At 41.2% G+C, this 144,179-nt stretch overlaps 5 protein-coding genes across 9 annotated transcripts; 1 reads left to right on the top strand and 4 right to left on the bottom strand.

Annotated features, from left to right (window-relative positions):
- Positions 1-9,522: 9,522 nt before the first annotated feature.
- LOC139384546 (large ribosomal subunit protein P2-like) lies at positions 9,523-11,720 on the bottom strand. Of its 2 annotated transcripts, none has more exons than XM_071129385.1 (5): positions 11,589-11,720; positions 10,694-10,817; positions 10,497-10,545; positions 10,188-10,283; positions 9,523-9,640 (listed from the first exon to the last, which is right to left on the bottom strand). In XM_071129385.1, the coding sequence occupies exons 2-5, from the start codon at positions 10,814-10,816 to the stop codon at positions 9,564-9,566; spliced, it is 345 nt and encodes a 114-aa protein (XP_070985486.1). In that variant the 5' UTR covers position 10,817; positions 11,589-11,720; the 3' UTR covers positions 9,523-9,563. The 2 variants fall into 2 exon arrangements, with proteins under 2 accessions (XP_070985486.1, XP_070985487.1); XM_071129386.1 differs by having other exon boundaries at positions 11,519-11,633.
- Positions 11,721-12,219: 499 nt separating this feature from the next.
- Positions 12,220-21,147, bottom strand: LOC139384981 (protein lin-7 homolog C). Its single transcript, XM_071129938.1, has 5 exons — positions 21,006-21,147; positions 19,630-19,748; positions 19,049-19,120; positions 18,762-18,971; positions 12,220-16,239 (listed from the first exon to the last, which is right to left on the bottom strand). The coding sequence occupies exons 1-5, from the start codon at positions 21,040-21,042 to the stop codon at positions 16,072-16,074; spliced, it is 606 nt and encodes a 201-aa protein (XP_070986039.1). The 5' UTR covers positions 21,043-21,147; the 3' UTR covers positions 12,220-16,071.
- A 1,647-nt stretch (positions 21,148-22,794) lies between these two features.
- On the bottom strand, positions 22,795-38,057 carry LOC139384892 (neurotrophic factor BDNF precursor form). Its single transcript, XM_071129792.1, has 2 exons — positions 37,994-38,057; positions 22,795-24,186 (listed from the first exon to the last, which is right to left on the bottom strand). Exon 2 carries the CDS (start codon positions 24,163-24,165, stop codon positions 23,356-23,358), a length of 810 nt encoding a protein of 269 aa, XP_070985893.1. The 5' UTR covers positions 24,166-24,186; positions 37,994-38,057; the 3' UTR covers positions 22,795-23,355.
- An 18,354-nt stretch (positions 38,058-56,411) lies between these two features.
- On the bottom strand, positions 56,412-78,394 carry LOC139385037 (kinesin-like protein KIF18A). 2 transcript variants are annotated; one of them, XM_071130074.1, is made up of 18 exons: positions 78,309-78,394; positions 77,581-77,916; positions 77,108-77,265; positions 76,829-76,933; positions 76,593-76,703; positions 76,268-76,465; positions 73,689-73,868; positions 73,376-73,450; positions 73,148-73,266; positions 72,142-72,304; positions 71,821-71,985; positions 67,886-68,007; positions 66,791-67,059; positions 64,355-64,414; positions 58,547-58,952; positions 57,939-58,028; positions 57,721-57,818; positions 56,412-57,169 (listed from the first exon to the last, which is right to left on the bottom strand). In XM_071130074.1, the coding sequence occupies exons 2-18, from the start codon at positions 77,891-77,893 to the stop codon at positions 57,033-57,035; spliced, it is 2,769 nt and encodes a 922-aa protein (XP_070986175.1). In that variant the 5' UTR covers positions 77,894-77,916; positions 78,309-78,394; the 3' UTR covers positions 56,412-57,032. The 2 variants fall into 2 exon arrangements, with proteins under 2 accessions (XP_070986175.1, XP_070986176.1); XM_071130075.1 differs by having other exon boundaries at positions 73,689-73,865.
- A 369-nt stretch (positions 78,395-78,763) lies between these two features.
- LOC139384883 (12S rRNA N(4)-cytidine methyltransferase METTL15-like) lies at positions 78,764-137,675 on the top strand. Of its 3 annotated transcripts, XR_011628888.1 has the most exons (7): positions 78,764-78,908; positions 79,195-79,443; positions 115,489-115,625; positions 121,595-121,786; positions 126,543-126,721; positions 132,710-133,311; positions 133,413-133,550. XR_011628888.1 is itself a non-coding variant. In XM_071129782.1 (6 exons), exons 2-6 carry the CDS (start codon positions 79,198-79,200, stop codon positions 133,844-133,846), a joined length of 1,188 nt encoding a protein of 395 aa, XP_070985883.1. In that variant the 5' UTR covers positions 78,764-78,908; positions 79,195-79,197; the 3' UTR covers positions 133,847-137,675. The 3 variants fall into 3 exon arrangements, 2 of the variants coding, with proteins under 2 accessions (XP_070985883.1, XP_070985884.1); XM_071129782.1 differs by lacking the exon at positions 132,710-133,311 and having other exon boundaries at positions 133,413-137,675; XM_071129783.1 differs by having other exon boundaries at positions 132,710-133,612.
- Positions 137,676-144,179: the final 6,504 nt, after the last annotated feature.

Here is a 144,179-nt window from a genome sequence, read left to right as displayed (position 1 = left end):
TTATATGACAGAGTACTAGGGCCACACTGAAGAAAAAGGATAAAGTCATACATTTATGAGGCTGGTTCTTTCTGCAGAAAAGCTACATATTGTTTTTACAGTTTTGATACTTATGACAATGTGATACTTAATATTCTGGCACATCAGCATGTCTTTGTTTATGAAACCATACTGAAGTACAATTTCACGAAATGCCCCACATCTGTCATTTTAACAACTGTCCTCCTTTAAAACAACTGGTTACAATATTATGACTTGTGTTTTTTTCCCCTCTGTGGCCCTAATATTCTAGCATTTTATATATAGCCTTATAGTCTATGGGAAACTGTAAATTATCTAATGATAGCAACATCATCTAAAAATCATTTTTTATCCAAAATCATTGAAATTAATGATCACAAACGTTTAAATAACAGTGGGTCTAGTTATATGTGATAACAATGTATAGTGAGCAGTGAAATAACTATTGGTTTCCATTTGTGGTGACTGCTGACTGACGTTAGGGATGAGATTAAATAGATCCTGGAATTTAGCCTGGTCTGGAGCAGGCTAGCTCCACAGAATAAATCTCCATGGTAATTTATACCATAACATATCCTCCTGCCCCCTATCCATCTTTAGTGCAACCGGATTACGGATCAATTGAGCCAGGATCACCAAGATATCCTGGCTTAATCCCTTATCCTAGTTTTGTGCAACAGGCCCCTGCTCAGCAAAGCCAAGAAGTATAAATGCTGTACGGCCACTGCAGACATTGAATTGACCATGTAGAGTCTTTTAAGAATCAGGCATGTGTTTTGTCAGTGGCAGAGTTAGGGTTCAGCCAGGAGTTTTTTATTTGTTTTATTTCACCTTTATTTAACCAGGTAGGCCATTTGCGAACAAGTTCTCATTTACAACTCCGACTTGGCCAAGATAAAGCAAAGCAGTGCAACACAAACAACAACACAGAGTTTCACATGGAATAAACAAACGTGCAGTCAATAATACCATTTTAAAAAGTCTATATACAGTGTGTGCAAATGGCGTGAGGAGGTAAGGCAATAAATAGGCCATAGTGGCAAAGTAATTAGAATTAAGCAAATTGACACTGGATTGATAGATGTGCAGATGATGATGTGCAAGTAGAAGTACTGGTGTGGAAAAGAGCAAAAAAGTAAATAAAAACAATATGAGGATGAGGTAGGTAGATTGGATGGGCTATTTACATATGGGCTGTGTACAGCTGCAGCGATCGGTTAGCTGCTCAGATAGCTGATGTTTAAAGTTAGTGGGTGAGATATAAGTCTCCAACTTCAGCAATTTTTGCAATTCGTTCCAGTCATTGGCAGCAGAAAACTGGAAGGAAAGGTGGCCAAAGGAGGTGTTGGCTTTGGGGATGACCAGTGAGATATACCTGCTGGAGCGCGTGCTACGGGTGGGTGTTGTTATCGAGACCAGTGAGTTGAGATAAGGCGGAGCATTACCTAGCAAAGACTTATAGATGACCTGGAGCCAGTGGGACTGGCAACGAATATGTAGCGAAGGCCAGCCGATGAGAGCATACAGGTCGCAGTGGTGGGTGGTATATGGGGCTTTGGGGGCAAAACGGATGGCACTGTGATAGACTGCATCCAGTTTGCTGAGTAGAGTGTTGGAGGCTATTTTGTAAATGACATCGCCAAAGTCGAGGATCGATAGGATAGTCAGTTTTACGAGGGTATGTTTGGCGGCATGAGTGAAGGAGTTGCTGGACTCTCAGAATAGTTTCAAGTGTTTTCAGATTTCACATCCTGTGTCATACAGGTTCAATAAATATCATACAATGTCCGTGGGAACCAGGGCTATCACTCAATGCAAGCCATTTTGATCTATGGTGTCCACATTTTACATTTAAAGGTGACATCAATAACGTATCATAGATTTCACCTGGATTCACCTGGTCAGTCTATGTCATGGAAAGAGCAGGTGTTGTTTTGTACACTCAGTGCATATTTGCAGGTTATAGGCTCTGCGTGGTCAATCCGCCATCTGAAGTGGCCGTACAGCATTTACTGTGATGCAGCAGCCGCAGACAGGGCGGTCAGGGCGCAGACAGTCAGGACTTTCATTCTTCTTGCGCTTAGCGGAGCAGAGCTATTGTGAAGGAAGTTGTCAAGAAAGTGAGTTTGTGTTTATACTGGACCTCCCGCCTCCACCTACAGTCAACCAATAATGTCAATGCGGAGCTATACGGAGCCCCCCGCATTGTTACACAATTTGAGAGACGCACGACAATGCGGTATGGATTTTGATTTGGCCTCTGTATTAGCAATTGTGGGTGGGTGAACCAACAGCTGAGACGTGCACCACTAACGCACACACTCTTTCAATGAGGCCACAATGTCATGTGGTGGCACTCCCAACTGTCACCAGTGGTATTGAAGCACACACTCATGACAATGTGTCAACACACACATATTTTTTGTACACTCAGTGTATATTGATGTCATGAACTGACAGTTAATGAGGGTACTGAAACATAGGTTATAAAATGTAATTGGTTGTAAAGTTCATCCAGACAACCTATCAAACAAGAAATCCAAGATTCCACCAATGGGTAAGCCATGTGGTCCCAAATGCAAGAGACAATGTACTCAGAATATTTCACAGGGTAGGCAAAAGGAAATATGGGAAAAGTATTGGGAGATGAAGTATAAGGAGAAGAGGACATGGATCTTCCACATGGTGGCACAGCAATCTAAGAAAAATATCACTGTTGGTGCTGACATTCGATGCAGCAGGTCGTTTGTGTACAATCTTCCAAACCAGAGCAGTTCTGCACAACAGATGTGCAAAGTGTTTTTTCTGACAACATTTGGCTACCATCCCAAAAATGACAGGCTGATTGTCACGATGATGGGCAAGTCAATCACCACCAAACTGATTCCACCAAAGGATCAGAGGGGAAAGAAAGCTTCAGCGAGCAAATTGAACATGAATCCAATCCTGCAACACATTGAGTCTTTCCATCCCCAAATCAGCCACTACAGATGAGAGCATGCCCCACATTGCCTCTACCTACCTAGTGACGTCAATATTCGGTTCATGCATAATGACTACAAGGAGAAGAATAAAAAGGCCAGCTGCGGTTAGGAAACCTATCGCAAGACGGTAAAGGGAAGGAACATCAGCTTTGTGAAGCTTGGAGAGGAGGAGTGCGAGCTCTGTTTGGTGCAGGGTCATCATCTGAAGATGGAGCACAGGGAGAATGAGGCCATGGAAACCCATGCCTGCCAAGACAACAGCCATGCAGCACCTGAATTCACCATCACCAACCCCGACTGCATGCAAGGTAGGAAATATGAGGACATAAGAAGTCTGCAGGGCAGAGCAGAAGCCATTACCAGGCTGATGCACAGAAAGATTGGCCTGAGGATTGGTCTGTGAGGAGCGTTGATATGCAAAAAGTCACCATGCTCCCTCACATGCCAGGTGTGAAAACAGCATTGTTCACAAGAAGAATCGTTGCCTATCACGAAACATTCACCACCATTGGAAAGAAGTCTCAAAAGAAGAAGAAAACAATCTCAGTGGTATGGCATGAAGAAACAGCTGGTCAGAAGACAGAGGAGATTACTTCATCTTACGTAACAGCACTGGAGAATGAGAGAGATGTCAAGCATGCAGTGTATTGGGTGGATAACTGCACTTCTCAAAACAAAAACTGGTGCCTCCTAACATCACTGGTGAGTGTTGTCAATGCTGACTCAACTTTGATGGAGGACATCACCCTCAAGTTCTTCGAGCCAGGACACATCTTCATGAGTGCAGACAGTTTCCACCATGGCATGGAACAGGAAATGAAAGCTCGACCTGCAGGTGTGGTGTACGACTTCGGGGACTTCCTCCATGTGGTTGTCACTTCCAATGCAGGCAAGGTAGAGGTGGTTGAAATGAAAAAGGAAAACATCCTGGCATGGAAAGCTGGCCATTCCATCGTCAAGCTGAAGAAGGCAGCAGCACCAAAGCTGGCAGAGATGGCTGAGATCCAGTTGAGACATGGATCCAGGAGCCTCTTCTACAAAGTCTCCCATGAAGAAAAAGACTTCACAGAGCTTGACTTTAACATGAAGAGTCACTCTAGAGACACCCTAGACACTACGTACACAGCATAGCGGGATAGAAGAGTCCAAGAAGCTGGACATAATCATCAAGCTATGTCCTCTGATGCCTGCAAATCGAAGGCAGTTCTGGAATGCCTTGGCTGTGGACAGCATTGCTGAGGATAAGGAGTGATATGGAAGAGCACTGAAATATTCAATGTTACTTAAAAATTCAATGTAACTGTTCAGCATTTTATCAATTGTAGCTAAATGTCATTTGGGTCCTCTTATGAATATGAACATGTAAATATGTTTAAAATGTATTCTTAAAGCTGTTATTTATTTATTCATTCAAAACTGTCATTTGAAAAAATACAAATAAAATGTTGGTAATCTCATGGTAATTTTTTATCATTTGTATTACCCTATGTCATACTTTTATCATGTTCCATCATTATATATTACAAGACAGGTAATCATTTAATGTAATTCAAACAATTGCAGTGCTGCTTTTCACATTTATTCTTATAACAAGACATGGACTACAGTCATGCTTCAGTCATGCTCTGTATTATATGATACTCTGTTCAGCTCTCTGACTACTCACTGGGCACACACTGGTTGAATAAACATTGTTTCCATGTCATTTCGATGAAATTATGTTGAACCAATGTTGAATAGACATTGAATTGACAGGGTCACTGGCCTCCCGGGTGGCGCAGTGGTTAAGGGCGCTGTACTGCAGCGCCAGCTGTGCCATCAGAGTCCCTTTCAGAGCTGGTTGGGTTGTGTATCGGAGGACGCATGACATTCAGCCTTCGTCTCTCCCGAGCCCGTACGGGAGTTGTAGCAATGAGACAAGATAGTAGCTACTACAACAATTGGATACCACGAAATTGGGGAGAAAAAGGGGTAAAATTAAAATTAAAAAAAGGGTGATGGACTATTCCAAGGCTCAAGATCAAGGCCTGGTTATTTCATGTTCATGAATGTTGCATTTTACCCAATGAAACCCATAGCACACTATATCTCAGCTAACCCGTTATTAAAGGCTCAAGATTCAAGGCCTGGTTATTTCATGTTCATGAATGTTTCAAGTTTTATTAGTCGTATGTACAGGATACACATGGTATACACCTTCCAAATAAATTCTTACTTGCAATAATATATACTAAAAGATAAGATTATGAACATAATGTAAATGGCTAAGTAGAATAGAATAAACATTTTAAACAAGTATAATACAGGAAGGCACAATTTATAGTCTAATATTTATATGTGTTTTGAGGACGGGGTTTGGGGGGCAAGTGTTTAAATTGTGCAGTATATAACAATTTAACAATACTAGTCTGGTAGCTGCAGTTGTGATGAAGAAGACAGAATTCTGTCTGCCCGATGGTAATGGAGTGAACAACTCTTAGCTGATATGTGTGGGGTCCGTGATGATGCTGCGGGCCTTCCTCAGGCACTGTTTCAAGTAGATGTCCTGTGCTGGGCTGTCCTCACCACCTGCTGGAGGGTCTTGTGGTCATGGATGGAGCAATTCCCGCACCAGGCTGCTCTGATGGTGCAGCGGTAGTATTTGAAGAGGACATTGGGTGGCATGCCGGATTTCTTTAGCTGCCTTAGGAAGTAGAGACGCTGTTGCATCCTCTTGACAAGAGTTTTGGTGTTGTTGGTCCATGTCAAGTCCTCTGTGATGTGGACGTTGAGGAGTTTAAAACTACTGACTCCCATTGATGTGGATTGGGGCACTTTCCCTCCTCTGGTTCCTGAAGTCAACAATCAAACCCTTTCTTTTGCTGATGTTGAGGGGGAGGTTGGTGTCCTGGCATCCCAATGCCAGTTCACTTTCCTTCCTATAGGCTGATTCGTTGTTGTTGTTTTCCAGGCCTACAACTGTGGTGTTGTCAGCAAACTTAATAATGGAGTTGGTGTTGTGTGAGAACAGGGAGTACAGCAGAGGGCTGAGACACCTGTGTTAAGGCGTCAGCATGCTTCAATTTGCCTGGCGCCTAGCCGAACCTAACGAGTGTGCTTGCATTCTACCTTAAAAAATACTTTCGCTTGAAAAATTAGAAAAAAGCGACAATAATACTGTTTGTCAATTTTCAGACGCTGTAGCCAGTATAAACTTCCTCAAAATAGTCAGAATTAATCTAAGATAATTTAAGAAATCTGTAATTAATTTTGACATTTTTTTTGCAGAGATCTTCGTCACATAATTTTGCATCTGACTAGGCTAGGATGTTTGGTGCAGTATTTCTCAAGTGAAAAAATGTGCATGAGAAGGAGTCGTCTCCCTTTGAATGACAACAGGCACTTAATTGAAGAATCCTTACTGTTGATCAATTGTTGACGAGTCGGCTACCGACTTCGGCTTTTGGCTACCGACTTCGGCTACCGACACCGACTTTGGCTTGCCTCAAGAAAAAATGTTGTGTGCCTGAACAACCGAAAAAACCCTTGCCGAAGTCCAAAAAGAACCAAAATGTCACAAAATGTTGTCATAATATATGCATAAACTGTTTTGGCTGGGAAGCATGCAGACACCTTTCATCAGTGGTGAGGAGGTGCCAATGTTGTATTTTACCTAATGAAACCCATTGTGGGTGGTAGCTGTAACAAAAGTTGTACAAATGTAAAGGCCCAGTGCTGTAAAAAACGTAATTTCCTGTGTTTTATACATTTCCACACTATGAGGTTGGAATAATACTGTGAAATTGTAGAAAATTATGGTAATGCCCTTTTAGTGTAAGAGTTGTTTGAAATACGGCTGAAATTTCTGCCTGTTTGGTGAGATGGAGTTTTGGCTTGCCTGTTGACAAATTAGTTAATAGACCAATAAGAAAGCATTCCAAACCTCTCTGCCAATAACAGCTAGTTTTCCGTTTTCCCCTCCCCACAGACCATTCCCAGACAGTCATAGCAAAATTATTTTCTTGAGAAATTGCTCTTTGCTATTAAGATATGATTATTTCGGACCATTTCAATTGAAAACAATCACAGTAAGGTACTTAATTGTTAGCCAGAAATGATTTGATATTGAGATAACGGCTGCATTGGACCTTTAAGAGATTACATTTTACCTCAGGAAACTCATTGAGGGTGGTAATTGTAAAAGTCTATACCCAGGATACCCATTAAGGCTGGTAACTATAGGAACATGGTAGCATTATTTACATCAGGGGAATTTAGCAGTGTCAGCAGCCTATTTGCAACACATCTCGTTTAATGTACTTCGATTTGTGTGTTTCACTTGCATTCAGTAGTCTATGAATCACATGGTTATGAAGGCATAAATGTGTATACTTATATTAAATGGACAACTTATATTAAATGGACAAAAGGAATACCTATGTGAGAATACTATTCATTGACTACAGCTCAGCGTTCAACACCATAGTGCCCTCAAAGCTCATCACTAAGCTAAGGACCCAGGGATTAAACACCTGCCTCTGCAACTGGATCCTGGACTTCCTGACGGACTGCCCCCAGGTGGTAAGGGTAGGTAACAACACATCCGCTTTGCTGATCCTCAAAACAGGGGCCCCTCAGAAGTGCATGCTCAGTCCCCTCCTGTACTCCCTGTTCACTCATGACTGCACGGCCAGGCATGACTCCAACACCATCATTAAGTTTTCTGATGACACAACAGTGGTAGGCTTGATCACCGACAACATTGAGACAGCCTATAGGGAGGAGGTCATAGACCTGACTGTGTGGTGCAAGGACAACAACCTCTCCCTCAACGTGATCAAGACAAAGGAGATGATTGTGGACTACAGGAAAAGGAGGACCGAGCACGCACCATTCTCATCGACTGGGCTGGTATGGCAACTGCTCGGCCTCCGACCGCAAGGCACTACAGAGGGTAGTGCGTACGGCCAAGTACATCACCGGGGCCAAGCTTCCTGCCATCCAAGACCTCTATACCAGGCGGTGACAGAGGAAGGGCCTAAATATTGTCAAAGACTACAGCCACCCTAGTCATAGACTGTTCTCTCTGCTACCAGAGCGCCTTGTCTAGGTCCAAGAGGCTTATAAACAGCTTCTACCCCCAAGCCATAAAACTCCTGAACAGCTAGTCAAATGGCTACCCAGACTATTTGCATTGCCCCCCTCCACGCTGCTGCTACTCTGTTATTATCTATGCATAGTCACTTTAATAACTCTACCTACATGCACATATTACCTCAATTACCTCGACACCGGTATCCCCTGTATGTAGCCCCGCTATTGTTATTTACTGCTGCTTTTAAATATTTGTTATTATTATCTCTTTTTTTTGTTGGTATTTTCTTAAAACTGCATTGTTGTTAAGGGCTTATAAGTAAGCATTTCACTGTAATACCTGTTGTATTCGGCGCATGTGACAAATACCATTTGAAATGTTTGTATGTAGTTCTGTCCTTGTCTATTAATGTATGTATTAGCCTGTGATGTTTTATGTGGACCATAGGAAGAGTAGCTGCAGACTCATGAGCCCAACATTTGTTATACTACCCATTCAAGACAAGTGCCTAGGGAGACGGGTTGTTTCTGGACAGGGCCAGTAGCAGAAAGGAAAATAGCGCCATCTGCTATTTTACCCATGAATTTAACCTTTTACCACACTAGCAACTACCGAAAATCATTGTGTAGTAGCAGTGAAATTAGTCGACAATCAATACCAGTCACACACCTCGACTATAATTCCCAAAATAGAATTCAATTCAAAATGCACAATAGCAAGCAAATTACTACTTGCACCTCCACATGGCTGCACTGCAGCAACAAGCCCCAAAATGATTAAAGGTACATAACGGTACCCCTTATAGTCCAAGGACCTTACATGTTGTTTAAAGATGTGGCTCTGGAAGCCTCAACAGCCAAATACTCCATCTAAACCTGAATCGATTCTCAATTGTGGTAAAATTCTATAAACATAAATCCCTACTTTCATATCCCAAAATAATTTCACAAATGCTAAATACACTTGCTGTACAGTTAGGTATGCAGCCAATAGTATTTTTCCAGTGACAACCCTTTTGTAGGGTCCATTTACACACGTTAGGAGATGCAGATGGCCAATTAGCACAGGTTGTAAGTAGACTAACTTCAATCTGTTTTCTGTAAACACTAACATGGAGATACTGTATTTTTGTGTGGGTATTTCAGATATCAGATATTTCTATCTGATATGAAAGATAAGGTCCTTTTGCTTCCAAAACACTGCCGCAAGTGATGTGTGGTAATGTTCAAACTGAGCATCCAGGGCTCTTAACAAAATTCCCCAGTACAGAAGACGCAGTCATCCAATGACTTGTGTAATGTAATGGAACAGTCATGATCAAAGGCTATGCAGCACCCAAATGCTTCAGCGACTGACTGACTGTGTCCAGACGAAAAATAAATAAAAAAGTTACCTTTCATTAAGCAAAATACCCAATGCAGAAAATACAAGGAACATTTAGCCTGTTCCTTAATTACAAAGTTTATTTCAGATTTTTAACAAGTTTAGTCGAACAGGCCGAATCCCATGTCGTCATCAGATCCCTCTTCAGACTCCTCCTTCTCTTCCTTCTTCTCCTCAGCTGTAAAGAGATCACAGTAATCAATTAACAATACCATCTTCACCAAATACATTGTCTGAAAACAGAGATATTCAAAGCTAGTTATAGTGAAAGTAATATAATAAACAGTTTACCAAAATACATGTTCATAAACAAAATAAACTACCCTTTATGAACTAGTAATGCGCTGATCAGCCATTTATTAATCTGAAACTGACCTGCTGTTTTTAAAACGGTCCCATTCTACCAGCCTTGATGTATAAAAATAATGATCCCCGCCAATTAGAAAATCCATGCATTTAGCAATGAAACTGTTTTAATGCTGTTTGCATTGAGACAGTTCTGGTCATTACTATAACATTTCCAATGTATTTAGTAAAGGCAAATAAGCTTTAGCTTGCCTGACCAAGTGCCCAATAGATATTGAGCTGACCCACACATCAATATGTATAACTTAACACCCCATTAGAAGGCTTTGAGCCCGGTTTGGTATGAAAAATTATAGACATCCAAAAGGTCAACTTGACAAGGATCTCGAACACTCATGTGGGGTCTGATGTATGCTCACCTGCAGTGGGGGCAGCTGCCCCAGCAGCAGCGGCTCCACCTGAGCTGGCCACTGCCACAGCACCACCTGCTGGCATACTGGCCAGTTTACCATAGCCTGTGAGAAAAATTACAGTTAACTGATTTAATTACAACTATATTGCTATATATACCAATAACTAATAACACTAATACAGTGGCAGATAAGCCTTGCTAGAGTTTCAAAGCAAATGTCTAGCAGATTAAACCACCAGTGTGCTTAGTCCAGAATGGATTAAGATGTGTTCTCTTCAGTGACTTTAGATTATGCATTGACAGTTCTGCAACTCACCTTGGGCAATCACCTCTTCCACATTTTTGCCACCGAGTTCAGTGACGACCTGAAGGGGGGGGGGGGGGGTCATAAATTAGTGGTCCATAGAAATTGCAAGCATGTTTTCTGTTTGAGCTCAACTTTCAGAACACACACGTTGTGCGTTTATTTTACTCAACACTGAGATAAGGTCAAACATGTGATATTAAGCATACCTTCTCCATGCGTGTTTTGTCAGCCTCAATGCCAACACTTTCCAGGATCTTCTTGATGTCCGCAGACTGTGGACTGGCATTACCACCAAGGGCAGAGAGCAGGTATGCAGCAACGTAACGCATTCTGCAATACAGGTCATGATGCAGTTATACATCATATAACAAAAAACAAGGCATAAAAAAAAAAATCCAATACAGTTAAGTTACTTTAGACAAATACTAAACATGCGTCTCAAAGGGAACGTCGCAGTATAATCCTATAACCTGCAGAAACAATTATAACAATTGTCCATGTCATACCCACAGATCATCAAGTAGCTAGGCCTATACATGCCTACTTTGCATTTGTTTCAAGAGTGACATTTATACACCTTCTCCAGAATCTAAGTGAGAAAAAAACACTTTGGTTGCGCATCTTAACCAAACACTGGGACTCATTGCCTTACTCAAAACATCTGATAGATTAGTTAACTAGGTAACGTTGGCTAGATAACTGAGGTTAGCAAATTAGCTAGCTAGTCGAGCTTGCTAGCGCACTGTCCACAAAGTTCCAGTCAGTGAGGTTGTCACTGATAACTTATTTATTCAATCAGAATATAAAGATGTGGCATTGAAAAACTCCCTAGTGAATAATGTTACCAATCACTTAGATAGCTACAGTTTTGGGCCTTGTTTCTTTGAGGCAATAGTGAGAGCGAGTACACATGGTGACATGTCATGGATGTTAGGTAGCAAGCTAACTGGCTAGCATGCTCCTCTCCAATACATTATTTGCTGTCCAATTTTAGGTTAGGGGTAAGACAAATATTTGAAAGGAATGCCTACGTTATGGTTCCGTGTTGGACTTATTTTCACTGGGTGTGTATATCCTAAATTGCCTTTAAAAGACACTCACTTGACACGGAAAAGACAGAGATGCGTGTTCACGACGAGATTTGCACAGGCGGAAAGGAAGTTCCAAGGCAGCGGGGAAACGGAAAAACGCGTGATGGGCGGGGAAATCGAATAAATTTTGATTGGAGGAGAAAATTCCAACAGGGTGGACTTGATTTGCAAGGCGAAGTGAGGAGATGGTCCGGAGACGTCAACCCAATGAAAATGGTCAGAAAAAAAAACATTTAGGGAAACTGGAATTCACTACATGGTGATAATGATACGCCGCATGTAAGTGATTGGGCCACTGTTCAGTCCAGCAAAGTGCCAGCAAAGTGCCATTGACTCTCAGTGGTCAATAACGGGACAGATGGAGCTGGGACTGTGCTGTGACCTTAGAACAGACACCTAATTTGGACTACATTAGTACCAACATAGTGCCATACTCTATGAAACGGCACAGAGCCCTTACTATAGTACCATTCTTGCCTCTGGCAATATGACATAATATGGCATCATCAAAATTTGGTATCAAACAAAAAACGTGGGCCTCCTAAACAAAAAGGATGTTAAAACTACAATTGTTAAAGGAAATACACAATAAAAGTGATGGTAATAGTAAATTGAGAATAAAAATAAGCAAATGAAAAACATTTTTCATGGTATCATTTATTTTGTGCAGTTTTTGGATCTAAATAATTCTATACATCCACGTAACACAATACAAATGGACAGAATAAACTGAGAGCAGCACATTTTGTAAGTAGACCTAACAGTCCAAAACAGGCAAACATTAAACATGATATCAAATAGTTCTCATAAAAGTTTCAAGTTTGGTCTTGGTACTCAAAACAAGAATATAACAGTCAGAAAAGGAATACAAATCATTTCAGGATTTTTTCTCTCTCACGAAAATCCCTTGTAAAAAATAAAAATATCAAAAGAAAACACTTAGAAAAATATTGTATTGACCCTTCCAAAATATAAGAGGGTAGAAACCTGAGGGGTGTTTCACAAAGCTCTAGGAATTGGCAAGGTAACTGTCCTGAACATTCTGTTGAAACCATTAATGTCAGTCACAAGGACAACATTTCAGTAATCATACTGAGGGGCAAGCCGACATGTAACCAACTTGCTATGGTGTGCCAAATCTGTTAAGCCTTTGTTTATTTTACACATCTGTTTAAAAGTATGAATATAACATAGAATATTTTCTTTATGAAGTGAAGAAAACTTGCGAATGAAATACATAATGTTTCATGATTTAGATGAATACCTTTTATTCAATTCAGCAAAAACGTTAAATCTATTTTATCAATATAACTGGAATTATACAGTACATTCACGAGTGACCCTAAAATTAAAATACAAACTATACTATTCAGGTGAAAAATAACATATCTGGAATTGAAATCAGTGATGCCAAATTAAGTTAACATCTTAAAGGGATAGTTCACCCAAATGGGACATGTACCTAATTTTATAGGTCAACAAGTAATCAGCAACCAAAAATATGGCTTTGTTAACTCAACCACAGCTTAGCAACAGCATAGCAACGTTATTGGTCTTTATTTTGAACTGTATTAGTGAAGGTGGGTTTCACATACCAGTAGATAACATGCATTTTTGATGAATGCCATTCAATAAAGGGTTTACCCGCATTGAAAGATAGCAGGTAGCACCCTATTTCAAACAACCATGCTGGTGGTAGTGCAATTGTCTTTTTCTCGTTTATGCTTTTTGGAAACGTTAGTTTGTGTTGGACAACAATGGCATTTGTGTCGTCGCTGCGACAAGTTGGCTGACCTACTGTAAACCCACTTTGAATGAGTTGGCCACACTGTTGATGTGTGAATAGAGCAAAATAACTCAAAGAAATTAGAGAAAAAAAATGGCTATGGGAATGCAGCTTTCTTGGGGAATCTCAAAATCCACTGACCCTGTTCATGAAATACCCCTGTGGTTTCGAAAGGTTCTGACTTATTTGCTCTTTTTAAATATTTAAAATGTCAGGTTTGCCTCAGGTCTCAAAATTGTATACTGTCCCCCCTTACTGTCATAAAGGGAAACGGTTATCTGAATTTTAATAGACAGATTCTGTGCTTAGTAAGCCTTCTCCCTGCCCACTGAAAACCTACACATTTGAAGGCTCTAAATGATTAATGGGATGCAAAAGCTAGAAGTTGCTGAATATTTTATGAGACAGCAAAATCTTTTTTTAAAGCTTGTAAGACAGTAAAAACATCAGCACAAGGTTAAAAATAAATTCAGAGAATGTATTATTTAATTCCTTAACAATTTAAGATTAGAATACTAAACACAGATCTACCAAAACGTTCACACGTGTTATTTTCAGGAGGGAAAAAAACTAAAAAAAGAGACCATGGTGAAACATAACGTCTCCATTTAGCTTTCATATACTGGTAAACACAAAATTTATATATAAATTTACACACAATTCCTTCGAGAATATATATATTCTATACCTCTTATATCCCAAATGTATTATATTACTACCAGTTCTTTTCACTCTCAAAAATAGCAGGTGTGAAGTTTGCATTCCTGCAAATGCTTAGTAAACTGGCATTGAAGTGTTAAATCATCTGAGCTTAGTTTTATACCCAAATGAAAATGAGGGTAATTTGAATGACAGTACAAGTTTAAATACATTTGTATTGCCCTGAGGCACATTATAAAGGCTGTACTAAAATAAATAAATACCATCTCTTCAATCAATGAACCTCTGTTGTGGGTCTCATAGGTCCTCAAAAAGCATCCAATATGTCAGCCCAAAATGTAATGCACATGTAAAGCGTGAATGACCAACTACTTGTAGAAATATGATAAATCTAGTGTTTGCCTTGAGTCGTGGTGTCAGAAGTCGCAGGGGTAGGGTGTAGAAAAGGTAGAAATATAATATATAGTGGGGCAAAAAAGTATTTTGTCAGCCACCAATTGCGCATGTTCTCCCACTTAAAAAGATGAGAGGCCTGTAATTTTCATCATATGTACACTTCAACTATGACAGACAAAATGAAAAAAAAAATATCCAGAAAATCACATTGTAGGATTTTTAATTAATTTAATTTATACTCGTTACCTGTATTAATGGCACCTGCTTGAACGTGTTATCAGTATAGAAGACACCTGTCCACAACCTCAAACAGTCACACTCCAAACTCCACTATGGCCAAGACCAAAGAGCTGTCAAAGGACACCAGAAACAAACTTGTAGACCTGCACCAGGCTGGGAAGACTGAATCTGCAATAGGTAAGCAGCTTGGTTTGAAGAAATCAACTGTGGGAGCAATTATTAGGAAATGGAAGACATACAAGACCACTGATAATCTCCCTCGATCTGGGACTCCATGCAAGATCTCACCCCGTGGGGTCAAAATGATCACAAGAACGGTGAGCAAAAATCACAGAACCACACGGGGGGACCTAGTGAATGACCTGCAGAGAGCTGGGACCAAAGAAACAAAGCCTACCATCAGTAACACACTACGCCGCCAGGGACTCAAATCCTGCAGTGCCAGACGTGTCCCCCTGCTTAAGCCAGAACATGTCCAGGCCCGTCTGAAGTTTGCTTGAGAGCATTTGGATGATCCAGAAGAAGATTGGGAGAATGTCATATGGTCAGATGAAACCAAAATATAACTTTTTGGTAAAAACTCAACTCGTCGTGTTTGGAGGACAAAGAATTCTGAGTTGCATCCAAAGAACACCATACCTAGTGTTTACTTTTTATTTTATTTTACCTTTATTTAACTAGGCAAGTCAGTTAAGAACAAATTCTTATTTTCAATGACGGCCTAGGAACAGTGGGTTAACTGCCTGTTCAGGGGCCGAACGGCAGATTTGTACCTCTGTCAGCTCGGGGGTTTGAACTTGCAACTTTCCGGTTACTAGTCCAACACTCTAACCACTAGGCTACCCTGCCGCCACAGTGAAGCATGGGGGCCTAGCCAGTCTCCAGATCTCAACCCCATAGAAAATCTTTGGAGGGAGTTGAAAGTCCGTGTTGCCCAGCAATAGCCCCAAAACATCACTGCTCTAGAGGAGATCTGCGTGGAGGAATGGGCCAAAATACCAGCAACAGTGTGTGAAAACCTTGTGAAGACTTACAGAAAATGTTTGACCTCTGTCATTGCCAACAAAGGGTATATAACAAAGTATTGAGATAAACTTTTGTTATTGACCAAATACTTATTTTCCACCATAATTTACAAATAAATTCATTAAAAATCCTACAATGTGAATTTCTGGAATTATTTTTCTAATTTTGTCTGTCATAGTTGAAATGTACAGGCCTCTCTCATCTTTTTAAGTGGGAGAACTTGCACAATTGGTGGCTGACTAAATACTTTTTTGCCCCACTGTATGTGGATCCAAACTAAAAACTTAGTGTGCTAAGTTTTAGAAGAAGGTTAAAATTGTGACTGGGACAGATGGCTGGAAGAGGGTGAAAGATGAGGGAATTGCGTGCCAGTGATGAAAAAACACTATTGGGGATAGCTGTTCTGTTGCCGGCGCTTTGCAGACCTCATCTTCTCAAAGCGGGACTCCATTTCCTCAAGGACTTTAGGAGTGTACCTGACCACCAGCTTCACAGTGCCCTGGGCAGCTTTGAGAAGCTCCACAGCTTTCTCATGGTGCTCCCCCTCCACACTCTGGAAAGAAAGAGATAAAAGGAGGATTAATTTAAATAACAAACAAAATTAGGTGACTGAATATGATAAATGTATATTGATAGTGGCCGTGTCCGAAATCTGGCTTGCCTGCTATTTAATTAAACTGCATACTGTGTACTAATCATAACACATACAGTTGAAGTCCAAAGTTTACATACACCTTAGCCAAATACATTTAAACTCAGGTTTTTCACAATTCCTGACATTTAATCCTAGAAAAAATTCCCTGTCTTAGGTCACTTAGGATCACCACTTTATTTTAAGAATGTGAAATGTCAGAATAATAGCAGATAGAAGGATTTATTTCAGCTTTTATTTCTTTCATCACATCCCCAGGGCTCAGAAGTTAACATATACTCAATTAGTATTTGGTAGTGTTGCCTTTCAATTGTTTAACTTGGGTCAAACGTTTTGGGTAGCCTTCCACAAGCTTCCCACAATAAATTGGGTGAATTTTGCCCCATTCCATCTTGACAGAGCTGGTAACTGAGTCAGGTTTGTAGGCCTCCTTGCTCGCACACACTTTTTCAGTTCTGCCCACACATTTTCTGTAGGATTGAGGTCAGGGCTTTGTGATGGACACTCCAATGCCTTGACTTTGATGTCCTTAAGCCATTTTGCCACAACTTTGGAAGGATGCTTGGGTACATTGTCCATTTGGAAGACCCATTTGCTTGAACTTTCTGACTGATGTCTTGAGATGTTGCTTCAATATATCCACATAATTTTCCTTCCTCATAATGCTGTCTATTTTGTGAAGCACACCAGTCACTCCTGCAGCAAAGCACCCCCACAACATGATGCTGCCACCACCGTGCTTCACGGTTGGGATGGGGCTCTTCGGCTTGCAAGCCTCCCCCTTTTTCCTCCAAACGTAACGATTGTCATTATGGCCAAACAGTTCTATTTTTGTTTCATCAGACCAGAGGACATTTCTCCAAAAGTACGATATTTGTCCCCATGTGCAGTTGCAAACCGTAGTCTGGCTTTTTTATGGCAGTTTAGGAGCAGTGGCTTCTTCCTTGCTGAGCGTCCTTTCAGGTTATAGGACTCATTTTACTGTGGATATAGATAATTTTGTACAGCATCTCCACAAGGTCCTTTGCTGTTGTTCTGGGATTGATTTGCACCTTTCGCACCAAAGTATGTTCATCTCTAGGAGACAGAACGCGTCTCCTTCCTGAGCGGTATGACGGCTGCGTGGTCCCATGGTGTTTATACTTGCATACTATTGTTTGTACAGATGAACGTGGTACGTTCAGGCATTTGGAAATTGCTCCCAAGGATGAACCAGACTTGTGGAGGTCTACCATTTTTTTTCTGAGGTCTTGGCTGATTTGATTTTCCCATGAGGTTAAGCAAAGAGGCAATGAGTTTAAAGGTAGGCCTTGAAATACATCCACATGTAAACCTCCAATTGACTCAAATGATGTCAATTAGCCTATCAGAAGCTTCTAAAGCCATGACATAATTTTCTGGAACTGTCCAAGCTGTTTAAAGGCACAATCAACTTACTGTATGTAAACTTCTGACCCACAGGAATTGTGATACAGTGAATTATAAGTTAAATAATCTGTCTGTAAACAATTGTTGGAAAAATTACTTGTGTCATGCACAAAGTAGATGTCTTAACAGACTTGCCAAAACTATAGTTTGTTAACAAAAAAATTGTGGAGTGGTTGAAAAAACGAGTTTTAATGACTCCAACCTAAGTGTATGTAAACTTCTGACTTCAACTGTATTCTGGTCCTGGAACCATTGCTTAAAGGAATAATCCACTCAAAAGTATACATTTTTTTCATTAGTCCACTGTTTATAGAGTCCCAACATGTGTTGCATGTCAGCAATCAAGTTTTCAAGATATAGAACTTTTCAAAAAGCAAGTTGTTGCCACATCATCATGATGATGCGTAAAACCACTAAACAAGGGACACTTTTTTGTTGTCTGTTTAACTAAACCAGTGTTTTATCATAATGAGAGCATATGCTCTCATTATGAGAATTGGGGGGGTGTACAAATAATGTCCTAACCGACTTGCCAAAACGATAGTTTGTTAACAAGAAATTTGTGGAGTGGTTGAAAAACAAGTGAATTACTCCAACCTAAGTGTATGTAAAGTTCTGACTTCAACTGTACTATTTATAACGTTGTGTTTAGTAAAAACGAATGCAGTAAGCAAAATATAACAGCCTACTAGGCTCATCCTACAATGGGCAATTGTGTCGATTCCCTACATTCATTTATTTTGGTACAGCTTGTCCCCTCAGCTGTTGTCAGACACATGTGGGCCTCGAAATACAATTATCTTCCTCAAGTGCAGCAAATACTACTAAACAAAAAGCCAAAATGAGTATGACATCCTGGAATTTTTAAAGCATACTCAATTTTCGAAATTGCACATTCTACAAAACTTTATTTTTCGCCTTCCCAAAATGCCTACTATTTAGAACGCAAGTATGGGTATATGGACACAGCCAGAGACTGCATAAACAACACATACCACCCCGTTGACAGAAAGAAGCTGGTCGCCTCTCTTGAGGCCCCCGTGGCGGTCGGCGATTCCACCAGGAATGATGCGTGAGATGTAAATAGGAGAGTTCTGTTCCTTCCCTCCCATTATATTGAAGCCAAGTCCTTCCTCTGTCTTAGGCAGCTCCACCACGCGAGGGTGTGAGTGCCCCTCACTGGCCGCAAACGCTGCAACAGTGGCCTACAAGACAAGAGAGGTTGTTAACCCAGAGTTGCCTACAGAGTTGTTTAATATTGATTGTTGTTGTTTTGACATACCTTGGCTGTGGCATTTGCCCTGACTTCTGGGCTACTGTTAATGTCCACTGTCTCATACACATGTTCATACACCTACAGAGTTGTTTAGAAAAGGCAGAAAGAAGGTTAGTCGAATGCAAACTGCAAAGCTGAATTACTTCCGTCAAAAGGTCTGACATGTTAAAAATGGAGATCCTGGTAGTTCTTGCTGTCCAGGGTTCCAAGCTATTAATTAATCCTCAAACTGGATAGCTTATTTCATAATCACAACACTATACACTGACATTGAAGGAATGACAAATCTTATATCTGAAATCAAATAACTAGTCTATAGGCAGCAATCAAACAATTCATGTTTTATAGGCCTGTCTGTATCAGCCTCATCTCACATAAGTACACAAATCCGAGTCTGGAGGTCTAGAGTACTGCTGATTATTTTTTTTCCACTCACCTGGTGCCCCAGGTCTGAATCAGTCACACTTATTGGAGGGGGAGAATGAAAATCAGCAGTACTTCTGGCCTTGAGGTCCAGATTTGGCCACATAATTTGAGTTGAACTTTGAAGGGTGTGATGGGCATTTAATGGCATTGTCACAGCTCACCTCTCGCACAGCATTACAGAACTCGCTCTGCAAGACCCTTTGCAGTGCCTGCAGTTTCTGTGGTGGCACTTCCCCTGTCCTCTGGAGCTTGTCAAGCAATTCAATGGCCCGAGAAATGTCTGTGGGTAGAAAACATGGAGACCACCCACCGTCAGAGATCTTACCAATAATTGACATCGATTTAAAGACTTTGGTTTGGGAAATAATTGCTTGAGGCAGAGGATCTAACACTCCAGCACAAGAGTAATGGAGTCTGTTGGTTTTTGATTTTGTAGATTGATTAAGTCAATCTGTCCATGCACAGGGTATTATGATGCAGGCATAGCTGATCATTACCAAATCTTCATCACAATGCTTGTAAACACATGGTAGAATTCAATGGACAGGGACTTGTATCATCAGGACTGCAAGCAACATAGTCTGGGCTTTCGGGCGCAACATTTTCAAACTAACCTAGCTAGCTACTGAGCTACAGCTAGCTACATACTGGACGCTGAACTTTTGTTTGGGTGCAACTGCTAACATTACTAGGAAGCTACAAAGTACCCATTTGTCGCACTTGAGTAAAAGTAAAGATACCTTAATAGAAAACAACTAAAGTAAAAGTCACCCAGTAAAATACTACTTGAGTAAAAGTATATTTGTTTTTGTATTTGGTTTTAAATATACGTAAGTATCAAAAGTAAACGTATTAATAATTTCAAATTCCTTACATTATGCAAACCACACGGCACCATTTTTAAAATGTATGGATAGCCAGGAGCACAATACAACACTCAGACATTCATTTACAAACAAAGCATGTGTGTTTAGTGAGTGTGCCAGATCAGAGGCAGTAGGGATGACCAGGGTATGTTCTCTTGATAAGTGTGTGAATTGAACCATTTTCCTGTCAAAATGTAACCAGTACTTTTGGGTGTCAGGGAAAATGTATGGAGTAAAAAGTACATTGTTTTCTTTAGATAGGTAGTGAAGTAAAAGTTGGCAAAAATATAAATAGTAAAGTACAGATACCCCCAAAAACGATTTAAGTAGGACCTTAAAGTATTTGTTCATAAGTACTTTACTCCACTGCAAACTACCAGCCTTAGAGGATAGCTATCTAAATCAGCTAACGTTAGCTGGCTACAACATTAGCAACTCAGCCCATCTGTCTTTCTTAAAACTAAAGCGATTATATTGGAATAATCTATTTTTCTTTCGACTTTTGAAAGATGATTGTACTTTGGGCTAGTTATTTCAAAATTAAATGGCTAACTAAATTAAATTCCAGATTAGCTACCGTTATCTAGCTAGCCATCTGTTCGGCTCGTGTGTATTTTCATAATTTTAACCATTATTATTGATCAAGCGATCTGTGTTGTTTGACGTTTTACCTCTTTCCAGTCGAACAGGTTCCCCCAAAGACGCCATAATAACCCAAATCCGGCACAGTTCGGGAGAAATTATCAGGCTAGCAAAATATCCACTCGGCGATAAACAGATTTGAGCTGTATTGACGGGGATTGTTGTTGCGTCAAGGACACGCAATCGGCGCAATATACGGTCAATGTGCCCAATCCACGATGGGGGAGAAACTGAGAAGTTATATCTATTTTTGAAAATGTGGTATCCTAAATGTATAACCTGCAATATTTACAGTTTTTCAATGGTTATCTAAATTATAGATTTTAACGTATAGTTATTAAAATGTCTTAACTGATCATTATTCATAACCCAAAATGAATTGTTTGTAAATGTCTTTGTAAACCTACAATGTTGATTCAATATGTTTAAGCCATAATTTTGATCTCTGTCAGTGCTTGCATAATGTATGCATTTCTATTGATTAATTTCCACTTCTCACAGCAATAAGGAATTTGCCTTCTGAGAGCTGAAACACTACATAGGCTCATTACTATGTATTAAACTGTGTTACCTTATCATAACGGCGAAACTGAGGACATAGACTATTGACCAATTTTTTATGTTTTTGTTGTGATAGGAGACTTGTAAACACATTATGTAGGCCTGTACTTTGGAAGGATACCTCAAATGATGTTTAGAAAAGTGATTTCTCTATCATAAAATGCAATTTTCTGAGTACTATAGATATATATGCAATAATTTAAGTGCTATTTGTGTGTGCAAATCGTACGGAATATACCTTGAATGCACTTTTATTGTTATCTCTTATTATCACAATTAGGCATGTTTTGGTATCCTTTGTGAGAGAATGTTGTCCATCCATTTCTAGGCATGGGACACCTACCTGTGTCGATGGGACAGGGTTGAGATGGCCCATCCAAGGAATTCACCAGTCAAGGATGCTGTCTTCAGGATTGAAAACTTTTGAATGTACTCCTCATCAAGCTCTCAGAGGTCATCAAGGATCAGCTTGTAGCCTAGGATATACGACGTGGACTTATGGGCCTTCTATATGTTCTGATTCTTTGTGTTGTTGGTTGAGTATATATTGAGGCTTTTATAACCAAGCTAATGCTGGTGAAATTAAAATCTATCTGGTCTATTTGTTTGTCTGTTTGTTTGTCTGTCTGTCTGCTATAGGAGGATGGGCTCATTGTAATAGGCCTAGTACTCATTGCTATGTATTAAACTGTGTTACCTTATCATAACGGCAAAACTGAGGACATAGACTATTGACCCATTTTGGACCCATAATGGTATAAATGGAACATAGTCAAACATGCGGTTTCCATATGTTTTGATACCATTCCATTTATTCCATTCCAGCCATTACAATGAGCCTGTCCTCCTCTAGCTCTTCCCACCAGCCTCCTCTGGTCTGCATGCATGCAGGCAGACAGGCAGAGGTACGTAGGTAGGTATGCATGTAGGAAGGTAGGTATTTATGTATCTATCTGGCCGTCCATCTGTCCATGTTTTCATCTAATGTTTATGCAGTGTAACTAGAAATGTAGGGTTCAAACTTTATTGACATTGGTTTTGTTTTTCAGTTGCCTATAGTCATTTTTATTTCTTCAAATATTTCAATTTAATATTGCAAACAACTTCACAACATACAAAATGAATTATATTAATCCAGAAACATATGTCAATGAATAAATTTTATATATATATATATATATATATATATATATATATATATATATATATATATATATATATATTCTTATATTTTGTCCTCTGGTGGGGATAAAAAAATAAACAGCAAAGCTTTGACAACAGCACCTTGACATAGTATGTAATTCCAACATTACCTTGAGAAGTTTAGAACAGTAAACAGATAAAGTACTGAGGAGGAAAACCCTTTTACTGTTGAGTATGTAAACGGAATGTTTTGGTCGGTATCATATCCTTTTTTCTTAGGTGGACAAATTCTCAATTCACAATTGAAGCAGCATGCAAGTTTTTTTTAATGGAACTCGTCCTCACCCTCTCCCTCATCCTCATCGATCTTTTCCTTCTTTCTCACATTCTTGGCAACGTAAACAAACCACAATGTCTTGAGGAATGTGATATAGTAATTTAAACTGGGCGCAAATGACTGATCAGATCTTTTTTTAATTGTTTACAAGGTCATGAATATGTTCAATAAATAGACTGTAGTATCACTTTTACTGTATAAACTTCATCTTTTTTTACATGCAGTCCATAAAATTTTCATTTGACGGAATAATTTACCCTGTTATGTATATATACAAATAGATATTTTCTCTTTACTCTCTTTTTTAAACTCTCAATAAAATCTATACATTATATACACTATCTTCCTCTTTTAATGGTCAATGTGCATACACATGATGTGTCTATCCTTATAAACCGCCAGCCAATCTTCTTTTTGCTATCCATGGTGAGCGCTCGCACGTAGGACTGGGTTGTCCTGCATTGGGAGTTATAATGCCTCTTGTCTATTCCACGGCAGCCCTCCTTTGTGTACCCCATAGGGTTACATTTGGTCTCATAAAAGTATTGCTTCAGTTGGCCATTGGGGACAGGGACTTTTTCCAGGACGGTAACGGTCTGCCCAGACATGTCTATTGCTGTCTTTTTGTCCACAGCTGTCACCCACTGGCTAATACTATCACACACACTCAGCTCGCCACGCCGCGACGGGTCAGAATGCCGCCGTACCCTCATGGACATGTTAGCGGCGTCCAGGTAGTTTTTGTATTCCTCCAGGAGAAAAAGCAGCGGTGGCTCTAAAGGCACTTGGTTGCTGATCATCACCCGCGATGCATACAGGTCGACATCCTTGGTCTCCGTGGTGACCACAGAGGAAGGACCCCCTCCTCCCTGGCCCTTGTCAGCCCCACGCCCCAGCTGAGCTGCTTCTCCATCCACCTCCAAGAGCTCCTCAATCACCTGCTCAAACGTGTCTGTGAGCGAGGGCAGTCCCCCATGCTGGCCCGGCCCACCGCCGCTCTGTGGAGTCCCGTGGCCCCGGCCGGCTGTCACTGCAGCACCCAAGTAGCCTTCCGTTCGGTGGCCCCGCATACCCGGGGCGTCTCTCATGGGAGCAGCTCTCATGCAACTGAAGTATGAAATAACCATAGTAAGGAACAGGATGGTCATCACTCTTCTAACCTGGTGGAACTAGAGAGAGAGAGAGAAAGAGAGAGTGGAGAGAGAGGGATGAGAGGGGAGAGAGGATGAAATGTTAGTGCAACTTATACGTACGTATATAATCATTTGTAGCTATATTATGTATTATATAATATATCAACACTTTTCTTCCATTGAGTTATCAGAGTTGTGTGCTTATACAAAATACTGTACATAATACACTCATTATTATAGTATTCCATAATATCTCAAGGTTGGATCACAATCTAATTGTGTTCCTTTCAGCTATTACTAAGCACCATTAGATGATGCACGCCTACCATCTCCCCCCATTACTACCAGAGTATCACATTTCTCCTCCAGCTGCAAAGAAAGCCAGCAGTCTGACACCACCATGAGTGCCCATTACTATTTGGTATAAGTAATTACCATACATGATTGGATATTTTTTTCTGGATTGGACCTATTTAAAAATAACAACCTAGACATAGTTGAATTAATTGCGCATGTAATCGATTGTGCTGTTCTTGTGATTTCCATTTTTTCTGTTTCCTCATTACCCATACAATATTTCCCATACAATATTTCCCATACAATATTTCCCATACAATATTTCCCATACAATATTTCCCACAAAGGCCCCAGAAGCAACATCAAGGGCTGCTGACACCAGCGTTTTCAACTGAGGCCAAGTTCTTTCAGACTGGGAGTGGAGTGGCTAGGCATCATGATTTAAATGCCAGAGCATTAGCCAATTATCTCCTAATGGGCCATCCTACTAGGAAGTGCAACCCAATATATCATTATTTTCTCTTCTTCAACAACGACAAATAACAAATAATTTTTTTAAACAATTACGTTAAACTGATAAGGAAACTACAGTATGTCTTCATCATAATCATCATCATCACCATAATCATCATAATTATTTTTCTCATATTTTGATGTTGTAATCCCTGGATGGCATGTACTGTATCATAAACGCTATGTGGCCTGAATACTTTTTTTCAGTTTAGCTATTGAACAGGCACGTTATATCATGTTTTCAATCCAATGTCATGTTTTGTAGCCTAACACGTTTCATGTGTTAGACTGACTTCACACCACATTTGGAGTTATTGATCGATTGATTGGTTAAATACATGAATGTTTCTGACTAGGTTCAGATAAGTGACTGTTTATTTTGTGTAATTTTTAAAAGGCAACCAATATTTGTTGTAATATTACCATTAATATGCTAAACTTGATAGGGTCAAATTGGGGGCAGGATTTATTAAGGGACATAGAGATGTTTAAATAAAGGAATGCTGAGAGTGAGCAGTAGCGCTAGCAGAGACTGAGAGAGAGTCAGTAAAGTACTGGTTAGAAAAGTGAAGCGAGGTAATGTGCTTGCATCCTGACACACTCACATACCCCTTCTATCAGATGAATACTCTGTACAGCTGCTCACATAAATTTGGTACACAGACATTACAAGGGAAAGAACGCCAAAAGGGCCCAACAGAGCCAAAATATATGAATATACAAACACACCCGCATCCTCATCCTTTACCCCTAGCTCACAATAGCATCTCTTACCTTTATGCCCTATGAGTCACAGCAATTCAACATATCCACGGACATCCCAGACACAGAGTCAAACATATGAAAACAACCACAATATAAGAAACCTAGCTCTTGCTCTCCAGAGGGGGGGCATTTAAAAATAGCCATGGCAGGGCTTTGACTGCACTCTGCATGCCGCCCTCCTTGTATCCCGACCTGATGCAGGAATACGCTCCAAGCAGATCCGCTCCCCCACCAGGCAGTGTGGCGGACGGAAGGACCTTAGCAGAAGGGAGGGGCAGACCCCACCCAAAAAGCATTTGTTTCATTCTTAATTGGTGTCTGGGGCCACGGCTGCGATTAGCCAACGCCACGGTGACTGCCATAGAGATATTGCATCTATAAATAGGCGTGCTGGGAGTCTCACAGTCTCGATTGAGAATATCACATCCTTCTCCTTAATGAGCCGCTGAGTCCCCAAGCTCAGTGACGTGTTTCTCCAGAGTGTGAGTGTGTGTTAGAGGGAAGGGAGGGGATGGAGGAGGAGAGGATGGGAGGGCTTGGTTTGTACGTGTTTGCAGGGGGATGGGGGCATCTTTCCTCTTACCGACAAAACAACCTTGGAGACAAGGTTTGCTTGCAGCCAAGCAAACATAGATGAGCAGGAAATCATTTCAACCTTTTCTCAATATTGTAATTTGAAAATAATCATTCATATGAGGTAATCCTTTATCATCCTATAAAGTGTTCCTGTGACCTGTCAAATCCAGTCATTAGGCTGCCCCAATGATCTAGGAAAACAAATACATGGACTGAAATGCCATCACACTGCTTTTTGATACATGAACTGATTGGGGGTCCATCTTCATGTAGAAGATGCTGCAGCAGAGATAGTAGTCCTTCTTCCCTGATGGATCACTGGGGCTAAGTTGCATTAACAGGGGGTGGGGAGTCAGTGCAGGCGTCATTTTGCAGCATAACAACCACAGATGACGTCTCTCCCAGGTCTCCATAGGGGACAGGATGGAGGGGAGGTGTTTTGGGGGCAGTGCCACTCATCAGTGTGCAATTGCCTGCCAGTCCTCTGGGCCTCCTCACACCGGGAACAACAAATAATTTTATTTCTAACTCGGCTATTTCCTGTTTCCATCAGGAAAATCAATATGGCTTATGCTCTCAATCAACATCCTGTTAAAATGCAATCTAGCCGATGAATCACTTCATTGCTGTGGGACTGGCTCAGAATAACAGTACTCTCTGAGACCTATCTAATTCAAACCAAAGTAAAAGTGATTCTCACCATGGCTGGTATGTTTTCATTTAATATATTAGATTTGAGAATATCTTCAGCGCTGAATTGGATTTTACAGTCAAGATTTTTATCTCTCCAGGTAATCAGTGCAGTGTTATTTAATATTCATGTACTGAATATGTACAGTATGGGTGTGGAAGAGAACAAGCAAACTTCCACACTCTATCCAGCCATAACATGTATTCCGTAATATCAATATTCCATAAATAAAATCAGTCCTTTACAGTTGCATTTGGTGCATTCACGTTCATAGATAAAAGTTGACGGATTTCCACATAGTGGCAGGGCTTTGCGATGACACATTCAGATGAGCACCTGTTCAATTGTTGTGAGAAAGGCAGGCACAGCTATACGGTTGGGTTTAGAGAAAGCATGGTGCCTTGCAGTGTTTGCTCTTCGTGTCAGGTGGGGATTATAATGAAAAATCTCCCTTTGACAGATGCTGGAGTGGATTCACAAACACAATGGTGTTTCAACCATGTACAAAACTCAGCACATGACAACATATGACTTCATATTTCACTTACACTTAACTTACACAGTCATGAATGTGGGCAAATTGTCTGTGGCAATACATACTAACTTTATTTTTCAAAGAGTAATTTTCTCACGATTCTTGTCTTAACACACCTCTCTTTTTTTATGTTTCCACTTTGAAAACACATTGTAGAGTAAGTCACTACGAGGGGGACAATACCCAGTCTCCAGATGATCCAAGATCCCTGTACATCAGCTTGTGCTGTAGCTACACCAATCAACATGTTTTCCTATCCAGTCCATTAAAATATGACCTTTGGATGTGCTCCAAATAAACCTACCGAAAAGATAATGCTTCATTTATATGAACTATATATTTTGGAAACATACTAGAGGACTCAGTCACAATATACAAATGTAACGCCATTATCCTTTTTTCCCCCAGCAATAGCTAACAGATGCAACCAAGAAACAACGTGGAAGCCTGTTTTGAGAGATCTGCTCCCTATCTGACACTTGCAAACAGCATCTTGAAATGGATAAGAATCATAAAATAAATGTAATGACCACTTAAAACAAGACATTCCAGTAGATCATGAAGGCCCAAGTGGCATCTTTTCCATTGACAGACAATGTGGGCGTTGTCCTCCACCACTTCATCTGGAAAGAACCAGTGATGTCATTAATGTGGCAGTTTACAAAAGACAGGTCCAATAGCCTATATATAACAATATCATAATATTCAAAGGTTTCCCACTTCATACTTAAGCCACCTCCTGATAAACTTAGTACTCTAATAAGTGCAACATTTCCTGCATGTCTATCCATAAGTTGCACTTACTAATTAGTGGTGCAACATGCTAGCTTGTCAAAGTGACTGCCAACCAGGTCACACAGGTAAAATGATAACTGCTTCAAAACCACAGCCTAACAATATTTTATTATGTGTACATTGGCTGTCAAAATTACAAGTTGCCAATTGCTAGCCTGTAATACCAGTGTATGCCATCTTAATTAATTAACAAACATAAGGTCTACATTACATGTGAATTAATTTATTGATACTGTCAGACAGTGTCCCCACATAGGTCAAAAAGCCCAGTACTCTGTGCTCTCTTTGGGATTTTTACAACCATTAAATAGCCCTTATAGACCCTTAGGATAATTACATTTAGCAACGTGATGAAAAACATCAAAGACATCAACAGTGCTCAATTTAGTTTATTAGCCTACTGCACATATTCATATTTAAATAAATCATGAGTATCTTAAAACGATGTTGATTGGAATTTGATTGCAAGTGGTGTATACAAACAATAATAAGATAAAGGGGCAACAGCAGCACATTAGACCTAGACCTAGTCCTACTTTAAAACGGGTGTCAAGATGTTTCCATATATTTGCGCTAGGTGGCGTATTAGACCACGAAATGTTCTTAAGACACATCCTCTCTCTCTCTCTCTCTCTCTCTCTCTCTCTCTCTCTCTCTCTCTCTCTCTCTCTCTTTCACACACACACATACTTACTTTAAGGCGATAACAAAGTCAAAAAGGAAAACATGAACACTTGTAGACTGAAAAAGCAAAATGTTACTAAACAAGAAGAAAATCGTGTTAACCGAATGGCATTAATTCATATTTAGTTAGTTTTCCAAGTCTGTGCCAAATTTGGAGCCTATTTTCAGAGCTATTTGATGCAATGTCCCGAGACAAACTAGCCTACACTACAAAACAGCAACAATCTCAGACAGAAAGCAAAAAAAATCTCTACACCAAACATTAACAAGGTTTACTTGGTAAACAGCAGTATCGCGGCGCCGTTGGGTTGTTCTCGACCTAGAGCGTATAAAATGTCATAATTGTGGATTTTCCGCGTACTCCTTGATAATTGCGCGACTGCTCCATGTAGGGATTCGTTTTAAAATCCGTATATTCATCCTCGCCTTTCCTTGTGAGGTTATCCGGATTAAGAGAGAGCTAGAACAACACTGCAGGATATAGCTGAGCATAGGTCTCAAGTTTCCTATAAAGTCTTAATGACTACATCAAACTTTTGTTTTCATAACTTGCTTACAAACCTGTCTTTTTTTTATTTTTAGAAAAGATAGTCAATTTACAGATTGTTAAAAATATATGTTATCTGAATTACGATGCTATATTATTTAACATAACATTTAAATGCATTGCATTTATGGATTATGGGTTTAAAGGAATAATCTACAATAGGCCTACAGCCCATGTTGGTAGGCAATGTAGCCTACTCGCCTATTTCTTACAGTGGCAATAGCCAACATTGCTAGATGTACAACCCTTCGCATTAATTAATCAGCTAAATACATCAGAAAACTAAATGATTACCTCCACTGACCTCTTTCGTGGTCCCTATTAGAAATTCAATCAGCATAATAACGCCGTTTTTTTATTAATGAACAAGAGGATAGAGTTACACGTATCCTCTCTCAAACTGCGACAAAGTCGGTGGTGCGCCTGCATGATCCCCAACTTGATTACAATACTTTTAAAACATCTCCCCACTTACAAAACGAGCGAGCATCGACACAGCAGAGCGAACATGATCAAAAAAGTTTAGAAAAACATACCTTTTATTGCCCAATCGTAAAGGAGACCATTCAACAGGACAATGTCATATGGGATGTTTTGGACAACCCCTGTGTAATTACTTAAGCTATATTTTCCCTGTACTGTCCGACAGCTTCAGGATATCTCTTCAGCTTTGGAGCAAATAGATTAAATTATTGATGGTGGAAATTGCATGGTTGAGGTAATGGACTCCCATGGCTGCACGGCTCCTTTGGAGATCGCTTAAAACCGAAGGGGTTGCATGCTATACGCCGCACCGCGACGGCACTACGCGATGAGAGACCTCTTGAGCTTGAAATGACGCCTGTATCCCTTGCAATTACAGTAACTTACTACATAATGACGTTGCAGCATGTGACTCTCCGCTGGCTGACTGGTTGCTTGCCACCAAACACGGTTACCAGAGTCCTAAAGCAGGCCTAGCTCTCATCATGCTTTTTATACGCCTTTGGTCGACAGATGGGAGTGGGATAAAGAAGGGATTGGCCATGGATCTTTCTTCCGTGTTTCACTGACATCAGATGTGATATTTTTGTAGCTGTACTGTTCATAAAAAAAATAATAACGCATTTGATTCTGTGCCATGTGGCTACATTGCGTGTCATGATAAGTGGTGAATAGATCTGATAAGATGTCCGAGGCTTATAGCCTGTATATATATATATATATATATATATATATATATATACACATATATGTGTGTGTGTGTGTGCGTGTGTGTGTGTGTGTGTGTGTGTGTGTGTGTGTGTGTGTGTGTGTGTGTGTGTGTGTGTGTGTGTGTGTGTGTGTGTGTGTGTGTGTGTTGGTCTAAAAAAATCCCAAATAAATCATGAAAATAAGAAAACCAATACCCTACCCAAAAATAGAGATTCTTATTCCATGCATTTTACCAGAAATATGGCATTTCTTTAGAGAGCACTGTTACTTTAGTTGTGAAATTGGACAGAATCACACATTCACTGCTACATAATTATTTCATTAACGTGTTATAACTAAGTGTATATTCTGTATGTGATTGATTACGTCTACAGAACACTTACGACTAGCAGTGGATACATTGAAATGCTCCTGTATAGACCAGGAGATGTTTTATAAATGCAAAAGGTAAGCCTGCCTAGCTAGACCTCGTTTTCTGAAGCCTTTGAAATGGTTTATCGTCAGATCCCATAGGTAGGCTATGCCATGCATGTTATACCAACAAAACTATGGGTTACAAGTAGATATAACCATCTCAGGGAATGTCCGAAGTTAAGACAAAGAAGCATTTGAATAGGCTAGCTCTCGAAATTGTTGTAACTTAAATTGAAGAAGCCGCAGATTCAATACAAAATAGCCATTTACCAGACGCCTTTATCCAACTTGACATATAATCATGCGTGCACATTTAACTTATCTGTGGGAATCCCTCGTTGTGCCATTATACCAGTGCACAAATATTCAGCAACATGGACAGCGCCGCGATCAGCTCGAGAAAACAACAACACCATTGTCAGTGTTGTGGTCAGCGCGCCCACGAACTAAACATTCAGCACCACGGACAGCGCCTCTATCAACGCGCCACATACTGAACATTCAGAACCACGGACAGCACCACGATTTGCGCGAAGTGATTGACTGATCGCTGATTGCGAACTAGAGCTACTGAACAGCGCCGCTTCCAGGCAACCTATATAATGAGAAGATTCCATGCCCTAGTTGTTGGGATCTATGCAGGCGGAAAGCCTACTGGTAGACACTTTTTGCCATGATACCAATTGTCTCCATTCCCTTTTCCCCTAACATAAAATCGTAAACTTCTCATAACACATAACTTAATCATATGAAAGCAAAAGTAGTATCATTAAATGCAAGGCTTCTCAATATTAAAGAAATATACTCAAGAAAATGTACACGTTATTCTGAAGATCCCAGCAGTGTTCAATAAGGCTTGAATCAATAAACTTGGAAAAAGAAAAAAAATGTCTCACTTAAATTAATAAAGCTTTTAACTTTAGCATCCAGTGGGTGTTTAGAGAAGTCAAGTGATGAAGAGAAAAGGTTGTGGGCTCAACCTCAGTCAAATGAAGGAAACAGCTCATTGTCCTTGTGGCTTGGACCTCCTCCAATGAAAGATTTATTGTGATGTGTTTGCTATATGGCCATCGTGATTCTTCTCTGTACAAGTTAATGAGATGGATGGTTCTTACTTGGCATATAGCAGTATGGGATTGAATGCTCACACCTGTTTTGTGATTCACTCCACCTCCAACACACCTGGGGACATGCCAAGATGAATATAGCCCTCCCCGAAGGATCACAGTAGGCGAGGGCAAACTCTGGATGACAAAGAGTTGCATCAGCAATCGCTGAGCGACATGACTCCAAAAAAAAAAGAAGCTTGCACGGGGGCTGTTCCAACAAGGTAATTCATAAATAAATCACTTGGCATCTCATTAGAAGAACAACAACATGGTCTCTCTCATATCTGCAAATACAGCACAATGCAAGGTGGCGTTCTAAGTAGTGGTAAATTCAGGAGACTTGTTACCTAAGAGAGTTTGTTTGAGGAGATTATTTAGCATTTTGTGTAGAACTTCAAAATGAACTTGAGGGTGTCTGAAATAAAGTGCATCGCAACTGAATTTAAAATGCATAGTTGGGTCACGCTTAAGCAAAGTCAGAAAGAGCTAGCCAATACCGAGTACCATGCTGTGCTATGCTATGCAATGCTATCCTATGCTATACTATACGTGTCAGTGCTAATGATCAGCCCTTGCACCTACAGTACACTATGTGTCTGATGAAGGTTACATTGGGTGCCTGATCAGAACTTGCTGCCCCTAAACTAAAACTCAGACACACTCACTCATGCTAACATAAGACCCTTATGTTATGTTGAGCAGTGAACCAAACTGGCTTTCAGCATGCCACTTTCAGAATAAAAGATTTCAGACAATCACCAATCCTTTTTCAGAAAATAGACATCATTCTTGAGGTTAAGTGTGGGACATCTCCCACTAGGGTTATCTTTGTCAAAAAGTGTCATTGCTATGCAAAAGGAGTTCTCAAGAGTGATGGGTGCTTTACCATGAATGGTGTGGCAAGCCAACATTTCCTTGTTTCACGTCTTTCATAACATTACAATCCTTGGACAGAAGTGGCATACTCATGCGTTCTATTACCCACTGAACTATTTTCTACTCAGAAAAGGGCAGCATGATGAATTAGATTTTTGTTTATATAAACATGTAAAGTTAGGCTACCTGAAGGGTACTATGAGGTGGTTTGAGCATGCAATTTAGAGCATGTTGATGGAGCCCTGTTCACTCCCATAGGTTCTCTTAGGGGGTGGTGGCAGTAACCAGAAATCTGAAGCATGGAATATACACTCTCTCCAGCTTTTACACCATTTTCAATGTGAGCGAACATTGAACTTAATTTTGTATTTGGGGTGAACTAAACTTGTAAAAACTAAAACGGACAAACTTTTAAACAGATGGTTCTGAAGTCCAAAAACAAAGAATTTAGAAATATTGAATAACGTTTTGAAGTTAAAGACAACATGATAGTCTTCACTTAGCGAACACAAGAAGCACACACTGTGGCACCCTATACCTGCTCTTCACTGACCAGATGCCTAAAACAACACTGATGACACTACACACAGGCATACATCTTTTCACATCTTCTCTTGCCAAATGTGACATAATTCTGACAAGTCAGCGATGCCAAGATCCACACTGTGACATGAACATTCAATTACGACACCTTCAGAAGATACCTCTTTGAAGTAATCAGACAATAGAATAACAAGGCTCTGTGGCAGCATCAAATTGGGCATCATAAGCATATCTGCTGAGAATTAGCTACTCTATATCAAAATTCACACTTCAGGGTACAATTAACCCTTGCTCTGCTTCCCATGAAACATAATGAATATCCGGCTATAGTGTTATTAAGAACCAATGGTAAGTTTGAACTCTAGTCTGTCTATGTATATACTGCCCAAACCCTGTGGGAACACCTGGATGAGAAAATGCATAAGGCATAACAAGCTCATTTCGGGGGAATATGCAAGAAGTCTCATATATCTTTCTCTCTCTCTCACTCTCTCACTCACTCACTCACTCACTCACTCACTCACTCACTCACTCACTCACTCACTCACTCACTCACACTCCTCTCTCTCTCTCTCTCTCTCTCTCTCTCTCTCTCTCTCTCACTCACACACACACACACACACACAAAACAACAAAAACACACACTTTGTTTCATCAAATTGACTGCAGCACCAACACAAATGAAATGTACAGACACAGAAATGTTTGCCAGAATGTCTGGAGGATCTAAACTGAGCTCTTATTTGAGCACTACACCTAAGTATTTCAATAGGTAAGGTAAATGAGTCGCTCGCCCCTCCCTGTCCATAACAGAGGCATCCAATTTGATGTCAATATCAAAAGAGTGTGGAAAGCCAACCAGTGGTAGAGCTCAGCACCCCATTCCATATTCAAACACTCATGGCAGGTATCCTGAGTCCAACTCTACCACATAAGACATCTCAAAGTTATGCTGAATACAAATATTAATTAGGCTACTGTACAGACACATATGCATAATGTGCATGCACAACAAATGCTTTTACAATTACATCTATTTTTCTGAGCACCTTCAGGACAATGCACTCTCTTTAATCAATTACATGTAAGAACGGAATTGAGTTGATTGTAAATATAATTTTCTGAACAGACGCAATTCATCGGACCTCATTGTTCCACACACACAAACACACCCACACACACACCGAATTGTCCTGCAGTGGCGTCATGCCAGCAGCCAGTCAGACTCTTGTCTCGTTGGTTACAATTACTGGACAAGCAGCACAGCAAGGTATTGGTTTTGGAAACAACAACCTCGACATATTGTGTTGAATCAGCTATTGTAATCGTGTATTCCCATGATTTAAACGTTGAATAGATAAATAGCTGGATTCAAACGTTTCAACCCGCCATAACTCATTATGATGACATGATAACTAGATGGATGGAGGTGCTGATGATGAAAATGATGACCACACCGCCGCCGATTATAATCCGATTATTATGATATTATTATCATTAGCCAATTAATATTATGATAATCATTAGCCTTTTGTTGGTTTTGTTTTTTACTGTTATGAAAATGTTAAACTATCCCCTATCCAATTACGCACGATAAGGATGGAAAACGGATTTTTGTTTTGTAAAAACGTTGTGTTGAGAGTCGGAGTTCCAGCTGGAGTGTTATCAACTGTTAGCCTACTTCAGATCCTACCATGTAAAATAATAAAATACTTCCGAGAGCTATAGGCTATAGCTACAGCTATACATATTCATAGACCTCACCATTTAAAGTTCATGAAAGGTTGACTCGGAAAACTAAACACCTTTATAGGAACGCAAACAGAAATATCTCTCATCGCCCCCGTGAGTCATCTATAAAGAACGAAACACGCATATTCTGTCAAATATGATGCCACAATAGCATTTAATGTTATTTGGAATGAAACCTACCATCCTCAGATTTGTTATTGACGCCCACCCCAACTCTGCAGCGCTAAGAGTGCGGAGAGGGGGGCGGGTTGAGGGAGATTCTCAGTAAGATAACACAACCCCATTTATGGACTGATCCGATGACGTACATTGCAGAAAGTTCTAAAAAAAAACTTCATACATACAAAGTGTGTCGTGCCACCCCACAGACCCCCCCTACCCCGCCTCCGCTCTTCCCTCCCTCCGCACGCCTACACATAAACCCACTTCTCCTCTCGCTACGACTTTCCTGAAGAAAATACGTTATTCCTGAGAAAATTATTAAAAGAAAAAGCTGACCAAATTAAGAAATATAACAGATAATCTGAAAATCTAATAAATAACAATATACACGTTACTTTGTATGCAGCTAATTTGTCATATTGTCGCTGGTCTACTCATTCATAAACCCACTGCAACAAATAAAACGAAAACGTTTTAGGCGATCGATTCGTTGAGCATAGCCCTAGTAATTATCATCTTATTATATAAAACATTTTATTAATAATATTAACATGATTCCTCTTGTTCTTATTATTACAGCTGTGATATATGTTACAACATACAGCGTCATCCTAGCTAACGGGTCTCCTGCTTTCCTATAGGCAATAGCCTAATAAGTATACTAATTTCGTTAAATTATTAAGTACATTATTTAATTAAATAACGAGTCACGCATAGACTATGTTTTAACCTTAAAGAGCCTTATTTGGTTCTCTAAAGCAAGCTAGAATTGAACTTAAACATGTAATTTAAAAACACAATGAAGCTGTAATAATTCAGACGTAGCCTATAAATGAGGATAATGCATCAATAATGCATTGAAATGTAACCCCACTGGAAGCCTCTTGATTAAAACAGGGCTGCGAGCGCTTGTGGGCGTTGATATCTCAGGTTTTCTCGCGCAGCTGTTTGCCATTCAATAGCATCGTCCTGAAATCAGAATATTTGAACTGAAGCCTTACAAAGAGAGAGATTGAATACAGACAATATCCTGCAGTTTCTTCGCTGGCACGCAAGACGAATTTCTAAAGTCCGTTGGGTGTTAAATTAGCAAAAACATTGTTCAAATCAATTTGAAGATCATCGCAATCTTGCATGTCTGATTTTCTACTGTCTTAAAAACACACTGCTTTCAGACAATTTCTTATCAAGCCATCTTATCTCGCACCACCTTTAGCCAGCCATAGCCTAACATCTGTCAATAGGCAGTTTGACCACGCCTATCTTTCTTGTAATTTCATATCTCTGATTGCATCTTTGAAATTCATCTGATTTCTATGCGAGGATTTCTCGGTACTGTTTGTGTTATTCATATTTCATTAAATCATTGTGTAATTTATGGTTTTGCTATTTATTGTAAAGGTGGAAGTTGTCTTCGACAGGTCGAATGCGGGCTACACAGACTTGCGCGCGGACAAAGAGGGGTAGCAGGTGATGCTAGTGCTAGAGTGAAAGCGCAGTATGAATGAAACCGAGGAGCGGCCGTAGTAAAAACACAAGTGATTTGATCGCGATGACGGAGGATGGTAAGATGTTAAGCAGATAAGAGTAAGCTATTTTTTGCCGCTTAGGGTCGAGAGAGGAATAAAATAGTTTGATATGAAAAATACATATAGGCATAGATAGATAGATAGATAGATAGATAGATAGATAGATAGATAGATAGATAGATAGATAGATAGATAGATAGATAGATAGATATGCCCTAATATGAAGCGAGTCAGTGAGAAGGTAGCCTGGGCTGAGGCTAATATTTTATTTAGGACATGCACCATTATTCTGCTTAGTGTCGGGTAGAATGATTCATGAATTGCGCATTCCAAAGTTCCATTTCGATTGGGAGACAGGATCCCGTAGCCTAGATTGTGTTGCAGTAAATGTTAAAAAAATATATTTGAGTGATTTTAAAGGTTTTGTTTACGAGTTTTATTAAGCTTCCCTTCATGCATAGCCTTGGTAAGTCACTCTGAACAAGAGCGTTTGCTAAATCACTACAACATAAACCTAAACGAGTGCTTTGCGTGTTTAATTTAAGGCTCCATCATGTACTCATAGTAATGATAAATATTGTAATCTGTATACAAATATACATCCTTCAAACGAAACTTTGATAAGGTTAAATACCCTGCATAAATCCATAAACGCTGACTGTTATCAATCAAATCAAATCAAAATAGTAATTCAAATTGGAAAATAATTAGCTGGATATAATTTCACGCAAATCAATGCACAATATCATGACGGTGCATTTGATAGGATCCAAGTTCAATTTGAAACCATAAAACAATATAGACGATAATGACAAGGATTGCGGATGAATAACAATGAATCACAATGGTGTGAACTCTTACCTTTTTAAGGGCTGACAACCACTATCAGTGGTTAGATCTCCAAGACCAAGACTTGCATTTCCCAAAGTTAAAGCTGTATACCAAGACTGGAGCTTGAAAAGAACGCACGCCCTATACAGCGGCTCTAAGATTTCAACTTTCACATGCTCTAAGTGGCGAGACCAATCTCAAAGCGCAAGCCCTTCATTGATACGCGCATTTCTCCTATTTTCCGTTTTAGATCACAGGGCTCCCTCAGCATACTCTTACCAAAAGTTGAAAAAAAATTCCCCAGCTTTGGTAAGGGAACAGCAAAAGAGAGTTGATGTCCACTTGGTGTTTTAGTCCATGCAACGACTCCGGTGCCTCTGTCCAACGTGCTGAAAGCATAACACAGCGAGGGTAACTAAGGGGGCAAAAAAGATCTATAGTTTTGTTAAGTGCCATTTGATACTGCTTTACTCTACTGCTTCCCAACGCCTCGTCACGTGAACGTTTTTCTCCCCAAGCCCGTCCTGTTAATATTTGATCACATGTTGGCCGGACCTTAAGAAAAGCAGCACCTATACCAAAAGCCTCTAGTCACCACAAAGGCTCAATCAAATAGCATCTCCAAATAGCTGTACACCTAACAATGCTGATCCTGCTGGGTTTTTGTCGCACTCTTCAAGTCATGTACAGGGCAGGACGACAGGTACACACACACATGTTGCTTCATTGGCACCACACTTGAAAAAAAATATTCAATACATACCGTAAAACCCCGGTTGGCAATATACACAACCTTAAAGCCCTCAAAGACAATACAGCACACCCGCTCATTGCACGCGCAGATGATACAATATATCCCAATACATAGTTTACCTGCATTTCTTGAGCTTAGAAATGTATTCCAATATTTGTACGCAAGCTTTGCCAACATCATCATTCTTAACATACACATGGGTCTCTGTTGAGAGTTTCTTAAGTAGCCCACAGAGTCCATCCCATCATCCAGCTAGCCTATATTAATTCCCGGATTAAATCGCAAGCATTGCTATTTCTTGGATACCATTCCTGTTTCGATTGTATTTCCATGTTACTTACCATTTTCCTCTACGCTGTCCTGGAGATAGAAGTGTCTTAATATCCACTCACTCCAACAGATGCTGGTAGGTAATGTGTCTTGTTTGAAGTCATCATATGAGAACTTCTGCTGTGCTCAGTAGATCGCCCACCACTTCGGTGATTTATCAATCTAATAACCCTTTGCAATCTCCGCGTGCTTATAGTCTGTAACACCTTGGTGGCTCTACAGTCAGGACAAACAACAACCAGCCGCGATTTTCACAAAAGCCTGTATAGATAGAAAGACAGATATACGCAATACCCTCCCCCGGACAACGCCATTAGAGGTCTTGCGTGATTGAAATAAGCGAAGGCAGTCAAGTTTATGAGGGACCCTAACTGGCCACTCAATGAATACAATCTCAATTATTTAAATTAGGCTATGTTTGCACAATAATGTTCAGCCCCCCTAACAGTTGTACAATATAAGACATATGCACGAAGTAGCCTAGGTTATAGCTTTTGCTGCCTGTCTATTGTTACCACTCAGGCAATATTACGCAAAGCCGGCACAACTTTTAACATTTCGATTTTTTTCAATCAGAGGTGGGATGATACCCGATAAGACAAACAATTCACAATCTTTTATCGCCCCTCTCGCTAGTGAGATGATGTTCTTTGAGAACTTGTTGCTGCTAAAAAAATTAAACTAGCGTTGAGGACGAAACAGAGCCAGACTCATATACTTACATTTGCAATATACTGTTATTTGCTTCGTTTTCAAATGCCTAGAAAAATCTGAAGTGAATCCACGTCTTCAAGTAGCCTAAGCTATGCCCTAAACTTCTAGATATGTTTAGGTATTTTGTTGTAGCCTACGGTTTATGGTTTAAATCCTAAATGTTTCAGTTTACAACCATTAATTCCAAGTTCAAACGCGATATCTGTTTTCAGTAAAATTCCATCAGTTGCACCGCGAACACTGAGCCATCTAATTGTTATGCAGTGACGAAGCGCTATGCTTGGGGTATTCGTCACACCTGTGACACTTCTATATGCGCTACAAATGTACTGGTAAGTAACGTGAGTAATAGGAGATATTTGACCAACTTTGAACCAGGATTCGAACTATCTAGGGAGTTGTAAAATAAGTGAAACAGAATGGTATTAATAATTCGTCGCTCATGGCAAATACTGCAGGAATGGTAGCCTATGGCTACATTAGATCTCTAGCATATGCACACTGCACGCACCACATAGGATACGTGGACCGTTGGACTAATTAGACAACTAGGTTTAACAATGTAACACATAACTCAATCAGAGGGCTGCACCTGGAAACACGATGCCACTGACACTTCCATGCATGGTAAACCTCCCCTAATTCTGATTCTGTACATACTGTATGTCAATTTTAACTTCCAGTCCAAGAGACAACTTCTAGAGTAAAGAGAGATAGCATTCCCCAGGTAAACATACATCAATTCCATCAACCTGTGTGTGTGTGTGTGTTTGTGCATTTGTGTGTTACTGTGTGTGTGTTTGGGGTGGGTTATGGAAGTCAAGAGGGCTGTGCAAGACTATGAAGTCCCTGAAACCAACTTGATACCCTCAAAAACATCACTTGTGCACAATCAGATAGCCTATTCTTTTTACAGAAAATGTATTTTTGACATAGCTCATCACATGTCAACTAAACGTGGATGTAGTTTCCATACCTGTTCTACAGCAAGGCTATTCCCTAAGACTGTTTTTGTTTGGCAAAAATAACAGCACACAAAAATAAATCAGTCTCCCTCTATGGCAATGGATACTACATTTTCTTTAGTTTAATTCTCACTTATTTTAGACTCCAATCAGCTCCGTGCTAAATTAAGGAAAACTGTGGACGAACCACACATTATTAGATCACTAAGTTTGATTAGTAGTAGCCCTCCCACAAGCACATAGCATAGCTCTTTAGAAGGTGGTACTTCACCCGTCACCTCTCCGTCTTCTACCGTCATCCTACTCTGTCCTCCTTAGTCCTCCTCATAACATGGCAACTTGACTTACATCTACTTGTCATGTTGTTAACGCTTCTTCTGCTCCCACAGCTTTCACACACTCTGCCACTGACTCATGCTCGCCCCTTTTCCACTATCCATGCCCTCCCCCGCACTCTGCACCACAATATCTTATGGCTGACTCCGAGGTCACCAATTGATCACTTGATTCCTGGACTACATGTTAGTTGGCATGGAATTCTCCCCTATGCCATGTGCCCTACCCTACAATATCAGTCACCTCTTGTATACAAAACATGCACATTACTTTAAGTGTTGTAGATGAACTGGTTTGTTAGGATTATTCTCTTCTTATCTTTCCAAGCTGTGATTGGACAGATCCAAGACTGATCAACATCAAGACGATTCCAGGAAGTGATTCCTACAATGGGGCCATGTACCAATAACTTAATGTTTAAAGCAAAACAGGTCAGTTAACAGCGGGGACCGTACATATTAGCAATCTTGAAACAAAAGTCCCAAAGGAATGAAAACCAATCCGACAATGTTCCATTACAGCATATTCACTACGCACACAAAAAGGAACTAAATTTCAGTCAGGACAAAAACTCAGTATGAGCAAAAAACTTTGTAACAAACATATGAGAATTTGTTACTCCTAGTCAACACATTGATATGATACATTTCCAGTTCCTGAATCCTCAATGAACAGAAACTAGACCTACTCCTGTGAGAACTACTCACAGGTCCCACCATTATGGTGGGGGTCAGGGACGGACTGGGACCTGAAATTGGCCAAGGGATTTCTAATGCACCAGCCCATTTTTCCCTTGAGGCTCATTATTAGCCAAATAATGATACTTCTGTACAAAACCCCCTATTTAGACCTGCCCACTGCTAAAGATTGACCAGACCATATGGCATTTGCCCAAAACTGTTTCTGCAGGGGGTTAGCAACTCTTCACCTGCAGCATCATCAACTAACTACCTGTAGGTTCTCTATCCAGGATTCTCTCGTATTATACAATAGTCACGAAGGCTTTAGTTTTTTGTTCATTTTATAGCAACAGTACATAGTTTTGAGTTGCAATATCATTTTTACCCTGATTTGATAATCAAAATCAAATCAATAGATCCACAGTCTGGTAGAATTCAATCACTTTTTTAAATATTTTTTTTTTTAGTTTTGTGGGTTTGTAAGATAATTTCCTCAATAGATTCCTCATGCATTATTCCTTATGCATGTAGTGCAGTCCTTAGAGATGTGTAATTACATTGGGTTTCTTTCAGTAGGCTCCAACAGGTGAAATAGTGTCAGTATTGCAGTGCTAGCTTGGAAAATGCTAAGCCAAAATACAATCCTTAGCTTGTTTACCTGTAGCTATTTATTTAGAATGTGTGTTTCTTTATAGTTTAACATGTGTTTTAGGTCATCCGGCTTTCTTGTTTACGCCTGTTAATTACATTTGGGCATAGCCTGGTCTCTAAAATCATTACTAAATGTAAAGTGCCCGCCTACATTTTTTTTGTCCATCAGCATTTTCCTTCATTGCCTGTAACGACAACTATTATGGGTGGATGGGTCCTAAGAGGATTGCGTATCATTACTCTGTCTTAATCTTTGTTCCATAAATATTGATAATGAGTGCCTCACGTCACGAGTTACTAGTACCTGCGCTAAAAATAGCGTGCACACTGATGGTGGGATATCTCTAACCCTCAGATCCCAGTCCATCTCTTCAACTTCTCTCCCCATGTCTCTGTTTACAGGATGTTAGGCTCTACAGATGAGCGCATACTGAGCACATGGATTGCACAATTACTAGCATGACAGTGAAACTGTTTCACTCCCTTTTTATTTACCATTAAGAATCCAATATGCAGAAAGAGTAAGTATTTTTCTGTCACAAAAGGACAGAGAGAAAAGAGAGAATTGCTTTAAATTATGCTTTTGTAACGCAGACACCCCTCTCGTATTTCGACTGCCCTTTAGGAAGAGAACACTAGCAAAACCTATTTATCTTCTCATCACGGTGTGCTGAACTCTTTGTAGTTCTTCTCTGTCATGCTGCACTGCAACATCAGAATCAATATAGGTTTATCAGATTACATGTCCCCTCCCCAGTCTACTTGCTAGTGTCATACTCGAGTCATATTCTGTTGGTCCAACTTATGACATAAAGTGACTGGCCTTCATGGCCAAAACCCTGAGGTAACCACAATGATATGGGGTAAAATAAAATCTCGATGAGGAACAGGAATGATCGGCATAGTCATTACAGACTATCAGTCATTTCCTTCATAACAATGTATGTTTTTACTCTTTCTTAACTCTCTTCCTTGTTGTTGTCACATCCCACAGGGCACAGACGTCAGTTCAACTAACATTACCTCAATGTGAAATCAACAAAAAATGTCACCATTACGTTGCATTTAGGTAAAAAGTTGGGTGAAAAAAAGTACTTTTTGCAAATCCAATCAGTTTTCAACATTGACTCAACATCATCATATTTTTGTTGTTGTTGTTGAAATTATGTGTAAACAATGTTGATTCAACCAGTTTTTTCCCAGTGGGGTGATATGTGTTTGTTTATGGCTCTGCTAGGGCCTGTTGCATGCTGACAGCTCTGAGCTTGTCATAAATCATACCCTGTCAGGTTTGCCTGAGCTCATCACTAAATATAGCAACATTTCGGAACCAACCATGTACATTTCAAAAGAAATGAAATATGCATGTTGCTATTACTTTTGGGGCTTTTGCAGGTCTGTAGAGCTGCTTGCCCTCTCCCTGAGCTGAGGGTAAGAATGAACACACCCATTTCACTAGGGTAAGAATTGCTCCTCTTAATAAACAACAATATACAGACAGATACAGTGATGGTATTGCTCAGTCCATAAGCAGTAGTTCATTGGCCCATGTATGTGTACAAAGAGGTAGGTGTACATTTGAATAAGTACATTTACATACTGTTCCTTAGCCAGGCCAAAGGCATTGCAGGCTTCCGAGGAGTGCTGACCTGATCATTTGCATGTATGACTAGCCTGACAACCCACACAGTCCATTACACTAATATAAAAAAATAACTACCTGAAGTGTAGTAAATTGGCCCTCAATTCTTACAATATAATGATATTAGTCCAGTAGTCAGAGACACTGTCTTCCATACTCATGAAAGTTTCTGCTGGGGGCCAAGTTCAAAGCTAACTACTCCCATTACAAATAAGTGAGAGAGAAATACTGGTCATACCATCCCCTTTTCAGCACCCAACTTTCACACCCCTAAAAGCTATCTGTTACGCCATCTTAAGCCCTCACTCTATTCACTGGAGTAGGACTCATATCTATACTTTTGTCTATGCTATGGGAAAAGCAGATCGGTTGGGCTCTATTCATAATATTGTTCACAGAAGGCAGCTGAGATGAGAGAACTTTTATTCAAGCATACAGTCAGAACAAAGCTGTCAGTCAACACAAAGTCAACACCCAATTACAGTGTTGGGGCCTTGTGTAAATCTCACACTTCTCTGGCTCCATGCAGATACTTAGCATTTTTATATGATCAACTTATACCTAAGAACATGACCAGACCCATGCAGCTGCTGTGTTTAAATCCATTGGATTTACAAACAAATATTTTTTAACCTGTCAACATGTTTTCTTTGTTTCACCGGTGTGAGCAATTTGCTACTGATGTTGAATATAATTGAGGAAGAATATTTGTTTCAAAACTTGAAGTCCTTTTAAATGCAGGCAGGTGCAAAGATGAATGTCACTATAGGACAGCTAATGAAACATCAACACAGGGCTAATCTGTTTGTGATGTGATGCTTCTGTAGCATTACTCAACAATTCCTAACATGTCCCTCACTTCAACCGACTATCCACCCCCAACAATAATGTCATACAAAATTCCTCATTACACTTGAGAAACAGACGGTAGGCACAAAGGTTCAAAGTTAAGGTCTTAAAGTGAATAAAGGCTCTCCAGTGAATGGTGAGGAATTGTTAAGGATGATACGAAGGAGTGGGATTTCTCCTGCATTTGTCCACGAGGGATATCACAGCCAAAGTTTCTCTATACATCAAAGGGCCGCGGCAAATAAAAGCACACTTGTCAGGGGCGAACAAACTGCTTCCTTTGTGCATTCTAAAAGCCAAATTCAGGGACACAAAGCCTTTGGATGTAATACACTGCAAAGAAGACTTACCATTCAGATGACATGCTTTGCTCTGGCAATTTGCTGTGTGCTTTTGTCTGCCCTGACCAGGACAGATATATAATATCACTGCATCAGAATCCTTTCAGTCCCTTTTACAACCTGTTAAAGACTCCAATTACGTAACTTTTTTTAAAATTGTTTTATTTTTTATTTTTTTTTACATCAAAGTAAACTTGATGCAGCCAGATAAGACAGGGACTGTTAACACTTGCACCTCTAAGGCCTGAGGCCTAAAATGAGTGTCAGGTTCTTACTGGTTTTAGGAATGAGGTACTCTCAGATCTGATTGGATTGGACAAATACACAGTGTTGTGGCAGCTGGCAGGGAAGCTAAGTCCTCTTTTTTGTTGTCCCATCCTGAAAACCAATGTTAGATGCATGCTCACCCACAGTAAACTGACCTGCAGCGCCACACCAATGACCTAATTCACTATATCATAAGAATATGATTTTACTTCAGAGGTTTTACAGATAAACTCGCTATTTTATCTATTCCATACACAACATATTTATGATAGGCCATCATTGTAATTGACTTGCCTAGTTAAATAAAGGTTACATTTAAAATGTAATTATTAAATTATTTCCAGCATGTACTTCTTGGTTGAATTAGTATTATTATGCTATAGCACACCATAATTAACCGTGGTATAACATACAGGTAATTTGACATTAATTACTATTTTAAAGAATGACATACTGTAGAACTGTAACATGCAATATGCTGTGTAGATCGTGTGTTTTGCCATGTGGTAATGCCATTGTAGCCACCCCAGTATGAGCTATGTCACCCAAGTATGACACAAGCTTATGAATGATTTACAAAGCTGTTATGTCATGTTTGTGAAATTACTCATTATTTATGCAGGCTTTATGATTTGCACTTCTATAAACATGACTGATATGTTTGTTGTGCACTGGAACATGAGGGGAGTTTCCAGGGGAATGTACTTGGGAGGGCATTTTTGATAATAACCATGGCACCATGGTCGCTGTTCACAGCAAAGCTTTACACCATTCTTCTTTCTCAGGGGCGCCTGGGCTTGGAATGAAAGGATTTTTAATGTGCTTTAAAAAAGTCTTTAAGCGAATGGTATGAGTCATCGTTAAGGTCATTTGCCTATCGCTGTAAATGAGTGTGGGTGTCTCACTAACTTGCAGATATAAGCTGGATATTGTTTTTATTATTTAAGAGCTATATTTGTCCAAACAAGAAGGGATTTGCAACGCCAGTAAGATGTTGCAAATGCAGTTGAATGTCAACAACTACAAATGTCTGCTTCTCCTGATGAAGACATGAGCTACCCAGATGTCTATGTAACCAAAGGAACTCCAACTGACATCTTCTCCCTTCACAATTCTAAGTACACATAAAAAGCCTTGCCAATGCAAGGACAAAAAGTAATGGAGAAAATATTATTCTCTTGTTCTGTCAAACATAAGGACCTTTTAACACCAATAATACTAGTGTAGCCATGGTTTGATAAGGCTGCCATGGCAACACAATAGGTAACTCTACGTTCATCCCCCGACATCGATGAGACTTAAAGTGATAGTTCACTCAAATTTGTAATTGAATGAAGTATTTTCTTACCCTAGAAATTGTCTTTAGGAGGTATGAGACCATAAGTTTCCATAACGAAAGTCCAAGATGGCTAACATTAGCTTCATTACTAAAATCGTACAGATAGACTACCTCAATCCAACTTCTATAACAACAAATTATCACTCCTACTAAAGGGAATGTTAGGAACAGTTGCTTTTTTCCATGTGTGAGGGGTCTCAATAAACAGGGAAGTATACAAGGAAGTATAATACTAAGGGCATAATTGGAGCATAGAGTAACATGCTGTGTATATCATGGAATATTTGATAGGACTGGAAGTGTTGTTCTCGGATCAGCTTTCTGTACTCCAATCATGACCTTAACACGAAGAGTTAATACACAGTGTTGGCACTGCGCCATGTCTTTGAGAGAAACCTTTGGCCTGTGCTGGCCAACATCAGCCACCCCAGTCATAGACTGTTCTCTCTACTACCGCATGGCAAGCGGTACCGGAGTGCCAAGTCTAGGACAAAAAGGCTTCTCAACAGTTTTTACCCCCAAGCCATAAGACTCCTGAACAGGTAATCAAATGGCACCCCGGACTATTTGCATTGTGTGCCCCCCCCAACCCTCCAATTGGGCCGACCAACCAGTGCTCCCGCACATTGGCTAACTGGGCTATCTGCATTGTGTCCCGCCACCCACCACGCACCAACCACTCTTTTAAGCTACTGCAACTCTCTGTTTATCATATATGCATAGTCACTTTAACCATATCTACATACTACCTCAATCAGCCTGACTAACCGGTGTCTGTATGTAGCCTCGCTACTTTTATAGCCTCGCTACTGTATATAGCCTGTCTTTTTACTGTTGTTTTATTTCTTTACCTACCCATTGTTCACCTAATACCTTTTTTGCACTATTGACTAGAGCCTGTAAGTAAGCATTTCACTGTAAGGATGTATTCGGCACACGTGACAAATAAACTTTGATTTGATCAAGGTTAACCTGTTTTGATAGACTGTCCATGCACAACAGCAGTTCATCTTTCCAGATGTGCATGCTTTACGATTTTTTTTTGAATAAATACAAATACGTATTGCCCTGTTACAATACAATTTACTTATCAGCCTATTTTGTTCCTTTTGGATATCTAGGTTCTTGGTAACACTTCACATTAAGATACACTTATTCTTGTGTAGTAAAGCAGTAATTAATAGCAACAACATTGTATTACCATGTTGTTACATGTTAATTTAGTAAATGCTGTGTAATTGGATAGAGAAGGTCAGGTGTTTTTGTTTTTACACTATTTGAATAAGGAAAGGTTGAAGGTTGAGGTTGAGAAACCGACTCTGAACAGTAATCCGTTCGTAATCCCTGCGTCAAACACCCCTTGAGGTAGAAACCATACAATATACTGTGTTTGTGGCACATATACTGTCATTACAGCTTCAGATTCTGTTTTCCTTTCACAAAGGGCCTCTTTACCAGGTGAAATAGTTCATTTTCAAATAAAAATGGCAGAATATAGACATCATCTACATAGCATTCAGTCTATTTTGTCTAGCATGTCTTTTTGAAGATCCCTTACTCAAAACCTAAACGCTTATCAATCTGAAAATCATACTCAGAAGGCACGATTCAGATGGTGAACAACATTGTGGCAAAGCTGGGGTAAAGCTGTAGTGCTGAAATGCAAGGCTACATGCACAATACAACACAATCCCCTGAGGGTGAGTCATCACAAGCTCTATACATTTTGGGTGTGTTTTGGCTGAGTTCCTGAGTAGAGGTAGCAGGGCTGAGCATACTGCTGAGCCATCACAGCTATATAGTGATTTTATGTCACTTTATTTCACAACAGCAGACATTACCTGGTAAAGAGATTATTTGTACCCTCCCCCCCCCCCCACCCCCCATTCTTCATGAATCATGATGATGTGGCAACAACTTGCTTTTTGAAAAGTTCTATATCTTGAAAACTTGATTGCTGACATGCAACACATGTTGGGACTCTATTTTTTTCATTAGTCCACTGTTGGACTAATGAATAAAATGTATACTTTTGAGTGGATTATTCCTTTAAGCAATGGTTCCAGGACCAGGATACAGTATATGGGCAAAACACTGAATATATGCATTAGGATTATCCCTCTTATAACCATTCTAACAAACCAACCAACCATTCAGCCAATATATTATATTTGAATACTGGTGTAGTCAATCTCCTAGCTAGACACCCTGCTAAGATCTCTCTGCAAATTAACCACCAATAAATCAAGGCAGATGATACCAAATAGGAGTTGCATTGAATCTGTTCTGGCTCATAATGGCCCAACAATCTATTAGGACCCTTTATGTTGGTATTTATCTTGGCAGTTACCTGTATAGCTTGCTTTAGATCACTCACCTTGTTTGACAAAGCAGATCTAAGGTCATCCACATGTACTGTACTTATGAGGCCAGTTGAAAATGAGACACTAACATCTCCATTGAGGTTATCAAGTTTGACAGGAAACCATGGAAAGATTTGAGTCATAAAATATGGTGAAACACGATCCTGTGGTGCTATTCTACCTGTGCAATCCAATAATAAAGGAATCTGTGCAGCAAAGCTTACCTTATTCTGTAGCTAAAGTAGGTGTCACTTGTCAGGCAACTGCCTATGGACTGCAATATCTCCTAGTGCAGGCCCAGATCCAGAAAATAATATATCAGAACCCCAAATCAATGTAATGCCAGGGTTCTGTCCTGTTCTGTTGGTAGGGAGTGGGTCCCAGCAACCATCTTCTACTGCCCTGCTTTACATTTCAAATCCAGGTTGCATGACAGAAATTTCCATAAACCCTTTTTAAATATTTAAATTTAGCAACATGGGACAGAGACCAAAGCTACCCTTTATAAAAAGCCAGTTTCACTGGATTGATAATGATAATTAAAACATGGTAATAAAACATCAACATACTGTATTACTCTTCGCCAACTTACTCCAACTTTTGACTTCGGTTTACACCCGCAGCTTCCTCATCATCCTTTCAAATGCATTTATTTATGTCATACAGTTTTCAATGTTGCAAAAATGCAACATTGGGCTTCAATGGTAGCAACAATTTGTGGTCATAAATGATATTAAAATCACATCACAATGGATCAGATGCATTTACATGTAATGAAAAATATTGTCTAATGGTATATACATTTAAAATGAAGTTATATTTTGTCTGAAATAGCCAAATTGATCAACTTGAACAATCCAAATGTTTATATGTTTTAAAGTACACACTATTTTTTTTGTTTTCTGTGTATGGAGAACATATAACTTAATTTGAGTAATATCTTATTGTCCTTTCTATCTTCAATTGTAGAGAACTTTCAATCGAACTTCTCTACCATAAAATGAATGGTCGTCAACAGCACTATTCTGACCTCATAAACCACATAAAAAAGACATACAGTTTTGTTATTTAGATGCGTAGAGAGGGCATCAAAGTTACTCTTGAAGTATTTGGTTGTCCATATTTGCAGAATTTGTAAAATAAACTTGTCTATTAAAATATGATTGTGGCCTTACACTCTTAGAAAAAAGGGTTCCAAAAGGGTTCTTCAGCTGTCCCCATAGGAGAACTCGTTTTGGTTCCATGTAGAACCTTTTTTAGTTCCGGGTAGAGCCCTTTTGGTTTCCAAGTAGAACCCTCTGTGGAAAGTGTTCTACATGGAAACCATAAGGGTTCTTCAAAGGGTTCTCCTATGGATCAGCCGAAAAAAACCTTTAAGCTCTAGAGAGAACCTTTTTTTCTAAGAGTGTTTCTATCAGTGTTTCTATCAACCCTTCAAACCCAATTTTGCTTTTTTTGCAACACTTACAAAACTGCCTCTCGCTCTGATTCAGAATGTTTGTTTCTAGATTTACATTTTTTGTACATAATGGATACATCTTATAAAAGACAGGAAAACATATTTCATGTCATGTACATGCATGGATGACCTACAACATATGCTTGTGTAGGGGCCAGTGTGGTGTTAGATGAGTGGACAGTTTTCACATTTTCTTTTTTTTTTATTTTTTTGAATTTTACCCCTTTTTCTCCCCAATTTCGTAGTATCCAATTGTTGTAGTAGCTACTATCTTGTCTCATCGCTACAACTCCCGTACGGGCTCGGGAGAGACGAAGGTTGAAAGTCATGCGTCCTCCGATACACAACCACATCCAACCCGGAAGCCAGCCGCACCAATGCGCCGGAGGAAACACCGTGCACCTGGCCACCTTGGCTAGCGTACACTGCGCCCAGCCCGCCACAGGAGTCGCTGGTGCGCGATGAGACAAGGACATCCCTACCGACCAAGCCCTCCCTAACCCGGGCGACGCTAGGCCAATTGTGCGTCGCCCCACGGACCTCCCGGTCGCGGCCGGTTACGACAGAGCCTGGGCGCGAACCCAGGACTCTGATGGCACAGCCCTTAACCACTGCGCCACCCGGGAGGCCCCTAGTTTTCACATTTTCCAGAGGCTACTGATGCTACAGTAATCATACTGACACTGAACAAATATTATTGTAAGATACATCTACGGAGATGCACTATGCAGTGTTTGACATGATTGCAGGATGCAATTAAGAAAACACTATAGGCCAGCTCTCACGTCTCACATCAGAATTAGATGTTCATCCATGTTTCTCAAAAGTCACATTTCAAAGTTGTTCCAAACAACAAATTTGTTAAAGGTTATGTTTAGGCATTAATTCCACATTCTTAAGTTCATTCATTCCGAATGCTTAAGGTAAGGGTTAACTTTCTAAGGGTTAACTTTCTATTGCTGGATTCAAACTTGCAACCTTAGGAATCAGAGGCAGTTGCTTACACCCATCCACTATCCCCGTCCCCAATACCTTCTTGAAGGTAACAGCGCTCACTGTTGCCCCTAGTGGCCGGTTTCCATGCCCTCTCCCGACATCCTCAGACATGGATGGACGTCAAGTACTGGCTTGTATCACGGGTGACTTGGCTGGTATTTTTACAATGTTGGGTCACACAGGGTTAATGAGCATCAGAGACCAAATGCCAACTCAGTAGGAAATAGAGAAGCCAGAGTTAAGTGCAGGCAATTGAATTTCAAATGTGAACAGTTCCAATCTCTCTACAGTTGAAGAGATTAACAAAAACCCTGCATCACAGTTGTGTGGGGTTGTTGAGATCGAAAAGGGAGGATGGCAGGCCCCCTACTTGGCAGGGATGGCTCAAAGCTGTTTGCTTGGTGCTGATGCTGGGATAGAGCTAATGCCAGCAGACAGGATTCAGTGTAAAACGTTTATTTAGGCTCAGGAGAAAATAAGTTTACTGATAAAAAACCCCTGCTCAAAATAGATTTTAAGCTTTCAAGAGAAAAGCTTGATACTATTTTGTTTGTTTTCCCTCCCTGATTACCAAGAACAGAATTCATTCCTGCCTTCACAATCACTTTAGAAAAATAGCATTGTTAATTTCTACACTGCCGATACAATGCTATTCTGCAGAGTGATTTACAGTAGCTTGAATGGTAACCAGAGTCTTAATGTATTGAAGTGTATGCAAGCAAAGAGTAATTTAGTATTATATAGTAACATTTATGACTAGATGATGTTTCCACAAGGTGCATTGAAGAACTTGACTTCTATTTGTCTGTTGGTGAGTTTGTGTTCTGTTGACATGCTCTTGTTTTGTGGTTTATAATGATTGTTATTACTTATTTTTATACTTGTACTGGACCCTCCTGAGGATGAAGTGGTGAATCTTAAGAGGTTTTCGCCACCCTTCTTTTTGGTAATATTTTGGGGTGATAATGTCTTTCATACACGTAGTATTATGTCACCTTCCGTGATCTCTACGTTTAATATATCCTTTTTGGATTTGGGTTGAGAAACAGACTTACAGAAACACAGCCACCTACAAAGATAAACCGAACCAAGACACGCCACAGAGAAAAGTGTAGAAAAGTAAAAGCTGAAAAACTACTGGAAGAAAGAAGGGGGGTGACTGAAACAATAAAAAGCAACTCTCCACTCAAGAAGAAGTCTTAAGTCTTCAGTTTCTCTAATTAGTCAGGAGACTAAAGGATCACAGCTGTGACGCGCTGCCTTGTGGGAGACGGCAGCATTGTAGGAGGGGAGTGCGTATGTTTGTGTGGGAGTCTGTGCTTGTTTTCCTGCTTACCAGTCATGGAAACAGAAAGCTGCAATCTGTCTAACACTTCAGCATCTACCCCCCAAACCATGTTCTCTCTCGCGCTCAGCTTTATCAATAGTAGCCTCCCTTAAAAGTCCAGCCAAACTCACCTCAGCTGGAAAATCTTACAAATATACAAGATGCAACCCGACAATAAAAAACATCGGATCTAGGAAAGTATGGGAATAAAGGTTTCATTTTGTCATATCAATGTTTTTTAATAGTACAACTATAACTATAGCAGTTAGCAGTATTCATTTGATAATAGTAGGGCTGCCCCATTATTCTACAGTAGAAAATCTGGCCGTTGATTAAGTACTATAACACATTTATGTCTCAATTAAGGAAGGCATTTCCAATGGGTTGGCAGTATACACTCAGTATACCAAACATTAGGAACACCTTCTGCTCCCAGAACAGCCTCAATTCGTTGGGGCATGGACTCTACAAGGTTCCACAGGGATGCCAGCCCATGTTGACTCCAATGCTTCCCACAGTGATGTCAAGTTGGCTGGATGTCCTTTGGCTGGTGGACCATTCTTGATACACACAGGAAACTGTTGATCTTTAAAAAAAACATCAGAGATGCAGTTCTTGACACAAACCGGTGCACCTAGCACCTACTACCATACCACAGGAGGTTGGTGGCACCTTAATTGGGGAGAACAGTAATGACTGGAGCGGAATCAGTGGAATGGTATCGAGTACATCAAACGCATGATTTCCAGGTGTTGGGTGCCATTCCATTTTCTCCGTTCCAGCCATTATTATGAGACATTCTCCCCTCAGCAGCCTCCACTGTACCATACCCCGTTCAAAGGAACATGCATATTTTGTCTTGCCCATTCACCCTCTGAATGGCACACATACACAATCCATGTCTCAATTATCTCAGGGCTCAAAAATCCATCTTTAATCTGACTCCTCCCCTTCATCTACAGTGATTAAAGTGGATTTAAGGTGACATCAATAAGGGATCATAGCTTGCACCTGGATTCACCTGGTCAGTTTATTTCATGGAAAGAGCAGGTGTTCATAATGTTTTGTACACTCAGTATAGGCTTTGGGTATTTATTTTATTAAATTAAAAGTGGTCTGACTTAAAGGGACATTGTGCAGTGACGTTATAAAAGGAAATAAGGTTTTAATTGAAGTATAAAAAAATACTTCTAATTATTTTACGCATTTAAACAGATGTCATCTTCAAAAGTCACAACACATAACATGTATTGTCTCTCTGGGAGGTGAGATAAGACAATGATACCAACATGATCCTAGATTCTACCTGCAGTTGCTAAGCAACATCCACCTACAATCTCTCAATCTGTCCCATTGGTCGGTGGGTAAAACGCAGTCGTCACCTCATTGGCTCAGAGGAAGTTAATAAACTTTAGTCAAGACCTGCCTCTCCTGGAGAAAAATGAAAAATGAAGAGTTTCTTGTGAATGAGAGGTGTCAGTAATTGCGCAGCAGAGTGTCGATATTTGCATTGAGCAGCACAGTGCACAGACATTTCAGGGGTGCTCAAAATTAAACGTTTTAAAATAATAACTTAATATATTTATGATCTTCCAACTCATGTGGCTGGCAGGCTAGTGGCTCGTGTAGATATTTAAGTGGTGGTAAGCTAGAGTCTAGACTCCCTGTGTTGATGCTGCCCTGACACGTGCAACTTCCAACTGAAGAAGGGATGGAGTCGAGTCAGAGGGTCGTTGATTCAAGCGCTCTTCTTTATGCCTTTCTGACTCTGTGCTGCGCGTATCAGCCAACCAGACCGAGTATTGATGACGTAAATCAAGTATTATCGTGTGTTAATGAAATGTTATGCTGCTGTGGTAGCTTGCAACACACACTTGACCAGTGACCGCATCTCCATCAATGCAAGTTTGGATACCCGGCGTGTGCAATCTCCATACAGCGCAGACTTGAAAACAGGCGCGACCAGCTCTGTACAGAGCAAACCAACAGGCTATCTTGACGTCGTGACGACTTGCGGGCAGTGGGTTCAGAACAACTTTACAAAACAATATACAGTGCCTTCAGAAAGTATTCACATCCCTTGACTTTTTCCAAAATACATGTTAGAATCACACCTGCATTGTACAATATTTGCCCATTATCCCTTAAAAAAAAATATTCAAGCTCTGTCAAGTTGGTTGTTGATATTTGCTAGACAGATATTTTCAAGCCAATTTAAGTAAAAACTAACTAGGCCACTCAGGAACATTCAATGTTGTCTTGGTAAGCAACTTGTGTATATTTGACCTTCTGTTTTAGGTAATTGTCCTGCTGAAAGGTTCGTTTGTCTCCCAGTATCTGTTGGAAAGTAGATTGAACCAAGTTTTACTCTAGGATTTTGCCTGTACTTAGCTCTATTCTATTTCTTATATCCCCAAAAACTCCCTAGTCTTTGCCGAAGACAAGCATACCCATAACATGATGCAGCCACCATCATAATTGAACATATGGAGTGGTACTCAGTGAGGTGATGGATTTAACCCAAACATAACACTGTATTCAGGAGTTAATTACTTTTCAGTATTTTATTGGCTTATTGCAAACAGGCTGCAAGTTTCTGAATTTTTGTATTCTATTCATTCTCATTTATGTTAGTATTGTGGGGTAACTGTAATGTTGTTGCACCATCCATCACAGCCATTAAACTGTTTTAAAATCACCATTGGCCTCATGGTGAAATCTCTCAGCGGTTTCCTTCCTCTCCGGCATCGGAGTTAGGAAGGGTGCATGCTTCTTTGTAGTGACTGGGTGTATTGATATACCAGCCAAAGTGTAATTAATAACTTCAACATGCTCAAACGGATATTCATGTCAGTTTTATTTTTTACTCATCTACCACTAGGTGCCCTTCTTGGTGAACCATTGGAAAACCTCCCTCGTTTTTGTGCTTGAAATTCACTGCTCGACTGAGGGATCTTACAGAGAATTATGTGTGGGTTACAGAGATGTGGTACTCAATTAAAAATGGTAAAAACACTTATTGCACAGAGTCCATGCAACTTATTGAGCACATTTTTACTCCTGAACTTGTTTCGGCTTACCATAAGCTTTTCATTAATTAATTTGTAAACATAATTCCTTTTTGACATTATGGGGAATTGTGTGTAGACCAGTTACAGAAAAAGCTGTGTGTGCGGAGGTGGGGGGGTGCTCAGCACCTGGCATTGAGCTTCCTGGCTAAAAATAAAGATCAACATTGGATGCTGTGCAACAGAAAGACTGAATTCAAAGTGATGAGTTGGCTTCTTTCCAGACATAATGTAAGTCTGATTTTTTCTCTCTGAAGATATATACAGCCATTACAAAAGGGAGCTGGTATCAAAGTGCATGTACAACACCTATTGTTAGAGCTGGTCGAAAACAACATGTATTAACTTTAGAGTGGCAACTAGATGGGGCTCAATACAGCTCTGAGTAGGAATTCTTAACACTGTTCAACATTTTAACAATATTTTATGAGCCTTCATTTCTGTTTGTGTAGCCTGATATAGAACAGTGAAAAAAGTTCCACAGGTGAATGAGTTTCCCTATACAGATGGGTTACAAGCGGAATGAACGAACATCACAAGTCTCCATGTCAACAGCATTCACATGCATGGCCACATGACTTGACAGTAAAACAGCATGTCTGATAACTCAATCTACCCCTTCCGTTCAATTTTACATTGAAAGGAAATATATGTACAGTAAACAGGGAAAAGCTCAGAAATGAACCATTCAAGAAAAAAAAAGATTGGAAGAGTTGAATTATTCATGGTAAAAACCATCCACATACATTAGTAGTTAAACATTTTATTACTAAATAACAAATTATTGGTACAACAAATGTTAATGTAGGAAATAATGTAAAAACATTAATTCTACAACCAAAAATAAAACTAAGAACAACTTCAGAATCATACACAATTCAAGCAAAAACGATTCAAGAAATCCATAGGACTTAATTTCTCTCTCCATAGCTACACACAATTCCCCAATATCTATACGACATCAGCAACATCTGGTCAAAAGCAGGTCTCACATCCTCTTTGTCACACTCTTTAATTTCTGGGAGGTTTTATAGAATATGGACTTCTTCCTCTGAACATCCATGAGGTGAAGATTCCCCTCAGAAACACTCCTCATAACTCTTCTGGGCTCGTTCTCCTCTGACCCTAAGGAGAAACACAATGCTTAGATAGAGCCCCCATCTCTATGGAGAGCTTCAAATTAAACGTTTTTCCTTTGCAGTGTGAAAAATCCCATCATAAAAAAGTTGGTTATTTTAAATGACAAAAATGGAATAATAAAACAAATTGCTGTCTAAAACACATCACATCAAAAGTATGCAACCTGATGAGAAACCAAATTCTGCAGTTGTCCAAAAGCCAAACAAAACCCTTCAACATAAAATACACGCCATACGTAACAGGCAGACAAGCGCCTTCATTGTAGATTAAAAACAGCTTGGTTTTCTAAAAGCTTGTGTCCTTCATAACAGGCATATAAAAAAGCATATTCTGGCCCTGCCCTGAACTTTGTGTTGCAGCTGACAGATGTAGGCATAAGCTCTGCGTGTAAGCACCACTAATTGAAATGAACATGGGGATTTTAGAGGGGGAAAAAGCCACACATGAATATATTTTATAAACAGTGAATGAAAGCAAACTACACACTGTTTCCCTCGGTCACTTCAGGGGAGAAACACTAGTATTGTTGCACTCACCAGCAAAACGACGCACTCTTAGTGGTCTGCTTGCTACTACTGTGGGGTCCTGCTTTATGCGCTTGGGTGCTGAAATGATTTCCTGCTCTCTGCTGCTGCTACAGGGGGAGATGGAAACACAAGAGATGAAATACATTAATATCTGAGCAGCACAACACTTCCTTCGCTGATCCTTCACTAAGAAAAATTTATTTTGAGTATGTCACAACCACACCTACCAGTTCATTTTGCGTTTGCCCTGCGCAGCCGAAGTCATGGCCATGTAGGTCTTGCCACGTCGGATGTCTAACAGAGATGGTATCTCCAGTCTGCGGGAAACAACAAGTCAGGCAATGTCACTTTCCTTCTCAATATTTGAACAGTCTCTGACATGTGACCAAAACATATAAACAGACTGGAATGAGTACAGCACTCTGATACGTTAGACAATTCTGAGCTCTCTCACTGCCACTTGCTCGTACCTAAAACTTAAAAGACAAGGCAGCTCAACGTTTAGAAATAAGTACTTGGAGGGGCTCGAACCCAAATACAATTTCTGCCAGTCTGTCTCCTGGGACAAAATGTGTAAAATAAAAATGTGAATCGTTGTAATAGGAGGCAAAAAAAAAAAAAAAAAAAAATTATATATATATATATATATATATATATATATATATATATATATATATATATATATATACACACACACATACACATACATATACACACACACAGAGAAAGTCTTAATCTATGAATGTATGCATTGTTTTACGTTCAGCAGCTAATATTAAACTGGACTGTGGAAATGCCGGAGTATGATGACCATCTTTGACAATACCACACCCACCTTTTGGGGGGTTTGCTCATGTCATTGGCTCGGGGAGCCTGCTGTTGGCTTGGACTCAAGGGGCACAAAGTCTCAGCCTGATGATTGGGGCTACATTGGTAAAGGATGGCGGTAGCGTTGGCAAGAGCTGCTTCATTGTCTCCATCTTCAATGTCAAATGTCATGTTGGGGTCATTGACTGCAGAGTGCTGGAGAGGCAGGAGTGAAGGCCTGTTGAGTGTACTGCTGGCCTCTGGAGTGTAGAGCAGTGGAAACATCCCTTCCTGTTTTAAAACCTCCTGGAGGACCATGGGAACCTGCGCTGAGGCGGAGACAACACTCCCAGGGTTTGGTGGAGACACTGCCAGCTTCCTCCTGGTAGGTTTCTTGGGAATTGGTTCCATCACTGTCACCTGGGCCGCTGGGCCTAGAAAACAACATCAATAGGATTTATTTTTTATGAAGAAGCCAAAGAACCAAACAAATTTAAGCCAATACATGATCAAATAAATTGCTATCAAGTTACACAACACACTTCATCAAGGTCAATTCCATTTCAATACAGTCCAATCCATGTACTGCAAATTGACAAGGGGATTTTTTTCAATTTTGGCATAGCTCTACAAATCACTTAATGAATTGAGAGGTCAAATGGAATTGAAAAAAAATCATAAACATCCTCCACCAAGCACTTTTACATGGAAGTATTCAATGAGGTAAGACCTTTGGAATGTTGCGGTTATAGAAACGTAAAGGGTTCCATGTTTTACTTGACAGTCACATCTGTTCTACACACATTTATATGGGGGGTTCTATAAGCTTCTTCCTGAACAGGGTTCAGGGTTCATCCTGTTCAGCCAGAACACTTTCTGTTAGTGGTTGGTGAGGTCTTGCTACTTGGTTTACTAGTTTGAGCTCAAGTGCAAGATAAGAATGCATTATCCAGTCTAAATCACAGTAGGCTGTCAGCTTCAGCATGTGGGTATTCACTAACAACATGGCAGTAGTTTGACATAGAAATGTCATACATGGACCAGGGATGAAAGTTTATTTTTTTTATTTTATATCCCATGACTGGAACTGGAGTCGATCTTAGATTGGCAGGAAAACGTTTTGCCTCGAGGTCCACATTGGGATGTCAAAATTCAGAGTGCTGCACAGATTTTTTTTATGACCGATATGTTTGTCAAAAATAGATTTGCGGTCATGAAAAAGGGCAGTTATTTGAAAATAGATATGTCCATTACAATTTTTCACATACGTTCTATCTAGTCTTTGACATTCAAGTGTGGTCTGGAGTGTTTTTATTTTAACACCCCAAATAATCACCCTCCTGGAGAACTTTAACCCCTGCATGGCCTTACCATCTGTTGAAGCACCACTCATATTTTAAGAAAATAAATCACATCTGAATAGATCTTAGGTGGCACCGGTATAAAAAGACAGTATCACCACCATTGAAAGATGAAGGAATAACATCTCTGTAAAATACTGAAAGGAGAAGTCGATGTCTGCAGTAGGCCTAATATGGGTTCTCATCTTTTGGCAGTTGGAGAAGTGTAGAGGGAGCCAAAGAAAGTGAACCTGGTGACCTTTACACAGTGCAGACATTAATCAGAGGTGTAAGGGAGTAAGGGCCGGGACACATTCATGCTCACAAATTGAGTTTCACCAGTCCCGACAAGCCCTGCTACTGTGACATGGAAGATGGCTAAGTAGGGGAAAGAAAAGGAATCAAATGAGGCAAAATAAAAATATAATTCGATGTTTCAAAGAAACCAAGACTTAAAGCCCTCAGAACTGAATCAATTAGTCAGGGCACGGACTCCACAAGGTTCTGACTGCGTTCCACAGGGATGCTGGCCCATGTTGACTCCAATGCTTCCCACAGGTGTGTCAAGTTGGCTTGATGTCCTTTGGGTGGTGGAACATTCTTGATACACACGGGAAACTGTTGAGTGTGAAAAGCCCAGCAGCGTTGCAGTTCTTGACAAACCGGTGTGCCTGGCACCTACTAACGTACCCTGTTCAAAGGCACTTAAATCTTGTATCTGGCCTATTCACCCCCAATGGCACAGATACACAAGCCATGTCTCAATTGTCTCATAAATCCTTCTTCAACCGGTCTAATACCATTCATCTACAGTGATTGAAGTGGATTCAATAAGGGACTATAGCTTTCACCTGGATTCACCTAGTCAGTCTGGTCAGTGTTCATTAAGTTTTGTGCACTCAGTGTATATTTCCACACCACGAGGTTGGAATAACTGTTTAATAACAGCTGTTTGAAAAGACACAAATTTAAGCCTGTTTTGGTGGGATGGAGTTTTGGCCTGTCCTGTGACGTCGCCAAGCGGTAAACTAGTTAATGGACCAATAAGAGTTCCAAACCACTCTGCCAATAACAGCTAGTTTTCCCCCTCCCCACTCAGACCACTCCCAGACAGTCCTCGAACAATTCTTGCTTGAGAAATTACTCTTTGCTAAGAAGCTATTTTTGCTTCTTTTTGACATTTATGGAATACAATCACAGTAAGAGGACTTAATTGTTATCCAGAAATGATTTGATACCGAGATAAAATCTGCTGCATTTGAACTTTAACCAAGGAAACATAACAAGGCCACATAAAATCCTTATGGAACACAAAGCAAGGAATGAGGGAAAACAACTTATGGCCGACAAAGCAGGAGTGGACATATCCTATGATTGGTCCTAAGTTATTTCATGGTATAAGTGGTTCACAATCACTAGCCATAATGGATGACTCACACGCTTAGCAACCTGTCGTACAAAGGATACAGCTACACTGAATGGATCACCATATTAGTCATCAGTGAGGAGGAGTCATACACACGACATAGTGTTAATTATTGGTAATTTGATCAAGACTAAGATACAACTAACTTTACATACAACTGAATAAATGAGAATAATTGATATTGGCTACACAATACATTTCTAATATACACCAAAGTCGTTTTAATAGAAAACGTGTCTTCCGTTAACCGGCCAAAATGTTATGAATAGAACTTTGGGATTTCATTCTGTAATAAGAGCTTAAACGTATTAACATGAATAAATATGTTTTACGAGAATAGGAAGACTATGATAAAACCTGGCTGAGATTGACGATTGCCACCTAAAGAACATACGTAAGCAGGGTTGTTTGAGGTTAATGGCTGGTGTGTAAGAGTCAAGTGGAGAGCATCAGAGCACGAGGAGGCAGACTCACTTGTTGCAGTGAGACACTGCGGCTGCATCATTTACATGCTGCTGACCACAGCCCTGTGACGCCGCTTCCTACCTACTACATTTTACTGAGGAGGAGGCAATTCCCAGAAATGTGAACTGTGGTGGTGGTGGATTTGACATATTAATTTTCCTACCCACCCCCGCACAGACAAAATAGGACAACCAACTAAATTGTTTAATGTAGAAGCTTTTAAGTGACAATGCTCACATTTTTTAACAACATACTTGTATATCATAAAAGGGAGGGGGGATATGGAAGATTAATGGACCTATTTATTCATACGAAGAGCAGAAAGCAATATTTAGGAAATTTGAGTCACAGCTCAGATAGCAAGGCAGGATGAGGGGACAGTGATAAATGGTACCGTTTCTGATGGAGATCTGGCCCGGCAATAAATGGCAGCCAAGTTCTTTCAATCACATATTTTTGGCTTGTAGGATTAATACATGCATGAGGTGCTATTTCTGGTGGAGACCGCACCGTATTAGGGTCGCTTGGCTGCTGCCTCCCACTTTATCGCTGACGGGGAAGGGGCGTTTACGCTTGCCTTACCTACCTTCTTTTCCCTGCAGTGAATTTGCATTTTCATGAATGAGGTTTGAGCAGCCTGGGTTGGGAGGGCTGAATGCTGGATTGACGGAGTACAAAATATGGAGGAAAGGGGGAGAGGGGGCAAGGAGGAAGAGAGTGATCGAGCAGGAAAAAGTAAGACTGGCACAGAATGAGGTTGGAGAGAAAGAGAGAGAGAAGAGTGATTGAAATTGTGTGGGCCATCCTGTGCTGATGGGTACAAGGCATTGGACTGGTGGGGTGCAGAACCCTATTGAGAGGGTTATGTGTGGTGACCTGCCGTCGTATCAACTTAGAGATGGTGCTGTAATGAGAAGGTTGGAAGAGGGAGGATCTCCATACTCAATCATCAAGCGCTGATGCTAGTTGCACAAACACAGAATAAAACAAGGATTTCACACTAAACAGGTAACATGACTTGGACAAGAGCTTATTTCATATCTAAAGTGTAAATCATAGTCCACAGACACAGAAGCGATAGTCCAGTGTCCCATTGTGACATAGCTACCTGGATCTGAGACCACCATCTGCAGGGGACACAAAGCCCGAACGCGCACCGCTCCACAATTCCCAACCAACTTTCTGGTCTGGTACGCGTCCTCTACTCATTTGAAAGTGTTGACAGTTGGCGAAACTGCTTGAGGTGCTCTCAGAATGAGAAAAGTATGAAAGCCAACGGTCCAATACTCTAGAACACTGCAGTGCGAATGTGTACTGGTTTTGGACTATGATAAACCCTTAAGGCCATTCATGTAATGCACAATCACAAAAAGCCACTCTGAAGTAGATAAGACATGCAAAAGAAATAGGGCTGTGACGGTCATGGAATTATGGATGACGGTTATTGGTCAGCCAAATGACCGTGGTCACCATTATTACAGCTCGAAAAGCAAAATAAAATACACACATCTCCTCTGCTCTGCTCCTGACTGTATGTGCTGCTGCCTGTTTGCTACAACGCCTTGCTTGTTTCAGCAAGGAGTAAAGGAGTTATTACATTGTTAACAGTCCATGTTACCGTAGAAACAGACTCAACCGTACAAATGCCTGGCCGCCCCGTCTTCAGCCAGCCATTTCACAAAAAAAAGCTAAAACTTACGAGGTTTATTTTATTTTCATGACGGTTAAACAGTAATTGTGCCAGCCCTAGTAAAAAGTGTTTTAAAGCCATTTCCTGTTGCGCTGTGGTCGTCCGGTGTTGTTTTCTTTAAAAATGTAGCCGACGTTTCCCACAATGTGTTTCAATCAAGTGTAGACCATCTGTTCAGCAGAAAATATCATTACAAACAATTTGGACAGCCATATTTCACATACTTCCTTATTGTACTTCCCTAAAGGTTTTCCCAGTCCTTTTCTTTCTCTAAAGGGGTCTCGAGTGTCATTTCATTTTCACAAAATATCTTTAGTTCCAGACCAGAAAGTCTGCAGTGCTGCACAACTGGAAATCAAATTCTATTTCATGTCGGAATACTTTTTGAAGTTTCTGTAACAGTTTGCCTATTTTATTTTTCCTCGTTTAAGAATCAGTTGAAAATCAGTTTAAAAATCAGTTCAAGTGCCAATTGATATCCCATCATCTCCAGGATGGCAGAAGGGAAATTAAGTTGTTACACTAAACACCAGTGATCAGTGGGAATAAAACAAAAAAACACTGTTAATCCACAAATCAATATTAATAATTTCTCACTTCAGTTTGAGCACTACAGAGGGGATGTTTAATATTGTCAGTTCAATATTTTAACCATTTCAGTCCTTGTGGTCTTCTGAAACAAGCCTTCTCTGTTAACATCCCAAGTTTATACTAGTGAATCCTGAAACCAGTTTTAGCACAACTGAAATTGCTGATGAACAATTAACAGCTGAAACAGAGCTTTTACCACAGGAGTGATGACTTTGATGGACATATTTGATCCCCTCGGAGTGTCAATATGAAAGATTCCATGTGGCAAGCTGTTAGATTAATGACCAGGTTAGCAGGCCTGAGGGAGAGTAAAGACAGGTTTACCTTTCGATGATGGATTGGGTTGAAGGCGCAGCGAGACTCTCCTCTTATGCTTCTCAGCACCTGAGTGACAGACAACAGTATGTTCAACAACACAGCCTCCTTCATGAATACCATGCCACCCCCGCAGTTATCAGCACAACACACAGCATGACTAGCATCACAGCTCAGCCTGCACAGTTATCAATAGAACAGACACAATCGTGCCTCAGCATTTGGCTGTGGTAAATGTGAATAATCATCATGAACTGTGTAGCAACGTCTGCGATTGTACACTTGCCTGGTTAAAAAATGGGTAGCCCTTTACACTTGTATCCGTATATGGGTTGAAAATGTCAGCTTTGGACATTGATAAGCTCTTAAATTGGAACAGTACAGTGACATGCTATACGTGACATGCTATACGTGACGTCAGAACTCAGGCTCTGCACTTCACAGCTCTGTATGGGTTTTGACTGACAGCTGTTTTGAACTTGAGCACCGCACACGACAAGAAGTTGCCCCAATCCCTCCTGCTAATTGGGCAACTTTAGAAAATGTTTTGTCTGAGTGAGGGAAATGCTGTAAATTACAAGGACTCTATGTATTTTGAAAGATGTGACGCTAAGGATTATAATAAATACTGCTTTGATGGCATACAAGCAAGCAAACACCCATGAGTCTTAATGTGCACTTCACATTTCCATATCATAAAACTTATGTAATATACATTGTCAACATTTATGATTACTATGTTTGATGTAGTTACAAGATAACATGGCGTTATACCCTGAGTTGTCCTGAACAGAATGAGCCTGTTTGTTGTATTGTGAAGAAAATTTGCCGCAAACCATGTATTTGGATTTACTCATGAATCCATTCCGTGCGCATCAAAATTACAATCTGTTTCTCTGAATTGCTTTGTGAAAGCCTAACACTAAGATCTTATTTTATCATTTTGCTAGTCATGTTGGCAATAGAACAAGCGCTCAAATTTCACCCACTTGTCCAAGATTGTTAAAAAACAAAAGTGCCGAAAATTACTGTAAATTTAAAAATGCTCATAAAATCAACAGTGTAATGTTTGGATTCAGTCTTGTGTCAGCTGAACGGTTGGCCTCACCTTTAGTCTAATCATTTCCCCATAATCTCCAAACTGTTCCCTTCTAATTTCTACCATATTTATGCATTTCCATATTTTTTCTTTAAGAAACATTTCAATTTAGCTCTATCCCTATCCAATTCCCACAAGTGTAAGGGGTTAAAGGTTCAATGCAGCCATTTTTAATCAAAATATGAAATCATTTCTGGGTAACAATTAAGTACCTTACTGTGATTGTTTTCAATTAAAAATGGTCAAAAATAAACAAATATAGCTTCTTAGCAAAGAGACATTTCTCAAGCAAGAAGTTTTCTAGGACTGTCTGGGAGTGGTCTGAATGGAGAAGGGAAAACTAGCTGTTATTGGCAGAGAGGTTTGGAACGTTTTCTAATTAACTAATTTACCACTTGGTGATGTCACCAGGCAGGCCAAAATGCCACCCCACCAAAACAGGCAGACATTTTAGACAGTCTTTTCTTAAACTAAAAATGGGCATTATTATAATCTTTACAATTTCATAGTGTAAATATATATATCAAATGCAGGAAATCAGGTTGATTGCACTGGGCATTTAACTAAATGTAGCTTTAAATATATAATAACAGTAGTCTTCAGGATAGTCATTGCAAGGTGAAAACAGAGGGAATAGAACAAACAGACGGGACCTATTGAGATCTGGTATCATACATTTGTGCTCATGGCTTGTGAAAGGAGGGTCAAATTACAGGATATCACTCAACTACAAGCACAAGTGGACAGGGCCAAAAATACTAAATAAAAGACACAGGGAAACAAGCATGTGACGGGTGCAGGGGGACAGGTGCGGGGTGCACCTGCTGACATATGATGGACAGCAACATAGTAATTAAGTATTGCTGGCCAGCTTTGGTTCACGCTCCATTGTCTCCTAGGGGCTGAATGTCATGAAAGGAGGCCTGATGGCGCACTGGTGCTGGGTTATACAGGGTGTGATAGGACCTGGAGAATGCTGGCTCCCGTGTGTGTAGGCTCCCATGATCAACAGTAAATAGAGCCCAATAGCCCAGGGCCACCAGATATTGCTGTATGGCCACTGGTGGCCTGAAAATAAAGCACTACAGGGGGGTATACTACAAAGCAAGATCAATGGCCAGCTAACTTGCCAAAATATATTTTGATTTTCTAGAAAGAATGGGCATGGTCTAATTAAATCATCAACCAAAAACACATATTGAACTTCAGCTTTCTCAATGAAGCAGAAAGTCAATAGCTTTGTAGTTTACCCCTCAGGGGGAAATTACATGTCATCGTTGTCACTGGGAGTTGAAGCTAAGTCTGCGTTTTTTAAAATAAACATAAGGTGTGAAGTCATGACTTACTACTACAGGGACTGTTTTGATGGGGACAGATGAGGTGTGAAAATGACAGGATAGGTACGAGCTCTGGCCTAAGCCTGGAACCCTCAGCCTGGGTCTCCTCGTCCTTCTGCTCCCCGGCCTTCTCCTGATCAGCCCACACCACACCCCTCTCCCTGAGGACCAGGTGCTCCAGGTCCTGGTTCTCAGCCTCATCGGCAGCTGTGACCAGGCCCGACCCCCTCAGCGTCCAGTACTGTCTGCTGTAGGCAGGCAGCAGCATGTGCACCATTCTGAACAGAAGAAAGCATGAAACTCAGACTTAAAAGATGTTCTGTTGAGTCAGTATCACAATCTAGAGTGTAAAGTTGCCAAAGTGAATTTTGTTGCACATGTATGCAACACCTAGTATAGTATTATTCAAAAGACTAAGTCTCTATTCACTAATTCATATAAGTAAGCGATAACGACACTGTACATTCTCTGGAGGTAATGTATGACACAGGTATGGATGGCACACAGCCATTCATACTCACATAGTACAGTGTGAGTCACATGACTCATACTCCATTTTTCATAAATATTATTTCATATCATTCCCATCTTAATATGTCTGTATCTACCTGACCATATTTACCCATTCATGTAGGATTGAGGCCTGAAGATTCCTTCTAAAACATGTAGCAATATCTGTACAACAGATGTTGTGGAGTATTGGCTCAGATTGACTTAAGTCTACTTGACAGGTCTGAAAAGTCTGACAAACCCCTTTAAGACTATCTTATAGTAATATCACTGCATTTCCACTCTGTCTTCAGTGGATACAGGTGGATGATTCAACTCTGATACGCAATGCCAGGCTTTTGTTCCAGTCTTGCTGTAGTATACCAGACTCCAGCAATCAGCTGCTCAAAAGGAACAAAAGCCTGCACACCCAGTAGCTTCCAGCTGGAGCGTTGGCTTGGCCACATGTTTTACACAGTAAGTGAGGTATTTTTCCACTGTGGTATCACTGGGGTGAAGAGTATCAAATACAACAAAGAATATCGGTATGGAAGTCCAAGTTTTGGTATGGTGACAACATTACGTGTTTAATCCTGAAAAAGAAAAATGACCTACTTTTTAGTCTGTTTGTTCTCCTGGTCCTGGATGCCGATGAGGTGGGTCATTTGCTCAATGTGCTGCTTGAGGTCCTCTACCTGTAGCTGGAGCCTGTGGCAGCGAAGGTCCTTCTGGAGTACCTGGACGGGAAAGGGGAAAGTGGAAGAGCTGGTGAAATGACCATGAGGGAACATATTGAGTAACCCTGACCACAGTTAGAGAACAAGCTGGCAGGGAGTCATCAGTGACGCACAAGACCAAGAATCTTGAGGGGTTTATTTTGTGCCATGCTTCATCTCTGAGAACCTGTCTTCTGGGTAAAAAAGAAAGAAAGAAGCTGTCATCCAACTCTGACGTAAAAGAGTATACGAAACGACAGCAGAGAGAACATTTGACAAGCGGATGAATCATTGTTCTGTGCCACTTCCTAGAAGAGGGATGATAAAGAGAAAATAAACATCTACATTGTTTTAGGTAACTGGCTGTGTGAGGGATGCATAAAGATCATTGATCCATTCACCTCAGTCATCCACCAGTGTACAAGAGCAATAATAAGCACAGTTCTAATTACCTGGAGAACAGATGGAAGAAAAGAAACTGTCACAACAAGTTGGGACATATTTGCAAAAAATAAATATATATACACCGCTGAAAAAAATAAAGGGAACACTAAAATAACATATCCTAGATCTGAATGAATGAAATATTCTTGTTAAATACTTATTTTCTTTACATAGTTGAATGTGGTGACAACAAAATCACACAAAAATTAATCAATGGAAATCAAATTTATCAACCCATGGAGGTCTGGATTTAGAGTCACACTCAAAATTAAAGTGGAAAACCACACTACAGGCTGATCCAACTTTGATGTAATGTCCTTAAAACAAGTCAAAATGAGGCTCAGTAGTGTGTGTGGCCTCCACGTGCCTGTATGACCTCCCTACAACGCTTGGGCATGCTCCTGATGAGGTGGCAGATGGTCTCCTGAGGGATCTCCTCCCAGACCTGGACTAAAGCATCCGCCAACTCCTGGACAGTCTGTGGTGCAACGTGGCGTTGGTGGATGGTCAGAAAACGGTCAGAATCATGCACATTTGTGGCAAGGCTCTGGCAGTGCTCCTCCTTGCACAAAGGCGGAGGTAGCGATCCTGCTGCTGGGTTGTTGCCCTCCTACGGCCTCCTCCACGTCTCCTGATATACTGGCCTGTCTCCTGGTAGCGCCTCCATGCTCTGGACACTACGCTGACAGACACAGCACACCTTCTTGCCACAGCTCACATTGATGTGCCATCCTGGATGAGCTGCACTACCTGAGCCACTTGTGTGGGTTGTAGACTCCGTCTCATGCTACCACTAGAGTGAAAGCACCGCCAGCATTCAAAAGTGACCAAAACATCAGCCAGGAAGCATAGGAACTGAGAAGTTGTCTGTGGTCACCTCCTGCAGAACCACTCCCTTATTGGGGGTGTCTTGCTAATTGCCTATAATTTCCACCTGTTGTCTATTCCATTTGCACAACAGCATGTGAAATTCATTGTCAATCAGTGTTGCTTCCTAAGTGGACAGTTTGATTTCACAGAAGTGTAATTGACTTGGAGTTACATTGTGTTGTTTAAGTGTTCCCTTTATTTTTTTGAGCAGTGTATATATACTTTTAAAGTAGCACAGAGTTAACTTCCTGTGATGCGTTCCCATCCCTTCTATAATTCTCTCTGGGAGATGAAAAAATGACATTAAAAAGGGATAGTTCACCTTAACTATAAGTAGAACCATTTCTATGTATAATTAGCAATTAGTTTATTATATGGATCTTATCCAGAGAGTCAGCAACCAAAAAGAAGGCTTAGTTTAGGTAGCTTACAATTATTAGCATTGTCAATAAATCTTCACAATCCCTCTTGGATTTTGTGAGGATTTTCTGTGATATTTGCGGGAAACAATGCACTGACAAGGAAAAAAAAATTGTGTTGACGTGTGGCTTGATTGAACCATATAAATGTGCATGACTGTTTAAAATTGAAATTCTTTGCGGACTCAAAAGGAACACCTACAGTTGAAGTCGGAAGTTTACATACACTTACGTTAGAGTCATTAAAAATCGTTTCTCAACCACTCCACAAATTTATTAACAAACTATAGTTTTGGCAAGTCGGTTAGGACATCTACTTTGTGCATGACAAGTAATTTTTCCAACAATTGTTTACAGACAGGTTATTTCACTGTATCACAATTCCAGTGGGTCAGAAGTTTGCATACACTAAGTTGACTCTGCCTTTAAACAGCTTGGAAAATTCCATAAAATGATGTCATGACTTTAGAAGCTTCTGATGGGCTAATTGACAATTGGAGGTGTACCTGTGGATGTATTTCAAGGCCTAACTTCAAACTCAGTGCCTCTTTGCTTGACATCATGGGAAAATTAAAAGAAATCAGCCAAGACCCCAGAAAATAAATTGTAAACCTGCACAAGTCTGGTTCATCCTTGGGAGCAATTTCCAAACGCCTGAAGGTACTGTGTTCATCTGTACAAATAGTACGCAAGTATAAACACCATGGGACCACGCAGCCATCATACCACTCAGGAAGGAGACGCGTTCTGTCTCCTAGAGATGAACATACTTTGGTGCGAAAAGTGCAAATCAATCCCAGAACAGCAAAGGACTTTGTGAAGATGCTGGAGGAAACGGGTACAAAAGTATCTATATCCACAGTAAAAACAAGTCCTATATCGACATAACCTGAAAGACTGCTCAGCAAGGAGCACTGCTCCAAAACCGTCATAAAAAAGCCGGACTACGGTTTGCAACTGCACATCGGGAGAAAGATCGTACTTTTTGGAGAAATGTCTTCTGGTCTGATGAAACAAAAATAGAACTGTTTGGCCACAATGACCATGGTTATGTTTGGAGGAAAAAGGGGGAGGCTTGCAAGCCGAAGAACACCATCCAAACCGTGAAACACGGGGGTGGCAGCATCATGCTGTGGGGGTGCTTTTCTGCAGGAGGGACTGGTGCACGTCACAAAATAGATGGCACCATGAGGCAGGGAAATTATGTGGATACATTGAAGCAATATCAGTCAGGAAGTTAAAGCTTGGTCACAAATGGGTCTTCCAAATGGACAATGACCCCAAGCATACTTCAAAAGTTGTGGCAAAATAGCTTAAGGACAACAAAGTCAAGGTATTGGAGTGGCCATCACAAAGCCCTGACCTCAATCCTATAGAACATTTCTGGGCAGAACTGAAAAAGCACGTGCGAGCAAGGAGGCCTACAAACCCAACTCAGTTACACCGGCTTTGTCAGGAGAAATGGGCCAAAATTCACCCAAAAGACTAAACATCTCCCTCTGCAACTGGATCCTGGACTTCTGAATGGGCCGCCCCCAGGTGGTAAGGGTAGGCAACAACACATCTGCCAAGCTGATCCTCAACACGGGGGCCCCTCAGGGGTGCGTGCTTAGTCCCCTCCTGTTAACCCATTTGTACCTTGTCAGCTCGGGGATTTGAACTTTCAACCTTCCGGTTACTAGTCCAACACTCTAACCACTAGGCAACCGCATTGTTGGTTAAGGGCTTGTAAGTAAGCACTTCACAGTAAGGACTACACCTGTTGTATTCGGTGAATATGACAAATGCAGTTCAAATCAAATTGTGAGCCCTCTTTTTGTACAGCGGTGATGGGTCAGCTTTGTGATAACATTGCAATGTTTTTACTGTTTTATGCAGAAATAGTGCAGTGATGTGTCAAATGTGTAAGCCCTCACATAATATGCAGGGAATTGTTGATTTAGCAACAACAAAAAATACGATCACGGAATCCTGGAGGGACCATCTTCCTCTACATTTCCCCTACCAGTACATGAACAAAATAACCCATATACCACACCACTAATACCACCCCTGGGTCAAGAGCTACCATATCTCCTGACCCCTCCAGCATTTGCCTCACCACTGGTGGCTGGGAGTCCTGTCCCAGTAGCTTCATGTCATTCTCCACGCGGTGCAGCCAGCCGTTGTTCTCAAGGAAGCGCAGCTCAGCCTCCTCCAGCCTCTTGCGGATGTGCTGCTGCTGTGTGAGCAGGGAAGCCAGCTTGCGCTCGTGCTTGCAGGTGGCCTATTCAACAACAGAGCCTGTCAGATTGGGATACGACAAAGGAGTGTATGCACTTTAAAACATCCATCTATCACTGGTACATCATAAAAGACATCCTCCTTCTTGGACCATTTTCTGGCTAAAACATAATGGTGATAAGCAGGACCTTTAACAGACCTTCTCAGTCTTGTCTTTGGCACTGAAGAGCTGGGCCTGCTGGTTGCACTCCTCGCTGTGGCGCTGACGTAACTCGTTCTCCTTCAGCTGGCGCTCCAGAACAAGGTGCTCCCTCCTGATCTGAGTACGGCTGGAGAAAATGCTCTGTAGGGACTCTGACACCCTATCCAGAAAAAGGAGCAACCAGCCAGTTATCATTAAATTGAGTCTTTGCTTAATAATGGAGGGCAAATATTTATAAAAATAAAAAAAAGTTTTAGTGTTTGCCCTTCCTCAAGTAAAAATGTAATGTCATGTTATTGTACAACAGGTTGAACAGTGTTCAAATCAGGCAGCTGCCCTGGATCACCCCCAGCAGCTTTGACCTAATAAGGCAGAGGCCTTGCAACAATGTCTCATTCTAGTAAAGGAAGAGGGGTATGCAGGTAAATAAATAAACAGACAGTGGAGAGCAGCCGCTGAGATGTGACTGCACTCTCCAATGTAACCCCTGTGACGTAGGAGCCGCCGTGGCCTTGCCAGACTGATGAATTTTTTATTGTGTGAGAAGCATGCTGCCTCTCTTCAGAGCCTCACATTGTGCGAGTTGTGAATTCTGATGCCGGTGAATGAAATGCGTGGGAATGAGACTCATTCAGCTTTCCACCCCCCTCCCCCCTTCCCTCTCTCCCTTTTTAAACAGATGCCACTGCAGCCCTTAGAGGGGACTGAAGGAAGGACATTTTTTTTAATCTAATATCGATATATTGTGTAGCTTTATTTACGTGGCTCACAGCTGCCCCTATCAAAAATGCAGAGCAAACTCTCCACCCACCAGGTCCTTGGGCTTTGTACTTTTCCCTCAACATTATAAATTATCTATGGATTTAAATTAAAGTGTACAAGTTTAAAGAACAACACTCAAGTGTGGTGCATATTATGCATAACAGAACTTGTATTACTGTATAAATACAAGTTTTGCCTTTTGGTTGTTGCATGCACATTGGCACAAGAAATAAGCACCTACTTGTGAATCTCTGTTTGGTTCTGACTGGAGATGGTATTAATGGTATTAGAGCCTCCAGGAACAAGAGGGTCCATCTTCCTCTCCTCATATTCTTTCAACTTCTTCTTCAATTGAATGATCTGAAATGGCATAAATCATTGATAAATTGTGAAATCTATGTCCACACCTTTTCTGACCATAAAGGCCTCCAGTCTGTGTAGTAGAGATGGGTGCTTCATCTTATATTACCTCTTCTCGCTGCCTCTCACATATCACTGCATACTGGCCGATGTGACTGTCCAAGCTGACAACATTCCTCTTGAGCTAAAGGACAGGTAGATGCATGTAAAAATACATGGAGGGAGAAAGAGAGGCATTACAAACAGAAATATTGTAAGAAATGCCATGTAGTACTAGTTTCACTGTCAAAACCACCTCTGAACTTATGTTTGGCTTTTAAAAACAGAGTTTATTACAAGTGAAGGTACACTAAGGAAAGCACGGCCAAAGAGGCCTAAGTAAATCCTATAACATTGCTGGGATGGGTGAGTAGTTTACTGACCGATGATTTGATCTCTTTGGCCCTGTTGGCGTATTTCAGTGTGTTGTGGGTGTCGTCATAAGATTTGGAGGAGGGGCTAATGTTGGCAATCATGACCGTCCTGCAGTTCCCACCAAGAGAATCTTTAAGGAGTCGTGTTAGCTTGCTGTCCCTGTATGGTATGTGGGCTTTCTTACTCTGCTAAAATAAAGAAAAAACAACATTAGCCCGAGAAGAGTAAAAGTGCAAAACAGGAAATGGTTAGGCCTACACATTCAGGTTTGAGGTGGGGAAAGGTCTGAAAAACCTCACTGGACATTAATACTTTTTTATTTTTATCAATTAATTCCAACTTGCTTGCGTTAAAATGGAATTGACCACAGTCCTATGACCCTTTGGGACCCCAGGCATACAGTAAATGCCCAGTGACAATGGGACAACACACAAATAAGGCTGTATAGGGGGGCATTTTAGAATAGCCAAATACACTGAATGTACAAAACATTAAGAACACCTGCTCTTTCCATGACAGACTGACCAGGTGAATCCAGGTGAAAGCTATGATCCCTTATTGATGTCACTTGTTAAATCCATTTCAAATCAGAGTAGATGAAGGTGAGGAGACAGGTTAAATAATTATTTTTAAGCTTTGAGACAATTGAGAGATGGATTGTGTATGTGTGCCATTCAAAGGGTGACTGGGCAAGGCAAAATATTTAGGTGCCTTTGAATGAGGTATGGTAGTAGGTGCCAGGCACAGAAGTTTGTGTCAAGAATTGCAACACGGCTGGGTTTTACATGCGCAACAGTTTCCAGTGTGTATAAAGAATGATCCACCACCCAAAGAACATCCAGCAACTGTGGGAAGCATTGGAGTCAACATGGGCCAGCATCCCCGTGGAACACTTTCGACACCTTGTAGAGTCCATAGCCTGACAAATTGAGGTTGTTCTGAGAGCAAAATGGGGGGGTGCAACTCAATATTAGGACGGTATTCTTAATGTTTTGTATATACACATTCTTATTGGCAGACGGTAACTATTTGTTTCCATAAAAACACCCAAGCACATTATCTTCTGCTGGTGTGAATGTGCTATGTCTGAATTCAGCCTGGCTTCACTAATGGCACAGATGCGTCTTGAGTACATTACATCTGTTCAGGTGAGTCACAGTCGCATGGAGATTCAAATGGCAGGAATTACCAGGAACTTGCAGAGGAAAAGTGATCTGCAATGGGCTGGGGGCTGCCCAGCTGTTCTCCCTGGCCGAAACCTACATCTGGAACCAGGAAACCCTTATATTTCCAGCTGATCCTATGAGAGCTCAAAGTTTGCAGCTAAAAGGAGGTTGTCCCAATTAAGCAGAGTGAGTCTTTCGCCGGAGCAGGATTTACAATGTACAGAGTAACAGCCTGAGAGAGAGGAAATGGGCCAATGGAGAAAACCACAAAGGCTAAATATGCAACTGCAATTCATGGCCACGGGACCAGTCCAAGCTGGGACATCAAGGTGTCATTCCCTAAAGCGAACAACGGTGCCATAAAAATAAACAAAACATTTCAGTACAACGGTGGCATGTTTGTGCAGCATTTCCTAAATGCAAGTGGCCTGCTTGTGGAATCCCCAGGGACAGTGGTAAACCGGGACGACTCAGTGACAGGTTAATGTATGCAACTGGAATGAAATATTACCCAAATACTTGGCTTGCTAACAGACCAAGCAATGCTCCTTGAATCACAGGGTGCTGCTCACTTTTTTCTGGCAACGACTGAGCAGGGGAGTATTGCTGCCAGTAGGATGTAAAATTGCAACCAATTAAACAAAATACAGACAAAATGAAGACAGAATAAATTAGACTAGACCGACCTAAATATCCACAACAAGAAAAAACATTATCTTAAAAAATGCAGTGTGACCACAGAAATCAACTGGCAGAGAAAATGAATGACAGCAAGGGATAACCCTAACACCATTCACTGGCGGGATAAACATAAGAAATCAGTTGTAACACCAGGGTAGTGGGTTCAATTACCGGGACCACCCACAAATAAAATGTATGCACACGTGACTAAGTTGCTTTGGATAAAAGTGTGTGTGTGGGGGAATGAATTCAATAGCTTAAAATGACTAAACCAAATGGAAACTGTGTAGAAATGATAATGATCCTACATTCATGCGGTTTCTTGACTGTGTCCAGCTCGCTTATAATCCCCAAAATGAAAGCCAGACCATCTGGGAGCATTGAAAATTCCAAAAATGTTAGTGCTCCATCTATCTATCTTTAGCCAATTTTGATGGCAAGGAAATATAAGTTTCAGTGCATCCCTCTGGACTTCGAACACCGAATGCAGCCCCCAGGGCAAAATGAGTTTGACACACCTGTCATAGTGTTAAATCTAGACAGAAGTTTGTGTATTCTCAGTGGTGAGGAAGCAGCACCAAGGCCTGCTCAACATTGTTTACGAGTCACACAGAAATGCCTCTGGGTTTTATTGTCAAAAGATCAACCAGTATTATGAATTATATTGTATTCTATGAGCAGAAAAATTTCCTTTGAATAATTTAAGGTCCTATTCAATCAGAAACATGCTTTACACATACCTTAGGGTCAGCCAGAGCGTTGATGACATTTCCCAGGGCAAGGAGTGAACGGTTGATGTTAGCGCCTTCCCGTTGACGTGCTCCCTTTGCATTAGTGGCACTTGCTCGCTCGGAGCCAGCGAGGTCAATCAGGCTCATTTTGGCCACACGGACATTTGGATTAAGGCTAGCCGTCCTGTCCTGTTGCTTCAAGTAAATCTAGTGGGACAAGAACACCAACAATTTCATCTTCACCTGTCCAGTGACTGCAGTGGGTAAACCTGACAGACACAACGTCTGGTAAAGGAGGAAAGGTAGATGACGCCACTCCATTGAAATAGCCTACCTGAAATACAGCATGGGACCGTGACGAGGTGGCATTCATGTCAGTGGGGTGTTGCGTTCTATTCCGATTGCCATAATCCAAAGCTTCAAGGATGTGCTCAGCAGACTTAGGCTACAAAAGAGGTCACATGAATACTTTTAAACAAATAAAACCAGAACACAAATCAAAAATAGATGTAAAAAAGAAAAACTACAACACAACTGACAGACACAACAAATAACCTGTTGATCACTAACCTGGTGCAGAGTAAGGCCTTGGATAACCACTCCTTTCGAGGGGTCCTCCCTCACTGCAAGAGGGCCCACATTAGCCAAGAGGTCCCGGATCTGCTCATTATAGACCTGCAAACCAGTTATGGCAAAAACTTGACTGATTTCTATTGACAATTTAAATCCTGATTGTTCATTAATAAAATGTGTTTCTTTAATTCCCAGCTTTGATGGAGGAAGCTATTTCCTTGATTTCTGTGTAAATTTATTAACTGAAAAATCAGACAGACAAAATCAAAGAGTTACCTCAAGATAAGAAAATGCTACATCAAATATTTTCTCTTCCTTGACTTGATCCATACGGTTGAAGAGCTCCGTCATGGTGCGATACATCACACCCGGGTCATTGCTTGAGCCCAACATGGTGTGTGTCTTGCCTGCTCCTGTTGCGCCATAAGCAAAGACTGCAACATTTCAGAGAAGGATTAGTAATTAAACATGATCAAAACTTCCACTCAAATTAAAATAAATCAGATTTTGGTAGGTTTAAATGTAACACCAAATGTATTGGAATTTAACAGCTAAATGGAGTACAAAGATATAGGCTACTGTAGCATACTAATGACCATTTCTAAAATGGGCCTCTGTACTATGACAATCATTTAAATTAAGCTATTTGAAACACTGTTTACATAAAGTCCGTCTCAATGTGCACATAGCCATACTAATCAGATGGTATAGTCCTGTAAAGATTAGTAGGCTTAGGCCTATTTTATTACCTGTACAGTTAAAGCCATTCAACACTCCATCAAGTATCCTTTTAGTGGTGTTCTCAAAGATATCCACCTGAGAAGAATCCTCCCCAAAAACATTATCAAAGACAAATTTCAGGTCCTTATTGGCTCTCTTGTTGACATCCCTGTTACGAACTCTTGGTCCCCCCCCGAAAGATGTCATTTGCTGTTCCTTGGGGTCAAATATTAGCATGTGGTTGTCCACAACTTGGACCACATTCCTGAAGTTCTCGCACTTCTCATTGTCGTTAGTTGGCCGCACACGAACAACCACTTTGACATGGCTGCACACGTCCATGACTCTTCTTATTGTGTATTGATCTAGTTGAGAGATCACAAGGAAGATGCTTTAGCTGACTAAACTCCAAGGTGAAAGATGTTTCTGATATACTCCAATGGAATGGCGCAGAGGCCAGGCTTTGTGGAATTGGGCGTGGCCAGATGTAATAACATAGCTAGCTACTTGCATTCGACAACATTACATTTTAAGCAGTGAACATATACAAATATGTTGTTACATAAAGAACAGGGCGACTTGAATGTCTCGTGTATTCGTCGCCCGTAGTGCCTTGTTGTGGCTAGCTAACATTAGCAGTCAACAAAGAGCCATATAAACTCACCTCCGAGCGAAAACAGCAAGTGCTGCGAGTTGTAAAATACATCGTAAACATTACTTTTGCTCTGGAACGAAGGATAATACACCCACAGCTTACCTTAGACTCTAATTGTCTCACATTTGCAATTGCGGCTTGTTAGCAAGTAACGTTACAGCCACCGCTACTTTTTCTCACAAGACGAGCGCGTCTTTTCAAAAACAAGCCCCCTCTTCCTTCGCAACAGCTGATTGGCTATGCACCTTGAGTGACGTCGGTGAGCTTGGTGTTGCAGTCATTTGATTGCAGTATTGGTGTAGGAAGTGGTTTAAAAACTCTGTTCGTATGCCAGCTATTATCTAGCTTTTTTTTTTTTTAATAATGTAATTGAAACCATTATGACACATAGCTAACATAACAAACTAAGTATAATATTGCGTCAATACCAATGTCCTAAGTACGATTTGCATCGTCCAGTTGCAAGCTATTCAAGGTGTTGTAACCCTAGCTACTACAGCTGAACGGAACTCACATATCCGAACACTTTTCCCCGGGAGTTTTTTTATGAAGATGCACCTGAGAATAGCTAGCTCGTAGCTGTCTTACGCGAGTAGCTTCCAAGTTAGCTACACACATAATTGTTTCGAAGTTCTCCACTTTGGAATTTGACAACTCTTCAACGTGGTTTCTTCTACTGAGTACTGTACTCTACTGTAAAAGGTGCCCTGGAGCCCACTTTGATTTGGTTTACTGTGTAGTTGGCTAAGTAGCTAGCTATTTACTGTAGCTGGATAACTAGATAGAAATAACGGATCAATGCTTTATATTTTCCGATACCTAGCTAGCTTAGGTAGAAATGTTAGCTACATATTGTAGCTCTCTAATACCATTCTTTATGACTTCCATTTATTGCATTAGCCACTAGCTAGAATATTATCTTACAAAGTTGCTGTGTGTTTGTCATGTCACTTTCATCATATGTCTGTCCCCTCCCAATTCTCTTCAGACCATGGCATGCCAGCATGTGTCTGCTTGTCCCACCTTGAGATCATCATGGAGAGTGGCTCTTGATGCTGCTTGTAGAGTCAGCCAGCCATGGAAGGGGAGTAGGTTGTCCTACTCTGGCTTTGCTCCCATGGAGCCTGGTCACCAGGACAGACGTAAAGATGACTCCACAATCTTGGCTGAACAGACACTGCACACACCTGTCATGCTTAAAGAAGTGCTCCGATGTTTAGATATTCAACCTGGCCAGGTAAGTCTTCTCTAATACGCTGTAAGTGTGTGTCAACCCACCTTCTCTAAGTGAGCCCTTGATGGTTAAATATTCTATGGAACAGCAGGTAAGGCTTGTTGTGCATTTTGCCTGTTTTACCCCAATGAAGAATCATATGGAAATCTGCTTTCTTTGAAAGATGGTTCGTGGCCTAACTTCGCTTCTCAGTTCATAAGATGAGCTACTTCTCTTGAGAGGGCACATTAAGTCACCAGGATCCCACTACCTTGGCTTTCCCTTACATACTACCAGGACAGATGGACATGAGTCAAAGGCCTTCTGTTTCTGGTGGGCAGTGCTGATGGAGACTTTATGGGCCCCCTGGGTGGCCGAGAGATGCTGCACGGACAGGGCAGGTGGGGGCCATGGGTCAACATCTTAGTCAGGCATTGTGCCATCGTAAAGCTGTTGGCAGGACATAGAGTGCTGTCTGCAACACTCCTGCCTGAACTTTAGCGCCTCTTACTGTAACTCCTTCAATGTCCGCCCATTGGCCAACTGTCCCAATAAAGCTTGCCAAGAGCTTGCCATTAAAAACAAGTGTTACATGGATTTTTTAAATGTAATTCTAGTCACTGCACATTGACAGGCCCTATCTAGGGTGTAGCCTAGTTGCATATATATTACGGTATTGCTTGATACAGTTTGTGCTTCACCCCAAATGCTGAAATAAAACATATTAAAAGCTGGAAGACCGGCAACGTAGAACAGTAATTAAAAGCTGTAATACTTTACATTAAAGCAGCAATCTGCTGTTTAAACAATAATAAAGTCCACCCTGCCACTGTTTTGGTAAAATGCTGAGGGATGGGGTTTGAGAAATGTAACCACTTTCATATTCATAGACAGAGCTATGTATGGACTGACTATCCACAATGTTTTATAATTAATTACAAACCAGTTTAGCCAATATTTTGGTTTCTGATGGGGTACGACAGTTGAACTAAGCTCTTAAGGAATTTATAAGGTATTCTTCAAGAATCAGTGGGTATACATAATTCATTTAGAAGTCCATGTGGGATGTGGTAGTCACAGATTGCCCCTTTAAGTTGTGCTTACTTGTGTATGATGCTGTAATTACACTCGTAGCAACATTGTCAAACCAGCATTCCAGTATATACACATTGGCATACTCAGTCCCCTCCCCCTTACTCAAATACATTAGCAGAATGTTTTGGGTACTGCACACCCATCTTACCTTCTTCAACTTTCAGACTGAGACACTTGTGTGTGCAGGAAGTAGGCTAGCTGTGTAAATAGAAACTACATAAACACTAAGCCTACTTTGGCATGTTTGAATCCTGCTCTTACTGTAATTTCTCTTTGATTAAGAATTCAAATGCGTCATGTTCAGACTGCTCGCTGAAACATTGCAACGACAATGGCAACTATTTATAAACTGTAATATAAGGTCTCACAAACATGCGCTTAATAAATCAAATGTTTTTTCATTCATGTGGTCTATTAGGCTATATGTAATAGCAGCCTTGGTCAATGTATACATGTAAATAAACAGCTACCAGCACATGTAAACACTGAAGCAGTCTTACAGTAGAAATTCTTATGGTAGAGATTCTCCATGTGAAATCCCCCACCATTTCTGTTAATGAACCAGTCAGGCAATCAGGTGTCTGCACTCTGTTTTCATCAGCTGTCCTGTAGAGCAGCTAGGTAGTGTAATCACAGACCCTGTTTGTTTAAGTGGGGGTTTCACTGACAAGTCAATGACTGGGAGGAAACCCACGCTCCATGTTAGCCAAATACTCACTTAAATCACTGAACTGAGTCAGATTAATATTTTGATCTGCTATTGTAAAGCAATCAACCCTGCGTAGTTGCTCTTGTCAGGCTAAGCATAGTGTGTATGAATGGAGCACTTAGGGAGATGATGGGTATTTGAGAGCAAATGCTGTAATTACACCAAAGTGGGTAAATGGCAATGTAGCCTTTCATGCCCCGCCACCTCCCACGCATGAAGTCCAGCGCAGATATCTACACAGGTGGACTGTGATATTTCCCCACATTTCTCTCACACTGTCAGGGCTAGTAGTGATGCACATGCACAGCCCTTAAAATAACAAGTGATTGTACTACTTACAGAAATGACGATAAGGTTGTGGGCTTAGGTCTTAATTGTGCTGATCAGTCTAGAGATAGTTGATAAGTCTAGAGATGGACCTTGTAAAACCTTTTTATACTCCAGAAATGAGCTTTATCTCAAGCAGCCACAGTGTTGCTCTCCTGCTGGCCTGCCTTCCCTTCCCATCAACCATAAATTACCCAAACTAGATTGGCCTCATTAACCACCAAATTAGCTCTCAAAAGATTACAGTTTGTACAATTTAATATTTTTCTATTCACCTTGAACGTGAATGCGCTTAGCCAGCCGGATAACCATTTTAACCTAATTTTCTTCACCATCTTGATGCAATTGTAGCATTTGGCTAATTGAATAATGGGCAGTGTGAGGCCTAAAGGTAAACCATGATGTGGGAGACGGTGGTCTGGGGCTTGGAGAAGGATATCCTTTCTCAGGGCAGAATCAGGCTTTTCCTGACCTGGAGGTTATTACTTTACTTTACTCAAGACAGGAGGAGCTGGAGGATAGGGTATTTTATTTATATGGAGGAACAGGATTTCTGGCTGCTTATTGCTATGAAAATGACTCCAATAAATCCAATTGAATCAAAGTAAGAAGGTGTCAGAAGATGACTAACACTAACAAAGTGCCACTAAGATTTTGAAATGGATGAATAGGATGGCCATATTTTAAAAGTCCCCTACTCTGTCACTCCTTTTGATACTTGCAAGTCATTAGTTTAATGACTGATCATAATACACTAGAGAAGGTAGTGTCAGTCAGCATCACCACATAATGTCAGGTCTGCCCCGTCAGCTAGGAACATACAGAGAGTATCTCTGTGTTCCTAGCCCATCAGTCAGTAATCATAAATCACTGGTACACCCTGGCTGATGATACAATTCAGCTTTTTTACTCGGGCTAAGTTAATAGCCTTGATGAAACCCCCTGCATCATCCCTGACACTCCCTTTGTTGTAACCTAATTGTTTGAATGAAACAATGAAGAAAACTGTCTTGCACAAGTGTTCTCTGCAAGTGTAGAACATAGCTTTTATACAATATTTAAAAAGAAAGAATAAGTTTGAACTTTTCTCAGCAAGTTGAACCATTTATACAGCCCCCATTCACGACCTCCCCAATCACTCTAAGGAAAAAGAGACATATTTTCAAAATGTATGAACTAAAAGCCTGTCGCCCAGCCCCGGAACTCAATATTGTTGAGTGTTTTGTCTTTGTCAGGTCCACCCACGACCACTGCAATAGATTTTCTCCTCCAGCATCCCTCATTACAAGCCCACAGATGATAGTGGGTGAGTGTTTCTCCGTATGTGTGGTCCCCCCTCACTTTCACACGCCCACTCACAGATGACATCCCGGTGGCTCCACGTGCAGGAAGTGATTTCTTTGTTTTTATGCTGTCAGGAATCCCCCGTCTTGTTGTTGTGGCTCTCGTCTCCTCCTTACCTCGGTGGTTTGCCCAGGCAGGTGAGAGTGAGGACAAGGTGTGGGGAATCCTTTTCTCTGGTGCCAGGATTGGGGACCTCCGCCAGGGCAGATTAATGAGCCGTCAACTGGGTGTCCAGGGAAAGATTCACTACTGCTTTAGCAGGGAAAACGAGGTGGCCACTGCAGTCTCACCACACTCCCCCTTGTGGAATTAAAATGGCCTCCCGTGTTACACCTTCTCCTTACCTGAATTTAAATACATAACAAGTACAATGTCCTTTTACAAGAGTGTTTTAGTTCCAATGATATTTGTTAGCCAAATAATGAAATTACTTTTAGGAAAACAAAGCACCTTTATACTTTCTGCTGTCTGAAAAACAGGGAGACAGGAAAGTGTATGTGCTGAACTGCAGAGATTCAACTTACTCAGCATAAATAGTTTTTTAAAATCTATAGTTCAATCTGTTAAATCAAAAAATAAATAAGTGAAGAAATGGATGACCTAACTGGCTCTTATCCAGAGACTTTTGCAACTGTTTGTGGTTGCCTATGCATTTACATAAATAGATCCATTTACATAAAGGCTACCGCTGCTAAATCGTTGCCTCCACTCCAAAAAATATGATAAAACATACATATTTGTTTACATGTTTCAGTGTAAACTTAAACGACTAAACCATATATAAAGTATGTAGAAAAGATAATGTGGGGCAAAAAAGTATTTAGTCAGCCACCAATTGTGCAAGTTCTCCCACTTAAAAAGATGAGAGGTCTGTAATTTTCATCATAGGTACACTTCAATTATGACAGACAAAATGAGAGAAAAAAATCCAGAAAATCACATTTGTAGGATTTTTAATGAATTTATTTGCAAATTATGGTGGAGAATCATGTAGAATCAAAAAATGTCATGGCATGAGGCCCACATTGATTTTGTCACTCAGATGGCATATGCTGTGTACTCATGCTATGGCAAAATATGTAAAATTGCAGGAAACTAGCTTTAAAACTGACTTTGAAAAACATCCTAGGGAAAAATAGAAAACCATGCCAATGACAGTTTTGGAAGTGGGTCATTTCATGACACGACACCTACCATCTTGGATTGTTCTGAAATAGTTTCCGTAGTTAGAAACAGATAATACATTCCTGCAACATTATTTTGTTGAAATATAATTTGATCTTTGATAAATTAAGCTAATTAAATTGCTCCCAAATTGGCAATTTTTCATTTATAGGATTCATATACTATTCAATAAATACCTAACATCTGATTTGAACCAAACTTTTTTCTAACAGGGAAGACATGAGGAAGACATGAGGAATCCAAATAAATAGTCAAAAGCCATCCACGGACCCCCTGCACCCCACGCCAATCCCACCCTAACAACCAGTATACAGAATCGTATCAGTTTCTAACAACAGAAACTATTTCAGAACAATCTGAGATGTTGGGAGTCGAAATCTTCTTTCTTGTGCTTTTTGAAGTAGAAGGACCTCAATATTAGGAACACCTTTCCCTTAGAACAGCCTCAATTTGTTAATGTTTTGTACAAGGTGTCAAAAGCGTTCCAATGCTTCCCATAGACAAAGGATGTCCTTTGGGTGGTGGACCATTCTTGACACACCGGAAACTGAGTGTGAAAAATCCAGCAGCGTTGCAGTTCTTGACACAAACCAATGCGCCTGGCATCTACTACCATACCCCGTTCAAAAGTACTTCAATATTTTGTCTTGCTCATTCACCCTCTCTATGGCGCACACACCCAATCCATTTCTCAATTATCTCAAGGATTAAAAATCCTTCTTTAACCTGTCTCCTCCCCTTCATCTACACCGATTTGAAGTGGCTTTAACAGGTGACATCAATAAGGGATCATAGCTTTCAGCTGGATTCCCCTGATCAATTAGTCGATGTCATGGAAAGAGCAGGTGTTCATAATGTTTTGCACACTCTGTATATGTACAAGAGCAGGGGGTTAACTGTCCCCCAAGGGTAAAATTGGGGCCCCCTGTGGGCCACGGCCAATGTTTTTTTTTCTCACTCCTCCATTGTTTTTCGGAGCACAGTGTAGTGAAAGAGGAGGCTGGTGAATAATTTATCCTTGTAATTAAACACTCCAGCTAGGGACGCCGGGGCTGATTGACGGCCAGATATTAAGCCCTTGTCTCGTAAGGTTGCAAGTTTAGTCTGAGGTTATCAGTGGCCAGCAGAGTCTCTCTCCCTCCCTGGCTCATTACTTTCATGAGTAGACCATTTCATAGTGGCGATGGGGGCGTGGTGTGAAAGAGAGTCTGGGACTTCATTAGTGAAATGGGGTGCCTGAGTCTATAGAGCAGCAGGTGGTTCAGCATTGCTGAGCAGACAACCCCCTTGTGGGTGCTCCACCGGACTGTCATGTTGAGCTACTTTAACCCTTTCATCTTACAGTCTGTGGCTCTAGTTTCTTTTAAATACATGTACATCAATGTACTCTACATGCAAACTATTAGTGGCACAAGTCCATAATGTGTGAATAAAGCCGTTTTTATCATATCACACCCAAACGTATCCTTGTGCCAGTTTGTTTAGTTGCTTACATTACACATGAGAACATTACTGTGTGCAGAATGTGCTTGTTTTGTCAACAGGTTCCATGAATTTGACTTCAGTTATTGATATCTTGAGATCAAAATGTACAGTTGAATATCTGCCTCGATGGTTACCCATGTTGTCAATAATGAAGATGATATTTATACTAATGATAAAAATGGCAGGAGAGAGAGCATAAGGAACAGAATAGAGAGGAGGCTGCCTGTAGAAGGATCTCAGAAAGCTGCACCTGAAATCCAGTTTTAATAACTATTATTTGCGTACTTGCTCACAGTCATACAATATTGCTGAAAGTGGGAAAAATAAACAAAGCAAAGCCTTTCCAAGACACGAGAGCAATGTTATTACGGAGGGTTTTATTACAATATTTACATTTGCGCCTGGTGTGTGAGCGTGGGTATGCTAATCAGATGTATGCCCCGTGGACAGCTGGATTGAGATGATGACTCATCCCTGCAACATGTCCTTGATTGGGGTTTGAATGAGGGCTCAAAAACGGCATTATTTGAATGAGGATTTCTCTTTAATGTATTACAGTAGATCTCCATAATGAAACCGTTTCCTGAAAAAGTACATCTCCACCTATGTTTGTGAATTTAATGTTATCATTATGTCCACTAATATTTCCTTTATTAGTTATTATTATCTTTGGGGTGAGGGGGAGTATGGGGTTCAGTGTTCCCCTATATTTATTTAGCAGTGGCGCACGACCGCTGCCAAATCATTGCCCAACTGCACATTAAAAAACATATATAAATGTATTTATTATAATAAAAAAATTCTGCCGAGATGTGCTTTTAAGATCAGATTGACAAGTTATAAGAAGTTACATATCTTCCTCATATTCTCATCAGAACCTTCAATGTTTCTCAGACGATCTGATGCTAGCTAGCTTGTAATCCTGGAAGTGTAGCCAACCCATATAGATGGATAGAGGACTCTAGTACCCAAAAGCATGTTTTAGATTAGGCAGTGCCATTGAGGACTTTCACCATTCTGAAGTAGTCAGTTGGTTGGGACTTCCTATGGGTTAAGGAAGGATCACATAATTCCATCCAGGTCACCAGGAGTGATCAGCCAATGAATTATACACGTGAGCAAACATTCCATAACTGCAGGTGGCAGTAAATTGCCAACCTTGGCTTCATACCTGTACAAATAACACACTGCAGGTGGCCGTATGGACCCTTTCAGTTTGTTTACCAACTCATAAAGTAGTAGTAGAAGAAGAAAATGTACTACTTCAAAATGGTGATGGCCTCAATTCATCTGACCATGCTCTCACATGGCAGCTAACAATGCATCAATCCAATAAATGCATTCATGAGTAATGGGGCCTGTGTATAGTGCATACACAGGTCATTGAGGTTTGGTAGGCATATGGAACAATTGTAGTGCTTTGTAATACGGCGCTGGAAATTAAACTAGCTCTCTTGTCTGAGGCAAGTTCAGAGGGGGCGAGTTGAGAAGCCTGTCATTTTGTCTTGTTTCGTTTTGTGACCCTCCCTAACACTGCTGCCATTTTCCTATCATACAGGACATGTCAAACATTGTGGCACTGTAATCATCATTGGTTATTGATGTACAATTCAACATTTTAAACTCATCACTGATGTAAAACATTTCCTGAATTTGCCAGCAAATCCAGTTTAACTGATTGTTGACTGATTGTTGACATGTAGTCATTTTGGCATGACCTTCAGTCTACAGTGTTATGTATAGCATACTTTAGACCAGACTGACTTTGTCTCATTTACACAGGTAGCCCAATTCAAATATTTTATTTTGTTCCTTTGACCAATCACATCAGATTTTTTCACAGCAGATCCTTTTCAGAGCTGATTTGATTGGTTCAAAGACCAATTTAGTGAAACAAAATATCACAATTGAGCTACCTGTCTAAATGCAGCCCATGCCATCTAAATCAGTGTTTGCCAACTCTGGTCTTCAAGCACCCCAACAGTACACATTTTTGTTTTAGCCCGGACAAACGCACCTCTTTCAGCTCATCTGGGGCTTGATGATTAGTTGACCAGTTGTATCGGGTGTGCTTGTCCAGGGCTACAATAAAAATGTGTTGTGTTATGGGTACTGGAGGACTGGAGTTGGGAAACACTTCTCTACGTGATTGTCTATTGAGTTAATGGATAGTACTTGAATGATGGTTGAGTGTTTGATAAACATACATCACTTTTGCCTATTTATCAGAAGTTTCCTGTACTTGTGTCAGGTTAGTTCTCTAAGCATCAGCCATCAGCAGCCACACAGCTTACTATATCATGGGAATGAACTAATTGATTAATTGAATACATGACTAATTTATTTATGTAAAATATAGCTAAAAATAGGGTCCGGGAAAAATAAGGAATCACTCCACTGTTAGTGATTTAAGATTATTTTTTTTACATTTCATGATGATCAGGGAGACCATTTCCTGAGAGAAAAGACTTAGCAATGTTAAAAAGTACTGATGAAGGTGAATTTTTATAAACATTAATGTTTCACATTCAATAAAACCCCTGAAAAGATTATCGCAGGGATTTGGTCAATCTGCATTGGGCTTTAATATACCAATATGTTAACAATGTTTTATCTGCAATACAAACACAATGTTTCTGATACAAATTCAATATCAAGTAGGAGCTCAATCCAAGGCTTTTAAATCTCATGGCCACACAACGATACAGTATCGATACTAACGGCAACAATTTCATATGTTGAATTTATCTACGAACTCATAAGGTCATATGCATTCACTATGCACATGATTGTGTAAAGTTACATAATGGTTTTCCAGTGCTGTAAATGTTCTACCCTGAGCCCATTGAAAGTAGGATTATACTGCGGTGTTGGTTCCTGCTCAGGCTGCTTAGTGGCCCAGGGTTCAGGTGGGGTAGGATGCATTACTCCTTGTGGTGCTGAATTACACCTGCAACTAGTCAGCTGTGGGAAAAAAAATCAAATATATATATATATATTCTCACCCTGGCAAAACCAGAATGAAAGGATATGTGGTTAAGCAGTCTTCAACAGCAGATGTTAGTCCTTATAAATGATGTCCCACAAACCCAAATGGTTGCGTCATGAAAGATGTGAGATTTGATATGCAGATATAGTTGCAAGGGGCCACCAAAACAAAATCTAGGACTGCCAAAGCCAAAGTAGAACATTTTGGGTTTCCAACATTGTAAATGTTCAAGGCTCAAAGTGACAAACGAGTAACCTCTCGGTTAGCATATATTGTTGTCTAACAGAAATTGGGGCAACCAGACTAGTACCAGTTATGAATGGTGTACTCTATACAGATATTGCCTTAGCTTGTACGAAACAGGCTCATAGAGCTCCCTGTATGCACTGTGATTGTTGCTTATTGTTAGTTGGGTAGGTCATCTGTTTGCATTGTATCTGTGTCATAGTACAAGCACACTCAATGCAGCTCAAACAGCCCCAGAATAAACACTGGGCTAGTGAAGGGAAGTGAAGTGCCACATATTTGGCTTGCAGGTAGGGTTGAGTTGGCGCTGTCATTCCCAGGATGATGCTGCTGTTATTGTTATTGGGGAAACATTGGTATGGGGTAGTGAAGGGTAGTGTGATTTCATGCATAGTCACTTTATCCCTACCTACATGTACAAATGACTTTGATTACCTGTACCCCCGCACATTGACTCAGTACCGGTACCCCCTGTATATAGCCTCATTATTATTTTATTGTTACTTTTTATTACATTTTTTACTTGAGTTTATTTAGTAAATATTTTCTTAACTCTATTTCTTGAACTGCATTATTGGTTAAGGTTGTAAGTAAGCAATTCACGGTAAGGTTTTTGTATTGTATTCTGAGCATGTGAAAAATAACATTTGATTTGATGTGCCTGCCAGCTAAGTATTAGAAATCTACATTTGTACTATAATTGTAATATGGTTTGATATGTTTTGACAACTTCAAGTCTGTTTCAAAGGAAGTTCATATTCAAACATGCCTGTAAGCTGGAATACCCAGAATCTGTCACAATAATATTTTCTGAGACGTTTTTGTATTTTTAGTTGTCCAATAACCCTTAAAGCACTAGCCTTGAAGGGAGGCAGGGAGTGTAGTGGTTAAGGCCAGTAACCAACTGCTCCCCGGGCGCCAATGACGTCGATTAAGGCATCCTCCTCCTCCTCTCTGATTCAAAGGGGTTGGGTTTAATGTGAAAGACACATGCCGGTTGAATGCATTCGGTTGTGCAACTGACTAGGTATCCCCCTTTCTGTTTCCTTAATTGGAGCTAGACCAATTCACTGCTCCCACACAAACAAACAAATAAGAGCCTTGGAGGGGAAGACCAGGTATCTGAACACATGCACTCTCCCCCACTGTTCAACTCCTACCCTGTGCACATAGCTTAGACCTAAACCTGCTTCTTGATTGGGTCTTGAACAGTTTCTCCCTTAATAATACGGATACTAAATAGTATAATCTTGATGATAAGTTGCCTACTTTTTTCAGATTTATTTTTCAAATTTTCATTCATACCTTTACACCGTGTCTTCTATTTTTATGGCAGCATAGGCATATATTTTGTTTGTAATTTATCAAACTCCGATATAAACAGCCTCATTAATATTTGTTTACTCATGAGATTATTCAGCTTTTCCAATGGTTTTCTTTGGTACAACTTTTGAAAGCGTATTTAGTACAACACCTAGACTACAGCTTGTTTTCCTTGCAAAGTAATTATACTACAGTTATATTGGGGTTAGTGCTTGCTCCAGAAACTATACTGAACAAAAATATAAATGCAACATGTTAACTGTTGGTCCCATGTTTCATGAGCTGAAATAAGTTCCCAGACATTTTCCAGACGCCCAAAAAGCTTATTTCAAATCTAATCAAAGTTTATTTGTCACGTGCTCCGAATACAACAGGTGTAGACCTTAAAGTGAAATGCTTTCTTACAAGCCCTAACCAACAGTGCAATTTTTAAGTTAAAAAATAGGTATTAGATAAGTAAAGAAATACAAAATAAAAAGAAAACAGTGAAAATAACAGTAGCAAGGCTATATACAGGTGGCACCGGTACAGAGTTAATATGTACAGGTAGGTATAAACAGAGAGTAGCAGCAGCGTAAAAGAGGAGGTTGGCAGGTGGGGGGTGGCGGGACACAATGCGATAAGTCCGGATAGCCAATGAGCGGGGGCACCGGTTAGTCGGGCTAATTGAGGTAATATGTACATGAATGTATAGTTAAAGTGACTATGCATAGATGATAAACAGAGAGCAGCAGCAGCGTAAAATTCTTTGCACAAATTGGTTTACATCCCTGTTAGTGAGCATTTCTCCTTTGCCAAAATAATCCATTCACCTGACCGGTTTAGCATATCAGCTGATTAAAACAGCATGATCATTACACAGCTGCACCTTGTGCAGGGGACAATAAAATGCCACTCTAAAATGTGCAGTTTTGTCACACAACACAATGCCACAGATGTCTCAGGTTTTGAGGGAGCATGCAATTGGTATGCTGACTGCAGGAATGTCCACTAGAACTGTTGCCAGAGAATTTTATGTTAATTTCTCAACCATAACCTGCCTCCAAAGTCGGTTTAGAGAATTTGGCAATGATATCCTGAGGCCCATTTCCAGCCCATTAATCCTCCGCCATCACCATGTTTCAGTATGATATTGCACGGCTCCATGTCGCACGGATGTGTACACAATTTCTGGAAGCTGAAAGTGTCCCAGCTCTTCCATGGCCTGCATACTCACCAGACATGTCACACATTGAGCATGTTTGGGGTGTTCTGGATCGACATGTACGACAGCATGTTCCAGTTCCTGCCAATATCCAGAAACTTCAAACAGCCGTTGAAGTGAGTGGGACAACACAGGTATCTGTGAGCAATCTGTATTCCAAGTAATGTGAAATCCATAGATGAGGGCCTAATTCATTTATTTTGATTTGACTGATTTCCTTATATAAACTGTAACTCAGTAAAATCTTTGAAGTTGTTGATTGTTGCGTTTTTATTTTATTTTTCAGTGTAAGTGCGCTGATAAATTGTCAAGCTCAACTGCACATCTATTGTTCAAAGGAGCTTCACTACGAAGGCTGTTTACTGTGGATCAATGCTTGCTTTGTGGCTTTAACAGATCAGGCCCACAACACTCTTTTCCGTCCTACTCCTCATCCTTGATTATTCTGCCCAGTCCCATAGCACGTCCAGGAATGCCAACCTCTGCATATTATTGCCAACATTGAATTATGTGTCATTTACAGCTGAACCATACAAAACATATAAAATGCAAAAAAAAGATAATATATTAAAATCTGAGGAAGTTTTGGTGCTTAAATGACTTTTAGGGGTTTCTAAGGCTTAAAAAGTGAAAATTCTCTTGTATTTCGATAGTGTCTGAGAGGTTGAACTAGAAAAGCTGTGCACTTAGTAGGCTACACACCACCCCCTTTCTAACAGCTAGATGTATACAAAATAGCTAGCTTTGGACTGATGATAATTCCTGTCTTCAAACTGCCTGGGGCATCCACTTTATCAGGAAATCTTTAAACCGTTGCAGTACATGATGAAGGATGGCACAGTCTCTCAACCCATCCAACACTCCCTGCCCCCAATTCTATTTCTTTCATCGGTTATTGTGAAAGCAGCCTTCAACTACCAGAAGCATCTCTTCATATGCCTCTAGATTTTTTTTTTTCTTTGAGTACTCTTTCACAGGGAGGTCTTCATTTAGCTTGATGCCACACTTGACACATACTAATGGACATGACCCTGTTCTTCTTTTGTCTTCCTTTAGTACCATGAAATTCACCTTCGGGAGGGAAGCCATTTCTCCTTCTGCTTCTTTACATTTTGTGAATATACAGGAGTTAGAGGATTCTACCCCTGAACCCCCTCCTTTCAATTTGGTTTCATTTGGGCTATAAATAGTTTGCATTGTTTCCTTTGCACGCCGTGTTGACAATACTGTTACACTCTCTCATCCATTTGACAAAGTGGAGTCTTTTAAAATGGGCACCAACTGACCGCATAGTCATTTTGAAAGGATCCGCTGTATCATGTTATACCCTGTTTTTGTTTTGTTCTTGTTGAAATGAATTAAGAAGAGCATTTTGGCATTGCCATTTCTTTTAAATCCTTCCCCTCATCCCCCAACCTCTGGAGCTTTTCTCATCTCTATAGTGGGAAGAAATATTTCAAATGAATGGCAATCAAAATATTTTGGTGCAATATTAAGCTACGCCCTTATTTCAAGTTTTATAATATTTTTTTTGTTATTCTCAGTTCCACCCCCTCCCAGAGACAGCAGGCATGACTAACATCCTTTCTGTACCTCAAAGCTATGGCTTGGATTCAGCCTACTCATCAAATTTCACTCTCGTTAGACTTTCTTTTTTTTTGTTCAAATCAACACATCCTTCAGTCGAGTGATGTCTGCGTACATCTGTCAACACTTTTTCACAAGCCTTTTTATTTTAAATGTTTTATCTTAAATGTTTTTTCTATCTGCATATTATTTGATGGTGATGATATAAATGAGTAAGTCCAAATTTATTTGGAAATAAGAGGTGCTGGTGAATAACTAACCTACAGGGCAAAATCTGTCTAGAATTCTGGGTATGGGGTGATGACTCATGCACACACTTAGAAGAGTTTGTTCCTTCTCCTTAACCTGGAACATTCAAATAACTCATTACCTGCTGCCATTCATTGCCTCCAGACTATATTGCCACCATATTGGACTTTTACCTGTGAAACATTTTGGCTTGTATTTGACAGAGGAAAAAAGTACTCTTCACATCAGATACAGCTCAGACATTTGTCTAGCAATGTATTTTGCTGACAAGTTCAGTATGTGATTCATTGCAGTCTATTTTAACGGTAGAATTAAGGGCTTCATATACAGGCTCCTCCTTACTTTTCCATCCACCACTGTATCTGTTAAGGCAGTCTCAGGGCACCTACCGTGGGAGGCAGGGTTGACAGGGGCTTTATGAAGAGGAGGCTCGGACAGGAGTTGTCGATGGCATTTGTAACATCTAGAAACATCTTTGGGGGCGTTGATGGAGAGAGAAGATTTATCTCCCAATTCCCTCTGTCCTCCTCCACTCTGTGGCTTGGGGACACGACGTGGTAGCCTCATGATCTGTAAAACAGCAAGTGATTGTAGGATAATTAAAGAGTTGATCACCCGAATGAGACAATTAATAAGCCATGAATTTATGACAGAATTGGTTGCCATAAAAAAAAACGGAATCCTTTGTTTGTTCTCATCCAATGTCCTGTGATTCAGAGAATGATGATGTAGGCCAATGTGGTTTGATGTTAGGCTAGATTTAAGGGCAATGCAAATTAGTTTAAAATACACTAGATCCCTCACCCTAAGCCCTAAAGGAATTAATATGGATTTAGTTGATTATGTTGAGTCCATCTAATAATGAGAAAATTATTAAGTGCAAATATATATATATATATATTTTAATGCAGCTTGAATAGCCTATGTGGTGTAGTAAAATGTAGCTAGTTTCCTTGCTAGCAAAGGGCGAAAGAAGGTAGAGCTCGTCCACTGACTGTGTGTGCTAGGTAGAACTGACTGAAACATTGGACGGCTAATTTCACCTCTGGGTCCCGGGGACAGTTCCTCTTGCACACTAAGTCCATTTCTTTCTTCCAATTAATTGCAGCATTGCCACAAAAATGGGAGAGGCAAGTAGAAGGGGAAACAAGTAAGGAACTTGTATGTCGGCTCTGTATTAAAGAACATAAATGTTTTAAGAAAAGTATGATAAATAAAAACATATACCAATTTCATTTAAGGACCAAAAAACTGACAGCTGTGCCATATAAATTGCAAAGTAGTTGGGAAGAGATTTTCGATGTACCCATTCCATGGCACATAGTTTATGAATTCATACGCAAAACAACGCAGGATACAAAACTTCAAATTTTTCAATTTAAATTACTATACAAAATTCTTGCTACCAATAGAATGTCATACAGTGGGGCAAAAAAGTATTTAGTCAGCCACCAATTGTGCAAGTTCTCCCACGTAAAAAGAAAGAAAAAAAAATCCAGAAAATCACATTGGAGAATTTTTTATGAATTTATTTGCAAATTATGTTGGAAAATAAGTATTTGGTCAATAACAAAAGTTTATCTCAATACTTTGTTATATAGCCTTTGTTGGCAATGACAGAGGTCAAACGTTTTCTGTCTTCACAAGGTTTTCACACACTGTTGCTGGTATTTTGGCCCATTCCTCCATGTAGATCTCCTCTAGAACAGTGATGTTTTGGGGCTGTTGCTGGGCAACACGGACTTTCAACTCCCTCCAAAGATTTTCTATGGGGGTTGAGATCTGGAGACTGGCTAGGCCACTCCAGGACCTTGAAATGCTTCTTACGAAGCCACTCGGGCAGTGTGTTTGGGATCATTGTCATGCTGAAAGACCCAGCCACGTTTCATCTTCAATGCCCTTGCTGATGGAAGGAGGTTTTCACTCAAAATCTCACGATACATGGCCCCATTCATTCTTTCCTTTACACGGATCAGTCGTCCTGGTCTCTTTGCAGAAAAACAGCCCCAAAGCATGATGTTTCCAACCCCATGCTTCACAGTAGGTATGGTGTTCTTTGGATGCAACTCCGCATTCTTTGTCCTCCAAACACGACGAGTTGAGTTTTACCAAAAAGTTCTATTTTGGTTTCATCTGACCATATGACATTCTCCCAATCTTCTTCTGGATCATCCAAATGCTCTCTAGCAAACTTCAGACGGGCCTGGACATGTACTGGCTTAAGCAGGGGGACACGTCTGGCACTGCAGGATTTGAGTCCCTGGCGGCGTAGTGTGTTACTGATGGTAGGCTTTGTTTCTTTGGTCCCAGCTCTCTGCAGGTCATTCACTAGGTCCCCCCGTGTGGTTCTGGGATTTTTGCTCACCGTTCTTGTGATCATTTTGACCCCACGGGGTGAGATCTTGCATGGAGTCCCAGATCGAGGGAGATTATCAGTGGTCTTGTATGTCTTCCATTTCCTAATAATTGCTCCCACAGTTGATTTCTTCAAACCAAGCTGCTTACCTATTGCAGATTCAGTCTTCCCAGCCTGGTGCAGGTCTACAATTTTGTTTCTGGTGTCCTTTGACAGCTCTTTGGTCTTGGCCATAGTGGAGTTTGGAGTGTGACTGTTTGAGGTTGTGGACAGGTGTCTTTTATACTGATAACAAGTTCAAACAGGTGCCATTAATACAGGTAACGAGTGGAGGACAGAGGAGCCTCTTAAAGAAGAAGTTACAGGTCTGTGAGAGCCAGAAATCTTGCTTGTTTGTAGGTGACCAAATACTTATTTTCCACCATAATTTGCAAATAAATTCATAAAAAATCCTACAATGTGATTTTTTCTCATTTTGTCTGTCATAGTTGAAGTGTACCTATGATGAAAATTACAGGCCTCTAATCTTTTTAAGTGGGAGATCTTGCACAATTGGTGGCTGACTAAATACTTTTTTGCCCCACTGTATATATGGGGGATACAATCTTCCCAGCTCTGCAGATTCTGCTGTGATTAGGCAGAGTCATTAGATAATTTAGTTGGCTATTGTCCATATATAGCTTGTTTTTGGTCACAGGTCCAGGAATGGCTGAAGAATTGCAACATTTGCCTAGAACTAACGCTGCAGATAGCAATACTGGGTGATTTGAAAAGCCATAATCAATCAATAATATAATCATTATTTTAGCAAAATAATTTACAATCTGTAGAAGCTATGCAAATAGAAAGGTTCAATACTTTTGTGAAGCATCACTGCACAGTTGAAAAATATATGGCAAATAGAAATCCAAAATGGATGATGTTGAGAGATAGATGGGAGAGGTTGAATGGAGCTGAAGGGTGGGACTAATAGCAAGATAAAACATGTAAAACATACGGGGTCTGTCAAATGTATATAGGTTCAGAACTTTTGTGAAATAGCATAGTTACAAATAGAAACTGGATGGACATCAGAAATAGAGGAAGGAGTAAAAACAAACTAAATATAACTATTGTAAAATAGATTGTCTGTAAAATGTGTATAAGATGTATAAACTGAAGGTAGAAGCCTAAGTGATTATTGGTTTAAGTACATTTCTGAAAAATCACCAAAAAATCAAACTGCTGACTTGTTGGACTGAAAAATCTGTCTTGGTCTACAAAAGGCAGTTACGATTTTGTGAACCTCGTGATGGGTCTAATCTCTCGTAACAGACATTCATATAAATATGAAGATAGAGTTAGCTAGCTACCTGGTGAGAGATGTGCTAATGGGTTCCGAGGATGGGTCAGATCTCTAGTATGGCAGCCATTGGCCGGACTCTCCACAGAGGGGTTATGGTAGGGTCCTAAAGACTTTGTGCTCTGGGCCTCTGAATCTTTTTCCTGATGGAATTCAGCTGCTAATGTTTTCATTTGTTTAGGAAAAATTCCCTAAACCTACTCCGACAGTGTGGTTATAGTAACAAATGTGTTGGCTCATGCAGTTCTGTCTTGTCCTTGCTAGCTTAAAAGCTTTCTCCAAAATACATCTTTACTTAAAATCTCTAGAGGTTTGAATGGACAAAGAATATTTGTATTTGTTGTAACTCTACTGCATTCCATTAACAAAAGGGAGATTACCTCTACATACAGCAAGGTAGTCGAAGGCGGCCCTCTTGCCATCTCATTTTTTGTCAGGTGACACACACACACACACACACACACACACAGACAGAGAGGGATGTTTTTCAGGTAGGTCTATTCAAAGCCTGTAGAGACAGTTGAGGCAAGAGACCACATGTGTCTTGGCCACGAACAGCAATGAAGCCGATCAACATAATAACCTCAGTCTTGACAGAGTAATTGCTAGAAATGTTCTTGTCCGTGAGATATTCACCTCTCATTTGCCTTTTGTGTTGCTGCTGTTCAAGCCTTGGTGTATGATGCCTAGACAATGATTTGTTTTCTGATGAGGCTTGCTATTTCTTTTCTGTAACATTTTAAACTTCCACTTGGTTTGTATTGGATTCCGTTAAGAGTTTCTGTGACATGTCTGTATATAGTAAGTTATCCTAGTGGGAATGAGTCTGACCTTGATTAATAATGTGAAATACTGATACATCTTGTGCTACAAAGGTCCATACTGTATATTAGTGCAAATTCTTCAGCGTGGCTCTGGCTTGCCTGTTCTGAAGCAGACCTATTTTAAATGAAGTGTGAACTCTGTTTCACTGTGCTAAGTTGTAAATTATATGTGCACTTGGAGCAACAGAACTTGGTTTAAAGTAAAGGGAAAGTGGGATACCTAGTCAGTTGTACAACTGAATGCATTCAACTGAAATGTGTCTTCTGCATTTAACCCAGCCCTCCTGTATCAGAGAGGTACAGCGTGCTGCCTTAATCGACATCCACATCATTGCTGCCCAGGGAGCAGTTGTTGTTGGGGGTTAACTGCCTTGCACAGGGGCAAAACAACCGATTTTTACCTTGTTGGTTCTGGGATTCGATCCAGCAACCTTTTGGTTACTGGCCCATACCTGCCAGGCTACCTGCCAATTGGTTTGTCCAGATACTGTATCTTTGTTTCAGTATGATGTTTTATTCCCTCCCTGTGTTCGGCCCGAGCTTATTATAATTCCTGAACAGGTGTGCAGCAAGAAATACTGATTTAGCACGAAGATGTTTTTTCTTTTGTGAGATCTGCACGTGTCTGTGATGAGAGAGAAATGTTGACCCTAATAAACAAAACATCTTCTTCTGTAAAGCACATTGACCTTATTCCAATATTTTATCACCAGTCTTCAAGATTCAGTGTAAATGTAGATGTTTAACAGTTCTTTACAGCTTTTTAATAGCCTTAACCAGTAAGTGCCAGTTGGCCGCCTGCCTTCCGTGCAATTGAGTGAATCCATGGGCAATGGCTATACAGGAGACACTTCTGCTTCTCAACCATAAAGTCATCCAGTCGATGACAACTGCCCTCACCCCCATCACATTCTGCACCTTTATTAGGCATTGAAGACACTGAGTGCCCTACATAAAATACACACACTCCATCACAAGATTGACAAATTTATGTATACTTAATCTTGCTCTGAACTTTGAGTGACGGGGGAAATGCAAACCCACTCCCCCATCCCTGTCATGGCAACAGATGCGACAAGGAAAGCGATCCTGTACCAGTGGATCGGTCTCCCTAATGGTCTGTCTGTTAGTGTAACAAGATATTTAAAAACTCCCCTCAATGACATTTTAGATCCCTCACTGTAACTGACCCGGGCTGGGGAGTCACAAGGAGGATTTTCGTAAGTCCTCTGCCATCTCTCAGGTTCCTGTCCCCTTTTCCTAATGAACTGAAGAGGGAGATTATCGAGATGTGGCCTTTTTTTCCATATAGCCAGACTGTCATATGTCTGCATGAACTAAATCACTAATGAACTCAATATGTAAAACCATTTTATAAAATGCAAGGGCATCCCTGAAGGATTTTCATATAGGCTATTGTGTAACTTTACCCTTAAGCAGTATCTAACTTTTCTCCCCTGTTTCTGTTAGGATGTTGAGCATAGAAGGTGTTTAGAGGAATGCAGTGAGGTGACTGTGCCCAACTGCCCTGCAAGCTACAGTACCACTGCCTTGTAGTTTCAATGCCCAACTGCTCTGCAAGCTACAGTACCACTGCCTTGTAGTTTCAATTCCCAACTACCCTACAAACTACCACTGCCTTGTAGTTTCAATGCCCAACTGCCCAGCAAACTACCACTGCCTTGTAGTTTCTATGCCCAACTGCCCTGCAAACTACCACTGCCTTGTAGTTTCAATGCCCAACTGCCTTGCAAACTACCACTGCCTTGTAGGTTCAATGCCCAACTGCCCTGCAAGCTACCACTGCCTTGTAGGTTCAATGCCCAACTGCGACACTTGGTGCGCTCCTGACTCTCCTGTTCCCTCTGCTGGAAAAGGCAAATATTACATCCCTTAATTAGTGGACATGCATGCAACTGTATATTGATGATCATTCACAAGACTAAGGTTCAAGATGCCTGTTATGATTGCTTTACCTTTCCTCCTGCCTTGTCAAATCAGATTACAACCTCATCATTAACATATGTTCATCTAAGACAGGGGTGTCAAACTAATTTTGTCTCAGTGGCCGTCTTCAATCTTTAACCGGGGTCTTTGGGGGTGCCGCACTGAATATTGGTTATATTTCCTCGCCGTCAAAACTTGCATAGTATTTGAACATTTCTATACTCTTCGACTGTGCAGCTTTAATTTCGGTGATTATTAGTGAGCTGGACAGTCAAGAAACTGTATAAATGTAGGTCCATTATCATTTCTACACATTTTGATTTGGTTTTAGTCATTTTAAAGTATACTGAACAAAAATATAAACTCACAACAATTTCAAAAATGTTACTGAGTTGCAGTTCATATAAGGAAATCAGTCATTAGGTCTTTATCTATGGATTTCACATGACTAGGAATACAGATATGCATCTGTTGGTCACAGATACCTTTAAAAAAGGTAGGGGCATGGATCAGAAAACCAGTCAGTATCTGATGTGACCACCATTTGCCTCATGCAGTTTGACACGTCTCCTTCGCATAGAGTTGATCAGGCCTGTGGAACGGTGTCCCACTCCTCTTCAATGGCTGTGCAAAGTTGCTGGATATTGGCGGGAACTGGAACACGTTGTCGTACATGTCGATCCAGTGCATCCCAAACATGCTCAAAGGGGGACATGTCTGGTGAGTATGCAGGCCATGGAAGAATTGGGACATTTTCAGCTTTGCGGAATTGTGTCAGATCCTTGCAACATGGGGTTGTGCATTATCATGCTGAATGAATGGCATGACAATGGGCCTCAGGATCTTGTCACGGTATCTCTGTGCATTCAAATTGCCATCAATAAAATGCAATTGTGTTGTCTGTAGATTATGCTTGCCTATACTATAACCCCACCACCACCATAGGGAACTCTGTTCACAACGTTGACATCAGCAATCCGCTCACTCACACTATGCCACGCACGTGGTGTGTGTTTGTGAGGCCGGTTGGACAGACTGCCAATTTCCCTAAAACGACATTGAAAGCAGCTTATGGTAGAGAAAAGAACATAAAATTATCTGGCAACAGCTCTGGTAGACATTCCTGCAGTCAGCATGCCAATTGCACGCTCCCTCAAAACTTGAGACATCTGTGGCATTGTGTTGTGTGACAAAACTGCACATTTTAGAGTGGCCTTTTATGGGCCCCATCACTAGGTGCAGCTGTGTAATGATCATGCAGTTTAATCAGCTTCTTTATATCTTTCCCCTCCTGCCTGATCCAGGATGTCTTGGTCCAGGCAGACTTGGCTAGAGCACTACAGACACCCCTCTATATGTATGCGAATGATTTGATCCAACTTCAGTGTCAATCGTCATTGCAAATGCCAAGCCCATTATAGCCAAATCCTTCAGGGAGTTGTTTGGTCCGTCTGGTTGCCGAGATGGCAGGTTGTTTAAAGGGGAAGGATCACATAAAATGATGGCCTCTGTAGATGTTACACAAGGCATTCTTATTTGAGGCTTTTTCTCTTTTTCTTTTTCAAAACAGACGTCGTGCTCTAAAAATACATCACAGGAGGAGAGTTGTGGGTAAACAAATGAAAATACCCTCCAATGACACTGCTGGATCTGGTAGACTTGTTGCATTGCGTGCTCCTTCCCGTAGTAGAATATATTTCCATTTGTCACATGAGGTTTAACACATAGGCAGGGTTTTTTTTCTGGATCAAAGTGGGGCTTAGGTATGTGGGGGGTGACAGTGGGCGTGGCCATTGGTGCGCCGCCGACCAGATTTTTTTGCGGCACTTCTCCTGGCCACAGAGACAAAATGTTGCTTTTTTTTAAGCAAATTTTTTGAAATTCTACACATTTTGGCATGGCTTATGCTATCTGAGAAACTCAAACATAACCAAATCCTGCCATTATAAAAATACTCCTGAATGTATACATTTTTGATTCTCCTTGACTGTGCCTTTTTTGTTGTTGGTGGTCGATAGTTCTCAAAGATGATCTTATTAAAAAATATATAGGCCAATTTTATTTTCTACGTAGTGTATATCTGGTTTTAGTCGATGTAATGTACACTGAAAAAACGTTTTACCAGTCCAAAATTGGACTGTGGGGTGTATTTGGTGCCTGAAGCTTGAAAGGTCCCATGTGTTCACACGCCTAATCCTCAATGAGCAGTCATGGTGGTGGTGATCTTCCCATCATACATCTAAAGCATGGATTAAAAATGTAATAGATTATCTGTTCATGCCCAGAGGCAGTCCTTGTTATCATAGACTGGGCTAGGAGACATCATGAGGATTGTCTAGACTGGAGTGGGTTGTGCTGTGATTACATTAACAGGTTTACTAGCTTCAGGTTAGTACTGTATTAGAAGGAATTCAAAAAAAAAAATTAGTTGATGCTCATAGGTGGATTCCTCCTTATCTACCTCTGATTCCAATACTGCCACATAGCCTAGTAAGCCTACACTGTTTATTATCTCATTCGACTTACTACTTTAGCAATCCACATCACCTAGGCAGGATCAGCATTGTTGCTTCTATGGCCACAGTTCTAAAGATTTAGGAGGCTTGAGCTGAGGTAGAGTTGATGAGATTGGATCCCCTGCTTGCCCCAATAGAAGACTAGTTTTAATTTTTTTTTTTGTACGATTTTATTTTTAACAATACAAAACATCAATTTACAAACGACAACATACAAACTCACACAAACATCCACAACATCACCCTGCCCAGACCCACCTGCTCACGCGCCCGTATCACTCTCCGCCACATGGCCTCAAACGGCACCATTTTGTTACTCTCCGTCGCCCACACACTTACAAAATGTAGATAATAGAGCATTTGACCTTTCCATTGTGTTAATGATGCAGGATTTGCTGATTTCAGTTTTTAAGTACATGTTTTTTCAAGATGATTGATGAAAGTATTGCCCAACCCATTGGGTATCTTACTGCACCCTCAAATGCCATGTCTTGACATATGCAGACAAACAGATTAAAAGTACATTTACATTGTAATACTTCTGACAGCCAACTTTCTAACTCCGCCCATAACTTTTGGATTTTAGAGCATTCCCTGTGTCATTTAAGCAATAAGGCCTGAGGGGGTGTGGTATTTGACCAATATACCACAGCCAAGAGCTGTTGTTAAGCACGACGCAACGCAGAGTGCCTGGATACAGCACTTAGCTGTGGTATATTGTCCATATACAGTGCCTTGCGAAAGTATTCGGCCCCCTTGAACTTTGCGACCTTTTGCCACATTTCAGGCTTCAAACATAAAGATATAAAACTGTATTTTTTTGTGAAGAATCAACAACAAGTGGGACACAATCATGAAGTGGAACAACATTTATTGGATATTTCAAACTTTTTTAACATTTCAAAAACTGAAATATTCGGCGTGCAAAATTATTCAGCCCCTTTACTTTCAGTGCAGCAAACTCTCTCCAGAAGTTCAGTGAGGATCTCTGAATGATCCAATGTTGACCTAAATGACTAATGATGGTAAATACAATCCACCTGTGTGTAATCAAGTCTCTGTATAAATGCACCTGCACTGTGATAGTCTCAGAGGTCCGTCAAAAGCGCAGAGAGCATCATGAAGAACAAGGAACACACCAGGCAGGTCCGAGATACTGTTGTGAAGAAGTTTAAAGCCGGATTTGGATACAAAAAGATTTCCCAAGCTTTAAACATCCCAAGGAGCACTGTGCAAGCGATAATATTGAAATGGAAGGAGTATCAGACCACTGCAAATCTACCAAGACCTGGCCGTCCCTCTAAACTTTCAGCTCATACAAGGAGAAGACTGATCAGAGATGCAGCCAAGAGGCCCATGATCACTCTGGATGAACTCCAGAGATCTACAGCTGAGGTGGGAGACTCTGTCCATAGGACAACAATCAGTCGTATATTGCACAAATCTGGCCTTTATGGAAGAGTGGCAAGAAGAAAGCCATTTCTTAAAGATATCCATAAAAAGTGTCAGTTAAAGTTTGCCACAAGCCACCTTGGAGACACACCAAACGTGGAAGAAGGTGCTCTGGTCAGATGAAACCAAAATTGAACTTTTTGGCAACAATGCAAAACGTTATGTTTGGCGTAAAAGCAACACAGCTCATCACCCTGAACACACCATCCCCACTGTCAAACATGGTGGTGGCAGCATCATGGTTTGGGCCTGCTTTTCTTCAGCAGGGACAGGGAAGATGGTTAAAATTGATGGGAAGATGGATGGAGCCAAATACAAGACCATTCTGGAAGAAAACCTGATGGAGTCTGCAAAAGACCTGAGACTGGGACGGAGATTTGTCTTCCAACAAGACAATGATCCAAAACATAAAGCAAAATCTACAATGGAATGGTTCAAAAATAAACATATCCAGGTGTTAGAATGGCCAAGTCAAAGTCCAGACCTGAATCCAATCGAGAATCTGTGGAAAGAACTGAAAACTGCTGTTCACAAATGCTCTCCATCCAACCTCACTGAGCTCGAGCTGTTTTGCAAGGAGGAATGGGAAAAAATTTCAGTCTCTCGATGTGCAAAACTGATAGAGACATACCCCAAGCGACTTACAGCTGTAATCGCAGCAAAAGGTGGCGCTACAAAGTATTAACTTAAGGGGGCTGAATAATTTTGCACGCCCAATTTTTCAGTTTTTGATTTGTTAAAAAAGTTTGAAATATCCAATAAATGTCGTTCCACTTCATGATTGTGTCCCACTTGTTGTTGATTCTTCACAAAAAATACAGTTTTATATCTTTATGTTTGAAGCCTGAAATGTGGCAAAAGGTCGCAAAGTTCAAGGCGGCCGAATACCTTCGCAAGGCACTGTACCACAAATCCCTGAGGTGCCTTACTGCTATTATAAACTGGTTACCAATGTAATTAGAGCAGTGAAATACCAATACCAGTGTCATACCCGTGGTATACTGTTTGGCTAACAGCCGTGGTATATCAATCAGCATTCAGGGCTCGAACCACAGTTTATAGTGTTAGTTTTACACTTAAGACATGACTCTGGCGTTGTGCTGTAGATTTTGTGAATTTTTGTTTAGGCTAGTAACTAGTTTGAATTTTAGTAGCATATACTTACCCTTTTGGTTTTGAAACGTTTGGTTTATTCGGATCCCCATTAGCTTTTGCCGAAGCAGCAACTATTCTTCCTGGGGTCCACACAAAAACAAACCAAAACACGACGAGAACAGTCACACAAATGTTAAATACAACAATATACAAATAATACAACTAAAGAAGGCATGTGTAGATTGTGTATGATCGTGTTTGTGTGTGTCATTTCACAGTTCCTATAATATGTTGTCTTATTTAACATGTTGGTTAAAGGCCAGCAGACTTTGCAGTTTGTATTTTTGTTGTTTTTCTTTTTTTTGTATTGAATGGCACAACAGGCGAGTTCATTATGCGTGTGACTCATCCCACTAGCCCACACCTCCTCCCCATCTGCTGCTGTGCTTTAGATGGGAGATGGGAGAGGGAAATGCCATTGATCACCTCTTCTCTCACATGCACGCACACACCCCACCTCCGACGTCACTATCGATCGGCAAGTTTAATGTTTCTGTGCGGAACGGAAGACATTTCCCATTGTCATTTTCCATCTGTTGGCCACCAAAAAGCCCTTTTTGTTGATGCAATGTGACAAAAGGCAGAAGTCATAAGCCACAGACAACTTGACTGCAATGTTTTCCTTTCGCTTTCTTAAAAAATGCAATGGTTATGGTGCATCCACTGTTAAGAGACGCTGAGAACAATTTCCCTTCGAACCCAAAATAAATAGGCATATGGTTGTAAAGGCACAGAAAGAAAAAAAAAAAGATATTGAAAGTACAGTATGGCTAAACTTTGTGGTTACTGAATACTTATGGTTATGTACATGTGACCGACTGAGTTCGAACCCGGGTTTCCTGCACACCACAAGACTGTGTTAGCTCACTGAGCTGAATCGTAGTCATTAGCTCGGGATGTATCACAAGTCCTCAACTCTCAGGCAATGCACAAGCATGTCTTACCAAACCATCTTTATTCAACTTTACCCACTTTTGAAGATCTTCTTGCAAAGACCGATCTGAGGCATGGCACCAATGTCAACCAATAGGTTCAAACCCGGCTGTCTCGCATGTCACAAGACTGTTATCCCGCTGAGCTAAAGCCTAGCCATACACTCTGGGAGCTAACACAAGTCTTCAGGCAAAGTTACTCTTCACAAAACCACCATGAACCACCTCATCCAGATGAGCTGAATACGTTGGTAAGAATCTACACAAACTGTTATCAAAACCGATTCTATTCCAAATGATTTGTGGTCTAATCAAAAAATGTGATGCTTGCCGTTTTCTTTCTTCCGTCATATATTGTTTCCAAAGCCATGCCCCATTACACTGGGAGCATAACAATGACCACAGCTGCTGTAATTGGATGCAAGTGCAATGTAGATAATTGTACTGTAGGCCGCTCTGTAATTGGGCATTTGTGCACTACATCAATCATTTTTACATAACATTCTTTATAGTAGAAAAAGAAAATGAATGGAAAGGCAGTAAAGTAACATTTTGTCACAGAATCTGTGTAGATAACTTGTTCCCCACCTTCTGTTTGACAGCCACACAAAAAGCATGTCCTGACAGGGAAAGCTCTGTCTCTGTGACAGGATCAAATAAAAAAACATACCTAGTGACATTTAACCCCCTGGTCAACCCCTGCCCCCCTGTTCTTCCTTATGGCAATGGAGTGGATCATGTCTGAAACAGTTAGAGGTGACAAGACTAGAGTTTTATGGTCGCTCACCCAGACTTTGCCGACAACCTTAGTCTTCTGTCCCAAATAAGACACAAAAGTTGGCAAATTGTTTCCTTTCCAAAATGTAGAGAGATATTTTTGAGGGATGTAAAACATATACAGTCCCAGTCAAAAGTTTGGACACCAACTCACTCCTACTTATTCTTTATTTTGACTATTTTCTACATTGTAAAATAATAGTGAAGACATCAAAACTATGAAATAACACATGTGGAACCATGTAGTAACCAAACAAGTGTTAAACAAATCAAAAAATATTTTTCAAAGTAGCCACCCATTGCCTTGATGACAGCTTTGCACACTCTTGGCATTCTCTCCTTCACTCTGCGGTCCAACTCATCCCAAACCATCTCAATTGGGTTGAGGTCGGGTGATTGTGGAGGCCAGGTCATCAGATGCAGCACTCCATCACTCTCCTTAACTAGCCATGCTGGTTAAGTGTGCCTTAAATTCTAAATAAATCAGACACTGTCACAAGCAAAGCACTATTACACCTCACGGTGGGAATCGCACTTGCGGAGATCATCCGTTCACCTACTCTGTCGGGATTTCATACCCAGCTGGCTTGTCCAGCGCCCGTTCTTCGGCCGGCCCATCAGGCTTGTGGTGGGGGGGTGGGTACTGTAACGCCTGTGCCTGCTCCCCCTTCCTGGAGCTCGATGATGCCACACTCCCCAGCATTATGCACTCCTGCCACCATCAGTACACGCACCTGCCTTTCCCCGTCACTCGCATCAGCGTATTATTGGACTCACTGGGACTCAATCACCGGTTTTATTACCTCCCTTATATTTGTCAGTTCCCCATCTCTGTTACCTGCTGCTGCATTGATTGTTGATTGTAATTGTGTACCCGTGTGCTGACGCTGTTCCTGTCTTGTTCTTTGTCAGTTCCTCATTTAAATGTTCTACTCCCCATACCTGCTTCTCGACTCCAGCGTCGGTTCTTTCACTGTATACCAACCCTACCTTGTTACAACACAACTGATTGGCTCAAAAGCATTAAGAAAGAAAGAAATTCCACAAATGAACTTTTAACAAGGCACACCTGTTAATTGAAATTCATTGCAGGTGACTACTTCATGAAGCTGGTTGAGAGAATGCCAAGAGTGTGCAAAGCTGTCATCAAGGCAAAGGGTGGCTACTTTCAAGAATCTAAAATCTAAAATATATTTTGATTTGTGTAACAATTTTGTGGTTACTACATGATTACTACATGACTCTTGAATGAGTAGGTTTCCAAACTTTTGACTTGTACTGTATATTTACTATAAACTTCATAAATTACATCCTGTAAGAGTTCAGCTGCCTTTTTACTGTAATAATTAATCATATAACTAGTGGGTTGGAAAATTATCCTTATTTCTTGCAGTACTGCCTTGATTCATTCTTTCCTCCCCTCCTGTACATCTCAAAGAGTTGGTTAGTGACTACGAATTTAAGATCTCAGCTTTCGTCTCCTATAAATGTTCTCCTGCTGTAATGAAGTAGCTGTAATGAAGTATGAATTATGACTGTCTAATATATCATTTATAAAACCATTTGTTTATCGTAGAACAACTAGTTGCTATCTATATGGAAGGTTCTTAGTTTTCCAACTCTGCTGCATATGAGGGTGCGACCTATCCTTCCACCAAAAATGTACCGACAGTCCGACCAGCAAATTAAAGTTTAGGCGGGACTTCCCAGCCTCCAGTGGATGTGGATATGTAACCCGATACCCGAGAGTCTTCAATTCAAGCTGGAAACCGTAGCTGTGAGCCAAAACAGTCGGGAAGTGAATAGACTTTACATAGACTGATCTATAAGCAAATTACCTTGATAAACAAGTTATATCTTAACTGGTTTATGCTCATTGTGTTTTGTTCACTGGAAGAGAACAACTCTGTAGGTGTTTTAAAAAGATGTCTGGATGACTCAATTATTTTACAAACCACTGAAGTAAAAGAGAGAGACGGCTAGGTAGTGGAGAAACAGCTATGCAGTGATTTTCTCAGAAAATAATCAATGGGTAATTTCTACAAAACTATAGTGATTTTCTCAGACATACTTTTGACAAATGTCATCAATATTATTTGCTATGTTCAACCATTTTACCATTTGTTTATTTGAATGCTCATTCACAGACAGCCATTTTCCACAATCCCCATTCACAGTGATGATGCAGAGAGTGATCGACCACTCAATCAATCAAATGTATTTATAAAGTCCTTCTTAGATCAGCTGATGTCACAAAGTTCTGTACAGAAACCCAGCCGAAAACCCCAAACAGCAAGCAATGCAGGTGTAGAAGCACGATGGCTAGGAAAAACTCCCAGAAAGGCCAAAACCTAGGAAGAAACCTAGAGAGGAACCAGGCTATGAGGAGTGGCCAGTCCTCTTCTGGCTGTGCCGAGTGGAGATTATAACAGAACATGGCCAAAATGTTCATAGATGACCAGCAGGATCAAATAATAATAATCACAGTGGTTGTCAAGGGTGCAACAGGTCCGCACCTCAGGAGTAAATATCAGTTCGCTTTTCATAGCCGATCATTCAGAATATCTCTACCGCTCCTGCTGTCTCTGGGGAGTTGAAAACAGCAGGTCTGGGACAGGTAGCACGTCCGGTGAACAGGTCAGGATTCCAGAGCCGCAGGCAGAACAGTTGAAACTGGAGCAGCAGCACGGCCAGGTGGACTGGGGACAACAAGGAGTCATCATGCCAGGTCCTCCAAGAGAAAGAAAGAAAGAGAGAATTAGAGTGAGCATACTTAAATTCACACAGGACACCAGATAAGACAGGAGAAATACTCCAGACTGACCCTAGGCCCCAGAAACACAAACTACTGCAGCATAAATGCTGGAGGCTGAGACAGGAGGGGTCGGGAGACACTGTGACCCTCGTCCAACGATACCCCCGGACATGGCCAAACAGGCAGGATATAACCCCACCGACTTTGCCAAAGCACAGCCCCCACACCACTAGAGGGATATCTTCAACCACCAACTTACCATCCCGAGACAAGGCTGAGTATAGCCCACAGAGATATCCGCCATGGCACAACCCAAAGGGGGGCGCCAACCCGGACAGGAAGATCACGTCAGTGACTCAATCCACTCAAGTGATGCTCCCCTCCTAGGGATGGCAATGAAGAGCAACAGTAAGCCAGTGACTCAGCCCCAGTAATCGGGTTAGAGGCAGAGAATCCCAGTGGAGAGAGGGGAACCGGCCAGACAGAGACATTGAGGGTGGTTCGTTACTCCAGTGCCTTTCCGTTCCCCTTCACACTCCTGGGCCAGACTACACTCAATCATAGGACCTACTGAAGAGATGAGTCTTCAATAAAGACTTCAATGTTGAGACCGTGTTTGCGCCTCTCACATGGATAGGCAGATCATTCCATAAAAATGGAGCTCTATAGGAGAAAGCCCTGCCTCCAGCTGTTTGCTTAGAAATTATAGGGACAGTAAGGAGGCCTGTGTCTTGTGACCGTTGTTGTGGAAATTTCCTGTATTACCAAATCATGAGAGAGCAAACCACACATAAGTCAGAGTTATCATAAAGTCAATTTTTTATTATTTGGTCTCCTAAAGGAAAGCTCTTATCTCGTTCTTGTTACCACTTAGAACCAAAAACATTACCTCACCCAATGGCATATATCAAATACACCCCCTCCTGGACAAGCTTACAGAGAGACGTGACTGGCACACAGACATTGTGGACCCACCTAACTGGTTCCCCATTAATCCCACCATCCCTTCACCTGGTTTAGGAATAGTTTACAGACACATTCACAGATAAGACTAACCCGACCTCTCCCCTCTCTGGGCCCCAAGTAACTTTCCCACATAAGCATGCTCTTAAATATTAAGAAAACATCTTATTTATAAATGTTACCTAAAGAATTCTGATTCTGCCACGACACCGTAGCATACGTGTAGGTATGTACGGCAGGACCAAATCAGAAAGGTAGGTAGAAGCAAGCCCATGTAATGCTTTGTAGGTTAGCAGTAAAACCTTGAAATCAGCCCTTGCCTTAACCGGAAGCCAGTGTAGAGGCTAGCACTGGAGTAATATGATCAAATTATTTGGTTCTTGTCAAGATTCTAGGAGCCGTGTTTAGCACTAACTGAAGTTTATTTAGTGCTTTAGCCAGAAAGTAGAGCATTGCAGTAGTCTAACCTAAAAGTGACAAAAGAATGGATACATTTTTCTGCATCATTTTTGGACAGAAAGTATCTGATTTTTGCAATGTTACGTAGATGGAAAAAAGCGGTCCTTGAAATAGTCTAGATATGTTCATCAAAAGAGAGATCGGGGTCCAGAGTAACGCCAAGGTTTATTTGAGACGACTGTACAACAATCCGATTCAACAGAATATCTCTTTGTTTCTTGGGGTCTAGAACAAGCATCTCTGCTTTGTCCGAGTTTAAAAGTAGAACATTTGCCGCCATCCACTTCCTTATGTCTGAAACACAGCCTTCCAGGGAGAGCAATTTTGGGGCTTCACCATGTTTCATCGAAATGTACAGCTGTGTGTCATCCGCACAGCAGTGAATCGATGGTATCAAAAGCAGCACTAAGGTCTAGGAGCACGAGGACAGATGCAGTGCCTCGGTCTGATGCCATTAAAAGGTAATTTACCACCTTCACAAGTGCAGTCTCAGTGCTATGATGGGGTCTGAAACCAGACTGAAATGTTTTGTATACATTGTTTGTCTTCAACAGCTTTTTCTTAAAATGTTGAGAGGAATGGGAGACTTGATATAGGCCAATAGTTTTTTATATTTTCTGGGTCAAGGTTTGGCTTTTTCAAGAGAGGCTTTATTACTGCCACTTTTAGTGAGTTTAGTACACACCCGGTGGCTAGAGAGCCGTTTATTATGTTCAACATAGGAGGGCCAAGCACAGTAAGCAGCTCTCTCAGTAGTTTAGTTGGAATAGGGTCCAGTATGCAGCTTGAAGGTTTAGAGGCCATGATTATTTCCATTAATGTGTCGAGATAAAATACAAAAAAATGGGATTGTCTCCCTTGATCCTAGGTCCTGGTAGAGTTGTGCAGGACAACTGAGCTTTAGAGGAATACGCAGATTTAAAGAAGAGTCCGAAATGTCTATTTATATTATATTTTCCTCAAAGAATTTCATGAATTTATCACTGCTTAAGTGAAAGCCATCCTCTCTTGGGGAATGCTGCTTTTTAGTTAGCTTTGCGACAGTATCAAAACAATTTTTGGGATTGTTCTTATTTTCCTCAATTAAGTTGGAAAAATAGGATGATGGAGCAGCAGTGAGGGCTCTTCGATACTGCACGGTACTATCTTTCCAAGCTAGTCGGAAGACTTCCAGTTTGGTGGAGCGCCATTTCTGTTCCAATTTTCTGGAAGCTTGCTTCAGTGCTCGGTATTTTCTGTATACCAGGGAGCTAGTTTCTTATGACAAATGTTTTTAGTTTTTAGGGTTGCGACTGCATCTAGGGTATTGCACAAGGTTAAATTGAGTTCCTTGGTTAGGTGGTTAACTGAGTTTTGTACTCTGACGTCCTTGGGTAGGTGGAGTCTGGAAGGGCATCTAGGATTCTTTGGGTTGTCCGAGAATTTACAGCACGACTTTTGATGATCCTTGGTTGGGGGTCTGAGCAGATTATTTGTTGCAAATGTAATAGAATGGTGGTCTGATAGTCCAGGATTATGAGGGATAACATTAAGATCCACAACATTTATTCCACGGGACAAAACTAGGTCCAGAGTATGACTGTGGCAGTGAGTAGGTCCGGAGACATTTTGGACAAAACCCACTGAGTCGATGATGGCTCTGAAAGCCTTTTGGAGTGAGTCCATGTGAATATTAAAGTCACCAAAAATTAGAATATTATCAGCCATGACTACAAGGTCCTATAGGAATTCAGGGAACTCAGTGAGATATGCTGTATATGGCCCATGAGGCCTGTAAACAGTAGCTATAAAAAGTGATTGAGTAGGCTGCATAGATTTCATGACTATAAGCTCAAAATATAACTTTTTTTGTCAATTGAAATGTGCTATTGTAAATGTTAGCAACACCTTTGCCTTTGCGGGATGCGCGGGAGATATGGTCACTAGTGCAACCAGGAGGGGAGGCCTCATTTAACACAGTGAATTCATCAGGCTTAAGCCATGTTTCAGTCAGGCCAATCACATCAAGATTATGATCAGTGATTAGTTCATTGACTATAACTGCCTTGGAAGTGAGGGATCTAACATTAAGTAGCCCTATTTTGAGATGTATCACAATCTCTTTCAATAATGGCAGGAATGGAGGAGGTCTTTATTCCAGTGAGATTGCTAAGGCGAACACTGCCATGTTTAGTTTTGCCCAACCTTGGTCGAGGCACCGACACGGTCTCAATGGGGATAGCTGAGCTCACTACACTGACTGTGCTAGTGGCAGACTCCACTAAGCCGGCAGGCTGGCTAACAGCCTGCTGCCTGGCCTGCACCCTATCTCATTGTGGAGCTAGGGGAGTTGGAGCCCTGTCTATGTTCGTAGATAAGATGAGAGCACCCCACCTGCTAGGATGGAGTCAGTCACTCCTCAACAGGCCAGGATTCAATCTTGCAACCTTACAGTTAACTAGTCCAACGCGCTAACCACCTGCCTCTCATTGCACTCCACGTGGAGCCTGCCTGTTACGCGAATGCAGTACAAGCCAAGTTAAGTTGCTAGCTAGCATTAAACTTATCTTTATAAAAAACAATCAATCAATAATATTCACTAGTTAACTACACATGGTTGATGGTATTACTAGTTTATCTAGCGTGTCCTGCGTTGCATATAATCGATGCAACACAGGGGGATGATTCAACAAAAGCGCATTTGCGAAAAAAGCACAATCGTTGCACGGCTGTACCTAACCATAAACACCAATGCCTTTCTTAAAATCAATACACAGAAGTATATATTTTTAAACCGGCATATTTAGCTAAAATAAATCCAGTTTCACAGGCAATATTAACCAGGTGAAATTGTGTCACTTCTCTTGCGTTCATTGCACACAGAGTCAGGGTATATGCAACAGTTTAGGCCGCCTAGCTCATTGCGAACTAATTTGCCAGAATTTTACGTAATTATGACATAACATTGAAGGCTTGTGCAATGTAACAGGAATATTTAGACTTATAGATGCCATCCATTAGATAAAATGCGGAACGGTTCCATATTTCACTGAAATAATAAACGTTTTGTTTTCGAGATGATAGTTTCTGGATTCGACCATATTAATGACCAACAGCTCGTATTTATGTGTGTTATTATCTTATAATTAAGTCTATGATTTGATAGAGCAGTCTGACTGAGCGATGGTAGGCACCAGCAGGCTCGTAAGCATTCATTCAAACGGCACTTTCGTGCGTTTTGCCAGCAGCTCGTCACTGTGCTTCAAGCATTGAGCTGTTTATTACTTTAAGCCTATCAACTGGCTGGTGTAACCGATGTGAAATGGCTAGCTAGTTAGCGGGGTGCGCGCTAATAGAGTTTCAAATGTCACTCGCTTTGAGACTTGGAGTGGTTGTTCCCCTTGCTCTGCATGGGCCGCGGATTTTGTGGAGCGATGGGTAACGATGCTTCGAGGGTGGCTGTTGTCGATGTGTTCCTGGTTCGAGCCCAGGTAGGGGCGAAGAGAGGGACGGAAGCTATACTGTTACACTGGCAATACTAAAGTGCCTATAAGAACATCCAATAGTCAAAGGTATATGAAATACAAATGGTATAGAGCGAAATAGTCCTATAAATACTATATTAACTACAACCTAAATCCTCTTACCTGGGAATATTGAAGTCTCATGTTAAAAGGAACCACCAACTTTCATATGTTCTCATGTTCTGAACAAGGAACTTAAACGTTAGCTTTTTTACATGGCACATTGCACTATTACTTTCTTCTCCAACACTTTGTTTTTGCATTATTTAAACCAAATTGAACATGTTTCATTATTTATTTGAGGCTAAATAGATTTTTATTGATGTATTATATTAAGTTAAAATAAGTGTTCATTCAGTATTGTTGTAATTGTCATTATTACAAATACATTAAAAAAATCGTCCGATTAATCGGTATCGGCTTTTTTGGTCCTCCAATAATTGGTATCGGCGTTGAAAAATCTTAATCGGTCGACCTCTACTCTCTACACTCGACAGTTTTAGCTTTAGCCAGCACCATCTTCAGATTAGCCTTAACGTCGGTAGCCCTGCCCCCTGGTAAACAGTCTATGATCGCTGGATGATTCATTTGAAGTCTAATACTGCGGGTAATGGAGTCGCCAATGACTAGGGTTTTCAATTTGTCAGAGCTAATGGTGAGAGGCTTCGGCGTCTCAGACCCCGAAACGGGAGGTAGAGACCCGAGAAGGCTCATGATAAAGTATGTGCAGGGGCTGAGCTTATAACTCCAGAAAGAGATTGGCAGTCAAACTAATTGTACATTTTTCACAAGGTGCTATTGGGGGTAAGTCTTTATTTTTCAGTGACATTTTTATTTTTCAGGACACATATTGTGTGATGTGTGGGTGTAGCTTAGATCGTCCAGGGAATTTGGGGCTGGGGTGTAGCTTGGACGGCAGGCTGAGTTGACAAAGATCTTTCAAGAGGGGCAAGGATGACTAAACAATTGACTTTTTGATGCGAATGGAGAACTGTCTATCTAGATAGCTGTTGTGTGTTTTGTGACAACTAAAAGAGACTCAAACAGTACGGTTGGTTAAAAGGTTCTTCAAATGTTCACAACTATGTTTAAGTGCATGATAGCAATTAATACAATGGCAATAATATATAATATAATTTCAATTATATGATTGGACATTTCATGATTATTTAGTCTTTCATAGCGTAATAGTGCATTAGGAATTGAGGTATGCTAACTAATCATTCTCTGAGCAATCACCTTAGAAATGAGGACTATGTATAGGCTAATTGATAGAGGGTTGTCATTGTAAGGCCTCTGAAAGCACTGTCCTTGACATCAGACTACCTATTGTCTGTGTCCATAGGTTGTTCTGGACATGACTTTTGGAGGTGGAGGTCACACCAAAGCCATCCTGAGGGCATCTCCTGAGGTGACAGTCGTGGCCCTAGACCGAGACCCCACAGCATTCAGCTTAGCTCAACAGCTGGCCAAGGAACACAGGTGATTGCCTTTTTTATAATAATTACAGTGGTATGTATAATATTGGTATACATTGTACTTAAGTCACATATTTCACAGATTTGCAAGTCAAAATACATTTGTTTACAAATGTAATCTGCATGTAGAAATGTCAATGAACATCAAGGGATCCTTTGGGATTTTGGCAACGAGGCCCTTTCTTCTTCCCCAGAGTCAGAAGAACTTATGGATACCATTTTTATGTCTCTGCGTGCAGTATGAAGGAAGTTGCTAACTAGTTGCAAATTGTGCTAACGTTAGACACAAATAAATAAAAATGGTATACACGACTTCATCTGACTGGGAAAGTAGATAAAGGGTCTCATTGCCAAAATCCCAAAGGATCCCTTTAACACATCTTAATATGCAGTAACATAAAAGTCATTGTAAATTGTGTAGGCTACATACAATGCAATTCATTTCACTGTACCTGCCTACATTCTGATTAATATATACATGCTTTAGAGACAGTTATTTGAAGTGAGACTACAAAACAGAATAGACACTCTAATGATGTCTGATTCACAATATCTCTACTGCCGAATGTGATTGGTATGTGCTTGCATTGTTAATGCTGTTATGTGGGTTATTTTCCCTCAAAGTTATACAGTCAACAATTTATGGATCATAGTTTAGATTGAAGGTTAGCTAGATCATGATACAACCTTTTGCATCCCAGCTCCCAACCCTCTCCACCTCCCTGCCAACCTTCAAACCCTGAAAGAAAATGAATCACTGAGTAACTGCTGCTAAAGCCCCTCGTTTCACAAACCATCCACATCCATTGTGTCAGGGAGACTTAAACCCAGTCCCCCCACGCTTAGCTGGTGGGCCTGGCGTCTCATTTGTCAGAACAGAGGCCCACGGCCCCAGTGTGAGGGAGATGCTGCCTCCCACTGAGGTTCCGTCAGTGGTGAGTGGGAGGTAAAGAGAGAGGAGAGCCCAGAAAACTTCGAAGAGAGAGGAGGGAGACACCGGGCCACAGTGTTTAATAATGAGGGAGAGTGTGTGCGAGAGCAAGCGAGAGTGCATGAGGGAGGATGAAAATGAGATGTTCCTAAGACCATGGCGTGGGTAGGAATCCTTTTACGTAGATTCCGGGGAAACCTCTCTTGGGGGGGAATGTCCAACGTGCCTATGAGAGGGGGGGATGTGACGGAAGAGAGAAAATCAGAGTACGCCATTCTGTCAGCAGCAATATACCCCAGCTATAAACCCTTCCACACCCACTCACGATTTGAGAGAAGCCAGAGAAATCTAGCAATTAGCTAATATTATTGGAAGCCTGTATAAAAGACCCTTGCAGCCCACGTAATGCCTCCACACAACAGGGCTGGAGAGCGTTCTCTTCTCTCTCTCTCTTGTATTTCTATCCTCACTGATTTCGCTTCTCTTTTGCCTTGCAAAAAGTACAGCCTTGATGCAAACTATTGAAGAGCGATGTGAATCTGCACTTATGTAATTGCTTAGATTAGTGCCCAGAGGAAGAGTTCGATTTTCTAGCGTAGTAGACGCCCTGACAACTTTCACATTGGTTGCAGTGGTCTGAGGGGTATCCTACGAAGGAAGCTGGATCTACTCAGCGTTTTCTAAAGCTAACCAGCTTCAATTAGCTTCAGATTCCAACTCAGGCTTCATCTGTATTACTACGGTATGAAGCCTGCCGCAAACTCTATCAGGCTTGTAACTGCGCGTACATGTCACACATGGCTAGTCGAACGCTGAACTCTTCATTGAGACAATGCTGAAACATCAAGCAATGGGCAAATCAGTTGCACATTTTCATTTCTGCCAAAATCAAAATGAAAGAAGGCCTGAGACGATACCAGTATCGCAATATTTTTTTCCTTGCCAAAAATGGAAACGCGAAGCAGATCAAAGTCTTTGGTCCTTTAAACCTGCTGTATGTAAAATAGTGTGTGCTTGAGCTTGAAAAATCAATACATGTAACTCTGAATGACATCATGTTTGTTTCCAAAGTTAGGGCGGTTTTCCTAAAGAAGGTAAATCCGCTTTGTGTTTTGTTTCCTTGCCACAACACTGAGTATTGCGGTACTGTTATTGTCCAGGCCCTAATGTTGAGACTTAATTCTCTATTCTGAGTGTGACAATATTGTGGAGATTCTACGCACTAGTCTATTACCAGCGATATCTTTCTTATTGCTATTACTTACGTACAGGGGGCTTTATGTGTGTGCAACTTTTAGGTGGAAAATTGACAAAAGCCACATCTGGGGGGAAAAAGAGAAAGTAAATTACTAGTGATTGGTGTCTGCATGTCATTGATTTGCATGTGGTGATTAGCATTTAGTAAGTAACCTGATATATCATGTTTACTTTAGACACCATTCCACTCTCCTAGGGTGAAATCTAGTGAACAGGCCTACCAGGGAGAAGAAAGGGGAAACAACATTAGTTGTGGCACTCTACTGAGAATCTACGTAGCTCTAACTCTCTTTAGTCTTAGGCTTACGTCTTAAACACTTCATGCTAAATGTGTTTATTTTTAAGTTTAGTTTAAACTTCTAGAGTTGAGGTTGTTTAAGTTCACATTCCAAACCAAACACAAGCATCTTTCGCCGGTGGTACTTTGTGTGTGTTCTTTTTTCATGTCCTGTAGATATTTTCATCACTGCTCCCCTGCTGAAAGCAATCAATCAGCATCTTGTCTTAGGCCTTAGTGACGCAGGTAGAGGAGCTGAGCAGGTCAGCACTGGGGAATATTTCAGACTTGATTTGTGGAGAAGCAGCGCGTCACGTTGGGTACACACACACACACACACACACACTCTTAGCACTCAACGGTGAGGACTCCTGGCACTTTTACCTCAAGATGGGGCGTTGGGAGGGGAATGGCATCTGCGGATGTGTGTTTTCAAGTGCTGCTGAAAATAGTGCATTTTTGTGTAATGTGTTCAGGTTACAGTCATGAAAATGGAAAACAAAGGACACAATCTTTACACAGTACATCCGTACTGTACATCTGTGTCATCTGTCAGAGGTAGTGCTTAAAAGATTAAACAAACCAACAGAGGAATTGTATTTTTTATTATTTTTTAATTGAACCTTTATTTAACTAGGCAAGTCAGTAAAGAACAAATTCTTATTTACAATGACAGAATGTGTAGGCAAACCCTTATCTGCTCTACTTCACACCCAGATAACCAGGTGACAGACACTCATATGAAGACTGCAGCAGCTCAAAGCTCTGTTCCTTTATTAAGGTCCTGCTCCAGGGCACCAATACTATCACCAATACTTACTTCCAGGATGGGCCTACAGTACACAGACAGGGGAAAGGATTTCTTTATAACATTTGTGGACAACTGGGGACATTTTCTGGGGCAAGTAGCAAAAATGGATGCAGGCTGAGCACTTGTGGAGAACCTTGACAGAAATTGGAACAGGGTGTTGATTAAGAAAAACAGAAGTTTTGCCCTTTTATTGGCCAATCTTCACACGTCCTGAAGACCCTAATGGAACTTAAATGGAAGCAGTTCCCAAAACACCTTTTAATGTGATATGTGACATGGAAGTTGTAGTGACTACAGACAGTCAGAGCCTCAGTGTTAACATCTCATCTGACGAATTTGCAGGACAGTAACCCCAATCACCACCCTGGGGCATTGGGGTCTACATTGAGTGTCCCTACTGGCCATAGTTTGACACATGCACGTGAAGGAGAGTGGTTGTAACAATAACCAGTTCATCATTATTTTTTTAAACAAGGTTGCCCTGCCTGGAGCCCTGTTACCTCACTCAGCAGGGCAGGGCATCGTCCAGCATTACTTAAGGTCATTCAATCCACCATATGCCCCAATGTGGCCTTCTCTTCAATGATTTAACATGTTGTAGGTGGGCCAGGAGAGATGGCATTTAAAACAACAACAACCTTTTATTCAGTTATAAGTTAAGAATGATGTCAATGTTGTGGGTTGCACAATTACATATAGATCAGTTCTCTAAAGCAATTATAAGCCTATACTTGGACCACACACACCCACACACACACACACACACACACACACACACACACACACACACACACACACAAACACACACTTCCGAAACTGGGCATGTTTAATAATAACACCTTACATAAGGCATTTATATATCCAACCATGTGTCTAAGCCACATAAAGAAGTTAATCAATAAAAAACGTTATAACTGTTTTGCATATTCTTAAATCCTCCTGTGACTCACAGAAACAGAGCATCGGAGCCTCCTCGGCGTGTTGGGGAGTTCAACCGGCATAGCTGAGGGTGTGTAGAAAAAAATAACCAGGATCTTAAATATAGTAACTGAAAATGGTTACTAATGATAAGGAAATTGCCCACTTGGTCAGTGGCTCATCTCTTGCAATTATCAATTAATAAAGCCCATAGATTAAAATCCCTTACTAAGAAAGCTCCATCATAATCTTTTGTAGTTCAACACGTTTTAGCCATAACTACTATAAGAACAGTTTGTTAGGGTCTTTGTCTCTTCATTACTTAATCCACCTCCTCTCCTTGCCTGCCTGCCTTATTGCTGAAGACAATGTACGATTTGTGGAGGAGGCTAGAAGAGTTGACACGACACCATCTGTACCAAACCAAGTTTATGATTAAACCTTACGATGCATTTAAACAAGTCAACTACCTGGATGAAATGAAATGTATTTCCACACACTGTTGTTTACCATGGTAACCAAGTTTCATTGAATTAGGGGGATTACAAAGGTTTGTACATTTTAGATTTTATGTCCATGAAACAATGTATGGATAATATGATATCCCTTCAGTTTTCCTACACTTTATTACATTTTATACTCAATGTAACTTTTTAGGGGACTTCAGTCTCTGAAGGGAGTGAAATGCATCAAGAGTCTTGATTGATAAAAACAGTCTCAAACCAATGAGCTGCAGAAGCCATAAATTCTCAGCATATTGACATACAGTCTTACTGTATAATGCGTTGGTACACAGTAGGCATGGTTGCTCTGTCTGGGGGCACTGCTCTGTTGAGATGGGACCGGGAGGGGGTGGACGGGTCTGTGAAGCACGTGGGTGTGGAGAATGCCTTGCTATAGATTTTACAGCATATTAATGACTGCAGCGAAGAATGGAAAACTTCTAGAGCATGATAAGGAAAAGCCCTGGCCTGACAGCGCGGGCGAGATGCTCCACTCAACCTTTGGTCTCTCAAGCGTCAGTGGGTGTATAAACACAAGGACCCCAAGGGCTGCTTGGTAACACCCCTTGCTAAGCCGTTAGTGGGAGAGACCTTATCGAGATGGCCACTGCTATTATATCTTTATTGCCGCAATGGGGGTCTTTTATTTTATTTCAACAAGACTATTGAGAGGAGACTAGTGGATGTTAGATGCGGAGGAATCGCAATTGTCTGCGGTGCTGAGATGTGAAAGATGTTATATGTCAGGTTGGTGTGGTGTCGTAAGACCTCGCCTCTGTCTCTCCCTTTCTGTCTGCCAGTGTTGGGTGACCCCTCAGGCTGATTTATGGCTGCCCCTCTAGCTCACACCAGCCAACATCTCTGCTGACTATCTGAAAAGGTCACATGAAAAATGCATGATCGTGATTGGAAGATCCCACTACCTGTGTGTGAGGCAGGAGGCTGTGTCTTGTACAGGGCTGTGTGTTGTACAGGAAGGATTTGCATGGGGATGGGGTCCAGAGGAGACGGGTGTTGAACAGCAAGGAAAGGGTGACTTTTTCTGTCAACCACTTTTGCTTTAAAGGTTTTTATAGTGCTTTTTATTTGTCTCATTAGCATTCATAACAAACAGGAAGAGTAAACAGGAGTTTTTGTACAAATTCTTGTACAGTATTTCTGATATGTGTTGAATGTGTTTACATAATCTGTACCCATTTCTCCATGTCTCTTTCCTGACATTTAATTATCTGATGAAAGGTTTCCCCCCCCTCCCCTCCCTCCCTGCCTCCCCCAGTGGCCGGGTGCACCCGTTACTGGGGCGCTTCAGTGAGCTGGGAGCCCTGCTGTCTAGACTGAGGTTGCAGTCAGGTAGTGTGGATGCTGTTCTTCTGGATGCTGGCTGCTCTTCCATGCAGATGGACTGTCCCGAGAGAGGCTTCTCCCTCAGTAAGGATGGCCCTCTGGACATGAGGATGGATGCAGACAGGTGGGACCACGCATAATCACCCCTACACTGCTGATGCGCTCTTAAAGTGGCAGTGCACGATTTCACCACAAGTTGTGCAAAGCATTATTGTCATTTTATGTCCATCACTATGTATTATAGGGTAGTATCAGTGATTATTAATGATATAGGCCTATGTGTCTGGAGGATACATTGAACTACCTTCAGCCCAGGTTACTCTAACATAGATGTGTGTTCCTCAACACACATACGGCATCTCCTTCCTACACCATGCTGGGAAATGTTATAATCTGTGGAGGCAATTTTATTTCCCTGCTTCTGTCACAGGCATGAGATGAAAGTCATTTGGGTCAACAATTTATTCCCATAGGGGGGTGTATGTGTGTGTGTGTGTGTATATATCTCTCTCTCTCTCATATATTTATTTATTTATTTATTTATTTATTTTTATATATACTGTGGGGCAAAAAAGTATTTAGTCAGCCACCAATTGTGCAAGTTCTCCCACTTAAAAAGGTACACTCATAGGTACACTTCAACTATGACAGACAAAATGAGAACAAAAATCACATTGTAGGATTTTTAATGAATATATTTGCAAATTATGGTGGAAAATAAGTATTTGGTCACCTACAAACAAGCAAGATTTCTGGCTCTCACAGACCTGTAACTTCTTCTTTAAGAGGCTCCTCTGTCCTCCACTCGTTACCTGTATTAATGACACCTGTTTGAACTTGTTATCAGTATAAAAGACACCTGTCCACAACCTCAAAAAGTCACACTCCAAATTCCACTATGGCCAAGACCAAAGAGCTGTCAAAGGACACCAGAAAGAAAATTGTAGACCTGCACCAGGCTGGGAAGACTGAATCTGCAATAGGTAAGCAGCTTGGTTTGAAGAAATCAACTGTGGGAGCAATTATTAGGAAATGGAAGACATACAAGACCACTGATAATCTCCCTCGATCTGGGGCTCCACGCAAGATCTCACCCCGTGGGGTCAAAATTATCACAAGAACGGTGAGCAAAAATCCCAGAACCACACGGGGGGACCTAGTGAATGACCTGCAGAGAGCTGTGACCAAAATAACAAAGCCTACCATCAGTAACACACTACGCCGCCAGGAACTCAAATCCTGCAGTGCCAGACGTGTCCCCCTGCTTAAGCCAGTACATGTCCAGGCCCGTCTGAAGTTTGCTAGAGAGCATTTGGATGATCCAGAAGAGGATTGGAAGAATGTCATATGGTCAGATGAAACCAAAATATAACTTTTTGGTAAAACTCAACTCGTCGTGTTTGGAGGACAAAGAATGCTGAGTTGCATCCAAAGAACACCATACCTACTGCGAAGCATGGGGGTGGAAACATCATGCTTTGGGGCTGTTTTTCTGCAAAGGGACCAAGACGACTGATCCGTGTAAAGGAAAGAATGAATGAGGCCATGTATCGTGAGATTTTGAGTGAAAACCTCCTTCCATCAGCAAGGGCATTGAAGATGAAACGTGGCTGGGTCTTTCAGCATGACAATGATCCCAAACACACCGCCCGGGCAACGAAGGAGTGGCTTCGTAAGAAGCATTTCAAGGTCCTGGAGTGGCCTAGCCAGTCTCCAGATCTCAACCCCATAGAAAATCTTTGGAGGGAGTTGAAAGTCCGTGTTGCCCAGCAACAGCCCCAAAACATCACTGCTCTAGAGGAGATCTGCATGGAGGAATGGGCCAAAATACCAGCAACAGTGTGTGAAAACCTTATGAAGACTTACAGAAAATGTTTGACCTCTGTCATTGCCAACAAAGGGCATTGAACAAAGTATTGAGAAACTTTTGTTATTGACCAAATACTTATTTTCCACCATAATTTGCAAATAAATTCATTAAAAATCCTACAATGTGATTTTCTGGATTTTTTTTCTAATTTTGTCTGTTATAGTTGAAGTGTACCTATGATGAAAATTACAGGCCTCTCTCATCTTTGTAAGTGGGAGAACTTGCACAATTGGTGGCTGACTAAATACCTTTTTGCCCCACTATATATATATATATATATATATAAATATATATATATGCACATTGGAATTTGTAGTCTGTCAATCTATCCTGGCCTCCGAGGACTTTGACAGTGATTTGACATGAGCTTTTCAAATTGACAGGTATTATGTTTCTGCGGAGAGGAACGGCAATTGTTATTGTATAATCAGTAGGATTCCGCCGCATCAGCCAACCCTTACAGCAGCAAAATGAGAATGATCGATACATCTCACAGTAGCAAAGCAGAGTGGTTCATGAACTAGTATATCATGTTAGTGTTCGATGAATGAATGAGTCACTCTTGCTGTTGGAGATGAACAATATATTAGGGCTTGCATCTGTTCTTTATCTTTACCACCCATTTACACTGTAAAAACCCATCTCGGTCAATTATGTGGTTTATTTTTGCCCCATTTGAGGAACCTTAAAGGCAATATATTTTAAACACTATTTGAAGCTACATATTTTTGTCTCTTATGATAGTATAAACAGACAGGGAGCAAAATATCCTTTGTTTTTAGGTTATGGTAAGGTATGACAATTGTACTAAGTTAATTAAAGCATTTTATTGTAATTCATATTCCTTTAAAAAAATATTTATTATATTACCCTTGTTCTGTTATCCTAATTGAAATGACCAATGAACCTCTTTCAATAATTGTTCATATGGCAGATCTCAAGTTTATACAGTTGAAGTCAGAAGTTTACATACACTTAGGTTGGAGTCATTAAAACTCGTTTTTCAACCATTCCACACGTCTTGTTAACAAACTATAGTTTTGGCAAGTTGGTTAGGACATCTACTTTGTGCATGACACAAGTCATTTTTCCAACAATTGTTTACAGACAGATTATTTCACTTAATTCACTGTATCACAATTCTAGTGGGTCAGAAGTTTACATAAACTCAGTTGACTGTGCCTTCAAACAGCTTGGAAAATTCCAGAAAATGATTTTATGGCTTTAGAAACTTCTGATTGCCTAATTGACAACATTTGAGTCAATTGGAGGTGTACCTGTGGATGTATTTCAAGGCCTACCTTCAAACGCAGTGCCTCTTTGCTTGACATCATGGAAACATTTAATGACTTGGAGACATCCACAAGTCTGGTTCATCCTTGGGAGCAATTTCCAAACGCCTGAAGGTACCACGTTCATCTGTACAAACAATAGTACGCAAGTATAAACACCATGGGACCACGCAGCCGTCATACCTCTCAGGAAGGAGACGCGTTCTGTCTCCTAGAGATGAACGTACTTTGGTGCGAAAAGTGCAAATCAATTCCAGAACAACAGTGAAGGACCTTGTGAAGATGCTGGAGGAAACGGGTACAAAAGTATCTATATCCACAGTAAAATGAGTCCTATATCGACATAACCTGAAAGGCCACTCAGCAAGGAAAAAGCCACTGCTCCAAAACTGCCATTAAAAAGCCAGACTACAGTTTGCAACTGCACATGGGGCAAAGATTGTACTTTTTGGAGAAATGTCCTCTGGTCGGATGAAACCGAAAATAGAACCGTTTGGCCATAATGACCATCGTTATGTTTGGAGGAAAAAGGGGGATGCTTGCAAGCCGAAGAACACCATTCCAACTGTGAAGCACGGGGGTGGCAGCATCATGTTGTGGGTGTGCTTTGCAGCAGGTGGGACTGGTGCACTTCCCAAAATAGATGGCATCATGAGCGAGAGAAATTATGTGGATACATTGAAGCAACATCTCAAGACATCAGTCAGGAAGTTCAAGCTTGGTTGCAAATGGGTCTTCCAAATGGACAATGACCCCAAGCATACTTCCAAAGTTGTGGCAAAATGGCTTAAGGACAACAAAGTCTAGGTATTGGAGTGGCCATCACAAAGTCCTGACTTCAATCCTATAGAAAATCTGTGTGCAGAAGTGAAAAAGCTTGTGCGAGCAAGGAGACCTATAAACCTGACCCAAATTCACCCAACTTATTGTGGGAAGCTTGTGGAAGGCTACATGAAACGTTTGACCCAAGTTAAACAATTTAAAGGCAATGCTACCAAATACTAATTGAGTGTATGTAAACTTCTGACCCACTGGAAATGTGATGACAGAAATAAAAGCTGAAATAAATCTTTCTCTCTGCTATTATTCTGACATTTAACGTTCTTAAAATAAAGTGGTGATCCTAACTGACATAAGACATGGAATTTTTACTAGGATTAAATGTCAGGAATTGTGAAAAACTGAGTTTAAATTTATTTGGTGAAGGTCTATGTAAACTTCCGACTTCAACTGTAGATAGTCGTCTACACTGTCTATTTCAAGGTCTACTGTACAGGTGATGTTTGTGTGCCTGCTCCTTTTCTATGCATTCAAATCTGTTGAGGCGTATGTGGAGTTTTAATATGCAGAGGTCAGCGTTGATTTTTCCTCTGGCATAACCTTTTGCATTTGTTTTCCAGCACAAACTAAAACGACACATGATATGTATGATCATTGGCACGTTATTAATCTAAAGCTTTAAATGTCTTTCCCTCCAAACACTTTGTTGTATTTTTATCCACATTAATTATGTTTCTCTAACGAGATGTAACGAGAACCTGTCGATGAGTAAATGGAGACAAATGAACTGGCAAATATAGACATATGGCTCTGCCACTGGCAACATCTCCCTTGTTAGCCACAGAGGTTTTCAGCTGTGTCTGAGATATGTCGGACTTCGCCGCTTTTAGCAAGGACGTGACGTCAAGCAGCCTAATTGGGCTCTTCTTTGTGCGTAGGTACCCCGACATGCCCTGCGCCGCTGACGTTGTGAACGCCTTAGATCAACAGGCGCTTGCGTCCATCCTCACTGCCTATGGGGAGGAGAGGCATGCCAGGAAAATAGCCTCGGCCATGGTGGAGGCACGCAGTGTCTACCCCATCACCCGGACACAGCAGCTGGCCAGCGTGGTGGCAGGTACCCTCATTAATTCCCTACATTGTCTTAGAGGTTCAGTGCAGAAACGGTAGGGAAATATTAAGCCCCTGTCTCCCTGTGGGACCTATTTGTCTAGGGAAAAATCACGATGGCTCTAATCTCAAGCATCATCCTCTCCTGTCTGGATTTTGGATGCTTCTCGCACCCCTTTCCTGATGAGATTACTAGTAATAAGGACGAGAGATGCGTAGGGTGCGGCTGCCGCTCTGACAAGAGAGAGTGACTACCTCTCTTTTTCACACGAGCCCCCATTCTCCCTTCCCTTACTCCCGTCTTCCTCCTCCCCTTTGTTGCTTTTGATTTCGTTTCCCACCCTATCTTATTGTATGCCCATCCCCGCAGCCCGTCTCGTTCACACACATGCACACACACTCATGCACACATTGAGGATGGATCATCATTTTTTAATGCATTTAAAAAATATATTTTTTGCTTCCCTCTGAGAGCTAGAAAGAGAGGTCTTCTCAATGGCTGTTACGGAGCTAGGCGCTACGTGCGTCACACAGGGAGAACAGGTGTGAGGGAGGACAGCTGTTTGATCTCTTGAAGAGCAGAGCGAGTCACCAGCAATCTTTATTCCAATCAATCCAAGAGGTCCTGACTCGTGCGGGTCCCAGGGGTCAGCTAGGCTGCTGGTGACACCGTTGCCTAGGGAAGAATGCCATGTGTGCGGAGGGGAAGGGAGGTTGTATTTGTGTAAGGGGGCACACTTTGTAGCGCAATGGTTGGGGGTGTTCAGGACTGAAATTATAGTGTGCTATAGTTTTATTGGACGGGTCTTTCTTTTTCTCTCTCCATGTCTCTACCTTTTTGCAGGCACACTTAGATCAGAAGGCAGATCTCTTAAGCCTCAGACTACAGTGACAGGAAGCCTTCCAGACTGTTTGGCCATGTTGGGGTGAAGAGCTTGTTTTGAGCCAGGGCTCAGCACTGCGTCGCAGCTCTTCTGTAAGGAGTAGTAGCCCTGCAGCCCTTCTATATGGAGTAGTAGCCCTGCAGCCCTTCTATAAGGAGTAGTAGCCCTGCAGCTCTTCTATAAGGAGTAGTAGCCCTGCAGCTCTTATAAGGAGTAGTAGCCCTGCAGCTCTTCTGTAAGGAGTAGTAGCCCTGCAGCCCTTCTGTAAGGAGTAGTAGCCCTGCAGCCCTTCTATAAGGAGTAGTAGCCCTGCAGCTCTTCTATAAGGAGTAGTAGCCCTGCAGCTCTTCTGTAAGGAGTAGTAGCCCTGCAGCTCTTCTGTAAGGAGTAGTAGCCCTGCAGCTCTTCTGTAAGGAGTAGTAGCCCTGCAGCTCTTCTGTAAGGAGTAGTAGCCCTGCAGCCCTTCTGTAAGGAGTAGTAGCCCTGCAGCCCTTCTGTAGGATTAGTAACCCTGCAGCTCTTCTGTAAGGAGTAGTAGCCCTGCAGCTCTTCTGTAAGGAGTAGTAGCCCTGCAGCTCTTCTGTAAGGAGTAGTAGCCCTGCAGCCCTTCTGTAAGGAGTAGTAGCCCTACAGCTCTTCTGTAAGGAGTAGAAGCCCTGCAGCTCTTCTGTGAGGAGTAGTAGCCCTGCAGCTCTTCTGTAAGGAGTAGTAGCCCTGCAGCTCTGCTGTAAGGAGTAGAAGCCCTGCAGCTCTTCTGTAAGGAGTAGTAGCCCTGCAGCTCTTCTGTAAGGAGTAGTAGCCCTGCAGCTCTTCTGTAAGGAGTAGTAGCCCTGCAGCTCTACTGTAAGGAGTAGTAGCCCTGCAGCTCTTCTGTAAGGAGTAGTAGCCCCGCAGCTCTTCTGTAAGGAGTAGTAGCCCTGCAGCTCTTATAAGGAGTAGTAGCCCTGCAGCTCTTCTATAAGGAGTAGTAGCCCTGCAGCTCTTCTGTAAGGAGTAGTAGCCCTGCAGCTCTGCTATAAGGAGTAGTAGCCCCGCAGCTCTTCTATAAGGAGTAGTAGCCCTGCAGCTCTTATAAGGAGTAGTAGCCCTGCAGCTCTACTGTAAGGAGTAGTAGCCCTGCAGCTCTTCTATAGGGAGTAGTAGCCCTGCAGCTCTTCTGTAAGGAGTAGTAGCCCTGCAGCCCTTCTATAGGGAGTAGTAGCCCTGCAGCTCTACTGTAAGGAGTAGTAGCCCCGCAGCTCTACTGTAAGGAGTAGTAGCCCCGCAGCTCTGCTGTAAGGAGTAGTAGCCCCGCAGCTCTACTGTAAGGAGTAGTAGCCCTGCAGCTCTTCTGTAAGGAGTAGTAGCCCTGCAGCCCTTCTATAGGGAGTAGTAGCCCCGCAGCTCTACTGTAAGGATTAGTAGCCCCGCAGCTCTGCTATAAGGAGTAGTAGCCCCGCAGCTCTTCTATAAGGAGTAGTAGCCCTGCAGCTCTTATAAGGAGTAGTAGCCCTGCAGCTCTTATAAGGAGTAGTAGCCCTGCAGCTCTACTGTAAGGAGTAGTAGCCCTGCAGCTCTTATAAGGAGTAGTAGCCCTGCAGCTCTACTGTAAGGAGTAGTAGCCCTGCAGCTCTTCTATAGGGAGTAGTAGCCCTGCAGCTCTTCTGTAAGGAGTAGTAGCCCCGCAGCTCTACTGTAAGGAGTAGTAGCCCCGCAGCTCTTCTGTAAGGAGTAGTAGCCCTGCAGCTCTTCTATAGGGAGTAGTAGCCCTGCAGCTCTTCTGTAAGGAGTAGTAGCCCTGCAGCTCTTCTATAAGGAGTAGTAGCCCTGCAGCTCTTCTATAGGGAGTAGTAGCCCTGCAGCTCTTCTGTAAGGAGTAGTAGCCCTGCAGCTCTACTGTAAGGAGTAGTAGCCCCGCAGCTCTACTGTAAGGAGTAGTAGCCCCGCAGCTCTGCTGTAAGGAGTAGTTGCCCCGCAGCTCTTCTATAAGGAGTAGTAGCCCTGCAGCTCTTATAAGGAGTAGTAGCCTTGCAGCTCTTCTGTAAGGAGTAGTAGCCCCGCAGCTCTACTGTAAGGAGTAGTAGCCCCGCAGCTCTGCTGTAAGGAGTAGTTGCCCCGCAGCTCTTCTATAAGGAGTAGTAGCCCTGCAGCTCTTATAAGGAGTAGTAGCCTTGCAGCTCTTCTGTAAGGAGTAGTAGCCCCACAGCTCTGCTGTAAGGAGTAGTAGCCCTGCAGCTCTGCTGTAAGGAGTAGTAGCCCCGCAGCTCTGCTATAAGGAGTAGTAGCCCCGCAGCTCTTCTATAAGGAGTAGTAGCCCTGCAGCTCTTCTATAAGGAGTAGTAGCCCTGCAGCTCTGCTATAAGGAGTAGTAGCCCCGCAGCTCTTCTATAAGGAGTAGTAGCCCTGCAGCTCTTATAAGGAGTAGTAGCCCTGCCTTCTACATTTCTTTTCCATTCACCTGTATTATGAAAATGTAGTGACGTACTAATTCAAATAGTTCCTGCCTCAATAGAGCCATTCAGAGTTAATTGTACTGAACGTAATTCCGAAATTTGAATTTGATTCATCTGTTTATTAACCTCTTTAGCAGAGCTAGCTAAAGGACATGGATCTGATTTCATGAGGAGAAAAACACCACAGAAATAGACAAACCAGTCAAATAAATATGACTTAACCAACCCATAGGTTATAAAAATGTATATGAATACAACTAAACATTTTCGGGGTATGATGAACTAAATCTACAATCTACTAACAAATCAAATATTAGACTATTAGAATTAATTTTGTGTATTTAGCTTACATACATTTGCATAACACAATCATGCAGTTTTGCTTCAGTCATGGCTCCAATATATTAATTCTAAGCCGATTGTCGCCCAACCCCTTCCCTGCCAGAGTCAACAGTAATGCCTAATGAGTCCTCCCTACCCCCTCTCGCTTGCATCCCAGCATTTATTTTGTTACAAATTAAGCAGTGGTGGTTGGGTTGTTGAAGGTGTTGAGACACCATAATGACAGGTACCTTGAGAGCCTTTTACTCGCCCCACTCACTCCCTCCCTCCCTCCATACATCCCCTTGTCTCTCTCTTCCTTCCTTTGTGTAAACCCACACAGCTGTAGCTGACTGAGGCCCCTAAAATGTTTTCATATATACATATATATTTTTTAAGAACTCCTAACATATTATTATGGAGCGCAATCCATTTAGCCCATATAGCAGGGGTCAGCAACTCGTTATTTTGTCAAATAAGACTGTAATGTCCAGGAATTCAGCTTAAAATGTGTTTAATTCTCAACAACAACAAAGAGTTATTTATATATATATATATATATGTCATGGCTCAATGTAATCAAGGTATGAAATGATTGTATTTGAAAATAACACTCTTTTTAGGCTAATATGTGGTCAATTTGCAGTGTAAAATTATTCTAATTATGTTCCGGCCCCCTGACCATCCGTTCCGACAAAAATAGGCCCGCGGATGAATCTAGTTGTCTACCCCTGCCATATAGGCTCTGTTATTCACTGGGTCAGAGTGGTGCATCCAACCACTAATGCATCTCAAATGGACTCAAGGTGTTGAGAGTTAACGCAGCAGAGTGAACAGGCACATCCTTGATATGGTGATGGACACAGCTAGTGAGGATAACGAAACTGGTTGTAGGAGTGTGTGGCCTTTCAACTCAACATTCACTCACGTGACAACGCGGTTAGTAATGGCTGTTTGCCTCGCAATAAATGCATTGTGTCAGTGTGAAGTTTGCCCAGCTAAATGGACACCCTAGTTTTCTTCAATTACAAATTAGAATTAGAATTGCAACGCTGTGTTGATTTCTAAATCACACTTTTCCAGGGTTAAACAACCTCAAAAGAATGACATTCTAATGTGAATTCTAAGTCAAGTTGAGAGAATGTTTTCTATCCTCGTCATGGTGTCTGCAACTTGGTGACATTTGGCGGTGGTGTTTCACTAACCACAGACTGTGAATGAGGCGGTGGTTTCAGCTCACAGAAACAAATCATCACCACGGCATAAGCCCAAGCTCCATTGAGAGTTCACGAGCAGTCCGTTGCACTAATGCCTCAAGCGATGACAATATTAATGATGTAATACATCCTCAAGTGCCTCACTGCTTTATAGAACACAGGATTTATGAACTAATAATCAAGCATCAGTCTGAAATACTCTGGTGCATAAACAGGCAGCGTATGGCTGCCTAGGAATGGTTCTTCCAGGACTCCAAATGAAGCCATGTACTTTGGATCCCTTATCTTTAGTGGTGTGTTGTTCCACAGTGCAGTACTGTCCTTATTGAGAAGTAATTGCTGTAATATGATTGTGAAGTGAATGCCTTTCCCTGACCCTCTTTATAGAAACAAATGAGATTGAAAATAACATACAGTTCAGCGATACCCTTTCATTTCATAGCAAGACAGAGTCCATCACGTCAGCCTTCGGACCAGACAATCACCAGGGGTAACATCACCTGGAGAATAAATGTATTTAAACAAGGGCATTCATATGTTTCTTAGACTAAATTATTCGTTAATAATTAAGCTTTTTTGTCATTCTTCCAGATTTTATGTCAGGGTTGTAGCAAATAACATTAGACAAACTTATTTTTAGATGATTATTTATCCATTAGCGATGAAGACAAAGTGATTAGTCTTATAAAATGGGAATAACCACCACATCCCAGAGGGGTTTCAGAACTCCGCTGCCTCCAACAGGTCTGGAGGATTTGGTGTCTGTTTGGCAATGCTATTTGTTCAGCCTGTTCAGTTGATCAATGAGATTGTTTGGATATAGCTAGATTTGTGTTAGCTTTCCCAGTCTGCCAGTTTGTGGCATCTTTGCTTTTTTTCCTCATGCACTCTAGCTGTGGGACCATTGAAAGATGAATTAGAGAGAGAACAACTTGGTGAGGCTGGGCCACGGCCGCAGCGCAGGTTTTCTATTGATTGCTGGGTGACTCACAGTCAGTGCTGTCTAACGCAGGAGGAGAGAAATGCCACACTGCTCTCTCTCCCCCTCTCTCTCTTGCTTTCTCTCTTGCTCTCTCTCTCTTCTCCTCTCCTCTTCTCTTCTCTCTCCCCCCCCTCTTGCGCTCTCTCTCCCGCCCTTCAGGTCTTCTCCTCTCACGTACACACATGGGCTGGGTCCTACGTCAATGCTGGCATTACTCTGGACAGGGGACACCAAAGCTCCAGATAGGAAACAGAGCAGCGCTTCAGCAGCCAGGAAGGCACTGCAGTCTGGACCCCTTGCCTGTCAATCAGTGCCAGGGAGCAGGGAGGAGTGGTCGTGCTCTTCACCCAGCACAGATTGTTTTGTGGCACTTCAAACAGTACCAAATGCAAACATGACCATCTGAGCTTACTTGAACACAGTCTGTCTGAACATGGCGTCATCAAACCACACAAGCAAAGGCAACCATTATAGGCTATTTGCTAGAAATGGGGGGGATGAAAAAAGTAATCTGAGTGAGAACCACAACTTTATTTTCAATATTATCACAAGCACCTGTTTATTTACAGGTTTTACTTACTGTCATTGTCAATCACATATTGAAGCTGCAGCCTGGACAGGATATGGGAAAATGTGGCTATGATTGGGGCTTATTCAGACTGGGAGTTAGGTTAAAAACTAAGCGTCATTAGAGAGTTGAGAGACTTTTGGTCTGTTGCTGAGAACCACGTGTCTCCTGGATAGAATGTGAAACATTTCAGGTATGCTGCTCTCCAGGTGAATAACATGCTTCCTGCGCTATATAAATGCTTCATGTCATTTGTTTGATTTATTTAAAATAAAAGCATTTCTTTGTCTCTAGGATCTTTTGCTGCCAGCGCTCTCTATGCCCGCAAAGATCGGCTTCAGCGACCCTCACACGTTGCCACCAAGACATTTCAGGCGCTGCGTATGTTTGTCAATGATGAGCTGAATGAACTGCATGCTGGACTCTGCACTGCTCAGACAGTGCTTAAACCTGGCGGCCGCCTCTGTGTGCTGACCTTCCATTCACTAGAGGACCGCTTGGTAAAGCGTTTTCTCCATGGAGAGGATGTAGGTGCCCCACCCCGTCGGAGTGTCCGTCAGAGAGTCCAGCGATGGGAGGAAGAGGAGGAGGAAGAAGAGAAGGGTGGGGAAAAGGACAGTGGTCACTGGGTTGACCTGCAGAGAGGGGTGCTGATGCCACAGGCAGAAGACGTACTAGAGAATCCACGGGGACGCTCAGCCAAACTCAGGGCAGCATTCAAACAATAACCCTCTGGAACTTGGCCTCAACCTGCACCAATTAAATCCTCCTTGTTTTTAACTAGACTACAGAACCACCAGGCTGGTCTTCGTCAGACACGACCATACGGATCATATCCAGGCACAGTCTCACTGGTGTCGGTCGGGTGACATACAGAACAAGTGCCTTGTTAATGGTGGAACGCTGAGGCTGACTGGTATTTAACTGCCATGCACTAACAGTCAACAATCCATGTAGGCATGTGCTCTTTAGTTCGTAGTATACTGTGTGTTGGCACAGAGTTTTTATTTAATTTAGTTTAAGTGATTTGTGTACCATTTTTGAAGTATAGGAAATACAATTGTGCTGAAGCCTAAGTTGAAGATAACAAAGGTTAAGACAAGGATTCTAATATCCCATAACTCTTTGCATAAATGAGAAATAATTAGAAAACAAAGGGGCCAGCTATGCTAGTTAGCAACGGCGCTGGTCCCATGAATCTGTTTATTTTTCGAAATATTCTAATCTGGGTATCTTCAACCTAGGCTGAAGCCAGAGATACAGAAGACAAAAAGTCTCTCACTCACTGAATTTGTACTGCATTACTTTATGGCTGAGCTGACAAAGTTGCATACAGTAACAGTTCCGTCTTGAATTCTGAGTTTCCTCAGTTCTCCCCAGTTCTCCCCATTGGCTAAACCCATGTCTTTGCTCTCTTGACTGATTAATTCATCAGAACAATGTTGCCTCCAACCGACTGATGAGTATCCAGATCAACGGATGTAGGCACTAACCTCCCTAACTGATGTCTGTATACTTCAGCAATGAGAGAACAACTTCCTAGGTAGTTTTGGCTGAATGTGTACTGCACTGCATGAATCAGTAATGTCTTTAAATACCAAGTGACTCAAGTGTCACAAGTGGTGGTGAATGAGCGGATGACTGTTTCGTTCATGAGCCTTCTCCTCCAACTGTTAACAGATGAGGTGTTTTGATCTGTGCTATTGGACTTTGTCTATTTGTAATTGCTCCATCAAGAGGATCAACACTTTTCTTCCCCTCTGCCTCGTTCTGTACACTCTAAATATACACTTCATGTTACCTTGGAAACTAAACAGCACAAGTAACATTTAACTGTGTTTAAATGTGTTTTCTGTTTTAATCTTCTGCGAAACGATGCCGTATGTAGAATTTTGACGCCCCTCTTTGAGGTCAGTCGACGTCACACAGTCGTCATGGTTATTTGAATTCAATTTGAAATAGAATGGTAATCCTGTTTGATCTGGTCTTTAATGGATGGTCAAAGGGTTCTAAGCCCCTTACTCTGTAGACCCCCATTTCTCCCCTCTAATCAGGAATGATTCAGACATGGAACACCTGGTGTTTGGAATCTGAATTCAAAACTAAAAATGTGACTCTCCCTTTTGATGACCACTATATAACTGTGACACATAATCGTGCAACTGGTGACAATTCCAACCATAAATTATTCTATAGATATCCGCCAGCACCTGTACACATCATCTGCCTTTTCCTTCCTGTACACCCTCTCTGCCACCTGACCAAATTAAAGCTTTCTTCAGTTCTCCCAAGTTTGTCTAACTTTAACCAATTTAACAAACTTTGCTTTGTTTCTACCCACTTCTCATAACCTGTCAACTTTTGTCTTTTGCTAGTTAGGAATGAACCCTCAACACGTTGCAAATTCCACATTCTTCTTTACACTCAAATCTATCAAGTATTTTGTATTAACTAAAGCTGTCAAAAATTGTTGTCAGTTTTCTCTGTTTTACACTGCATGCTCTTGTTCATGGATCCTGATTTGGCAATATTAAGACTTGTTATTAAGACTTGTAACGTACAGTTGTGGCCCAAAATTTTGAGAATGACACAAATATTAATTTTCACAAAGTTTGCTGCTTCAGTGTCTTTAGATATTTTTGTCAGATGTTACTATGTAATACTGAAGTATAATTACAGGGATTTCATAAGTGTCAAAGGCTTTTATTGACAATTACATGAAGTTCATGGAAAGAGTCAATATTTGCAGTGTTGACCCTTCTTTTTCAAGACCTCTGCAATCCGCCCTGGCATGCTGTCAATTAACTTCTTGGAGTTTGTCAGAATTTGTGGGTTTTTGTTTGTCCACCCGTCTCTTGAGGATTGACCACAAGTTCTCAATGGGATTAAGGTCTGGGGAGTTTCCTGGCCATGGACCCAAAATATCTATGTTTTGTTCCCCGAGCCACATAGTTTTCACTTTTGCCTTATGGCAAGGTGCTCCATCATGCTGGAAAAGGCATTGTTCGTCACCAAACTGTTCCTGGATGGTTGGGAGAAGTTGCTCTCAGAGGATGTGTTGGTACCATTCTTTATTCATGGCTATGTTCTTAGGCAAAAGTGAGCCCAGTCCCTTGGCTGAGAAGCAACCCCACACATGAATGGTCTCAGGATGCTTTACTGTTGGCATGACACAGGACTGATGGTAGCGCTCACCTTGTCTTCTCCGGACAAGCTTTTTTCCGGATGCCCCAAAAAATCGGAAATGGGATTCATCAGAGAAAATGACTTTACCCCAGTCCTCAGCAGTCCAATCCCTGTACCTTTTGCAGATTATCAGTCTGTCCCAATGTTTTTCCTGGAGAGAAGTGGCTTCTTTGCTGCCCTACTTGACACCAGGCTATGCTCCAAAAATATTTGGCTCACTGTGCGTTCAGATGCACTCACACCTGCCTGAATCAACTTTAGGAGACAGTCCTGGCTCTTGCTGGACTTTCTTGGGCGCCCTGAAGCCTTCTTCACAACAATTGAACCGCTCTCCTTGAACTTCTTGATGATCTGATAAATGGTGGATTTAGGTGCAATCTTAATGGCAACAATATCCTTGCCTGTGAAGCCCTTTTTGTGCAAAGCAATGACGACGGCACGTGTTTCCTTGCAGGTAACCATGGTTGACAGAGGCAGAACAATGATTCCAAGCACCACCCTCCTTTTCAAGCTTCCAGTCTGTTATTCGAACTCGATCAGTATGACAGAGTAATCTCCAGCCTTGTCCTCGTCAACACTTACACCTGTGCTAACGAGAGAATCACTGACATGATATCAGCTCGTCCTTTTGTGGCAGGGCTGAAATGCAGTGTTTTTTTGTGGATTCAGTTCATTTGCATGGCAAATAGGGACTTGGCAATTAATTGCAATTCATCTGATCACTCTTCATAACATTCTGGAGTATATGCAAATTGCCATCATACAAACTGAAGCAGCAGACTTTGTGAAAATTAATATTTTTGTCATTCTCAACTTTTGGCCACAACTGTACGTTACAAGTCTTAATAACAAGTCTTAATATTGCCAAATCAGGATCCATGAACAAGAGCATGCAGTGTAAAACAGAGAAAACTGACAACAATTTTTGACAGCTTTAGTTAATACTGTACATTGTGAACATCAATTGAGTTAATCTTGAGCATAAAGCAGATATGTCAGTGGTTGTAAATGAGACTGACCTGTGCTTGTATGTTCTCAATTACCATGGAAACAGTGGCATAAGTGAACAGTCGTTGGGATAACTTGCTCTGTTATTAACAGCCATGAATCAGTCCTTGGATTGAATTACTACCAAGTAATAAGTAATACCTACCAGGAAGATGTTAATCATTTCTCAGAAGCCTGTTTCTGGCTAAGTCTTTCAGTGTGCAGACAAGAGTTACACACGTCCGTCCCCATGTACTAACAAAAGGTGTGTATTGGGTCAGTTGCCATAGGAACAAACTCACAAAACCGATTTCTTAACTCACCTCAGTTTTCTGAGAAAGGATTTACAGAGGAAAATTGTAACTGAATGCAAATCAAAAATGAAATCCAGTCCTTTTCTCTGTGTATGCTTTGATTGTTTGCTGTACGTCACAAAAAGGAATAGATTTGACAGCCTTGACCATATTGGAATACGCCTTTCTGTCAGGAGACAAAGGATAAAGCTATGAATGGATCTGCTTTCTTCATTAACGATTTGACACTTTTCCAGATGTTTCCACAAGTTTGGCTATATTTACAATGGGAGGGGCAATGAAATAATGTTTAACACTTCCTGTTACCTGCTCTGTGCATTAGCTTTGGGCTGTTTATTCTAGACCAAAATTAATACATTAATCTCCTAACTCCACCCTGACTTTGCATACTGTTTCTTTTAATGTACCAATTAAAAATGTGAGTCAACAGAATATCTGGGCAAGTAATGAGATACCTGCTTGCATTCATTCTAATTAGCCATAATTAGACACCGTTTGTCCATTATGTGAAATCCTGAGTGGGCTGAGTGGAGATGGTATGGTGGTGGGGGGTAGGCTATTTGTGGAGGTTGGGCGTGCACGCTGGATCCCCGCTGTCGAGTCACCTTGGAAAAGGGAAATTATATTTATGATAAGTCTTGGAACACTATCCATAGCTTTGAAAAAGGAAGTATAGAATGAAGAACATAAAAGAAAGATAATATATGAAATATGCATTTAATGAAAAAAGTGGGTAGAATCATGTTAAGATTAAATTAGTATGGCTGAAAAAATGACATCCTCTTGAAATTGGGAAAACGTCAATGATTGAAGACATGTCCATGACCCAACCAATGGAATCGGAGCTTTACATGCGTGTGTAGGCTGTGTGTGTGCTGTGCATTCTTGCTAAACTGGGAGATGAACAAAGGAGCTGAAGTATTTTTGCCTGTTTCCAAGACTAGCTCACTGTTTCACTCAAACCTGTCTGAACTGCTGTAGTTTGAGCCAAAAGCCTTCTCTAGCCAATCCCTAATCAGAGGGCTATTCCAGCCAATGGTTTACTGTTCAGTAGTTGCACAGTCTGACTTGCTTGCTCCAGCCAATTTTTCACTATCTGAAGCAGAAGAGATATGTATCTTGGCCAGTAGCTCGTCACACGAGATGAAACAGACATGTGCCAGCCAATGGCTCCCCCTCTAAGAGATGGAGAGGAGCAGAAGCAGTGGCTCAGAGTACATTGCTAGTCAGGTAAGGACAGCACAGTCTGCGAACCCCCTCCCTCCACAACTCCCACCCTCCTGCTCTCACTCACTCCCGCCCGTCTCTGCTGCTCCTGCTATAAAAAGATTTCTCAATGAAAAAGGCTTTGAGGTCAAAGCCATTTGAATGATTTTTGTGAATGACGCAGGGGCTGTGGGAGAAGACCGACATTGAAGCGGAGCCGGGGAGCACAGCTACTGTAGCGGGGGCTTCAGCTGCATTTAGCTGACTTTCAATTAAAACTTGGATATGGAAAATAAAATATTAAATTAAAATTGTATTTATGAAGTCCTCCCCCTCCTGAGAATGCATAGCTAATGCCTTGAACCCAACCATAAATATCCACCTTCTGACTCATTCTGTTCTCAAAATAATCTATTTTATTCTCACCTGTAATAGAATGCACCCCTCTGCGTTGTCAGATGACATAGTAACCTGAGGTAGAGTGGTCTCGTCTCAGGAGAGTAGATACCCTGGAGACAGGTCACCGACTCCCCAGTGGACTGTATGAATGGACTGAATTCCACATCACTCTGCTCATATAATAATGATCAACATACTGGACAGGCTGAGAAGTCCCAGAGCTAGAGGAATACCTTGTGTTGAGTCTGTAATGTAATTTACACAGGGCACAGACATTACTATAGGATTTGGGGCCAGGAGTTTTTCCTCATCAGTAAATTCTCCAGGCCTGAGGTTAGATGTGCTCTATCTAGCTTGTAAGCACAGTATGGCTATTGGAAAAAGTATGTTGGTTAAGGCTTCACCAAAGTCCATTTATGCATTTTGAAAAATGCAATTTATTTTCGTACATGGGAATAGATGAATTGAGATGGGTTATTTTTTACCAATCTATTTTTATTGGTTGTTTGTTAAAAGAACAAAATTGTCAGGTGCTTTAAAGGAAATCATACTGACAGGAGGATTCTTTGGCACAGTGGGGAATGACGAAGCCCAGAAACCAGGAGCTATCAGTAATCAACACCAATGAGGCAACGTATTGAATAGTGGCGGCAGAATAAAATCATCTTCCTCACAGTGGGGGGCCCTGACTCAGTTCAGCGGCCCTTCCACTTTGGCTGCATTACCCTTCTCTAGGAAAATCACGTTTGCACTGCGACCTGTAATATTCCCAGTGGTTGTCCATGGGCTCTCACCGTGGCACCTATTTTAAGAGGACAGTGAATTGGATGTTGCAGACATAACAATCACCCTTAGGTAATAGCAGGGTTTGTTGCAGGTGTCAATTACTCCATACAAAGCAGCACATCCTCCTGTATGGCCCAAATGGAGTCCTCCTCAGCCTGGTCTCTCCTGGCAGCTTATCAGCAAGTACCCTGTTGGTGTGTCAGATTGCTGGAGCAGTGTACCAATAGGAGTCCTGTGGTCTGTCTATAATGGTCCCGGCATCTGTCTCTCATCATTAGTGAACTCTAATGCAGTTAGCGGGGAGGGTGATTCCTTTTTTAATCAGGGCCAAAGAGACTGTTAATGATCCCTGGTGTTGGATTTGTGAGCTGTGATGGAGCATTTAATTAGATGATGAGAGGGAAGGTTCCTATGATTCCTCCTCTCCTCTGTTAAACCTTTTCATGTCTTTATGACTCCTCCCTCGTTTTACACTGTCACCTTGTCTGTTTGATCCACAGTGTTACCAGAATCAATCTGGTCCCAGGTGAATTGAAACACTTGTGAGCAGTCCTATATTATTCCACTGTGCTGCATGGTGTAGCTGAAATGATTTATGGAACAGCATGATCAAGTGTCAAAGAATTTAAAAAATAAAACATGTGTTTGCTATGGGTCAAATCACATGAGGTTGGAGGCACCTTAATTGAGAGGATGAGCTTGTGGTAATGGCTGGAGTGGAATAGTATCAAACACATGGTTTCCATGTTTCATGCCATCCCATTCGCGCCATTCCAGCCATTATTGTGAGCCGTCCTTCCCTCAACAGCCTCCACTGGTCAAAATATGGAGGATAAATAAACATGACCAATGAGGACCCTCTTGGCCAGATGGTCATCGGCTCCTTGGCCACCACAGGCCTGAGTCACAGCACAAACCTACAGCTGCCCCACATGAAATTAAGCTCCACTTTAACAGCGCTCTGCTTTGTAACCGACACAGAGAAATAGGTGATCCTAATTGGTCAAGAAATAAGGATCTCCAGTGGAGTCAGGAACATAAAATTATTGTAATAATATATTTTATCCTTAACCGACTATATTTTTGTAGTTTTGAATGGCCAGTACAGTATGTACAACACAAAAATGGAATCCAGCGGAGGCTGGTGGGAAGAGCTATAGGAGGTTGAGCTCATTGTAATGGCTGAAATGGAATAAATGGAATAGTATAAACACATCAAACATATGGAAACGCCATTTTATTCCATTTCAGCCATCACAATGAGCATATCCTCCTATAGCTCCTCCCACCAGCCTCCTCTGACTGAATCACATCACATGCACACACTCGAACACACACACAGCTACAACTACTGTATCTTCCATCTCAGTTTTAACACAATGATTTTTAGTCTAATATTCCACATCAAAACATTCCCTCTTGCAGCCCAGCAGCATGACTAAGACTGTCCTTATTCATTATTAACAGATACAATTACCATTGAATCAGGCAGTTGTTTTTTTTACCGCATGCTTGACATTTTACCAGAGAGAAAGAAAGGGAGCTAGAGGAGGCAGGGCAAAAAAAGAGACAGGAATAGTCGTTGGTATTTCTGGTTTCTACCAGGCAAATTATATGATTATTGCTGATTACAAGTAATTGATCAAAACAAGTCGTAAGTGCCACAGCAATTACCACTGATGCATTATTTGCCAGGCGAGATAATAACGTACAATTTCCACATTTGAGAAGGCCCACTTATGATTTAATTGCAACATACCCCTGCCTCTTACTGTTCTATGCTATGTTAACTTGTGGTGTTTGTGTGTGTTGTTCTCTTGCATAGTTTTCATTCAAAAGGAGAGGCCACCAATGTACACAAACCTGCAGCATCATGGTCCTTTAATGCAGAGTACATACATTTTTCCCTGAGTAGTAAAACCAGTGACGTTCTCCCCAACTTAACAAAAGGTTTAAACCAGGGCCTCCCGGGTGGCGCAGTGGTTAATGGCGCTGTACTGCAGCGCCAGCTGTGCCATCAGAGTCCCTGGGTCCCTGTCGTAACCGGCCGCGACCGGGAGGTCCGTGGGGCGACGCACAATTGGCCTAGCGTCGTCCGGGTTAGGGAGGGATTGGTCGGTAGGGATCTCCTTGTCTCATCGCGCACCAGCGACTCCTGTGGCGGGCTGGGCGCAGTGCGCGCTAGCCAAGGTTGCCAGGTGCACGGTGTAGCCTCCGACACATTGGTGCGGCTGGCTTCCGGGTTGGACGCGAGCTGTGTTAAGAAGCAGTACGGCTGGTTGGGTTGTGTATCGGAGGAGATTCAGCCTTCGTCTCTCCCGAGCCCGTACGGGAGTTGTAGCAATGAGACAAGATAGTAGCTACTACAACAATTGGATACCACGAAATTGGGGAGAAAAAAGGGGTAAAAATTTAAAAAAAAAAAGGTTTAAACCAAAATGGTCAGCCCAAACCCCATTGAATAATGTGATGCAACTATTGCATCATGAGACCTGTGGCAAACAGACTAAAAGTGTCACTTTTCTGGAGTTGGTGATCTAGTCCAGTGTGATTGTTTTTCATTTCATTTGATATTGTAGACATGATAAAATAGTATACCCAGCCATTCACATCTGTTTCCAGCACTAAGTAGCCAGAAGGTTTTGGCTGAGGGTTAAGAGGGAATCATTAGGTAGACAAGTGTTGACATGATCAGCAATAAACAGCAATATGCCAGAAAAGAGGCTGTGAGTGAATGAGACTGCAGGAGGGAGTGTACACATTTGTTAGTCTTTTAGAGGAGAGGGTTCGAGTGCGCCTGCCTGCAATTGAAGTTGAAGCAGAGAAATGCCACAGCCCGCCGAGTGACGTCAGCCAGGAGGCCTCGTGGGGATGAGGTGAGTCAGAGCCAGGGCCGCGGCCTCGCCAGCTCTCCGCAGCCATGAGCGCGTCATCACCAGTCTCACTGACACCCTCTCACATTTCTCTGCATCTGCTTCAATGTGCCGCCTCCTCCTCACGAGGATCACTTCATCTGTGGCGCACGCCAGTCCTCTCTCTCCGAATCCTCCTCACAGGCAGGCATGCTCACAGGGGAGAGAGGTGCACATCAGCCTCCCCATCCTTATTATTCTTCAAAGCCAGCACACAAGATGTTAAGTTTCTGTTTGTGAGCTCAAATAGTGAGGAGACTGATAAAAACAAAAGAGAATATCTGGAGCTGGACAGGATGTTTTATTGTTTTCAGGTGTTGGGTAATAACGAGTTGTATCACACTCGAATATAGGTGTGTACTGTACCCTTTTGCTTAAAACACTAAATGTATTGTACAAGGGCAAGCAGTGGGAGTTGACAGGTGTGGTGTGGAGGTGCTTTCCATATTGATATTTATTTTACATTTATTCTTTGTAAAGAACCTGTTTTGCAGCCCAAAGTGCATACTGAGACATTACTATCACCCATTATTGTTGTTCTGCTGTTGTCTTGAGATTCATATGGCTTCTGATGATTACAGCTAGCTTTCAATCATAGGAGGGATTATTGTTCAGAATATTAGGCCACTAAACCTTGATTAGGCTGATATCAATCCTTATTGAGTGTCATTTCTGTATGTCCGACACTTTCTCATTCTGAACTAACGCGGGTGGGATATAAGGATGGGTGTGGTTTCGTCACAATGACCCCAACAGCTGCCACTCACCAATTTGACAGCACCAATGCAGTTACACCTCCGACATCGCCTAAACAAAAACAATGATATGTTATGCCTTTGTCGGTTATTGCGGGTTAACTTTAATCTGATTGAATCCTGGCCTTAAAGAGTAACTTTCATAAAAAATTAAATTAAATGTTTTAGTCTTAGTTATAGTGAAACACGTCAATTCTGGTCTTCATTTTGACAGTTTGTTGCAAAAGTGATATAAACTCAGCAAAAAAAGAAACGTCCCTTTTTCAGGACCCTGTCTTTAAAAGATAATTCGTAAAAATCAAAATAACTTCCCAGATCTTCATTGTAAAGGGTTTAAACACTGTTTCCCATGCTTGTTCAATGAACCATAAACAATTAATGAACATGCACCTTTGGAACGATCGTTAAGACACTAACAGCTTACAGACTGTAGGCAATTAAGATCACAGTTACGAGAACTTAGGACACTAAAGAGGCCTTTCTACTGACTCTGAGAACACCAAAAGAAAGTTGCCC

The sequence above is a fragment of the Oncorhynchus clarkii genome, chromosome 26, assembly GCF_045791955.1.
Source record: "Oncorhynchus clarkii lewisi isolate Uvic-CL-2024 chromosome 26, UVic_Ocla_1.0, whole genome shotgun sequence".
NCBI classification, from domain to species: Eukaryota; Metazoa; Chordata; class Actinopteri; order Salmoniformes; family Salmonidae; genus Oncorhynchus; species Oncorhynchus clarkii.
This window is presented reverse-complemented; position numbering and strand designations above follow the sequence as displayed.

What these genes read in the sequence shown, in the direction of transcription:
- LOC139384546 (XM_071129385.1), bottom strand. Translation starts at nt 10,816, where the DNA reads ATGCGTTACGTTGCTGCATACCTGCTCTCTGCCCTTGGTGGTAATGCC. An exon ending in ACAAAACACGCATGGAGAAG is followed by an intron (nt 10,546 to 10,693) that starts GTATGCTTAATA and finishes CCCCCCCTTCAG; the next exon opens with GTCGTCACTGAACTCGGTGG. An exon ending in GGAAGAGGTGATTGCCCAAG is followed by an intron (nt 10,284 to 10,496) that starts GTGAGTTGCAGA and finishes TTTTTCTCACAG; the next exon opens with GCTATGGTAAACTGGCCAGT.
- LOC139384981 (XM_071129938.1), bottom strand. Translation starts at nt 21,042, where the DNA reads ATGGCGTCTTTGGGGGAACCTGTTCGACTGGAAAGAG. An exon ending in TCTGTAATGCTGTGCGAGAG is followed by an intron (nt 19,121 to 19,629) that starts GTGAGCTGTGAC and finishes ACAACTCTGTAG; the next exon opens with GTGTATGAACATGTGTATGA. An exon ending in TTCTTTCTGTCAACGGGGTG is followed by an intron (nt 16,240 to 18,761) that starts GTATGTGTTGTT and finishes CTTTCTTTCCAG; the next exon opens with AGTGTGGAGGGGGAGCACCA.
- LOC139384892 (XM_071129792.1), bottom strand. Translation starts at nt 24,165, where the DNA reads ATGACCATCCTGTTCCTTACTATGGTTATTTCATACTTCAGTTGCATG.
- LOC139385037 (XM_071130074.1), bottom strand. Translation starts at nt 77,893, where the DNA reads ATGGACGTGTGCAGCCATGTCAAAGTGGTTGTTCGTGTGCGGCCAACT. An exon ending in GGTCCCATGCTGTATTTCAG is followed by an intron (nt 76,466 to 76,592) that starts GTAGGCTATTTC and finishes TTGTCCCACTAG; the next exon opens with ATTTACTTGAAGCAACAGGA. An exon ending in AAGAGTGCGTCGTTTTGCTG is followed by an intron (nt 57,170 to 57,720) that starts GTGAGTGCAACA and finishes GTTTCTCCTTAG; the next exon opens with GGTCAGAGGAGAACGAGCCC.
- LOC139384883 (XM_071129782.1), top strand. Translation starts at nt 79,198, where the DNA reads ATGGCATGCCAGCATGTGTCTGCTTGTCCCACCTTGAGATCATCATGG. An exon ending in CAGCTGGCCAAGGAACACAG is followed by an intron (nt 115,626 to 121,594) that starts GTGATTGCCTTT and finishes TGCCTCCCCCAG; the next exon opens with TGGCCGGGTGCACCCGTTAC. An exon ending in ATGAGGATGGATGCAGACAG is followed by an intron (nt 121,787 to 126,542) that starts GTGGGACCACGC and finishes CTTTGTGCGTAG; the next exon opens with GTACCCCGACATGCCCTGCG.